General features: G+C 46.4%; 1 protein-coding gene and 1 long non-coding RNA gene across 3 annotated transcripts; one reads left to right on the forward strand and one right to left on the reverse strand.

Annotated features, from left to right (window-relative positions):
* Positions 1 to 77,052: 77,052 nt before the first annotated feature.
* On the reverse strand, positions 77,053 to 107,474 carry LOC115085567 (cytochrome b-c1 complex subunit 7). Of its 2 annotated transcripts, XM_029591750.1 has the most exons (4): positions 107,360 to 107,474; positions 95,751 to 95,822; positions 78,220 to 78,386; positions 77,053 to 77,304 (listed from the first exon to the last, which is right to left on the reverse strand). In XM_029591750.1, the coding sequence occupies exons 1-4, from the start codon at positions 107,376 to 107,378 to the stop codon at positions 77,227 to 77,229; spliced, it is 336 nt and encodes a 111-aa protein (XP_029447610.1). In that variant the 5' UTR covers positions 107,379 to 107,474; the 3' UTR covers positions 77,053 to 77,226. The 2 variants fall into 2 exon arrangements, with proteins under 2 accessions (XP_029447610.1, XP_029447612.1); XM_029591752.1 differs by lacking the exon at positions 95,751 to 95,822 and having other exon boundaries at positions 107,360 to 107,393.
* Positions 107,475 to 107,605: 131 nt separating this feature from the next.
* LOC115085568 lies at positions 107,606 to 119,917 on the forward strand. Its single transcript, XR_003854897.1, has 3 exons — positions 107,606 to 107,739; positions 117,725 to 117,800; positions 117,914 to 119,917. It is a non-coding gene; the product is annotated as an uncharacterized LOC115085568 (long non-coding RNA).
* The last annotated feature ends 20,052 nt before the right edge of the window (positions 119,918 to 139,969 follow it).

Here is a 139,969-nt window from a genome sequence, read left to right on the forward strand (position 1 = left end):
GGCGCCGACGCCAGGAACTGGCCTGACGCCGCTGTTACAGCTTTCGCTGATTTAAAGGAAGCCTTCCTTTCTGATGTTTGCCTCCGACACCTGGACCCCTCCAAGCCCTTCATAGTGGAGGTCGACGCCTCCAGTATCACCGTAGGAGCCGTGCTGAGTCAGCATTCGGATTCTGGACAACTCCTACCCTGCTCCTACTTCTCGAGGAGGTTTTCCCCCGCTGAGAACAACTACTCCATTGGGGACAAGGAGTTATTGGCTATTAAGCTCGCCCTGGAGGAATGGAGGCAGTGGCTCGAGGGGGCATTACATACCACCACGGTATATACCGATCATAAGAACCTTGAGTTTCTGTCCCAGGCCCAACGTTTGAACCCCCACCAGGCCCGCTGGGCCTTGTTCTTTAGCCAATTCAATTTCATCCTACAGTACCGACCGGCAGCAAAAAACGTCCGAGCGGATGCTCTCTCCCGGACATCTTGTAACGAAGGGGATCAGGAACAGCCTCAATTCATCCTGGACCCGAGTAAGGTCCGTCTATCAGCCCTGATGGTCCTCGCCCAGGATAGGACCGTAGTTCCTCGCAGGGATCGCCTCACGGTGCTACGATGGGCTCACGACTCCCTCATCGGAGGGCATGCCGGGCGTGAGAGAACAATGGAGCTCCTCAACCGATTTTATTGGTGGCCCAACCTCCGGCGGGATGTCGCCACTTATGTGAGGTCCTGTCCTACCTGCGCTCGTCAGAAACCCAGCCCGGGTTCCCCATGTGGTCTCCTTCAACCCTTGCCAATACCCACCGAATACCCACACATCTGGCCACAGATTTTGTGGTAGACTTGCCTCCATCTAGCGGCCATACAGTAATCTGGGTCACTGTAGACCGCTTTTTGAAAATGGTGCATTTGATCCCTCTACCCAAGCTCCCATCAGCTCCCGACCTGGCCCTTCTCTTCACTCAGCACATTTTTAGGCTACACGGCCTTCCCCAGGATGTCGTCTCCGACCGAGGTCCCCAGTTTGTGGCACGTTACTGGAGAGCCCTCTGTAAGTGTTCCAAGGTGAAACTTAACTTCTCCACGGCCTTTCACCCGCAGAGCAACGGGCAAACCGAGCGGATGAATCGGACCCTGAAGTCCTACCTCCGGTCCTTCGTGAATGAGAAACAGGATAATTGGTCGGAACTATTGCCCTGGGCCGAGTTCGCCTACAATAATCAGGCTCACGCGGCTACTGGCAGGTCTCCATTTCATGTGGTGTATGGGAAGCCCTTAAGACCACCACTCCCTCTCGACACTTCCAGCGCTTCACCTGCTGCCCAAGTCACAGCACAGCAGCTGCGGGCACTGTGGCATGGAACCCAGCGCAAACTGCGCTGTGCAGCCGCCTCCGCCAAGCAAGTGGCCGATTGCCACCGACGGCCAGCTCCAGCCTAACAGCCAGGAGATCAGGTGTGGCTCAACACCAGGAATATCCATCTCCGCCTTCCATCACGAAAGTTTGCACCCCGGTTCTGCGGTCCCTTCCGGGTAGCTGAGAGAGTGGGCCTGGTATCCTATCGACTGAGACTGCCGTCCACTCTACGGATCCATGACGTCTTTCATGTATCCCTGCTCAAACCTGTGGTCCTTTCACGCTTCCACCGCGCACCTCCGGATCCCACCTCTGCACCCAAAGATGATGATCCTACGTATCAGGTACGAGAGGTTGTGGACATCCATTTCCACAACCGCAGGTGGGAGTACCTCCTAGCCTGGGAGGGTTCCGGTGACGAGGATAATACATGGGAGCCCAGCCGTAACATCCTCGATAAGGATCTTCTGCAACAATTCCACCGGGACCATCCCGAGAAGCCCGGGCCTCTCAAGAGGGGCCGTAAAGGAGGGGGGTACTGTTGCGGTCTGCACCGCTTCCCCTCTCTTCCCCGTGACCAGCGCCTACCTCTGCGTCTGGGGACGCCGCACTCCGCGGTCTCCAGGACCCAAAGACACGCTCAGTTCCATGTGGCATCCGCCATTTGCCTGTCTCTCTCACCGCGGCCTCGCGCACGCGCGCGAGTACGGCCACTTTGAGCGCCCAGAACCCGGAAGTCAAGCCCCGCCTGCGCTGATGATGTCACGCTCCGAGACAGATATAACCGGTGTCCGGACGTTCCCTCATCGCCTTGCAACGAGGTTCACTACAGTCTTGTAGTTCTGAGTTGCGCTTCGTCTTGCTGTGTTCCTGCTGTTGACCTTGGAGTTCCTGACTACGTTCTGCCTGCTGCCTGCCTCGACCCCGGTTCGTCCCTGACTACGCTCTGCCTGCTGCCTGCCTCGACCCCGGTTCGTCCCTGACTATGCTCTGCCTGCGGCCTGCCTTGACCCGGTTCGTCCCTGACTACGCTCTGCCTGCTGCCTGCCTCGACCCCGGTTCGTCCCTGACCACGCTCTGTTGCCGCCTGCCTTTGATCTCGGCTCGTCTCTGTTCCTGCTTCAGCCTTCAGCTTTGCCTTCACCTGCTGGCTGCGGACCCCGCTCCAGGTTTCTACTTGCTCCTACTCACGTCTGCTCATTTAGAGACCCTATTGGACTTCCTGGTTCTCTATTGCTGGACTCTCTCTCTAATACCCAAGTCCCAAGGTGCCAGAACCCTACGGGCCCCTCCTGGGGGGTTCTGGGTACCCGGGTGAAGATCTTGTGCTAGACTCAATTACCATTGGACTTCCTGGTTCTCTGTTACTGGACTCTCTCTCTGGTTCCTAAGTCCCAAGGGGCCAGGACCCTACGGGCTCCTCCTGGGGGGTTCCTGGTTCCCGGGCAGTCACCTGGTGAACACTTTGAGCCTTGGCTCCGCCTCCCGGCCTACCCCGCCTCTCGTGGTAGGTCGGCCCAAGGGTCCACTATTCCACAGCAGTACCCAACTGCAACATAATATAAGAAAATAAATTCACAACAGTATAAAAAAAACATGAGGGGGACAATTTTCAATGCCATTTCTGCGGGTAAAACAGAGCTTTCCCTGAGAATAAAACAGAGAAGATCATGCCTCTGTATTGCTCCATGGTGCGACCTCATCTTGAGTATTGTGTGTAATTGTGGTCACCACATCTCAAGAAAGATATAGCAGAATTAGAAAAGGTACAGAGAAGGGCAACCAAAATAAGAGAATTGAACAATTCCCCTATGAAGAAAGGCTAAAGAGGTTAGGATTCTTCAGTTTGGAGAAGAGATAGCTGAGGCGAGATATGATACAGGTTTATAAAATAATGAATGGAATGGAACGAGTAAACATTAATCAATTGATTATTCTTTTGAAAAGTACAAAGACCAGGGGACACACAATGAAGTTACTAGGTGATACATTTACAACTAATAAGAGAAACTTTTTACTCAACACATAATTAAGCTCTGGAATTCATTGCTAGAGGATGTGGTGAAAGATATTAGTGTAGCTGTATTTAAAAAGGTTTGGACACGTTTCTGGAGTAAAAATCCATGAACAATTATTAAGGTAGACCTGCAGAAATCAACTGCTTATTCTTGGGATGAGCAGCTTAGAATCTATCTACCCCTTGGGATCCTGCCAGGTACTTGCAACCTGGCTTGATGGACCCTTGGTCTGACCCAGTATGGCAAACCTTATGTTCTTATCATCAAGCACTATTAGATAGCTCCTTTGCCAATAGATATTGCCTTAGGCAGGACCAGATTTAATATTATCTAAGATGGAGGGGTTTTAATTAGGGAACAGCATGGGACATTCTAGTTTTTGGGCACCTTCAGAATTTGGTGCCCTAGCCACGTGCCCATGTTGCTTATGCCTAAATCCAGCCCAGGCTTTAGGATGTGTTGACTGTGTAGTGAAAGAGGTTGACATATAATTGCATGATATTTGACAAGTCATAATACTTAATACTTTTCATTTATTTTTAAAAGAGGACATAGTTATCAGTTCTGTCTTTATAATTCCTACCTCTATACTATCTATACTTTCCCCCATACTAACTGGCATCCAAGTGGAAATACTGCATGTTGCTTATCATATGCAGGCAATATGCATTTTGTGTACATTCTCACTGAGTTACAGCCATAATGATTGACTAACATCATCTTTGAACAATTGTTATAAAATCCAATAAAAAATATCACAGCCTAAATCTGCAAAGATTCCAGATTTCTCCAGAACAAGTATGGCTGCTAGAACTCAGCACTGCAGTCATGTCAGTAGTAATTGTCATGCTCCCTTTTGGATGTAAAGTATTTACTCATATATACCTTTATGGGCTGTCCTGGGTTTCAGATTGAGGTCAATGACACAGAACGTCTGCTCAGTTTCTGGGGCTGCATTTCCAACACTAAAAAACTTTCCAAAAACTTTTAGAAAAAAAAAAAAAACAACTCCTAACAAAGGACTCAGTTGCTATAGTCTGACTACAGCAACTGAGAATGAATGGCATGCTTGGGTTTATGACAGCTCTCTGCATGTGTGAACAGGACACTAAGATGTGCTTTCTAACCCGAGATGGGGGGAAGAATTTCAGCCTGTAAATTATTTAAAACAAAGACTTCTAAAATAAGTTTGGACTTCATCAAGTCTTTCTGCATTGCGTAGTTGAAAACCACCTTAAAGTGCGGGATTATATCCAAAGAAACTTCCTTGGTTTAATCTTATGGGACAAGCACAGAAGATCTCTGAGGGGTAAGAAGGGACTATAAAGCTGAGCAGGCGATGTGGCTAGGAAGACTGGAGGGGGCCGTATGGTCTTTCTCTGCTGTCATGTTCTAAGTTTCTAGGAAAGATTAAGCAATTATCCAAATTCCTTTACTTAAATATTTAAATGGAAATTATTTAAAGAATGTATTGTCAGCACACCACTTTACAATCCAACAACAAATGGTATGATTTATGTGTGATAACAGCAAAAATTGTTTTCTGAAAGCTTTATTACCATTAATAGAACATGTGTCTCCTGCAAATTGCAAGGCTTGGATATTTTTTAGCGAAGGGCTAGTCATCTAAACATGTTAAATACGAACATGTACTCTATTTTAGAATGTCTCTTTTATTCCAGAATGTTCAGCACAGAATGTAAAAGGAATTATGTTCAACCATCATAGAATGTAGTTAAGTTGAGCTTGAAACCAGTTTCTAATGCAGTACACAAAAGATTAAGAAGGGCTGTACTGTACATTTTAAGGTAATCTGAAAAGTTAAAGAGAAAGGGGCATACCCTGCAGGCATAGAAACAATTGTCTTAAGAGTTCATTCTCAAACAGTTGGTGATTGTAGTATCTACCTTTTTTATTCTATGCCAAATACCAAGCCTCAGTGATATGTATGCAATCCTATTACTAACAAAACCAAAACCAATGAGAGTAATTTTCAAAGCCAGTAAACCCTGGAAGCAAGTTATTTATCCAGGTCAACTGGCCTGTCTCAAGTCTCTTCTCGTCTGCACAGCCTAAAGTACACTTGGGTTTTCTCACTACATGCACTTTATTCTGGATTAAAAAGAAGTGTCCCTGGGGGAACTTTAAGTGAAAGAAGACAGCACACGTACTTGGCATTTTCAAAAAATTAATTTGATTTTATCTCCCCCCCCCCCCCCCTGCTGCCCACACAAATAGCGGGTGCAAGAGTATTTGGTGCTCTAAGCAAACCTTCAGTCCATGCACCCCTCCCTTCCTACAGCTTCCCTACTGGTGGCAGCGCCAGCACAGCAGTCCCTCTGCTAGCAATCTGCTAAGGAGTTAGCAATCTGTTACCAATCTGCTAGGGAGTAGCAATCTGTTACCAATCTCTCCTCGAGATGGGAGGAGTTAGTAATCTGTAATGGAAACTGCTAAGGGGTTGGCAAACTGTTATTGATCTCCCCGCCCGAAGGGTGGAGCTAGCAATCTGATGTCACTCACCGCATCAGGAGGGAGGATTTAGCAAGCTGTTATGGATCTACTCCCCAAAGGGGAGGAGTTAACAATCTTGTATCAATCTAGCTGCTGAATACTCTTGTAGAGAGAAGAGCTATCATCTGTTATAGATAACCCCCCCAGGAGGAATAGTAATCTATTGTAAATCACTCCTTGAGAATAGAAGGATTACAATCTGTTAGTGATGTGACCGCCAGGGAGGTGGAGTTAGTCTTCTGTAGAATGATGTTTCCGCAAGGAGAGGAGCTAACGATATGTAAAGGAAAATTAGTTCTTACCTGTTAATTTTCGTTCCTGTAGTACCACGGATCAGTCCAGACAGTGGGTTGAGTCTCCTTTCCAGCAGGTGGAGACAGACTAAAACTTGCAGGATGCCCTATATCAGGACAGAGCCTATCCTCTAACCCAGTGGTTCTCAACCCTGTCCTGGGGACCCCCCCCCCCCCCCCAGCCAGTCGGGTTTTCAGGATATCCACAATGAATATGCATGAGAGAAAATTTGCATATACTGCCTCCATAACATGCAAATTTTCTCTCATGCATAATCATTGTGGATATCCTGAAAACCCGACTGGCTGGGGGGTCCCCAGGACAGGGTTGAGAACCACTGCTCTAACCCTTCAGTATAACGTATGTCAAAGCATAAAACAATAAACCCAAGAATAGGATCAAGCAAGTAACCAAAAAGCTCAACGGAGCAACCATAGATTAATGTAGAAGCATGGTATACCTATACGCTCTTGCATAAACTTGGTATAAAATAACCACCAAGGCTTCTGGTGTAAATGCTCAGTAATCTTGCACCAAGGAAAATATGAAAATCTGCAGACCTGCAAGAAAACAAGCTTCGAGAGGACAGAAGACAGACAGGGAAGGGCGACTGGACTGATCCGTGGTACTACAGGAACGAAAATTAACAGGTAAGAACTAATTTTCCTTTCCTGTATGTACCCGGATCAGTCCAGACAGTGGGATGTACCAAAGCTTCCCTAAACTGGGTGGAACCGAGACAGTCCCGCTCGAAGCACTTGCCGCCCAAAGGAACCGAACACCGGAGCATGTACATCCAGACGGTGGTGCCGAGCAAAAGTGTGCAGAGACGTCCAAGTGGCGGCCCTGCAAATCTCCTGCGGGGAGACAGATTGACTCTCTGCCCACGAAGTAGCCTGAGAACGCAGAGAATGGGCCTTCAGACCCTCAGGAAGCGGACGACCTTGACAAAGATACGCCGAGGAAATGGCTTCCTTCAACCAGCGCACAATTGTAGTCTTAGAAGCCAGCTTACCGCAGTTGGGACCACTCCAAAGGACGAAGAGATGGTCCAAAACCCAGAAGTCATTGGTGACCAGGAGATAGCGAAGCAAGACTCGTTTCACATCTAACCGACGAAGGTCGCCACCCGCCGTACCCGCAAGCTCCTCTGGAGAGAACGCTGGGAGTTCAACCGACTGGTTGACATGAAAAGTGGAGACAACCTTAGGCAAGAAGGAAGGAACCGTCCTGAGAGAAACCCCGGAATCGGAGAAACGCAAGAAGGGCTCCCGACAGGACAGCGCCTGAAGCTCGGAAATACGGCGAGCAGAGGCAATAGAGACCAGAAAGACAGTCTTTAGAGTAAGATCCTTGAGCATAGTGCGGCGAAGAGGCTCTAAGGGAGCTGCACAGAGAGCACGAAGGACCAGGTTGAGACTCCACGACAGACACGTGGCCCGAGAGGGGGGGCGGAGGTGTCTAATGCCCCTCAGGAAACAAATCACATCAGGGTGAGCTGCTAAGGCATGACCGTCCACCCGACCCAGGAGAGAGCCGAGCGCCGAGACTTGAACACGTAGAGAACTGAAGGAGAGGCCCTTAGAGAGACCCTTCTGAAGAAAAGAAAGAATCAAAGGAATCGAGGCGGAGCGTGCAGGGACACCCGCCTCCGTACACGCGGACTCAAAATCTTTCCAGATGCGCACATAGGCCAGAGAAGTCGACTGCTTCCGGGCTCGCAGCAGGGTGGAGATGACCTCCTCCCTATAACCTTTGCACCTCAGGCGACGCCATTCAAAAGCCAGGCCGCAAGACAGAAACGATCGGCCTGGTCGAAAAATACAGGCCCCTGCCGGAGGAGACGAGGGAGATGACCGAGGTGCAGGGGCCCGTCCACCGCTACATTGATAAGATCCGCGAACCACAGCCTTCGTGGCCACTTGGGAGCGACGAGAATCACAGGTCCCCGGTGGAGCTCGATTCTCCTGAGAACTTTCCCCACCAGTGGCCACGGGGGAAACACGTACAGAAGGACACCCGCTGGCCACGGTAGAGCCAGAGCATCCATGGCCTCTGCGCCGTGCTCCCTCCAGCGGCTGAAGAACCGATTGGCCTTGGCATTGCACAGAGTCGCCATGAGATCGAGGTGAGGAGGACCCCACCTGTCCACTATCAGAGCCATGGCCGCATCCGAGAGCTCCCACTCTCCCAGATCGAGCGACTGCTGGCTGAGGTAGTCGGCTTGAACATTGTCTTTTCCGGTGATGTGAGAAGCCGCAAGGCACTGTAGGTGACGCTCCACCCAAGCGAGGAGACGGCTGGCTTCTAAGGCTACCAGGGGACTGCGAGTACCCCCTTGGCGATTGATGTAGGCGACTGTGGTGGAGTTGTCGGACAGGACTCGTACCGCCTTGCCGCGGATCAGGGGAAGGAACTCCTGAAGGGCCAGGCAGACTGCCAAAGTTTCCAGTCGATTGATGTGCCAGCGCGACTGAGTCTGGGACCATGTCCCCTGGATGGACTGAGAAAGGCAGACTGCACCCCAGCCCAACAGGCTGGCGTCCGTGGTTACTATCGTCCACTGTGGAGCTTGAAGAGGCATCCCTTGCAGGAGATGAGGAAGAGACAGCCACCACTGTAATTCGTCAGTAGTAGACTCCAAGAACGGAAGGACTACGTGGAACTGCTCTGACACTGGTTGCCAACGAGACAGCAAAGCTTTCTGTAATGGACGCATATGAGCAAAGGCCCAGGGGACCAGATCGATGGTAGAAGCCATGGAGCCCAGGACTTGGAGATAATCCCAGGCCGTCAGGGAAGATAGCGCAATCAGATTCTGGACCTGATCGATCAGCTTGAGGGCTCACGCCCGAGGTAAGAATACCTTGCCTACTCGGGTGTCGAAGTGTGCTTCCAGAAATTCCAACTCCTGGGAGGGCTGAAGCTTGCTCTTGGAAAAGTTCACTATCCACCCGAGAAAGGCAAGGAGCTCCAAGACGCGATCCACCGCCCGCCAGCAAGAGGTCTCCGACTTGGCCCTGATGAGCCAATCCTCCAGATAGGGATGGACGTGAATCCCCTCCCGGCGCAAAGCCGCTGCCACTACTACCATGACCTTCGTGAAGGTGCGAGGAGCAGTCGCGAGGCCGAAGGGGAGAGCTCGAAAGTGGAAGTCCTGGTTGAGAATGTGGAATCGGAGATACTTCTGGTAGTCGCGGTGGATGGGAATATGAAAATATGCTTCTGCGAGATCGAGGGAAGCAAGGAACTCTCCAGGACGGACCGCCGCAATGACCGCCCATAGGGTTTCCATGCGGAAGTGGGGGATCTTGAGGGCCCGATTGACCCTCTTGAGGTTCAGAATTGGGCGGAAGGACCCGTCCTTTTTTTGCACGGTGAAGTAAATAGAATACTGGCCGGCACCAATTTCCCCTTTTGGGACTGGGACCACCGCCCCCAGATCCAGAACCTTGGAGAGAGTCTGGACTACCGCGTCCCTCTTGGCCCGGCCGCAAGGGGAGAACAGAAAGAGATCTGGAAGTTCCCTGACGAGGTCGAAAGTGTACCCGTCTCTGATAATGTCGAGGACCCACTGATCTGACATGATTTTGACCCATTCCTCGAAAAACAGGAAGAGGCGTCCACCGAGGTAAGGGACTGAGGAATGGGTCGGCTGAACTTCATTGCGTGGCAAGTTTAGTGCTGGCCCTCGCGAAAAGGCCGCCTGCCACGAAAGGACTGCGACCAGGACTGCGCACGAGAAGACCCCCTCGCAGCACCGCCCCGCCCGCGAGAAGCGGAGTGACGCTGACCCCTGAAGCGAAAGCGAGAGGTCGTGAAGGACCGAGAAGACTTAGGGCGGTCCTCTGGAAGCTTATGGACCTTGTTGTCAGCCAAGGAGTCCATAAGCTTGTCGAGGGTCCTCACCAAAGAGCATCTTACCTTTGAAGGGAAGCGTGCCCAGCCGGGTCTTCGAGGACTGATCAGCCGACCAGTGGCGTAGCCAAAGGAGCCTCCGGGCAGCCACTGCCGAAACCATCGCCTTCACCTGCACACGGACCAAATCGTAGAGGGCGTCTGACATGTAAGCGATTACCGACTCCAGACGTTCGGCTTGTTCTGCCTCACCTGGCGGAAGCTCCCGGGCGCAGAGTAACTGTTGGACCCACTGGAGGCCCGCCCGCATCATGAGACTGCTACAGCAAGACGCCCGAACCCCGAGGGCTAGGACGTCAAAGATGCGCTTCAGGTGAGCCTCCAGCTTATGATCTTGTGAATCCTTCAAGGCCGTGGAACCTTCCACCGGAATCGTGGTGTGCTTGGCCACTGCAGAAACATAAGAATCCACCGATGGATATCGCAACAGCTACAAGCCCCCTTCCGGGACGGGATAGAGCTTATCCATCGCACGCCCCACCCGGAGTGCACCCTCAGGAGCCTCCCATTCCCACAGGATAAGGAGCTTAAGCATGGGGTGGAAGGGAAAGCCGAGGCCGGAGCCCGGAGCCCTCCCAAAACCGGGTTCATATCCTTAGGGAGTGAGGCCATGAGATTATCCACGGAGGGACTTTCCAGACCCAACTCCTCCAAAATAAAAGGGAGGAGGGGCTCTAACTCCTCCTTACGAAAAAGACGAAGGGCTGTAGGGTCATCCCCCTCTAGGGGGGGGCATCTGCCGAATCTGAGGAAGCAGCGGGGTCCGAGGACCCGGGAGACACCGGGGGGGGGGGGCACCCCCTGGACCACCCGCACCCGAACTGGTCCCTGAGGCTCCGCGGCCGGTCCAGTGGTCAACGGCGCTGAACGAGGGATTTTTGGCAGGGGGGGGCAAGGGGGGTGCTTTCATCCAGCTCATGCAGGCTAGCTAGATAAGATTTGTGCATGAGGAGGACGAAATCCGCGGAAAAAGGGACCCTGGATTTTCCGGGGGGGGGGGCGAGGGAAGGTCAGGACCCCCCTCCTGGGGACCAAATCGGGAGTTAAATAAAAAAAATCCGGCCCCCCAGCCCCAGGGAGCACTGAAATCGGCCCCGATGAAAAATCCAAGATGGCGGCCGTTCCCGGGCTCTGCCGACCCGGGAAAGGCCTAGCCATGCCGGGAGGAGTGGAGCCCCGGGCTAAATTTGCTTGTCCTGCCGAGGAGGGACCTTCCCCACCCGGCAGGCAAGCAGTGCAGAGGCCCTGACGCGAAAAACGCGAAGAGGACAGCCCACAAGAAAGACAGGCTGTCAGCCGGGACATAGCTAAACCTCGTCTGAAGAAAAAAAAGTTGAAAAAAAGCTTGATTGACAGCCTGCACAGCAGGAGAGAGCAGGCGGGAAACCTGCTGTCTTCTGCTTCTCTGACTGCCGGTTCTAGCCCTACTCTGACCAGAAAAAAATAAAAAAGCTGGTCAACTGCTGCAAATAAGTTAGAGGTAGGTGAGTACCTGCAACTTATTGAAAGTTTAACACCTTTTAACTCCTTTTTTTTTTTTTTTTTACTGAGCGCAGCAGCGGGTTCAAAACCCTCTCGGCAGCCAGAGGGGGAACGAAGCCCAGAGAGCATCAGTCCCCACACCTGGAAGCATCCACGGACTCAGGACTATGCAGGGAACCCCCTCCTGCAAAAGGGGACAAGCCCCCCTGAGCCAGGCAAGAGCTGGGAGATGGACGTCTCCCACACAAAAAACAGAAAAGCAATAAAGAAGGCAGAAATTTCCTTCAGAGATCCTTTTTTTTTTTTTTTTTTTTTTTAAACAAGAACCAAAAGAAGTACTTGCTTGAGCCTAAAGAGAAAGAAGAGGCTGACTAGCCTACAGCAGAGAACCGAAGGGGAGATGCTGCACCTGCTGGAGACAGACAAATACTGGGGGGTTAGAGGATAGGCTCTGTCCTGATATAGGGCATCCTGCAAGTTTTAGTCTGTCTCCACCTGCTGGAAAGGAGGCTCAACCCACTGTCTGGACTGATCCGGGTACGTACAGGAATACTCCGTAGGCGTAGTTAGTGATCTGATGTGGAGTTGGCTCCCACAGAGTGACAGTCAGTACGATACCTGCTCTAGTAGTGTAAGAATAAACACTTAGTAGAAATGGTGAATCCCTTGGCCGATGGTAGATGACAGCGCCCCCAGGAGGAGAACCTGAGAGGAACCACCGGCTAGGCTGGAGTATAGACAAACACAAATAATTCTTTATTAGACTGGAAGTTGAACTACCAGAGGTGACAGTAGTGAGTTGATGAGCCCGGCAGGGCTGAAGTCCCTCTGATACTGGAATTACAATCTCTGGGTTGCTGAGCTGTAGAGAGACATAACCAGTAGAAGATGGTACACTCACAATTGTAGATATCTGTAATAGCCTCTTATGCAACAGAGAGTCTTCAGTACATTCAGGAACAGGTGCCGTAGGCGAGCACTGGTTCCTATAGGCAGTCTGTGATAAGAACTCACAATAGCTGTGTATGGGATGGCTTCTGGAATAGAAGAGAGTCTGCAAAGGGTTTTAGGAAAATGGGCCCTTGTGGAGCAAGTACCGGTTCCTATCTGCAACAATAACTCACGATCTCCGTACCTGCGATAACGTCTTAGACAGAAGGGAGTCTTCAGAGATTAGGAACATAGGCCCTCATGGAGCGAGTACCGATTCCTATCTACAATAGAACTCGCAGATTTTACGTCTGCGATCGCTTCCAGGCAGTGAGGAGTCTTCTGAGTATTCAGGGACGTAGGCCCTCAAGGAGCGAGTACCAGATCCCGTCTTAGCAATCTGAAATCAAGAAGAGAGAGAGTGGGGCCCCCGAGGAGCGGTTACCCCTAGGTAAGTTTGTAGAGGCCGAGCAGCGGAGAAAGGTTTCCCCTTGCTCACTCGGATTGTAGTTGCAAGTAGCGTGGACCACCGAAGGAAATCCCATTGGAGTTCCTTGCTAACTCAGGCCTGGATTTATCAAAATGCAGTAAGTACCGCATGCGATAGCAAAAGGGGTGTGTTTTATGCTAATATAGTATTTATTGCAGTTTGCGATAATTACCTGTGCAAAGAGCTAAGTTAGTGTGATACCACATTCAATCACTGGGGGACCTGTTTTACAATGGAGAGTGAGAGAGAGAGAGAGAGAGAGACTGGCCACAATAGCATGTCCCATACATAGGTATTTGTATCCCTAGGATTAGAGATGTGCTTCGTTTTTAGGAATCGGATCGGGCTTCGGTCGACCGATTCATTTAAAAGTTTAGTTTTTCGCGTGTGATTTGGTTTTTTTTACGAACAGAGTTAGTGCGCACTAACGGGGTTAGTGCGCACAAAGTTCCCGTTAGTGCGCACTAACTAATGCTAGTGCGCACTACCAAAAATTGCAACTTTTAAGTAAAACGTATCAATTTTTAAGGAGTTCGTTAGCTAAATGTACGGTTCTGGGCTCCCACTGGTTCGCACCACCTGGAAAACAGCCAATGGGAATGTAGAATCAGTATTTTAACTCATCCATAGTTAGTGCGCACTACCGCTGGATAGTGCGCACTACCGCTGGTTAGTGCGCACAAACGCGGATTAGTGCGCGCTCTCTTGAGCATGCTCTGTGAGGTCCCCAGAGGCCATTTTGCTGCACGCACTAATAATTATTTTCTTACTACGTGCTGTGTGACAGAGGAGAGCAGCAGCAGACTGCAGTGCCATTCACCATTCAGGAGGAATCAGAAGCTGAGTGCTTGAGCTGTAGTGTACTGTGCACAGAGTTACAATATCATCAACAACTTTACCAGTGTAAGTGTATAATATAATAAATATATAAGATTTTGTTTTAGTTTTTATACAGTATTACTTTACTATTAGTTAGTTGGTTAAGTTAAATAGTTAATGCACTTTTTTTTCGGTGAAATAGCATAAAATAATATAAAAATAATATTAAATGAAGTTACTTACATTAGGGGAAATTAAAAGTTTAACACACAAAAGTACTTCATTTAATTTTATGCTAATTTAGTGAAAAAAAAGTTTAACAGAGATTGTCAGTGTCACACAGACAGCTCCCTCCCTGCATGAGAGGCTGGCTGGCTTCACAGACAGGGGGGGGGAGCTCAGCTGCCTGACCCTCACTCCTCCCCTCCCCCCATGTCCCTGCCACTGAACTGAATAGCGTACTGTCTGTCACTGTGAAGGTGAGGGCCGAGACAGCTCCCTCCCTGCCTGCATTACGTAGTGAGAGGCTGGCTGGCTTCACAGACAGGGGGGGGGGGAGCTCAGCTGCCTGACCCTCACTCCTCCCCTCCCCCCATGTCCCTGCCACTGAACTGAATAGCGTACTGTCACTGTGAGGGTGAGGGCTGAGACAGCTCCCTCCCTGCCTGCATTACGTAGTGAGAGGCTGGCTGGCTTCACAGACAGGGGGGGGGGAGCTCAGCTGCCTGACCCTCACTCCTCCCCTCCCCCCATGTCCCTGCCACTGAACTGAATAGCGTACTGTCACTGTGAGGGTGAGGGCTGAGACAGCTCCCTCCCTGCCTGCATTACGTAGTGAGAGGCTGGCTGGCTTCACAGACAGGGGGGGGGGGGGAGCTCAGCTGCCTGACCCTCACTCCTCCCCTCCCCCCATGTCCCTGCCACTGAACTGAATAGTGTACTGTCACTGTGAGGGTGAGGGCTGAGACAGCTCCCTCCCTGCCTGCATTACGTAGTGAGAGGCTGGCTGGCTTCACAGACAGGGGGGGGGGAGCTGAGCTGCCTGACCCTCACTCCTCCCCTCCCCCCATGTCCCTGCCACTGAACTGAATAGTGTACTGTCACTGTGAGGGTGAGGGCTGAGACAGCTCCCTCCCTGCCTGCATTACGTAGTGAGAGGCTGGCTGGCTTCACAGACAGGGGGGGGGAGCTGAGCTGCCTGACCCTCACTCCTCCCCTCCCCCCATGTCCCTGCCACTGAACTGAATAGCGTACTGTCACTGTGAGGGTGAGGGCTGAGACAGCTCCCTCCCTGCCTGCATTACGTAGTGAGAGGCTGGCTGGCTTCACAGACAGGGGGGGGGGGAGCTCAGCTGCCTGACCCTCACTCCTCCCCTCCCCCCATGTCCCTGCCACTGAACTGAATAGTGTACTGTCACTGTGAGGGTGAGGGCTGAGACAGCTCTCTCCCTGCCTGCATTACGTAGTGAGAGGCTGGCTGGCTTCACAGACAGGGGGGGGGGGGGGAGCTGAGCTGCCTGACCCTCACTCCTCCCCTCCCCCCATGTCCCTGCCACTGAACTGAATAGCGTACTGTCACTGTGAGGGTGAGGGCTGAGACAGCTCCCTCCCTGCCTGCATTACGTAGTGAGAGGCTGGCTGGCTTCACAGACAGGGGGGGGGGGAGCTCAGCTGCCTGACCCTCACTCCTCCCCTCCCCCCATGTCCCTGCCACTGAACTGAATAGTGTACTGTCACTGTGAGGGTGAGGGCTGAGACAGCTCCCTCCCTGCCTGCATTACGTAGTGAGAGGCTGGCTGGCTTCACAGACAGGGGGGGGGGAGCTGAGCTGCCTGACCCTCACTCCTCCCCTCCCCCCATGTCCCTGCCACTGAACTGAATAGTGTACTGTCACTGTGAGGGTGAGGGCTGAGACAGTTCCCTCCCTGCCTGCATTACGTAGTGAGAGGCTGGCTGGCTTCACAGACAGGGGGGGGGGGGAGCTGAGCTGCCTGACCCTCACTCCTCCCCTCCCCCCATGTCCCTGCCACTGAACTGAATAGTGTACTGTCACTGTGAGGGTGAGGGCTGAGACAGCTCTCTCCCTGCCTGCATTACGTAGTGAGAGGCTGGCTGGCTTCACAGACAGGGGGGGGGGGGAGCTGAGCTGCCTGACCCTCACTCCTCCCCTCCCCCCATGTCCCTGCCACTGAACTGAATAGCGTACTGTCACTGTGAGGGTGAGGGCTGAGACAGCTCCCTCCCTGCCTGCATTACGTAGTGAGAGGCTGGCTGGCTTCACAGACAGGGGGGGGGGGAGCTCAGCTGCCTGACCCTCACTCCTCCCCTCCCCCCATGTCCCTGCCACTGAACTGAATAGTGTACTGTCACTGTGAGGGTGAGGGCTGAGACAGCTCCCTCCCTGCCTGCATTACGTAGTGAGAGGCTGGCTGGCTTCACAGACAGGGGGGGGGGGAGCTGAGCTGCCTGACCCTCACTCCTCCCCTCCCCCCATGTCCCTGCCACTGAACTGAATAGTGTACTGTCACTGTGAGGGTGAGGGCTGAGACAGTTCCCTCCCTGCCTGCATTATGTAGTGAGAGGCTGGCTGGCTTCACAGACAGGGGGGGGGGGAGCTGAGCTGCCTGACCCTCACTCCTCCCCTCCCCCCATGTCCCTGCCACTGAACTGAATAGTGTACTGTCACTGTGAGGGTGAGGGCTGAGACAGCTCCCTCCCTGCCTGCATTACGTAGTGAGAGGCTGGCTGGCTTCACAGACAGGGGGGGGGGGGAGCTCAGCTGCCTGACCCTCACTCCTCCCCTCCCCCCATGTCCCTGCCACTGAACTGAATAGTGTACTGTCACTGTGAGGGTGAGGGCTGAGACAGCTCCCTCCCTGCCTGCATTACGTAGTGAGAGGCTGGCTGGCTTCACAGACAGGGGGGGGGGAGCTCAGCTGCCTGACCCTCACTCCTCCCCTCCCCCCATGTCCCTGCCACTGAACTGAATAGTGTACTGTCACTGTGAGGGTGAGGGCTGAGGGCTGGCTTCACAGACCGGGGGGAGCTGCCTAGCCCCTCCCTGCATTAGTGTGTGAGCTTCTGAACAAACAGCTGTCCTATAGCACATACTTTTTTTCATCTTCTTTTTTATTTTCTCATGGTAGGATGGAACGTGAAAGGGAGTCCGGTGAGGACAGGGGGAGGGAGTCTGACTCCTCCCCACCGTCCTCCTCCAAGGTGGCAGCAAGGTCCAGGAAGCCCCGCTTTACCCAGGGCGACGTGGACCTCCTGGCCCGGCTCATGCTCCTGGATGAGAGGAACCTGTACACCCCCTCAGGCAGCAGGCCTAACCTGCAAAGGGAGACTGCTGCCTGGGCCTCTCTCCAGGAGGAGTTTTGCCGGCGGGCCTCCTACCCTCGTGAGGTGGAAGACCTCAAAAAGAAAGGTGAGAAATAATAATGTTGATCATATTATTCAATTATAAATTATGTATATTATTTTGTCATTGAAAATTAAATAGAGTATGATAGTAATACTAGCTACAGTAGCAGCTACTAGTAGCATACAGTGAGTTATATAATTATAATGTAATAATTAACTACTATAAGTAATAAAAGTTATAATGTTAAGTAAATATATTTTAAAAAAACAGAAATACTAGTAGCTAGCTACTAGCTAGCTAGCTACTAGTGTACCACCCTTACCCTATACTATACTAGTATTAATACTTAATAACTAGACTACAAAGGAAATAAAATTATCTGTGGTATATTATTGATATTTATATTTATCTTTTTGAAATGGTGGTATTTGGGATTTTTTTGAAAGCCACATTGAAATATAAATAAAATAGTATTTATGTATAACTAACTTTTGTATGTTGCATAAAAAATAATCTAGTAGGTCAAGGCAAAACATGGGCATGTTGTAAAAATTAATCAATGTTATTCTTTTTCCTGTATATTCCTCTAATTTTCAGGTCGCCATCTGCGATTGCACGAGGGTAGGTGGCTCGAGGAGGTCCGCCGAACCTTGCCCCGTTCCGTGCCTGGTAAGTTGTTTTCAGAATACTACACAAGAACAACACACATTACACAACTATTCAATTAATTGTAATGGAATTTGTGTTAAAAATGTTTCTTTACTATAACAGTGAATGAATCATTGTGTCTGATCTCATTCTTGTTTTTAAAATTCTAACTGTTGTTCTCTGAATTTTGATTTGTCTTGTACAGAACAACACCCAGGTAGGGACGAGGCGGGGCTTCCTGGGCCTAGTGGGAGGCAGAGCTGTCACCAGAGGAGGACGGAGGCAGCAACAACAAGTGGTCTAGGTAGGAAATAATATATCTTGGCACAGCCAGTACAGTAGTATATATTATCTGAGGCTGAAAAACAAAATCTTTTTTTTTTTATATCAGTCAGTTATAGTGGCTGGGGATTGGGAATGGGGGGATGTGTGTATTTATTTATTTGTATATATTAAATGACACTGAGTGGCTATGATAGTAAACTAAAGAATTGAAGGTGAAAAAAAAGAAGAGGTTTGTAGTGTATCTCCTACCATCATATTCTGTGTAACCTGAGATTGACTATTATTTCTCCTTCCAATCCTTCAAATTATGTATTCTCTCTAATCTATGTTGATAGATTTGATATCCCTCCACTCTCCCCCTCACTCCTTCTCCCCTGCAATGGACTCCTCATTTTTCTATAATCCTCAAGGTCAATAAACTAAATAAGGGGTAGATTATTTTATAAACTTGCTCACACGCATCCAGTAGTATTTGCTTTTTTATTTGTCATATCTGACTATGTAATGTATGTATAATGTATAGTTCTGTGTCTCATGTTGAATTATTATTTTTTTTAATTTCTTTACAGGCCAAGAAAAAGCTGCCAGGAGCCAGCGGCCCACCACTGCCACCAGCACCACCACCAGCACCACCACCAGCACCACCACCAGCGCCAGCGCCAGTGCCAGCACCAGCACCAGCACTGCCGTACTTCCTCCAGGATCTCCTCCAACCTGTAAGTGCTGCTGTGCACAATATTCAAAGTTGGAGGAGATCCTGCAGGAAGTACGGCAGTTCAAGGCGAAATATGATGCCGACTTCATGATGTTGCAGCAGAGGGTCGGAGAGGTGCAGGCCAGTGTCTGCAATGTGGAGAGGAGGTTGTTAGCCCTGGAGGAGGCCCCTCAGGAGCAGAGGGAAATGGCTTTTCCTCCTCATGAGATGCCTCATGAGGAGGAGGTGCCAGTTCCCTCTGCTTCAGAGCAGGTTTCTCCAGTGGCGACACCCTCCTCTCCACATGAGCCTGACCCTGCTGCAACATCATGAAGTCAAGGCATCATATTTCGCCTTGACCTGGGCTGCTGGCCTGGGTTTTTTTTTTTGTTTTGTTTTTTTTTTTAAATGTGTGTACTGTGGTGGTGGAATATAAATATGTGAAATATAAATGTTAAAATAAATTTGTTTATATTGTAAATGTTTGCTTGTTCTTTTTTATATATTATTTTATTAGTCATTTAACTAATAATTATTATTCCAAAATAATATAGTATGGTACTACTAAATTACAAAGAGCAGACATGTACGGATGTATGTCTATTATAATCCAACACATTTCATTGTTTTAGTAGTAGTAACTAAGTTAGTCATACACTTCCATACAACATTCAGTCTGGCTGAATTAGCACAAGTTGTATACTTGTGAGCAGTAGCGCCAACGTCAAGGCTTCAACCGTGGCTACTGACCATTCACACATCTTTCAACCTGGCCAATACAATATTGTGCACTGTGTGCAGTGTGTGCAGCACTCAAGCTACTGCAATGACTCACACGTCAATGCCAAAAATTGCTCCATGACCAAGACAGCCATTTGAAGCAAAAAATGTAATGCTTGTGATACTAAAGTAGGAGTAAGGACTAGGAGAAAGCAGACTCATGAACAAAAAATCCTTCAGAAATGTACAACTTCTGGGTGCTCAGTTTTCTCTTTTTATTACACTCAAGGGTGTCTGTATATATTTGGTTAATCAATATATTGTTACAGTAGTGGATATAACAGACAGTAACAGTTTATATCCAACTAGTAGCTAGTAGTAGTAGCAGCTACTAGTTGGATATAAACTGGATATCCAAGTAGTAGCTAGTACTTGGATATCCAGTAGCTAGTAGCTAGCTACTACTAGTACAGCCACTAGCTACTTAGTTAGAGTATCAACCTCTCTGTGCACTGTAAGTGCAATTTAATATTGTATTGGCCTGAAATTCTTTCATACTTCATTCACACAATCATGCTGTCGGAGATGGACGCTGAGGCAGAAGAACCCAGCGAGGACTTGCCTGCCTCAGAGGTGGACATTGGGGGAAAGGAGCCTGGGAGTGAGAAGCCTGTGTTGGAGATGCAGCAGGACAGAGTGTTCATGTCTTGTGACTCCCAGACTGGCTTCTCCTGTGGGCCACAAGAGGCAGCAGCGGCAATGTTGTGGCCGCTGCTGCCTCTTGTGGCCGGGCGCCCCAGCAAGCGATGCGGGGAGCACAGCTGCATAGAGCCAAGCCTCTCTTCCACCCCTTGACCTTGGATCTCGGCCCTCGACAAGAGACTCACTCCTCCCAGTCACAGGGAAAGTTCGGATACCCAAGCTGTGGAAAGTTCGTTTTGATAAAAACCAATTGCTCGACTAAGTCTGGAGACAAACGTGCACGGTGTGGACTCACTATGTTCCCTGTCATTGAAAATACTCTTTCACTTTGCACACTTGTTGGCGGGCAGGAAAGAAAGTGCTGTGCTAGTATTGCAAGATCAGGCCACATTGAAGCTTTCTGTGCCCAATATCTCAAGGGATCTGAGTCCATGCTCTGAATTGGCTCAGACAGAAAACTCTTAACATGCAGTTCTGAAACATTCTCCTGCAGGTAGGACTCAGTAGTAACTCTTCTGCCAACAGCTGATGCGATTGCTTGTGACATGGCAGGCAGTTCATTAAATGTGGAATGACTCATATTTTGATGTGTTATGGAAGGGGTAGGGGAGCAGCTGATCATACTAGTACTTGAGCAGGATGGAGTTGGAGACTGAGAGGATGATACTAAATCTTTTTCATCGTTACCAGTGGAACAGACCCTGTTAGACATTATGTTTTCAACCATTGTAATCAACTTTTTTTTCCAATGTGTAAGAGCATTGTTCTTGAGAGCAATACTGCCTTTCACACGTGGGTCACACATCGTGGCTAACATATAGCAATCCCTTTGCATGAGAGGTTTCAATCTTTTTTCAACTTGCTCTTTTAAGCATTTAACAAGCATTAACACTTCCTTAGAGAAATCTGGATGATGCAGAAATTCCTCTAATACCTCCTCCAGATAGTTTATTACAGGGATGACACCACCCAAAGTGGCATTAGCTGAACTCAATGCATCAGTATATACTTTGAAAGGCTTGAGGACATGCACCATGTGTGCAATGTTTGTCCAGTCCTGACATCCAAGAGGATTTTCCAATCCAATTTCAGTTGCCATTGCCAAATCATGAAGAGGTGTCTGCTGTTCAGACAACCTCTCCAACATAAGATAGGTGGAATTCCATCTGGTAGGCACATCCTGAAGAAGGTTGTGCAAAGGTGCGCCAACTGCTATTTGCCTCTTTCTGAGTTGCTTCCCACTTTTTACACTACGATTGAAATGCCCAGCTATTTTGCGACACTTTTCAATCAACCGCTTCAGGAGTTGACTACTACAACTAGTAGTACCACCTTCCTTGCCACTAAGCCCCAAAGCATCCCTCACTATCAGATGCAGGGTATGTGCAAAGCATCGGATGCCGTTGAATCTACCATCAGCCAGAGCCTTAATAATATTGGAACCATTGTCAGTAATGAAAAATCCATTTAAGCATTCCATATCACTGCTTCTAAGGAGCCCATTCCATTTTTCCATCATCCCCTGAATTGCGTGTAAGATATTTTCGGAAGTATGTCTCTTGTCTAGCACTTGAGCATGCAGTAAAGCCCAATGGTATCCTGGCGAAACCTTTTTGGAGCTGCTGCCACTGCCACTGCCAATGCTGCTAGTGCTTACAGGTATTAATGCCTCATCCAGCTGCCACCAATGTGCTGTTAGAGATAAATATGCATGCATTGCATTCATACTAGTCCAAACATCAGTGGTGAGATGGATGCTCCTCCCCTTTGCCCTTGCCATCATAATCTGCATTTCAGCACGACATTTTCTGTATAGGGAAGGAAGCACCCGACGGCTAAATGTACTTCTTGAAGGAAGTTTGTAGTAAGGGGCGAAATAATGGAGCATCCGCTTAAATCCCTCATTTTCTACAATCTGCAGCGGCTGATCATCCAAAGCAATCATTAGAGCAATATGTCGTGTACCCACTTTAGACATTGCCTGCTTCCTGCTCTGTGACATTGCAGAAGAACACCACCCCATCTGCTCCATGGTAGCTTGCCGCTGCTGCTGGGGATGAGGAAGAGGAGACTGCTGCTTCTGCAGATGCACACAATCTGTATCTTCTTTATCTTTAGTACTACTACTTTCCTTCTGTGGCTGCTTCCCTGTTGCTTTACTTGAAGCCTGGGCAAGCACAGTGGGACCAGCTTCTTCTGCAAGCAACAGTGCTCTATGGTCTCTTTCAAGGTGATATTTCATGTTGCTGTTAGTAAGATGTCCAATAATTCTTCCACGGCTCACCATCTTTTTACAATGGATACATTGTCCAAATCTCTGGTCAGCCACAACATGATAATGATTCCAAATCTTTGATGTCCTTGTACTGTTCCTTACTCTAGGCTGGATACTTGTCATTTTCATACTAGTAGTAGAAATAGTAGTAGTAGTAGTAGTCACACGTGGATGTTCAAATGGTGTAGGGGACAGGGTACCAGCAATACTGCTGGCACTGGCAGTAGTTGTTTGTTTTGCAATCTGACTAACATTGTCATTGCTTCTGTTCTCCTCCTCCTCCTTCTCCTCAGAATGTTTACTAGCCAAAAACTCCTGATCATCATCCTCCTCCTCCTCCTCCTCCTCAATATCTGATTCATCATCATCATCCAATACTTTCTGTAGCACCATTCTTTCATCTAATCTTTTCACCTTTCCCTCAAATTTTGCTCGTTCCTTCCCTTGCAACAAGTTTCCTTGCACTTCTACATCCTCTTTCTTCTCAAAAAATCGCAGTTTTTTCCTAGGGACTGGCAGACAGCTCTTTCCAGTAGCACTATCACTAGCAACACGTTTTTTTCCAGAGGGTACTGGTAGGGGCATTATGATTCTGTGGTCAAAGAAATATATAATAAATATAGTACATTAAACAAGTTAATAAATTAGTTTGGTATTCATTTTTAAAACTTTATTGAGCTAATAGCATTAGCTAGCTAGCTATTGCTAAGGCTACCCCCAGACCACAGGACAAAGAAGGATATAGTGATTATTTATTAGTCAGTGAGTGACACTGACAATTGATAATTTGATATAGTATACTTACTAATATATTATATTGCAATTTATACCATGCATTGGCCAGAGCATCAAACTGCAGCAGACTGAGACTGAAACTAGGCTGCAATACTTCAGTTCACTCATTACACTAGCCTCCTGGCAGGACTGGCTAGTGGCTAGGCTTTTCTGCATTGAGGTTAGAGAAGTCCTATTCCTATTTTTTCATATCCTTTTCAGGCCTATTCTGTTCTTTGAACTAAAATAACTTCTCCCTCCCACTTCAAGTCTTACCCACAGATCTCACACACAGGAGCAGAAGCCTCAAGCCAAGCACAAGATACATAATATAGGATATTGGACAGACTATTGGCCAATTATAGGTTTAGTAGTAGAATTGATTTGATAGTAGTGACTCACTGGCTTTAATAGCTAGCCAATATAGCCAGTGACACTAGGCTAATAGCCAAGCTAGCTATTAGCCTAGTGTCACTGGCTAGGGCTAGCTAGCTATAAACACTATTAGTGATAAATCTGGTAGATTACACATACATCTATATAATATTGATAAATATAATATTATATAATTTTATATATTTATAAATCTATTAAAACTCTACTGCTGCAATGTTCAGAAAGCAATCAACGCACCTACCTTAGTACCTTCACCTTGTCCTTTATAAGCAAGCCCTGCTGCTGGACTGGAGTGCTGGTGCCTGCCTATGCCTAGGCTAGGAATGCTGCGAACGAAGAGCTCACTCAAGAAACAGAAAAAAAGAGTAGAGCTCAGCTCAGCTCACTGGTTGTGGCTATTGGCTATTTTGGCTAGTGGCTTGGCTGCTACCAGTAGCTAGCTATATGCTACTGTGGCTAGTGGCAATGGCTACTGGCTGGCTGCTAGTATCATAGGCTGATACTAGTATCAGCTAGCTAAGCCAGCTAGCAGCTAGTACCCCTTAATAACAATAAAGGCTGTATAATATTAACTAACTATCAAATCAACAGCTGCAGCTAGCTATAAACTGATTGACTGATGTTTTCTCCTCAAACCCACAAAACAAAAGCAACACATAAGCAGAGCACCCCTTATTATATAGCTATTATTGCTACCTATTGACTAAAAGTAGGAGGGAAAATAAACCTATTAATTTAAGTGGCCAATTCAAAAATGATGCAAATGAATATTATGCATAATATATCAAACAAATTCTAGTCACATGATTGATGACATAATCACAATATCCACAGACACACTACTACAGTAGGATTAGAACTTCAAGCTAATAGCTCTATCCCCCATTCCCATTCCCCATCCCCCATATAAAACAATCTGTAAAAAACAGCACCTTGGCTGTTGGTAACCTTGGTAATGAATAAAAAAACAAGAAGACACCCAATAGGAATACATATTCAACCTTCAATTTTAAAAAAAGTGTCAATTTAGTATCAATTTACGTTAGTGCGCACTAACATATATCACTGCGCACTGCCATGTACCTAGTGCGCACTAATAATCCGTTAGTGCGCAGTACGGTGAGGCGCCATGTACTGCGCACTATGTCCAGCGACTGCGCGCTAACGGATAGTCCATGCGCACTAACATCCGTTAGTGCGCAGTAATAAAAAACCGACTTTAACCCGAAAATTCGTGGAATTTTGATTCTTTTTCCCAACTTCCCCAACAATGACGAATTAGACAATGTCGTTGGCATTGGCTAAATCGTGAAAAACGAAGGCACATCTCTACCTAGGATAGGCCCACCTAGCTTGCCAAGCTAGGTTGAGAGACCCTTGCCCAAATCTCATCTTTGAGTGAGTTTCCTCACTCCGAAGGCCAGCAGATCTTCACAAGAGACCACTGTTCTGTTCGTACGTCTCATGTAGAATGTGAAAGCGGCCCCTAACCCCCTACACTCTTACCTAATCCCCACCTCGAGTTACTAGGTGGGCCTATCCTAGGGATACAAATACCTATGTATGGGACATGCTATTGTGGCCAGTCTCTCTCTCTCTCTCTTACACACCTTATGGGGCAAATGGTGATAAACCCTTTCCGCATGGTCACGGCCGCTATCACAGCACCTAACGCATTTGAAAAAGGTGTAGTTAACAATCTGTGTTATGGCTGTGCAATACTCTTCGCAGAGAGCCTAACTCTGCCCCTACTCCTCCCAGTTTTGGAATTTGCATCGCACCATACGATATGATGCGATAAGCCCTTAACATATGCGAAAACACCTTACTGCATTTTGAAAAATGACCCCCTAAGTTTGTAGTAGCAACCAAAGACCCTTTTAAATGGAAACAGATAATGTCACTACGGGGGGGACACCCCCAAGGTTCGCGCCCATGCTGGTACAAAGTCTGGAGCGCGCGCCCTTACGTCATCAGAAACAAGGCAGATCCGTAGCGTCAAGCCAGCCCGGGGATTCCAGGGCAAAGAGGCAGGGAGAAGCCGCAGCAGCATCTGTCCGTCAGAGCCGAAGGGAGTCGCCACAAAGGTAGAGAGGGTGGATCGAGGTCAAGAATAGGCACGAACGCAACACCCTCCTACCAGCAGCAGTAGCTCCAGCACAGTGATCCCTTCCTTGGTGGTATTGGAACAGGCTCAGCACCTCTCTGGATGTCACACTGGTGAGAATTTTCCTCCCCCAAAATCTATCCAATTAAGTGCCAAAAAATAAACATTTAAAAACCAACAACATAGTGGGATAGTAAGCATGATTCCCCCCCTCCCCACCCTGCTAAAAGATTACAATTAATGTGCCCAACCCTCCTCCCCCTCTCCTAAAAGATTATACACATTGCAGACCTATCAACCTAAGAAACTTCTCCCTCCCCACTTGTGAAATTTGCTGTGGCTTCTAGGCTCCCTCCTACCCACAATCGGACTTTGAGTCCTCCTGCCCTACCTGGCACTCCACAAAATCCTACAGCATCAAGGAGCATGTTGTGATTACTGCACTGCAGGTAGAATGCAGAGTTGCTGTCAAATAATACCCTCTGACAACACCACGGATAGTTTACCCTACCAGCGTTGCTGTCAAAACAATAGATGCCACCAGAAGTGCCACAATCGTACTGTGTTCCCAGTAGCCTGAGTTTTGGTGAATGCCAAATGAGGTGGCAGGGTTCCGGGTTGGCTTGTGGGTGGGAGAGTGAGTTTCAAGAGGGGTCCACATTTGTTGCAATCTTTTAGGAGGGTGAGTGGTGGGAAATCAGACATATAGGCCTACAATGTTTGGGTTGGTTTTTTTTTCTGGGGGGGGGGGGGGTTGCATTTAACAGGCTATATTTTCAGTATAGTTAATTAAAGTTAAAGTTATCTGGGGATATGTACCCAAATAACTTTAAACCTAAACAAGTATATTCAAACATAGCTGGTTAGGTTTGAAAATTATCTGAGAAACATTACCTGAATAACCTTATTCAAGTATATTCAGCAGGACATTCATCTCACTGAATATCTCTGACCAATTATCCAGCTAAGTTGTCTGTTATCTAGCGAAGTTGTCTGTTAGCTGCTTTTCTGAATATTGGCCTCACTATTTCCCCAGCTGCATTTATGTTTACAGCTTTTTATAAAGCAAGAAGATATTTGAACAGTAATACAAACAAGAACTTGGAGTACATTGGTTCCTTATGTCCACCGAGACACAACAAATAAAACAGTTTACATTTTAATTTTTATTATCCCCAACTTTTCTTGTCTCCTGAAACCTACTTATAGATATCATGCATCTCCAGTCTACATCCTCCTCCTCACAATAGCTAACCCCTTCCCCTACTAGTCTCCAGAATCCCAATCGAACCACATAGAGAGTGTACTAACAGCTATAAGGTCCATATTCAACTCAAAAGTTAGCCGGCTAAATGAATATTTGGACACATATCTGGCTCAATTCTAGCCAACTAATAAGTTAGGTGACTAGAATTTAGCTGGATAAGTTAGAGACATTCTGGAGGCATAACTGGAAGGAGTTGAGTTAGCTAGCTAAATTAACTGGCTAACTCTGATATTCAGAGTTTGCCGGATGACTCAGCCAGATAAGTCTGATCAGGCCAAAGACCTGCCCTAAAAGTAGCTGGCTATAGTTAGGTGGCTAATTTTAAGATAGCCAGGTATATTCAATGGCTATATTGAATATAACTTTGCTATCTGGACTGAGTTTGAATACGGACCTCTATATAGTTATACAATATATCAAAACCTCATTTAGCTATCATGCAAAGAACTTTATATTCTTAAAATTTAGAATCTTAAGAGTACATTTTCAAAGGGGTTCTATGTGTGAAAATAGCAAATCTACACATAAATAGCATGTATTTATGCATATGCTACTTTATACACATCAAGAATTAGTGTGTATTTACCATTTCATTTGTATATTTTACCTGTGGAAAAATGGGCCAGGCTAGGTGTTACGATTCCTCCCTTAGTTGGAGCTATGGGAGGCCTCTCACCTTTCTCTGGAGGCCACTACGAAGCCGGGGCCTCGCCTGATCTGCTTGCCCAGGTTTTGCTCCATGGCCTGGGAGGCCTTCGATGTCCTCAGGGCCTGCCTGAGGCCTGCTTCAGTTTTCGCCTGGACTTCCTGGTTTGGGCCACGCCCTTCTCCCTATGGGTCGGCCCGCAGCAATTCTCTCCAGTTATAGGGCCAGCCAGGTGTGGCCCATCTGAACTCCTCCCAGGGAGTTGCTTGTTCCTGCCCTATAAAAGGACTTCCTCTGCACTCAGTCCTTGCTTCGGCAATGGCACTAGTCTACCTAGGCTATGTCTCCCTTGGACTTCCTGATGTTCCAGCTTGCTTCTGCTGTTCCAGTCCTGATGTTCCTGCTTGTTCCTGATGTTCCAGTCCTGATGCTCCAGGATGTGGGACCCATACCTCCGAGAGTTCCTGCTTCGGTTCTGAGTTCCTAGACTCTTGCTTCTGATTCCTAGTTCCAACTCTGAAGGACCCGAGGGGTTTCCATTACCCTACGCTGAGTGACTTCCCGAGCTTCTCCCGCTCTTCTCGTGGTCTGCGACCAGCCTCCTGGGCTGTGTAGGGCATGAAAGAGACAGTGTGGTCCACGACCGTCCATTGGGGCCGCCTGTTGTCAATGGATTGGTAGGGCGCCTGAGGGTCCTGCTCATCCCTCTTGTTCCTGTCTTCGTCCTGACCTCCTCTGTGCTTTGCTCCAAGTTCTAAGGCCTTGCTTTCTCTGCTTCAGTCCTGTGCCAACCTGACCTCCGTCCGGCCTGCCACCTCTGCTGCTTCCTGCGGCAGGTCTGAAAGGGCTGGGAACCGTCAGAGGACTGTTCAGAGACCACTATAACAGTGTGGTCTCCCGGGGCATGTAGGTCAGCAGAGTGGCCGGGACTTGGACCGTCTTCACCACTGCAAGGGCACACCTCACTTCTCTTCCACCTAGAAAGCCTTGGTATGCCAAGCCTCGAGTGTTTGCTCGAGACTGATGCTATCCGTAACACTAGGAGCCTTCAACATGTGTAGTTCTGAAGTTCCAGGGTAGACTTCAGTACTGCACCTGGTAGGTGCACCTTTGCAAGAGATATACATGTTATACATTACAAAACCTATTTGTACACTTTTACACCTGCTCATTGACTGATGCAAGTGAAATCAGACTTGTCTGTTGGCTGCAGGTTTTGGGTGAGAGGTCTGGGTGAATTGGTGGGGGTTTAGGGTGAAGTGCTAGAGAATCTAGGTGAACTAGAGACAAACTGGGTGAACTGGAAGAGGTATCAGTAAACTGGTAATTTCAAATACCCTTGCAAGTAAGTATTTTCAGCACAGTATATACGCATACTTTATAAATTACATGCCTCATTGTATAAACTGGGATTATTAAGCATACATATTTTTTACACATATGGAATATTCGCTTGTATGTTTATAAAATAGGTATAGTATAGACTTTCATGCATTGGAAATATTATCCTGTACTGAAACATACATGTGATCTTTCATAGGAGAATTACTCAGTATTTTATAAACTATGCAGTGACAGGAACTTTAAACTGAGAAATTCAGATTTTTCATCATAGGGTGCACTAATTAAAAATGTTACCAATGTTACCAATAAGTTAAAAAGTGTTAGTTGGGGAGCATTTTGTTAGTTAGAGGTATGGTTTGCATTCCCATTGGACAGGAAGGCTCATCTGCATTCCCATTGGACTGGAAGGCTCATTTGCATACTGCTCCCAGCATCCCCTGTGAGAGGAGTACAGAGGTCACTTCAAGCCTTCCAGGGATTGAATTCCACAGCCCCAGCTTTCAGAGGCCCCACACCCTTTTCAGTAGAAGAGGACCGGAAGGCTCATCTGCATACTGCTCCCAGCATCCCCCGGGTCAGGAGTCCAGAGGTCACCGCAAGTGTTCCAGGGATTGAATTCCACAGCCCCAGCTTCCAGAGGCCCCGAACCCTTTGCAGTAGAAGAAGCCCGGAAGCATGCATCATTAGGCGCGGGAATCTCAAACCCTTCAATTATTTGAGTGAAGATCAATTTAATGGTGGTTAAAGAGGATTGGTAACTATAGCTTTGGGAAATCTTTGGACTTATAAAAGTTTGGAGAAAAGTGAAATAGTGGGATATATTCATAGAGTTTGTGTGTCTGAGGTATTAAGCAAGCCAGAGATAGTTCATTCTAGTGTCTGCTTTCCTAGTCACTCAACCCTTGATTTTTAGGCAAGAAACATTTTCTCATTAAAAATCAATCAGGCTCTTATCTAAATCGGACTATTGTACCAGCTTTTATTATCCCATTGTAGGACACTAGCTGATTAATTAGTAAATTCACCAGTAAATTTAAAGTACTCTAATTCCAACTCCCTTAGTATCCTAAAATTAACTAGGAACTCAAAATTAAGATGAAGGCAGCAGTCCAGCAGCAAGAGGGGGGCTTTCTAGTCTTTTGCCTTGAGTGTCACATGTATGATTTTTTACCCGCCGGTGAGAGATTGTATGTGTGCACTCGGTGCAAAGAGCTCCTGGCTCTCAGGGAACAAGTCCGATCTCTGGAGGCTAGAGTAGCAGACTTGGAGAAGCTGAGGCAGACAGAGAAGTACATTGATGAGACCTTCAGGGATATAGTAGCCAAGTCCCAAATCCAGTCTGGCAGGCCCAGTACTGCCTTAGATCAGAAAGGTCTCCCAGTAGTAGAACATCACTCTGGTGTAGCAGGAAATGATCCTGTAGCAAGGACCTGTTCTCCAGGTGATGTATTGTCCTCTCGCACTGAGGACAAGTCTCCCAAGGCTACTGCCCAGAAAGGAAGGGTTAGGCCGGCCATCATAGTTGGTGATTCAATAAGAAATGTAGATAGCAGGGTGGCTGGTGGACATGAGGACCACCTGGTAACTTGCCTGCCTGGTGCGAAGGCGGCAGACCTCACGCGTCACCTAGATAGGATTATAGACAGTGCTGGAGTGGAGCCTGCTGTCTTGGTACATAGGAAAATGTGGAAGAGAGGTTCCACATAGGAAAATGTGGAAGAGAGGTTCTGGAATCCAAATTTAGGATTTTAGATAGAAAGCTGAAATCCAGAACCACCACGGTGGCATTCTCTGAAATGCTTCCTGTTCCACGTGCAGGTCCCCAAAGGCAGGCAGAGCTCCAGAGTTTCAATGCATGGATGAGATGATGGTGTAGGGAAGAGGGATTCAGTTTTGTAAGGAACTAGGGTAACTTTTGGGGAAGGGGGAGACTTTTCCGAAAGGATGGGCTCCACCTTAACCAGAGTGGAACCAAGCTGCTGGCACTAACTTTTAAAAATGAGATAGAGCAGCTTTTAAACTAGAACAATGGGGAAAGCCGACAGTCACTCAGCAGTGCAAGGTTCGGAGAAATGTATCCTTGAAGGATACTAATGAAACAGGAGAGTTAGGGCATCCCAACAGAGAAGTTCTAATAAAAGCAAACATAGTCCATTCCCTATATGTAAAAAATCACCTGAGCTAAAGATTTCCAAATTATCCCTAAGAACTGAAAAGCATTTTGTTAATACAAACAAAAAACACACTTTGAAATGTCTGTATGCCAATGCCAGAAGTCTAAGAAGTAAGATGGGAGAGTTAGAGTGTATAGCAGCAAATGATGAGATTGACATAATTGGCATCACAGAGACCTGGTGGAAGGAGGCTAACCAATGGAACAGTGCTATATCAGGGTACAAATTATATCGCAATGATAGGGAGGATCAACTTAATGGGGGTGTGACACTTTATGTCCAGGAAGGTATAGAGCCCAACAGGATAAAGATCATACAAGAGACTAATGCTCAGCAGAATCTATATGGGTAGAAATCCCACGTATGTTGGGTAAGAGTATACTGATAGGAGTACACTACTGTCCACCTGGACAAAATGGTCAGACAGATGATGAAATGCTAAGAGAAATCAGGGAAGCTAACCAATTTGGCAGTGCAATAATAATGGGAGATTTCAATTACCGCAGAAACCACAAGTGCAGGCACACAGTTCAATCCTGACAGAGTACTCTAAATCGGTGTATATATTAAATGCTTTTAATGCTTCAATATGGCAACTCCTCTGGCTCATACAAACATCAGACTTAATGGCGTCCCCATGGGGACGCCATTAAGTCTGATGTTTGTATGAGCCAGAGGAGTTGCCATATTGAAGCATTAAAAGCATTTAATATATACACCGATTTAGAGTACTCTGTCAGGATTGAACTGTGTGCCTGCACTTGTGGTTTCTGCGATATTGCTTGGAGTGCAGGATTTTGCTCCTATGTACTGTTGGTCTTAGATTTCAATTACCCCAATATTGACTAGGTAAATGTAACATCAGGACTTGCTCGAGATATAAAGTTCCTAAATGTAAAAATGACTGCTTCATGGAGCAATTGGTTCAGGACCCAACCAAGAGAGGGAGCTATTTTAGATTTAATTCTTAGTGGAATGCAGGATTTATTTATTTATTTATTTATTTAGAATTCTTATATACCGACATTCTTGAAAGAAGATATCAAATCAAATCGGTTTCCATTGAAACTGAACAATCACGGCTGTGGCGTTACATTGAAACAAGTAGTCAGAAACAGATAACATTATGAGTAACATTATACGAAACATTATAAGTAAAAACAGGTAAAAATCAACAAATCAAACAAACAAACAAACAAGTCTTCAAGACTAAACCCAATGTGAATGTGAAAGTGAACCAAGCAAATTTAGATTGAGCATCAGTGCTGTGGTGGTGGTGTACTGATAGGCGAAATCTAAAAGCGTTTAAGGATGGGGAAGGTCGGGGAAGGTCAGGGGAGGGGAGGGGAAGGGATAAGTGGCATTGACACTTGCTAGGGTGGACTAGTGAAGGTGGTCAGGGACGCGAATGAGGCTCTCTGGTGTCCAGTTATGTCCTTTGACCCGTGTCTGAGTGTTCTTGAGACTCCGGGAACGCTTTTCTAAAGAGCCAAGTTTTGGGGTGTTTCTTAAAAGATTGAGTACAGGGTTCTAGACGTAGCTCCGGAGGTAGCGAGTTCCAAATGGTGAGCCTGGCTGTAGAGATGGCACGTTTTCTTAGGGTGGTTTTGATCGGTGGTGCGTATAAAGTTCCTTTATAGGCGTTTCTGATTGGTCTCTCGGATGTGTGTATGCTGAGCTGAGAGCTTAATTTGAGGTGGGCGATGCCGTGAATGTCCTTGTGGATCATCATCAATATTTTAAAGGTGATCCTGGATTTTATGGGAAGACAGTGAAGTCCTTGTAATATAGGTGTGATGTGGGCTCTTTTGTTTGAGTTCGTGAGTAATCTAGCCGCAGCATTCTGGACCATCTGTAAGGGTTTAGTAGATATCTCAGGGAGGCCAAGGAGAAGAGCATTGCAGTAGTCTAGCTTAGTGAGGATGATAAACTGGACCACTAGCCGGAAGTCGCTGAAATGTAGGAGAGGTTTAAGATTTTTGAGAACTTGGAGTTTATAGAAGCATTCTTTAGTTGTGTTTAGTACGAATGATTTAAGGTTGAAGAGGTTATCAAGCCGAACCCCTAAGTCTCTGACCGATAGGGAGTGGTTGATGAATGTTTTTGCGAATTGAGCTGCGTTTTGTGAGTTAAGGGGATTGTGGGAGTCATCTGGGGAGATGATGAGAATTTCTGTCTTATTAGAGTTAAGGATAAGGTTCAGGCTGGTGAGCAGGTGAGCAGGATTTGGTGAGAGAGGTAACTGTGGTGGGGCCACTTGGCAATAGTGATCATAACATGATCAAATTTAAACTAATAACTGGAAGGGGGACAATAAGTAAATCTACAGCTCTAACACTAAACTTTCAAAAGGGAAACTTTGATAAAATGAGGAAAATAGTTAGAAAAAACTGAAAGGTGCAGCTGCAAAGGTTAAAAGAGTTCAACAGGCATGGACATTGTTTAAAAATACAATCCTAGAGGCGCAGTCCAGATGTATTCCATGCATTAAGAAGGTGGAAGGAAGGCAAAACAATTACCGTTATGGTTAAAAGGTGAGGTGAAAGAGGCTATTATAGACAAGAAAACATCCTTCAAAAATTGAAAGAAGGATCCAACTGAAGAAATAGGATTAAACATAATCATTGTCAAGTTAAGTGTAAAACACTAATAAGACAGGCGAAGAGAGAATTTGAAATGAAGTTGGCCATAAAGGAAAAAACTCATAATAAAAAACTTTTTAAAATATATCCGAAGCAAGAAACCTGTGAGGGAGTCTTTTAGACCGTTAGATGACCGAGGGGTTAAAGGGGCTCTTAGGGAAGATAAGGCCATTGCAGAAAGACTAAATTAATTATTTGCTTCCATGTTTACTAATGAGGATGTTGGGAAGATACCAGTTCCAGAGATGATTTTCAAGGGTGATGAGTCAGATGAACTAAACCAAATCACTGTGAACCTGGAAGATGTAGTAGGCCAGATCGACAAACTAAAGAGTAGCAAATCACCTGGACCGGATGGTATGCTTCCTAGGGTACTGAAGGAAATAAAAAATGAAATTTCTGATCTATTAGTTAAAATTTGTAACCTATCATTAAAATCATCAATTGTAGCTGAAGAATAGAGGGTGGCCAATGTAACCCCAATATTTAAAAAGGGCTCCAGGGGCAATGCAGGAAACTATAGACCAGTGAGCCTGACTTCAGTGCCAGGAAAAATAGTGGAAACTATTCTAAAAATCAAAATCATACAGCTTATAGAAAGACATGGTTTAATGGAACACAGTCAACATGGATTTACTCAAGGGATGTCTTGCCTAACAAATCCGCTTCCTTTTTTTGATGGGGTTAATAAACATGTGGATAAAGGTGCACCGGTAGATGTAGTGTATTTGGATTTTCAGAAGGCATTTGACAAAGTCCCTCATGAGAGGCTTCTAAGAAAACTAAAAAGTCATGGGATAGAAGGCGAAGTCCTTTCATGGATTACAAACTGGCTAAAAGACAGGAAACAGAGAGTAGGATTAAATGTACAATTTTCTCAGTGGAAAAGGGTAAACAGTGGAGTGCCTCAGGGATCTGTACTTGGACCGGTGCATTTCAATATATTTATAAATGATCTGGAAAGGAATATGACGAGTGAGGTTATCAGATTTGTGGATGATACAAAATTATTCAGAGTAGTTAAATTACAAGCAGATTGTGATGCATTACAGGAGGACCTTGCAAGACTGGAAGATTGGGCATCCAAATGACAGATGAAATTTAATGTGGACAAGTGCAAGGTGTTGCATATAGGGAAAAATAACCCTTGCTGTAGTTACACAATGTTAGGTTCCATATTAGGAGCTACCACCCAGGAAAAAGATCTAGGCATCATAGTGAATAATACTTTGAAATCATCAGCTCAATGTTCTGCAGCAGTCAAAAAAGCAAACAGAATGTTAAGAATTATTAGGAAGGGAATGGTTAATAAAACGGAAAATGTCATAATGCCTCTGTATCGTTCCATGGTGAGACCGCACCTTGAATAGTGTGTACAATTCTGGTCACCGCATCTCAAAAAAGATATAGTTGTGATGGAGAAGGTACAGAGAAGGGCAACCAAAATGATAAAGGGGATGGAACAGCTCCCCTATGAGGAAAGGCTGAAGAGGTTAGGGCTGTTCAGCTTGGAGATAAGACCACTGAGGGGGGATATGATAGAGATCTTTAAGATCATGAGAGGTCTTGAACGAGTAGATGTGAATCTATTATTTACAATTTTGGATAATAAAATGACTAGGGAGTGTAGATCTGAGTAATGAGGCTGCAGTCAGTTGATATCTAGAAAGCAAGTTTTATTAATAAAAAGACAAAAAGACAAAGGAAGAGAGGAACAAAAAGAAATAAAAGAGGAAAAAAAAAAGATAATTTGCTCCCCAGAATAGCAAAGTGGTATACAACAATGGTGTAAGTTCCAAGGCTATTCAGCAGTCCTACTGTGTGCACAACTTTTTAAACTTTTCCTTGTGTCCAATCAAAATGCATTGTCAACATTCCTGAGGGTGTTTCTTTTTCCCGTTTACCAATAGAACTTGTTACTCCTAATCCAATCTTGTCCAGCCTTGGTGGTGGTGGCTCCTTTTTGCGCCAAAACAGGATGTTCTTTGTTTTACCAGAGAGCCAGGTAAACTAGCCAGAACTGGTTTCTTAGAAGCACATTGTCACAATGTAAAGAAAATGTTACAGATATTTTAAACTTGCATCCTTCATACACATACATTCCCCTCTTGAAGGGTTTATTTTAGAAACCCTTCACAATTGGTGGGCCGTGTCTGCCTGTCTTAGGTTGTCCCAATCGGTCTAAGCTAACCTTAGGTGATGGAATCTTACCCGTCCTCAGCTAAGCACACTATTTTTCCCTACCCATTAGAACTAGGGGGAAGGTTGTTCATGACCGTCATCAGACATTGGTGAATGGTTGTGACTTGGTCCTGTACTTCTGACGAGGAGGTAACCATAATTTTTAGTCCTGGCATTTATGGTATGGCTGAAGCAATAGAAGATCTGACATGTCGAAGGCATAGGCATATACAGGGTAGGCAAAGACATAACAAAAGTCCAATGCAAACAAACATGATAAGGACACTGACAAAGACTTTGAATCTGGCTCCTAGTCGGGGAAAACCAGGATCCAAAACCACAAATATTCCATTAAACCAGGACGAATCCCATAATCCACCCTGGTAATCAGCAACATCAAGCTTGGCCAAGTTAACAATCTTATCCATTGCATTCTTGACTAAGTGTGAGCGGTTTACAATAAGGCTACAACATTCAGACCTGTTCAATACAAGGGAGGAAGAGAGTTCCAAAGGGTGGGGCCTGCAATGGAGAGGGCACGGGTCCTTGTTGCTGAGAGACGGGCTTTCTTGAGTGAGGGGACTTGTAGGGTGCACTTAAGGTTTGTTCTGGTGGGGCGGGCGGATTGAGCAGGTTGAAGAGGTTCATTGTCAAAGGGGGCTACTTTATGTTGGAGTCTGATATCTTAAAGATGAGTCCACACAGTGTCTTGTCCAAGTTTCACTGCTGTCGGGGTTACAGCCGTAACAGTGAAGGGTCCAACGTATACAGGATCCTTCCAAGTCTTATGAGTGAAATTCTTTCTCCACACGGTGTCTCCTATATCTACCTTTCCAATTGGTTGCAGAGCCATATTCTGATGATTTCATGTAACTGAATGTACATAAGTTAGGGCAGAGCATACATTTTTCCAGTAGGCAGGTAGTTGATCCAATGTGGCTATGCTGGAAGTTACCCACGGCACGTAACGTCCTGTAGTTAATTGAAAGGGGGAGATGTTTAATTTAACAAGGGGAGCATTCCTTAAATATAACAAAGCTCATGGTAAACACTCCTTCCATGTCTGCTTCATTTGCTCCATTAATAGGCGGAGCCTAGTTTTTAGTAAGCCATTATACCTTTCCACAATCCCATTGCTCTGAGGGCGATAAATAGCACTGTAATAATGTAGTGATCTGGTCCACTAACTTGTTAGCAAAATGGGGCCCATTATCTGTAACTATACAATGTGGAAAACCATGTCTTGGAATGATTTCAGTACATAACACCTTTGCCATAACATTTCCTGTTTCTCGCTTACAGGGATAAGCTTCAATCCAGTGTGAATACCTATCCACACAAACCAATAGAAAACTTTGACCTGCCTCTCAGCTACCCATATCTGTAAAGTCACAGTGCCATTCAATGCTGGGGCCCTGTGGTTTGGGAATATGACCTGGGGTCACTGAGAATCCCTTTTTTGCAATGTTGGCCATACAATTGTCACATTTATTGATTACCTCGTGACATAAGGGGCGGATTTTGGGACTCCACCATGCCCTGGTAATTTCTTCAATAAGCTGGGCCGCAGGGCGGTGAGCTGGTAAATGCAATTGGGATATCATTTCATGTAGGGCGGCTAAAGGTAGGCATGGTTTACCGGAGGGATGTATGTACAGAAAACAATCTTCAGAAATATAGTTTACAGGGGAGGCTCCAGCTAAAAGCCATTCCTCTACTTCAGCGGCGGTTCTCACTTGTTGCAAGTGATATGCTGCCTGAAAAGGATGAGGAACAGGGACTTCAGGGTACAGTAAGGACATCTCCTCCTCCTCCTTTAGGGGATCAGCTGCCTGGTCTTCCTGGGTTTAGGTCCTGACCTATGCGTTTTGCCTGAGCTCTAGTAGTAATTAGAACAGTAGAAGTTGTCTGTGGTTTAAACTGCTCCAGCTTCTTATCCACAGCATCATTCCCATATGCTTCCCAGGTCGAGCAGGGGTCCTGATGTTCTTTCGCCCAAACAATAGCAACAGGTGCTTTTCTAGCAGTGAATTCCTCCAGGGATACAAACAATTTCTGCCAATTACTCACACTATTCAGAGTCATCTCTGTACCTGAGACCATTCCCCTGCACTCCTACTTGTGTCTGTGTTGGTGCAAGGAGGAAAACACATAATGTGAGTCAGTATAGATGGTAACTGGGATAAGAGGTGACCTATTCTCGAGTAAATGGGTCAACACCCAAATGACAGCTGTCAACTCCCCTACTTGAGCCATATACTGGGGAGGAAGAGTGAATACATATTCCACTAAGACCTGGGTAGAGTGTTGTTGTAACTGCAAGGCTGCAAAACCCAGGGTAGTTGTGGAATGACCCCCTGCATCCGTGAACCAATGTTCTCCTTCCTCTAGAGCAGTGGTTCTCAACCTTTTTTCTGTCGGGACATATCTGACAGATGGTTCTCACATGCGTGACACACTGACCCATGATCGTCACGGGGCTAGATGTAAAAGTACAGTTTGCATCCACGGGAACCCCCCTGACCCACAATAATGGATGTAAAGCAGAATTATGACATTCCCCATACAACTCACCCTATAAAAAAGATATTCTGGTTCTGGTGTCATCTCAGTAACAGCAACTCAAACTCCTTCTACTTCCAGGCTCAATAGCCCTACTTATGAAAAGACAGCAGTTTACCACCAATGCATGTCCTCTTGAGAAAACACAACAAATAAGACTGATAAAACTCTTACATGCTAGTAAAATATCTCATCTCGGTAACAGACACAGAACAGACCTAACATACTCCCAGGATCTGTAGTAATGTACATAAACTAATCCGCACAGTTACACCTGTATTATGGAATACACTCAAACAGGAGCAACCCTATCTATGAAAAGGCAACACTACAAATATTACATCAGACCCTAAACACCAATACACCTCTTATTAGGAAAACAGAACTAACAAGCAGCTATAGATCCCCAAACAGAAATAATTGTAAAACTATACTAATAAGCAGAATAAATGTTTCTAAACAGCTATGAACAGAATAACATCCAACAATTAAAAACTCATAAAAACTATTAAAAATTCTCCAAACACTAATAAAATATTTCAAAAAAAGCAGACACATCACATAATATTAAATAATTAAAATGGCAGTCAATCAAGAAAAATAAACTTAAAAAGCCACCTTTACTTACCCCCTCTAGCAGCTCTCCTACTCCTCTTCCATGCAGGCCGTAGCACACAGCAGAAGCAGCAGTAGAGGCTAAGCTCTATACTCATGGACCTCTTCCTTAGTGCCCATGTCTCTCACACACACACCATACCAGTCATCTCCCCATGACCAGTTTCTGTCTCTCACACACCAATCATCTCCCAAACAGTCTTTGAAACACCCACCAGTCACCTTCCTGAACATTCTCTCATGCCATACACACACACAGGCTTCCCACTCCCGTGTTCTACTTACATATACGGGCTTCTCACTCTCATACTCACTTTCTCTGTCTCACACACACTCACCAGTCTCTCACTCCCATGCTTGTTCTCTCCACATGCACAGGCTTCTCATTCCCATAATCACTTTCTTTCTCTCACACACACACACACACACCAGTCACCTGATCTCTCTCATGCATACACACACACAGGCTTCCCACTCCCATGTTCTTTCAGATATACAGACTTCTCACTCCCATGCTGTGTCTCACACACACCCAGGTTTCTCACTCCCATGCTCACTCTTCACATGCACAGGTTTCTCATTCCCATAATCACTTTCTCTCTCTCTCTCTCTCACACACACACACCAGTCACCTGATCTCTCTCATGCATACACAAACACACACACACACACACACAGGCTTCCCACTCCATGTTCTCTTTCAGATATACAGGCTTCTCACTCCCATGCTGTGTCTCACACACACCCAGGTTTCTCACGCCCATGCTCACTCTTCACATGCACAGGCTTCTCATTCCCATAATCGCTTTCTTTCTCACACACACACACACACACACACCAGTCACCTGATCTCTCTCATGCATACACAAACAGGCTTCCCACTCCATGTTCTCTTTCAGATATACAGGCTTCTCCCTCACATGCTGTGTCTCACACACACCCAGGTTTCTCACTCCCATGCTCACTCTCTTAACATGCACAGGCTTCTCATTCCCATAATCACTTTCTCTCTGTTACACACACACACCAGTCTCTCTCTCTCATTTCCATGCTCGCTCTCCACTGCACAGGCTTCTCATTCCCTGAATCACATTCTTTCTCTCATATTCACACACACCAGTCTCTCTCTCATGCATGCACACACACACACAGGCTTCTCACTCCCATGCTTTCTTTCACACACCCCCCCCCCCCCCCACCAGGCTTCTTACGCCCATGCTTTCTCACATACCCAGATTTCTCACTTCAATGCTTTTTCTCTCACACACACACACATCAGTCACCTCCCTGACTAATGTCTCACACTCTCACATACACATCAGTCATCTCCTTGAGCAGTCACTTTCATTGTCTCTCACATATACACACACATCAGCTCTCTGACCAGTTTCTCTCACTCACACACATGCTCTCAATCACACGCAGGCTGGCTGCTTCTCTCTCTCACTCACTTCCTCTTCCCCGCCCCTCCCCGAGCACAAATGGTAGCTGCCGCAGTCTCCTCCAGCCCCCGCAGGCCAAGAAAGAAGAATCCCATCGGCCGCGGGAGGCTCCTGCTGCTCTCTCCTTTCCCGATTACCGGCTGCTTCAATTGCTCGGGGGCCGATGCTGCAGTGGCTGCTGCTACTTTATCACACAGCACGGCTCTTTCTTCTTCCTGCGCACCACGTATCACTTCCTGTTCCGGGTCACGGAGGGGGGGGGGGGGGGCAGGCGCGGGAAGAAGAAAAGGCAGCCACGGATGCCACAGCTTTTTTTTTTTTTTGCACTGCTGCCGTTCCGCTGGGCTTGAACGTGATAGCCCGGCGGCAATGGCAGCAGGGAAGAAAGAGCAGCGGGAGAGTCCGGGAACACGCGACACCCCTGCCGGTGCTTGGCGACACACTAGGGTGTCGCGACACACCGGTTGAGAACCGCTGCTCTAAAGGACTGGCTTGCAACTAGAATTTATCCTCTGAGGGTAGTTTATGGGTGCAGTCATGGGGTAAATCCTCTCATCCTTAACCTCTAATATGTGTTGTAAGGTAGTAGCTACAGCTGGTATTATCTTACCCCAAGGTTTCAATTTGGTGGCTGATGAGGCCAGGATAGCTTTGTATTTCCCTGTACAGGATGCAGTAAGGGTCATATTCATTGGTGCTAACAAATACTGTACGTCAAGGGTAGTATGCACAACCACCATTGCATGAGGTATATAATGGTTCAACTTCTCCCTAGCTGAAGCACATGCTACTACACCACTCTTGCAAGTTGTCATCCCTTTCTCAATAGGGGTAGATTTCCCCAACAAGTAAATCAAAGGTTCCATAGAATTCTGTATTCCTACTGCGGACAAGGTGTGGTTACCAGCAACTACCCACAAGTGGGCAGGCTGGGAGTCATTGTATGACTGTAACGTATGGGCCTGCAATGCCTCTGACAGCAAGGCTTTAAGTTCCTTAATCTCCTGTTCAGTTAAAATTACCTTATCCTTCCCATTTCCTTTGGTGTGGTGATACAAAAAACAAGCTTTGTCACTAAAGGCTGGTATCCAAAGCCTACAAAAGTTCAGGAGCCCCAATTCAGCACGGACCTCAGTTACCATAGTGGAGGGCATGGGCAAATTGGTAAGGGCCTTCACCAGATCATCACTAATAGAGTGTACTCCATTTCCCAAGCATATTCCTAAAAAAGAAATTGTAGTCTGGGCTAATTTAAACTTGGCCTTATTAACCTTGTATCCCAAGCTGTGTAACTTAGACAACAGCATCTGTGACCACTTAATGCAGCTGTCCTCGTCTGTGGCTGACAGCAATAAATCATCAACATACTGACACAAGCTTACACCAGGAGGCAGTGTTGCTTCAAAGGTTTCAAGATCTAACCTAAGCTGTGTGCTAAAAACAGTGGGACTATCCCGGAAACCCTGTGGAGTCTCGTCCATTGGTACCTGTGAGGACCAAAATGGAAAGAAGTGAGGGGTCTAGAAGACTCCGCTAAGGGCACACAATAAAAGGCGTTGGATAGGTCGATACAGGTCTTGTACAAATAAAAGGGGGAGGCATGCAACAGTGTCACCGGGTTAGGGACATTTGGGTATATGGGGACCATTAACTCATTCAATAACCTCAAATCTTGGTCTAGCCTCCACCAACCATTCTTCTTTTGAACTGGATACAAGGGGGTGTTGAAGGGAGAATTGCTCCGTTCAAGAATATTAGCCTTCACTAAATGGGCTATCTCGGTCTGAAAGGATCCTAGAGATTCAGGTGGCAAAGGGTATTGGTCCTGTTTAGGGCCCTGGCTTGGGTCCTTTAATTGGATATGATGTGGTGCTGCCGTCTTAGCCAACCCAAAAGCGTTAGTATCTCCTTCTGTCCTGAGGTCCTGGGGTAGGCTGTGTATTACCTGTTCTCATTTTGTGGCGGAGGCACTGGTGAGTGCTAACAGCAATGAAGGCTGGGCATCACATGATAATTTAACTTTAAAGTCAGTGAGCAAATCTCTGCCCAACAAGTTGACCAGACAGTCCGGTGCATATATAAATTTACAGGTAAGTTCGGTATCATGCCATTTGACAGTGCACGGGGTAGTGTAATGCATGATATTTGATATTCCTGTAAGGCCAGTAATTGTCTGCGTTTCTGGAGTTAGGGTCACATTAGGCAGTAGTTGCCTTAGGACTGACACTGCCGCACCAGTATCGATCAAAACGTTAATGTGGGAATTGCCATTCAGTAAGAGTCAGGCTTGAGTTTCGTGTTTGTGAATCAGGACATGGATATCAGCGATTAAGAGTGGTTTGTATTCCTCAGCATGTCCCACCAGAGCTTGGCGTCATTGCGAGGGCAGACCAAATTGGCTCCGACTTCCACTGCTGTTCCAGATATTGGGGTCGAATTGTTGCACTGGTCTATTTATTCCTCCTCTTGTGGAAAGTCTACTTCTCATATTCCTTGTTGAGTATGGGGTGGCAGTACCAGGATAGTGGCAATCCTGAGCAAAATGCCCCATTTGTTCGCACTGAAAGCATTGTAAATTCGGTGCACGCCATTGTGGTGCTGGCCAATCAGGGGTATATCTTCCTTCCTCTCATTCCCATATTTCCCTGTCTCTTTCCCAATCTCAAGGTCTAGCACACTGACCTCTATCTGCCGGATATCCTCATCCTTTGAAACCCCCTCTTTGATACTGGTTTATACTAGAGGACTGATAAAAACAATCCTGACTCTCTGTGTCTCTACTTCCCTGACTACCAGCTATCTTTCTTCGTATCCCTTAATCTGTAATGCACAGACCTTGGTTTGTGCTTTAACTAGCTCCTCTTGTGGTTTCTCTCTGGCTGCCTCAAACTTTGCACATAGTGCAAGATTTGACTGTGCATCTGCCCCCAATGCATGATCTTGATGGATTCCTTGAGCTGTTCAAATCAGTTTTTGATGACCCTGCCTGGTATACCACTGCAGGATCTTCATTGGTTCACCTTTAGCTGACTTCGCTATCGAATTCAAGACACTGGCGACTGAATTACATTGGGACCCTAAGTGCCTGAGGACCCTCTTCTTTGAAGGACTGAACTCGCGTTTGAAAGACGAGCTCTCGGCTCGTGAAATGCCTGAGACCTTGGCTGAACTGGTGAAGTTGGCAACAAGGATTGGTCGCCGACTTCGTGACAAGGTTTAAGAGACCAAGACTCCCAGAAGACCCTATAAGGGTGAAGCTTGAGTTAAGTCCACACCCAGGCCTGTTCCCTCGGATCCAGTTGCTGAGCGGAGAAGGTCTGTAGGGCTCTCCATATTGCTCGGAGTTCTAGGAGGTTGATTTGGCATTTGGATTCTTTGGGAGACCACAATCCTTGTGTCTTGAGATCGGCCAGGAGGGCTCCCCAACCCTTCATGGAGGCATCTGTTGTGAGTATGAGCTGGTGAGGAGGAACCTGAAAAAGTGTTCCCATGGAAAGGTTGGTGGGAGAAAGCCACCATTGAATGTCGTCTATCATTGTTTTGGTTAGCATTATTTTTCTTGTTCGTGGCTGTAGGAATTGTGAACACTCTCGGGGCTGAGGAGAGGCCAAATGGCAAAACCTTGTATTGATAGTGCCCTTCCTGGATCCGAAAGCAGAGGTAGCACCAGAATGGGTGCATGGGTATATGTGAGTACTCCTCCTTCAGATCGATGGAGCACATCCAGTCATTGGGTTGTAGGAGAGGGAGAATGTTTTTGAGAGAGGTCATTTTGAACTTTTCTCTTTGAATGTGTTTGTTGAGGTTTCATAAGTCTAGGATTGGGTGAAGTCTGCCCGATTTCTTTGGGATGAGGACGTATTGGGAATAGAATCCATGACCCTGTTGTTGTTATGATATCTCCTGGATGGACCTCTGGAGCAACAGATCTGAGATTTCCACTTTTAGAGATGGTAATTGGGTCTTCGTCACTCGAAGAGGGGCTACATAAGGAAGTGGTGGGGAGGTTATGAAGTTTAAGTGATAAACTTCTCGAATGATCTCAAGACCCCAACGATCTGAGGTGATTGACTCCCACGAGTGGTAGAAATGTTTGAGTCGTCCTCCTATGGAAAGCAGTGGGGTGGCTTGGTGAGTTTCAAAAATTTGGGGGCGGCTTCTGAGGAGCTGCCGGGCTTTGTCTGGGTTGTCTTTGCTGGCATGGACATGAGCGAGGCAGTTGGGTTTGGCCTGAAGGTCTCAGCCGGGTCTACTGTTGCAACCGGTATGGAAGAAATGGTCTGTATTGGCCCTTTGGATACGACCTACTTCTGTAAGAAAGGTAATATCTTGTAGAGGTAGTGTGATGCTCTGAGGGTGATGTGAGGGACATCACTGCGATGTTTTGTTCTTTTAGATGTGAAATTGTTTCACTAAACTTGTCCCCAAATAGATTATCTCCCTTGCACGGTATGTCCACTAGCTTTTTGTGGACATCGTCTCTAATTGCACTTGCCCGTAACCAGGCAAGGCGTCAAGCTGTGATTGCCGCTGAAGATGTCCTAGCAGAGGTTTTAAAGGCCACATAAATGGTTCTTAATAAAAGACACAAGCCCTCTTCCATGTCAAGGAAGGGTTGTGGCAAAGATTCCTGGGTCGAGAGACAGGCAGGTCGTAAAGCCTGTAAACACTCATATAGGTACTGTGTTATATAAAATTGATGGTAGTGTATCTTTGAAGATAACATAGCGGCGTGATATGTTATCCGCCCGAATTTATCTAAGTATCGGTTTTCTTTGCCTGGTGGTACATTGGCGTGTAGTTTGGATCTTTTGGCTTTTGCAATAGTGGATTCTACCACAATGGAATTATGTGGTAGCTGGATGGACTTATAGATAGAGGAATTTTGCATGCGGAATTTTAAGTCTGTTTTTTGCAAAGTAGGGAAGATTGAAAAAGGGGATTCCCACATCTTGTTAAGTACCCCATCCAGAACTGGATGTGGTGGCAGGGCTGTCGGTTCCAGTCGCATTTCAAATATTTTCAATATGCTGAGGACCTCGGATTGTGGGTCTGGGATTTTCCCTGTTTCCACCTTGAGCAGATGTCCTACCTTCTCTATAAATTTAGTATAAGATAGATCTTCTGGCGGTGAATATGGTTACAGTAGCCCCTCTGGGGGATCTGAGGGCATACCCATAGAGGAGCTTGGGGAAGAAGCAGATGATATCTGGGATTCCGGGCTGCGTGAGTGTACTGAGGTTGGAGGAGGATTCACCGTGTCCCCAGGTCTAGGAGGGGAGGCAAAGCAGGTGGGGAAGTAGTCTGTTGTTTACTCCAGGTCTCCATGGACTCTAAATCTGCGAAGAAAGAGCTTAGGGCCTGAGAGATCTGGAGCATGGCTTTAGATGCTAGATTGCCAGGCAGTGGAGGAACTTGTCCTTTATTGATGGAGGGTCCTGTAGGTAATGCCACGAGTAAAATGTCCTGCGCTGTTGTTCGACGTAACTGAGGACATGGCAGTATTGTGAAAGACGGTCTGTGCCTCTTAAGTAGAGGCTCCTGCATTTGAAGTGATAATCTTTTCCTTTTGGATATGGAAGATAAGTCTGAGTAGAATGAATCACCGCTTCCTGAAGGACCCTTGGATGATAAGGATTCAGGGTCTACGAGTAGTTCCACATCTATATGAGGACAGTCATGTGGTTGTTTTTGGTGCACTGAGTGTCCGGAGCGTTCCAAATGCATCAATGGTATTGCAGAAGCATGGTGTTTGGAGTGCTCTGGGTGCTTGGGAAGTGATGAACGTTTTTTTATCGCCGGAGCTTGTCGTATGCTAATAATTTTGAATTATTTTCAGTAGTGCCCTCCAAATATCCCATCTGTTTTAGAAAATTAATTTGTCAGATATTTTTAAGATGAATGCCAATGTAAAGAAAACTGAAACACATGTACAGCAAAAAAAAAAAGTATTTTAACATCTACAGACTTTATTAGGTGTCCTCTATAATACAAGATCATCTGGTATGTTTAAAGGATGAACAATCACATAAAAGAAAATATGGTCAAAACTAATTGGAGTAATTAAGTCCTGAAACTAACTCATGACTCATTAAACAGCATATATTAGATTTCATTACATCGGTATAGAGCTTAGCAGTAAATTCTTCCAAGGGCCATAAGATATTGTTATTCTGTAAATGAAGTAGGGAGGAGTAGGGGAGAAGAACAGCAGCAGATTTCTGACAGCATCTTTCAAAAGTTATTGTACACTCCCATCTAGTGACAGTGTGACAACATTGCTTTCTGCAGAAGTAGATATTTTGCCCACTGGTTTCACATCTGCTACTTCTCGCCTATTTATGTTACTCCTTGTGGATTGTGAAAAAATAAAAATCTGCAAACAATACTTACAAATTCTGCATATATTATTTATCAAAATAACACAATTACTCTGAGTAATAATTTAAAATGTAATTCAGAAGAAAAACTACTATTCAAAGATATAGAATTTAAAATTTGTATGTACATTTCTCCCAGAATTGTAAAAATATAAGGTCCAGCCCCCTCCTCTCCAGACATCAATCCCCCACCACTCACATCTTTCTCATGTGCTCACAGCCCTACTTTCCCAGCTCTTTCCCACAAAACCAAATCTCTTCCCTATCCACCAGACTAAACCTCCAGCTCTCTCATGCCATATTTTTTTTTTATTTTTTTTATTTATTTGTATTTTTCTATACCGGCATTCACGGAGTTCGTATCATGTCGGTTTACATAAAACAAGGGGTGAGAAATACATTATAACGTAAATAACTAATAACATAAGAGTATACATTAAAAAGTAAAACAAGTGCATGGAAGAAAAAAGTTACAATAAAACGGGGGTCATTCTAACTGGGATTAGAGTTAGAGGAAAGATAAACAGTTTAACGAGAAGTAAAACATTGTAATGATTGGTAGATAGAGACTGTTTCAGTTTAATAGGAAATGATCAGTAATCTGCATTTGATGGTAGTGAATCTTTAAGGGTCCAGAAATGCTTTCATGAACAGCCATGTTCATTCAATGAACATTTCATTCAATGAACATTCATGAACATTCAATTCAATTCATGAACATTCATGAACAGCCATGTTCATTCAAATCCCACCAGCTTGCTCTCCCTCCCTCCCTATCCCAGAATCAACACACACCCCCCATCAATCTCTCCTCCAGCCCAGGCTCAAAACTCACCTCCTACTAGTGCTCTCTCTCCTATCCCAGGCTCAACACCCATCTCCCAGCAGTCTCTCCTTCTTTTCCCCAACACCAAGCTCAAGGCTCAACAGCTAACCCCAATATTTATGATTGATGTAATATGTAAACATCTTTGATTGGTTGTATGTTAAAACCGCAGAATATAAGAGTTTTAATTAATAGATAAAATCTTTCCCTTCCTCTTCCTAATCCCAGACTCAATACTCACCTCACCCATCTCTCTCTCCCTATCCCAGGTCAATACCCCAATCACTCTCTCTCCCCTATTCCAGGCTCAACACTCATCCCCAGCTGTTTCTCCCACTCCCCTACCAAGCTTTTTCCCAACAGGATCAAACAGCTCACCTCTCCTCCACCTTCATAAAAACTTAAGAACATAAGAGCATGGCATACTGGGTCAGACCAAGGGTCCATCAAGCCCAGCATCCTGTTTCCAACAGTGGTCAATCAAGGCCATAATAAACCTGGCATGTACCCAGCAATTATCAAAAAACTAAGTCAATCCCATGCTACTGTTGCTAGTAATAGCAGTGACCATTTTCTAAGTGAACTTAATTAATAGCAGGTATTGGACTTCTCCTCCAAGAACTTATCCAGTCCTTTTTTAAACCCAGCTACACTAACGGGCGGATATTAAATGCCCTGCCCGCGTAAATCCGGCCGGATTTACACGAGCAGGGCCCTCGCGCGCCGGCGCGCCTATTTTGCATAGGCCGCCGGTGCGCGCAGAGCCCGGGACACGCGTAAGTCCCAGGGCTTTTTAAAAGGGGCGTCTCGGGAGCGTCGCCAAATGACGCGGCATTTGGGGGGCAGGCCCAGGGGCGTGGCGCCAGCCCGGGGGCGTTCCGGGAGCATGGCTGCGCGCTCCGGAACAGCCCCCGGGTCGGGTCTTGGCGCACCAGCAGCCCGCTGGCACACACTGATTTACGTCTGCCTCCGGTAGGCGTAAAACCATGGATAAAGGTAGGGGGGGGGGGGGTTTAGATAGGGCCGGGGGGTGGGTTAGGTAGGGGAAGGTGAGGGGAGGGCAAAAGAAAGTTCCCTCCAAGGCCGCTCCGATTTCGGAGCGGCCTCGGAGGGAATGGAGGCAGGCTGTGCGGCTCGGCGCGTACAGGCTGCCCAAAATCGGCAGCCTTGCGCACGCCGATCCTGGATTTTATAAGATACGCACGGCTACGCGCGTATCTTATAAAATCCAGCGTACTTTTGTTTGCGCCTGGTGCGCGAACAAAGTACGCGATTGCGCTATTTTTTAAAATCTACCCCTAAATGTACTAACCACATCCCCTGGAAACAAATTCCAGAGTTTAATTGTGCGTTGAGTGAAAAATAACTTTATCTGATTAGTTTTAAAGGTGCCACATGCTAACTTCATGGAGTGCCCCCTTGTCCTATTATCCGAAAGAGTAAATAACCGATTCATATTTACCCGTTCTAGACCTCTCATGATTTTAAACACCTCTATCATATCCCCCCCTCAGCCGTCTCTTCTCCAAGCTGAACAGCCTAACCTCTTTAGTCATTCCTCATAGGGGAGCTATTCCATCCCCTTTATCATTTTAGTCACCCTTCTCTGTACCTTCTCCATCGCAATTATATCTTTTTTGAGATGCGGCGACAAGAATTGTACACAGTATTCAAGGTGCGGTCTCACCATGGAGCGATACAGAGCCATTATGACATTTTCCGTTTTATTCACCATTCCCTTTCTAATAATTCCCAACATTTTGTTTGCTTTTTTGACTGCCGCAGCATACTGAACCGACGATTTCAATGTATTATCCATTATGATGCCTAGATCCTTTCATGGTTGGTAGCTCCTAATATGGAGGAACCTAACATCATGTAACTACAGCATGGGTTATTTTTCCCTATATGCATCACCTTGCACTTATCCACATTAAATTTCATCTGCCATTTGGATGCCCAATTTTCCAGTCTCACAAGGTCCTCCTGCAATTTATCACAATCCGCTTGTGATTTAACTACTCTGAATAATTTTGTATCATCTGCAAATTTGAATACCTCACTCGTCGTATTTCTTTCCAGATCATTTATAAATATATATAATAATCATATATCCAAGGTAGAAAAGAAAAAAAAAATTGAAAAAACTGCCTCTGAAACTGAGAAGAAAATACTGTGGGGAAAGCCATGATTGTGAGACCCGCCCCCTCCCCCGACGTCAAAGCAATCGGAGTCGGACCACTGAAAGGCGCCAAGCCAGCAGGCCCGCGCGCCATGCGTCGCGTGCCAAAGAGGCGCGACAAAGGGGCACTCCCCTTTGTGCACCCCTTCATGCAACCCTTAGGGGGTCATTTTCAAAAGGAGTTACATGCGTAAATGTAGCTACTATTGTAGCAATTTTCAAAAGCCATTTACTCAAGTAAAGTGCACTTACGCAAGTAAATTCTATGGACAATTCAATGGCATATATTGTAGCAATTTTCAAAAGCCCACTTACTCGAGTAAAGTGCATTTTCTCAAGAAAAACCCAGATTTACTCGAATAAATGCTTTTTAAAATCAGGCCCTTAGTGTTAACCATTCCCTTCTTTTTATCTCCCTTGTTAACAATTTCCAAGTTTATTATTGTTCAATGTATTGACAAAGGAAAAGCTTGATTTCCTGCAATTTTTGTTGGAATGTAAACCGATGTGATATGTAAAATCTAACACCGGTATATAAAAATAAATAAATAAATATTGAAAAGTAAGGGTCCCAATACAGTTCCCTGAGGCACTCCACTGCCCACTCCCACTGAGAAAATTGTCCATTTAATCCTACTCTCTGTTTCCTGTCTTTTAGCCAGTTTGTAATCTACGAAAGGACATCACCACCTAGCCCATGACTTTTTACTTTTCCTAGAAGCCTCTCATAAAGAACTTTGTCAAATGCCTTCTGAAAATCCAAATACACTACATCTACCGGTTCACCTTTAGCTACATGTTTATTAACTCTTTCAAAAAAGTGAAGCAGATTTGTAAGGCAAGGCTTGCCTTGGGTAAAGCCATGCTGACTTTGTTCCATTAAACCATGTCTTTCTATATGTTCTGTGATTTTGATGTTGAGAACACTTTCCACTATTTTTCCTGGCACTGAAGTCAAGAATTCAATAAGTTGTCGATCTGTAAATACGTTACTACTAAATTAACTACAACCCCCCACCCTCCTGACCCCCCAAGACTTACCAAAACTCCCTGGTGGTCCAGCAGTGGGGTCCGGGAACTCACTCACACCTCGGTGCTAGTTTCATCACGGCGCCGATAGCCTTTGTCACAGGGGCTACCCGGTGCCATTGGTCAGCCCCTGTCACATGGCCATCTGCACCATTTTGTGCTCCTACCATGTGACAGGCGCTGACCAATGGCACCGGTAGCCCCTGTGACATAGTATGGGCAAAGGCCATCGGCGCCATTTTGAGTCCTGGCGTCGGACGGCAGGTCGCTCCGGGACCCCCGTTGCACCCACAGGGACTTTTGGTCAGCTTGGGGGGGGGCCTCCTGACCCCCACAAGACTTGTTAAAAGTCCAGCGGGGGTCCGGGAGCGACCTCCTTTCACGCCGGCCGTCCGATCCCAATACTCAAAATGGCGCCGATCGGCTTTGCCCTCACTATGACGGCGATCGGCGCCATTTTGAGTATTGGCGGGACGGCGATTTAGAGTCTCAAAATGGCAGCGATCGGCACCATTTTGAGACCCAAAATCGCCGTCCCGCCAATACTCAAAATGGCGCCGATCGCCGTCATAGTGAGGGCAAAGGCGATCGGCGCCATTTTGAGTATTGGGATCGGATGGCCGGCGTGAAAGGAGGTCGCTCCTGGACCCCCGCTGGACTTTTGGCAAGTCTTGTGGGGGTCAGGAAGCCCCCCCCAAGCTGGCCAAAAGTCCCTGTGGGTCCAACGGGGGTCCCGGAGCGACCTGCCGTCCGATGCCAGAACTCAAAATGGCGCCGATAGCCTTTGCCCATACTATGTCACAGGGGCTACCGGTACCATTGGTCAGCCCCTGTCACATGGTTGGCGCCGATGGCCATGTGACAGGGGCTGACCAATGGCACCGGTAGCCCCTGTGACAAAGGCTATCGGCGCCGTGATGAAACTAGCACAGAGGGTGTGAGTGAGTTCCCGGACCCCACTGCTGGACCACCAGGGAGTTTTGGTAAGTCTTGGGGGGGTCAGGAGGGTGGGGGGGGGGGTGTTTAAATTTTTATTTAGGCCGAATAAAACAGAAATCTGTTTAATATGTGGGGAGTCACGATGCGTTTCGCTTCCCCACGTATTTAACAGATAGCAAAAAATAAGTTGCGGATTACAAATACGTGGAAAATGGATGCACACCTCTAGTGGATGTCCCCTGCGGCCTCGGGACCCTGAGGGACTGCTTTGGGGTATAGATGTTGTTGAGGAAGTTGACTGCTGGTCTGGCATCCGCTGCAGGATTTGTAGCATTATGGTGTTAAGTGTGCCAATCGCTGCAGTCACGCTGGTGGATGTTGCCATGTGGAGCTGCAGGTGGCGGGTTAGCTGTGTTATGGATCTCCTTATGCCATGCAGTTCCATCCACAATTGCTCTGCCTGTGTGCCTGTGATAGGGTCCTGGGGCGGTAGGAAGGGTGGGGCTGGTGTTGCTGGTTCTGGTGGATGTGGTATTGGTGCCACAAGTGCAGGGCTATGTGGTGACATTACTGGGGTTAGCTGGGTGGGCGTCGTGGGAGGAGCTATCTCCAGACTGAGAGGGCTGCTTGCCTGTGGAGCAGGGGTGGAGCCCCCCCACTCCAGACTGCAGAGGGCAGCTGATAAGTTGAGGGGGCTGCCTTCGGGTGCTGTCATGGGGCCCACCTCCTCTTCCTCGTCATCTGACCACTGCGTCATGGCATCCATATAGAAGGGCCTGGTGAACATTGGTGGCCGCCTTGTCCCAGGTGGATTACGACTGGTGCCTGGGCCTTCCCACTTGTCTCCTGGACTCTCCTGCCTGGGACCAGAGTGCTCTGTGGAAACAGGGGAAAAAAAGGATAGACAGCATCAGTACCACAGCATTTCGTTGCATTCAAGTAGTAAGACACAGGGACACATTTTCATTGACCAACATGTCATGCTGCTTATAAAGTTATGTTGTTTCTCTGTACGTAATGGCCTGTTGCCTGGGGGATGGGGGGAGGGTGAAGACTGGTCAGGAGAGCACATGGGGAACTGAAACACTAAACAGTTCTAAGCATTTGGGTTACACCCACACTGCTAGTCTCAGTCTGGGGGATGGGGGGAGGGTGAAGACTAGGCAGGGGAGCACATGGGGAACTGAAACACAAAACAGTTCTAAGCATTGTGTATGAACCTTGAACAGGACAGCTAAGTACTTGGTGGGGGGTACAGGCCAACTTACCATCTTCGAGGTAGGATGTGTCAAGGCATGGATCCAACCCCTCAAACACATCTGGTCCCAGCCGCTGCCTTAGGCGCCTCTCCATGTCACTGAACCTTATAGGGCAAAGGGGCCGTTCCTCCAGTCTCGCGCAGGTACTCGTTCCTCTCTGCTATCTTGCCTTTCAGCTGGGCCTTGATGTCCCGATAACGGTGGGCCACTTGCTCCCCGGTGCGCTGGATCCCACTCTGACGCCTGATGTCCGCTGCAATGCTGGCCCATAGCTGTGCCTTGGCTGCCTTAGAGGTCTTCACTGAGAGGTTGCCAAACAGATGGGCGTAATGGCGGAGGACTCCTTCGATGAGCCGATCGTTGTCCTCCGGGCTGAAGCGGATAGCACGCTGCCTCACCCTTGCCTGGCAGCCTGATAGGGGTGCCACTTCCAGAGGGGTCTCCTCCCTACCTTCACTCTCCGACCCACCTGATTCCCCACTCCCTTCCTCCCTCTCCCCTCCACCTCATCCTGTGCTTCCAGCTCCCATACCCTCTGGCCTGGCTGCCTAACCCTACCTCCTTCCACCATTCTTTCCTGCCTCACCCTTTCCCCCACCCCCCACCCTCCTATCACTTCCCTCCTGCCTATCTCTCCCACTAGCCCTGTCCCTGCTCCTACTCCTCATACCTCTACCACTAGGTCCCTCTTCCTCCCTCTACTCTCAACTCTCCTCTTCTTCCACTTCTGTCACGCTCCGTCCCCCCCCACCACCACCACCCTCCTCCTCCTCCTCCCTCCCTCCTCCTCCCTCTACTCTCAACTCCCCTCTTCTGTCCTCTTCTTCCACTTCTGTCACGCTCCGTCCTCCCCACCACCACCACCCTCCTCCCCCTCCCCCTCCTCACCACTACCACACTCCTCCTCCTCCTCCACACAGATACGGAAAAAAGTAACAAACCACCTTTCATTCCAACAGATATGACAAACAACACAGGTTAAGGGAAACAGATGAAAACACAGAAGACACGACTCCGCACTCAGTAATCAATATATCTAAACCACCAACACCTCCTAAGCCACTAAAAAACTCCTTCCAAACCCTCAAAGGAGGAGGGGCAGGAAGTGACCTTTTATACATGTTACATTATCACAGTACGCGGTATTTGTTTACATTTTTATTTCGCTGACTGCGAAAACATCGCGCAACGCAGTTTCATTTCACAGAGTGCGATTTCAGCGCGAATCACGAAACTGTATTCGCGAAAACTTCGCAGCTATGCGGAAAGTGCTTCATTTGCATGGGAACGCTCCTTTTACTAACGCATGCGTTAGCCATGCGTAATTGGTAAATCAGGCCCATAGTTTGAGTCATTGACTGGAATTAACAAGCAATTAATTATAGGAGCAGGTTAACCATCCATTTCCTAAAGTTTACTCCTATAATATCCATTGCTCGAAATATTGAGGAAATGAATCTCCACTCTATGAAATTAAAATCTTATTCTGCATTAAGGGAAAGGAGTATAGTTTCCCTAAGTTTTTTGCAGTATTGATCACACTGGATTTACTACCAGACAGTGCTTCTATGTTTATATATATTTATGTATTGAAGTGCCTCTTTCTGTATTCTACTATAAGAACATAAGAAAATGCCATACTGGATCAGAACAAGGGTCCATCAAGCCCAGCATCCTGCTTCCAACAGTGGCCAATCCAGGCCACAAGAACCTGGCAAGTACCCAAAAATTAAGTCTATTCCATGTTACCATTGCTAATGGCAGTGGCTATTCTCTGGATGAACTTAATAGCAGGTAATGGACTTCTCCTCCAAGAACTTATCCAATCCTTTTTTAAACACAGCTATACTAACTGCACTAACCACATCCTCTGGCAACAAATTCCAGAGTTTAATTGTGCATTGAGTAAAAAAGAACTTTCTCCGATTAGTTTTAAATGTGCCCCATGCTAACTTCATGGAGTGCCCCCTAGCCTTTCTACTATCCGAAAGAGTAAATAACCGATTCACATCTACCCGTTCTAGACCTCTCATGATTTTAAACACCTCTATCATATCCCCCCTCAGTCGTCTCTTCTCCAAGCTGAAAAGTCCTAACCTCTTTAGTCTTTCCTCATAGGGGAGCTGTTCCATTCCCCTTATCATTTTGGTAGCCCTTCTCTGTACCTTCTCCATCGCAATTATATCTTTTTTGAGATGTGGTGACCAGAATTGTACACAGTATTCAAGGTGCGGTCTCACCATGGAGCGATACAGAGGCATTATGACATTTTCCGTTTTATTCACCATTCCCTTTCTAATAATTCCCAACATTCTGTTTGCTTTTTTGACTGCCGCAGCACACTGTACCGACGATTTCAATGTGTTATCCACTATGACACCTAGATCTCTTTCTTGGGTTGTAACACCTAATATGGAACCCAACATTGTGTAATTATAGCATGGGTTATTTTTCCCTATATGCATCACCTTGCACTTATCCACATTAAATTTCATCTGCCATTTGGATGCCCAATTTTCCAGTCTCACAAGGTCTTCCTGCAATTTATCACAATCTGCTTGTGATTTAACTACTCTGAACAATTTTGTCATCTGCAAATTTGATTATCTCACTCGTCGTATTTCTTTCCAGATCATTTATAAATATATTGAAAAGTAAGGGTCCCAATACAGATCCCTGAGGCACTCCACTGTCCACTCCCTTCCACTGAGAAAATTGTCCATTTAATCCTACTCTTTGTTTCCTGTCTTTTAGCCAGTTTGCAATCCACGAAAGGACATCACCACCTATCCCATGACTTTTTACTTTTCCTAGAAGCCTCTCATGAGGAACTTTGTCAAACACCTTCTGAAAATCCAAGTATACTATATCTACCGGTTCACCTTTATCCACATGTTTATTAACGCCTTCAAAAAAGTGAAGCAGATTTGTGAGGCAAGACTTGCCCTGGGTAAAGCCATGTTGACTTTGTTCCATTAAACCATGTCTTTCTATATGTTCTGTGATTTTGATGTTTAGAACACTTTCCACTATATTTCCTGGCACTGAAGTCAGGCTAACCGGTCTGTAGTTTCCCGGATCGCCCCTGGAGCCCTTTTTAAATATTGGGATTACATTTGCTATCCTCCAGTCTTCAGGTACAATGGATGATTTTAATGATAAGTTACAAATTTTTACTAATAGGTCTGAAATTTAATTTTTTAGTTCCTTCAGAACTCTGGGGTGTATACTATCCGGTCCGGGTGATTTACTACTCTTCAGTTTGTCAATCAGGCCTACCACATCTTCTAGGTTCACCGTGATTTGATTCAGTCCATCTGAATCATTACCCATGAAAACCTTCTCCATTACGGGTATCTCCCCAACATCCTCTTCAGTAAACACCGAAGCAAAGAAATCATTTAATCTTTCCGCGATGGCCTTACCTTCTCTAAGTGCCCCTTTAACTCCTCGATCATCTAACGGTCCAACTGACTCCCTCACAGGCTTTCTGCTTCGGATATATTTTAAAAAGTTTTTACTGTGAGTTTTTGCCTCTACAGCCAACTTCTTTTCAAATTCTCTCTTAGCCTGTCTTATCAATATCTTACATTTAACTTGCCAATGTTTATGCTTTATCCTATTTTCTTCTTTTGGATCCTTCTTCCAATTTTTGAATGAAGATTTTTTGTCTAAAATAGCTTCTTTCACCTCCCCTTTTAACCATGCCGGTAATCATTTTGCCTTCTTTCCACCTTTCTTAATATGTGGAATACATCTGGACTGTGCTTCTAGAATGGTATTTTTTAACAATGACCACGCCTCTTGGACATTTTTTACTTTTGTAGCTGCTCCTTTCAGTTTTTATCTAACAATTTTTCTCATTTTGTCAAAGTTTCCCTTTTGAAAGTTTAGCACAAGAGCCTTGGATTTGCACACTGTTCCTCTTCCAGTCATTAAATCAAATTTGATCATATTATGATGACTATTGCCAAGCGGCCCCACCACCGTTACCTCTCTCACCAAGTCCTGTGCTCCACTGAGAATTAGATCTAAAATTGCTCCCTCTCTCATCGGTTCCTGAACCAATTGCTCCATAAAGCTATCATTTATTCCATCCAGGAATGTTATCTCTCTAGCGTGACCCGATGATACATTTACCCAGTCAATATTGGGGTAATTGAATTCTCCCATTATTACTGCACTATCAATTTGGTTAGCTTCCCTAATTTCTCTTAGCATTTCACTGTCCGTCTCACCATCTTGACCAGGTGGACGGTAGTATACCCCTATCACTATAGTCTTCCCCGACACACAAGGGATTTCTACCCATAAAGATTAAACTTTGTATTTAGTCTCATGCAGGATGTTTATCCTGTTGGACTCTATGCCATCCCGGATATAAAGCGCCACACCTCCTCCCGAGTGCTCCTCTCTGTCATTGCGATATAATTTGTACCCCGGTATAGCACTGTCCCATTGGTTATCCTCTTTCCACCATGTCTCTGAGATGCCAATTAAGTCTATGTCATCATTCACTGCAATACATTCTAATTCTCCCATCTTACTTCTTAGACTTCTGGCATTAGCATACAAACATTTCAAAGTTTGTTTTTTGTTTGTATTTTCATTCTGCTTTTTAATTGATAGGGATAAGTTAGAATTTTTTAGCTCAGGTGAGTTTGTTACAGGCACTTGGACTACTTTTCTAATTATTGGAACCTCACTGTCGGGATGCCCTAATTCTAATGCATCATTAGTATCCTTTAAAGATACCTTTCTCCGAACCATGCGCTGCTGAGCGACTGTCGGCTTTCCCCTTTGTTCTAGTTTAAAAGCTGCTCTATCTCCTTTTTAAAGGTTAGCGCCAGCAATCTGGTTCCACCCTGGTTAAGGTGGAGCCCATCCCTTCGGAAGAGACACCCCCTTCCCCAAAAGGTTCCCCAGTTCCTAACAAAACTGAATCCCTCTTCCTTGCACCATCGTCTCATCCACGCATTGAGATTCTGGAGCTCTGCCTGCCTCTGGTGACCTGCGTGTGGAACAGGGAGCATTTCAGAGAATGCTACCCTGGAGGTTCTGGATTTAAGCTTTCTACCTAAGAGCCTAAATTTGGCTTCCAGAACCTCCCTCCCACATTTTCCTATGTCGTTGGTGCCCACATGTACCACGACAGCCAGCTCCTCCCCAGCACTGTCTAAAATCCTATCTAGGTGACGCGTGAGGTCTGCCACCTTCGCACCAGGTAGGCATGTTACCAGGCGATCCTCACGCCCACCAGCCACCCAGCTATCTACATTTCTAATAATCGAATATAGGCTGAAAAGATCAGTATTATTGTACCCTACTTCATCACTGCCCTTTTCCTAGCCAGTTGAAGGATAAGCTCATGTTTAAAACTGAAAATCATTGCAAGAATGGTGTGTGGGTGGTCTACATCATCAAGTGTCTAGCAAAAATATGGTAGGCTCTCTCAAATCACAAAATCTGCAGGCAAGTTCTCGCCCAGCAAACCACAAAGTATCTTAGCCTCAAAATGGTGGAACCAGGCTGCTGGCACAAAGCTTCATAAAGGAGATAGAACAGCTTTTAAACTAGAACATGGGGGAAAGCAGACAGTCATTCAGCAGCACATGGTTCAGAAGGAGGTATCTTCCAAGGATACTAAAATAAAGTAGTTAAGGCATCCAATAAAAGTAGCCCATGTGCCTATAAATAACCACCTGAATTAAAAAGATTCCAAATTACCCGTCAACTGACTAACAGGTCAGAATGGGAAACACTCCAATTGGTGAGCTGTACCCACCAAAGACCCCTAAGGGTCAGCCCTTTCGGGCACTCTGTTTAATATTTATGTAACACCAGTATATAAATTGCTGGTGGGGTTCTGTGTAAAGTTACAGAATCTACTCTGAGGATATCCCATTTTTTATTGCGATACAGCTGGTTTCTCTTTGCATGTCATGTATCAAAAAGTAGCTTTTACATAATAAATTAGTCATAAATGTCTCAAAATCTCTGCTCATTTTGTTACAATGCCCTAATACTTATGCTATAGCTTCATCTATTGACATAGAGGGTATGACTGTACCTTTTCTTCTAGCTTTAGAAGTCTGGAGGTGTGATTTGATTCAAAGTTATCATCCCATCAACATATTAAAGATTGAATTTGAAAAGTGTTGTTGGGCTAAAAGGCACACATTCGCAAGTATGTGGGCTGTGCACAACTGACATTTTAGACTGTTCACAATAAGTGTATTATGGTATAGGTAAATGAGATAATAGGGTGTATGATGAATGGTTTTATATTTGTCATTTATAGATACCAGCTCTATGAATTAGACCACACACAGCATAAATATATATCAATGAAAATTTATCATTGAACTGTGATTAATATGAAGAAATGCAGCTGACAATAAGAAGATATCTACACATGAATGTCTATTTATGGGTGATCCAGAATTGACATGTAGTATTATATACTGTGCTGAAAGGTTAATTTAAGAACTAGAATTCCCTGAAGAAGCCCTTTTTGTGAGGGCAAAACGAGGCTCTCGGATTATTTGTATTGTGACCAGCTGAATTGTATTAACTGAACAGTTATAAATGTATATGAATTGGATTAACTGAATAGTCATAAATGTTTGTGAACTGATACATATTCTGGAATTGATACGTTTTTGAATTGGTTTATTGAATAGTCATATATGTATTAGATCAGTGGTTCTCAACCTTTCTAATGCCGTGACCCCGTAATACAGTTCCTCATGTTGCGGTGACCCCTCGCCCCGTCATATGGGGGCGGGGTTATGGATGGGGTTGGATTTTAGTGCATACTTATTTATTATGACATTTATAAACAGAACCACCATTCCTCATAAAACAATAAAATTAAGAAACATAAAGCATCAGTTATAATAGTAAAACCATACCATACTAATAAAAGAATATTTTAAAATTACTGATAAATAGAATTTCTATTAATTAAAATCATATACATTTTTATAATTTCCCAAACACCAATAAAATATTTCAAAACAGCACATATATCAAATAACACACAATAATTAAAACTAATAAGGATTTTAAAAAGCCCCTGCTGTCCATACATGGGAGCTCTTGATTTCCAGTCACCCTGATATTGTCGAGGATTAGGAGGTTATCCTCTCTCTCTCACACATACTCTCACATGTCCATTCTCTCTCACACATACACTGTCACACACATACACATTCATGCTCTTATACCCACCATAACCTCTCACTCTCACACTCTCAGGGTGTAAGACACTCTCTCCCCCCCCCCCCCCCCACTCATACACACTCTTACTCCCCTGGATTTTCTCATACACACTCATGCTCTCACTCTTACTGGCTCCCTCACAACCTCAGAGCCTCTCAGATAAAACTCTATGCAGCAGAAATAATGCTGAATGTTGAGAATTGTGTTATGCCAACTAATCTGGAAAATGCACTAATTTCTACATGAGTCATAATGAATCAGTCCTCAGCTGCAGGCTTCAATTGATTATCCTGGCTCCCTTTAATTTAATGTTTGCCAAATACAGTTCATGTGTAACAGCAATCCTAATTCTCCACCAGATCAAGCTGATTTCACATCCCACTTCATACTTTGTCACCTCCAGCTGAGTCAAACAATTAATCTAATTACTGCCACTGTGGCTATTGGGGAGGCGCTGATTGCTGCTATTGGCACTGAAGCCCATTCTGCTGCCTCCTCTGTGCAGGCCCCCTGGGTTTCCACTTCCTCCATGTTGATCTCGTACATTGTGAGATCCGCCTTAGAGAAAGTGCTATTCTTGCACATTCCCAAAGATTACATGTACCAATCAGTAAAAAGTAATTTATTTTTTTTTACATCTGCTTCCCTTTATTTTTTTGCCATTTCCTTTTATATTGCCTTTTTTTCTGTTTCTTTTCTCTCCACCTGTCTTCTTCCCTCAAACACACAGTCAGGTTCTCATTCTCACATGCATTTCTCTCTCACACACACATACACACACAGGATCTCACTGTCACATGCTCTTTCTGTCATGCAATCATTCATACACACAGTCTCTCACTGGCACAGGCTGTCTGAGTCTCACACACAGGCTCTCTCACACCCCCACATGCTGCCTTACTCAAGCACAGGCTCTCACTGTCACATGCTGTCTCTTTCACACATACAGAGGCTCTCACATGCTGTCTCTGCAAACACACACAGTCTCTCAATTCACTCACACACAATCTCTCAACTCATCTCATTCTCGTACACACCTCTCTCTCACCTCTGGGCCTCTTCTTTTCGGGTTGCCACAGGATGGGCTCTGCAGCGGCCCTAGTCTTTCCGGCCCCGCTGCTCCTCTTCTGCACGCGGCTGACGCGCCTCCTCCTTCCTGCCCGTGCGGCTCCGGCAACATTTGTCTTCCGGGGCAGGGCGGGCAGGAAGTAAGTAGGAGGAGCACCGCGACGTGCTCCCTTTTGGGGTTGGAGGAGGCAGGTCTCCAGCTTCGCCCCGCCTCCCCGCAGCAGCCACGGCGCCGCGGACCAGCAAAAAACCCCAACGGCCCGGTACTGGTCTGCGGACCGGGCCGTTGGGGTCGGTCCGCAGACCAGTTTTGGTCGAACGACCAAAACACAGGCGACCCCTGTGTTTTGGTCGTTCGACCCCCGCCGGGGTCGTGACCCACAGGTTGAGAACCGCTGTATTAGATCATGCATTTGTATTAGATATGTACTGTAACTTATTTGCAACATATATGATATGATTAGCTGTGTAATCAACGATAGTTCATTTAGAGGTTAAGGTATATAGGATTAGATTTTAAAGGGATGATAGGTATGGTATGATAGGGATGAAGGGTAATGTATGCATGGTGTTGGTTTTAGACACAAGAAATCGCTGTGGTCGCATAGTGTTGTTGATGTAATATGGTTGTTAAAAAGTATTTAAAAGGCCGAGGAGATCAGATTGCTGGGCCCCCTTTCAGGGCCGGACCACCTTCCTTCCCCAGCCGGACGTGAGTGGGAGGAGCCGCGAGCAATAAAATCGCCGCAGCAGTGTTTGGAGAGCCGAGGAGACCAGATTGCTGGGCCCCCTTTCAGGGCTGGACCACCTTCCTTCCCCAGCCGGACGTGAATGGGAGGAGCCGCGAGCAATAAAATCGCCGCGGCAGTGGCACACAGTCGCCGCCGGCACTCCGCCAAAGCCATGCGCCACCAAAGCCATGCGCGCCTAAGGGGTACGCATGGCTTTGTCCTGACTAGGACGGACTGAAGGAGGTAGCTCTACTCTCTGTCTCCTGTTCACTGAGATTTGAACAATAGAGAAGGCTCAATAATAATAAACGTTCAAACTCTTTGTTTCTTATTAAGTTATGCCAGCAAAAAGAAAAGGCAAGGTAAGGGTTTTTCCTTCAGAGCCCTTGCCACCCCTTCTTCAACTTGAGATCAACCGTTTTATGACCCAGCTGGAGAAAGAGAGTTCTGATGAGCCCGTTAGAAGCCCCCTGGTAGGAGAACAAGGGGCCCCTTTGGATGAGGCCTCTCTTAGCCCTGATTTACGTCCGCCTCCTGCTCAGCGTGGTGCTAATGGAGATGCAGCAACATCACCTACCGAGGAGGTAGAGCGATCGTTAGCTCGTGAAAGAGCAAGCTCTATATTGGACTCAGAGGAGGAGGAAGCAGAAATTTCTGCAAAGAAACAACAAAAATCTCTTCACACTGAATGTCCAGATGATGTGCGGCCTAAAACAACAAGGCCAGAGATGGTAACATTGGGGGCAATATAGGACTTGGTGAATGGTTTAAGTACTACTGTTAATAGATTAGAAGGGAAAATTGATTCAGTATCCTCTAATTTCCATCAACAATTTCTGGGGATGCAACAGCAAACAAGTGAAGTTGTTACTAGAATAGAGGAAGCTGAGAAAAATATAAAATCTTTACAAAATTTGAATACTAGTATTGTAAAAGATCAATTAATATGTTCCAGGAGGTTAGAAATGTTGGAAAATAATATTATACAATAAACCAAAAAGACTCAGGATCCAATTCTTTAAAGCTGTGTGCACCCGATGTGCTAATAAATATATTTAAAGTTTTTGATAAGACCGCATCAGCAAGCCAGACGACGGCAGTAGGGTAACTTGCCGTCCGGACTACTCGTCATACCGGACGGCAAGTTACCCTACTGCCGTCGTCTGGCTTGCTGATGCGGTCTTATCAAAAACTTTAAATATATTTATTAGCACATCGGATGCACACAGCTTTAAAGAATTGGATCCCGAGTCTTTTTGGTTTATTGTGTTTAGGGTAACAAGACAGGTTGTGGTTCTTTCTATTTTTGTTTGGAAAATAATATTAGACACTTAAATGTTAGGATTGTCAATTTCCCAAGAATTGCTGGAGAAACTCCTTTTGTTTCACTTAGAAAGTTCTTAGCAGAAGTTCTCGGTTTTTCTGAAAATAATAATAATTTGCTTTCCATAAATTCTTGTTTCTTTGCTAAAAGAACTTCTGCTCCTGCACTGACTATTCCAGCAAATCTTACCAGTTTTTTTAGAAAACTCTGCCTTGCAGGTAGAGAGACATTAATTGTGGCTATTGTTTCCTTTATAACTACGTCAGATGTAAGCAATTTGATGAAAGTATATTTTCAAAAATTTCCAATTGCATATTGTGGACAAGATGTCAAGATTTTCCCTGATTTAGCACCAATTACACGAATTAAGAGGCGAGAATTTCTTGAATTTAGACAAAGTTATATCCTTGGGTTTTTCATTTTTACTCAAGTACCCATGTCGTTTACTATAAGGAGGGGAACTGAATCATTTAGCTTCATTCAGATTGATCAATTACGTCAATTTGTTGAGTCACGAGAACCATTAACCTCATCCCCAGTTGAACCTGATGATCAGGTGTAAAGTTTAAAACCAGCTACATTGGGCTATCCTTATATAAGCATGTATTCCTAAGATTCTCCTCTTGTATTCTGTTTGATGTCTCAGTTGTTTATTAGATTTCCTTTTGAGGATTAGTAGTTTAGTGAAATATTTACCTTCAATAATGACTATATATTAGTATATTGAATTCTAGGAATGGTTTTCTTTATTTAAACTGTTGAAATACGTAGTTTTACACTTCAATGAGTATTGAATGTAATAATTAACATACTTGTAAACTTGAAAATTATAAATAAAAAGTTAAAACATGTGAACAATAAAATGGGGGCATAATATATTGCTGAGTCCCTCTGAGTTGATTGTATAGTCCATTTTAAAGACTGAAGCATCTATATACAAGAGTAAAAAAAAAAAAAGGGAGTTGGGGGTGGGGTATGGGCATTTCAGGCCAGGGCCAGCTGTTATGTGCACTTCATATTTTAAAACTGGAGGCCGTAGCGCATGGTGGTTAGTCAGTAACTTTACTACTGTTCCTGAAGAGAAGCAAGTATGCAGATCTTGCATTTTTGGGCTTGCGCAACAGGGTGAGGTGTCTCAACTGGGGGGCATGTAGGATTAAGAACCAGAGGATTGAGATTGACTGGGCAACTGGTGGACTAATTGGAAAAACTGGGATTGTCCCTCACCCGAGCAGGTTTTAAAATTTGCTTACTTGCTCACGTTAAAGTCATCAGTTTCTTAAGGAAGATATGCAAAGTAGGTTTATTCAAGTAACAACTTAAAAGTAGAAACACAATTTAAAACTGCAGCATATCTCTGCTCATGCACCCATATGTGCGTTATGGGCACCTACACGCTTGTTTTAAAATTAGCCTGTAAGAGCTGTTAGATCCTGGTTTTTCTAGCTGCAATTGTTGCACTGATTAAAATCACTTCTCAGTCAGAGAAGGCCATAGTACAGGTATTGATCCTTCCATTATTCAATTACTATAATGCAATGTACATCGGTATTTCTTAATTCTTTCTGTGTCCAATCCAATTATTACAGAATTCTGCTGCCTGCCTTATTTCTGACAAATCTATAGTGAAATATATTATACCATTTATCTATAATTTACAGTGGTTGCAAGTTCAATACCACATTAAATATAGATATGCTCATTCATATATTGCTGAGAACTATTTTCACAGAAACATAGAAATGACAGCAGAAAAAGACCAATCGGGCCATATAGTCTGCCCAGCAAGCTCCCACACTTATTTTCCCATACTTATGTGTTTCATCAACCACCAAGTTCAGGGCCCTTGTTGGTAACTGTTTGATTCAAATTTCCTGCCATCCCCTGTCATTGATGCAGAGAGTAATGTTGGAGTTGCATCAAAGGTGAGCATAAGGCCATTAGGGTACTAACTGCCGCATCAAGCAAGTTATCCCGATGCTTGTTTACCCAGACTGTACAGATCAATGCCTTGTTGGATGTTCTGCAAATGCTCTTTTATGGATCTATAACCCTATGTGAGCCCTTCACGCATCTCAGTGAAGGGCTCACATAGCACATAAAAGAAAATTACTTTTTACCTGCTAATTTTCGTTCCTGTAGAACTAAGGATCAGTCCAGACGGTGGGTTATGTCCCCCGTCCAGCAGATGGAGTCAGAGCAAACTTCGGAGGGTGCTGGCATATAAGCTGGTGCACCCCTCCTAGATCCTCAGTATCGAGAATATCAAAGCCAAGTCAGAATACTGGACAGACCAAGGCAGATGGATCAAGCAAACCCTAAACGATCAACTACAAACTTTGAAAGAACTATGCAACATGCAATGAGAACTGTCAAAACAGATACAACAAACAAACACGCAGTCAGGAATCCCCGAAGGGAGAAATTAGAATAGCAAGACAGGAGAGACGGACGAGCAGGTTCCCCCCTAGCTCCAAAGCAACCAGGGTGGGCGTCTGGACTGATCCTTAGTACTACAGGAACGAAAATTAGCAGGTAAGAAGTAATTTTCTTTTCCCTGTATGTACTAGGATCAGTCCAGACGGTGGGATGTACCAAAGCTTCCCTAAACCGGGTGGGTCACTGGGAATCCTGCTCGAATAACCCTGTCCCCAAAGGAACCAGACTCAGATACCTGTGCATGGAGCCGGTAATGTCTGGAGAACATGTGAAGAGACTTCCAGGTCGCCGCTCGACAGATTTCCTGCACGGAGACGAACTGGGACTCTGCACAGGAGGTGTCCTGGGCCCGGAGAGAATGGGCCTTAAGACCCATCGGGGGATCCTTCCCGGAACCGATGTAAGCCGAAGTCACCGCCTCCTTGAGCCAGCGCGCAATTGTAGTCTTTGACGCTTGGTGACCCTTTCTAGCTCCCGACCAGAGCACGAAAAGGTGATCGGAGACCCGGAATTCATTAATCACCTCCAAATAATGAAGAAGAGTGCGCTTTACGTCCAGTCGCCGAAGAGACATGGGGGCATCAGTCGGGAAGGCTGGCAGTTCCACTACCTGGTTCATGTGAAAAGAGGAAACCACCTTAGGCAGGAACGAAGGGACTGTTCGAATGAGGACTCCGGAGTCCGTGAACCGAAGGAAGGGCTCCCTGCACGACAGAGCTTGGAGCTCGGAGATGCGACGCGCCGAGGCAATGGCGACCAAGAAAACCGCCTTCAGTGTGATGTCTTTAAGGGCAGCCTGCTGCAGCGGTTCGAAGGGGGGCCCTCCCAGGGCCCGTAACACCAAGTTGAGATTCCACGAAGGACAGAGAGGACGCACCGGCGGTCGCAGGTGCTTGACGCCCTTGAGGAACCGCGAGATGTCCGGATGAGACGAAGGGTCAGGGCGTCCAGAGGCACGAGCTAGCGAAGCGAGAGCTGAGACCTGTACTCTCAGGGAATTGTAGGAGAGACCCTTCTCAAGCCCCTCTTGCAGGAACGCCAGCACCTGTTGACGGAAGGCTGCAGTAGCGAGGGCACCCCGCGCCAAGCACCAAACCTCAAATACCTTCCACACCCGCACATAGGCGACCGATGTCGAGGTCTTACGCGCCTTGAGGAGTGTATCTACCATGGGACTAGCATAGCCCCTGCGCAGGAGGCTCCTCCTCTCAAAAGCCATGCCGCAAGACAGAAGTGTTCCGCCTGCTCCGAAAATATCGGGCCCTGGCGGAGCAGACGTGGAAGGTGTGAGAGCCGAAGTGGACCGTCGACCATCAGGCGAAGAAGGTCCGCGAACCACGGGCGCCGCAGCCAATCCGGCGCCACTAAGATGACCCGACCGTGGTGTCTCTCTATTCTCCGTAGCACCTTGCCCACTAGGGGCCAGGGGGGAAAAACGTAGAGCAACAGCTGAGGAGGCCATGGAAAAACCAGAGCGTCGACGCCCTCTGCGCCGTGCTCCCGCCTGCGGCTGAAGAAACGGGGAGCTTTCGCATTGGCCGCTGACGCCATGAGATCCAACGCGGGCGTCCCCCAGCGTCGGACAATGAGCGCCATTGCCTCGGAGAGAGACCACTCTCCCGGATCCAACACCTGACGACTCAGATAGTCCGCTTGGATATTGTCCACCCCGGCGATGTGTGAGGCCTCCAGTCGTTCCAGGAAACGTTCCGCCCATGCCATCAATCGAGCAGCCTCCAGCGCCACCAGTCTGCTCCTGGTGCCCCCTTGTCGGTTGATGTAAGCCACCGTCGTTGCATTGTTGGAGAGGACTCGGACCGCTCGTCCTCTGATCATGGGCAGGAACTGCACGAGGGCCAGCCGAACCGCCCTGGTCTCCAGACGGTTGATCGGCCAGGCTGCCTGTGCCTTTGTCCACTGGCCTTGAGCCGAGCCCCTGAGGCACACTGCCCCCCAGCCGGACAGGCTGGCATCGGTCGTGACTACTATCCAGTCCGGCGTCTCCAGGGGGCATCCTTGGGCTAGGTTCCTGGGATCTAGCCACCACCGCAAGCTGGCCCTGGCGGTCGGAGTGAGTGGAAGAATCACCTGATAGTCCCGAGAGACCGGTTTCCACCTCGAGAGCAGGGACATTTGTAGGGGCCGCAGGTGTGCAAAGGCCCAGGGGACTAGGCTTATCGCAAACGCCATAGAGCCTAGGACCTGAAGGTAATCCCACGCCGTGTGTACCTGGAGAGCAGAAAACCTGATGATTTGCTCCCGCAGGGCTTGCGCCTTGTCCGGCCGCAAGAAGACCTTGCCCTGTTTCGTGTCGAAGCGCGCCCCCAGGTAGTCCAATTGTTGGGACGGTAGCAGACTGCTCTTGCTGAAGTTCACCACCCAGCCAAGGGACTGTAGGAAAGACACCACTCAGTTGACCGCCGCCCATCCCTGCGATAAAGACTTCGCTCGGATGAGCCAGTCGTCCAAATAGGGGTGGACCAGAATGCCTTCTCTCCGTAGTGCTGTTGCCACTACTACCATGACCTTGGTAAAGGTCCTGGGCGCGGTCGCCAGACCAAAGGGCAGCGCCTGGAACTGAAAGTGTTGACTCAAGATCTTGAAGCGAAGGAACCTCCGATTGTCCGGGAGGATCGGAATGTGTAGATATGCTACCGTGAGATCGAGGGAGACGAGGAACTCCCCCTGATGGACCGCCGCGATGATGGAGCGGCGGTCCATCTGTTGCATCCCCAGAAATTGTTGATGATGGAGCGGAGTGTTTCCATGCGAAACCTGGAGATCCGGAGCATCTTGTTGACTTCCTTGAGGTCCAGAATGGGGCGAAAGGATCCGTCCTTTTTGGGAACCACAAAGTAAATCGAATAATGCCCCGAGCCCACCTCGCCTGAGGGGACGGGCGAGATGGCTCCTAGTTCCAGGAGCCTGTCCAGCGTCTGCTGTACCCCCAGCCGCTTGTTGCTTGACCCGCAGGGAGAGAAGATGAACCTGTCCCTGGGAAACCAGACAAATTCCAATGCGTAACCATGTCTTAAGATGTCTAGGACCCAGCGGTCCGTGGTGATGTTGGCCCACTCCTCGTAAAACAGAGCGATGCGACCTCCAATCCGGGGTAGCGAGGAGGGGCCTGGCTGGCATCATTGTGGTGTCTTGCCGGAGGCTCCCTGGGTCGAGGAGTCCCTGGGGGGGTCTGCGACCCCGAAAGGGCCGAGTCCATGACTGCGATCTGGTCGACGGTGTCCGAGGACCTTGCTGTCTGGAACCCCTGTAACGTCGTTGAGTGCGGTACCGGTTCCTGGAAGTCCCCGTAGATGGACGGTATGACCGTTGATGGTCCTCGGGAAGTCTGTGGACCGAGTTTTCCTCCAGGGTCTTAATAATCTGATGCAAGTCCTCGCAAAGAGGAACCTACCCTTGAAAGGCAGAGCCCCCAGGCTAGCCTTGGAGGAAGCATCCGCTGCCCAGTTCCGAAGCCACAGGAGGCGCCTGGCGGACACCGGAGATGCCATGGTCCTCGCCAGGACCCGCAGCAAGTCGTGTAAAGTGTCCGCCCCGTAAGCAATGACCGCCTCCAGCCGGTCAGCCTGAGCTGCCTCGTCCGGTGGCAACTGCTGGGAGGTGAGGAGCTGATGGACCCATCTAAGACCGGCTCTCTAGGTAAGAGAACCGCAGATGGCCGCTCGGACCCCCAACGCCGAGACCTAAAAAATCTTCTTGAGGGCGACCTCCAACTTCCTGTCCTGAATATCACGGAGGGCAGTGCTTCCCGTGACCGGGATCGTGGTTCTTTTCGTGACGGCGGAAACCGCTGAGTCAACCTTGGGAACCTTGAGAAGATCCAGGAAATCAGCCGGGAGAGGATAGAGCTTATCCATGGCCCTGCCAATCCGAAGGGACGCCTCCGGGTTGTCCCACTCCCTCACAAGGAGCTGTAGAAACGAATCATGAATAGGAAATGTCTTCGCCAAGGGACGCAGACCCGCCAAGACAAGGTCTCCCTTAGTGGTAGCGGAGGATACGGAGGGAGCCGGAGGCCCCGGGGGCTCAAGGAGGGGGGGGGGGGGGGTCAAGATCCAATTCCTGAAGCACGAGGGGAATAAGGTCCGCCAATTCCTCCTTGCGGAAAATCCGCAGGACCCGTGGGTCGTCGCATTCCAGGTGCGCTGCTAAGATTGTCTTGTCGTCCGCCTGCGACGCCGGGTCACCCCCTGGGTCCGGCAAAGGCGACATCCCGCCCAGGGACAGCGGCGTACCCAGGGGTACCCTGGGGCCGCCCCCCCCCCCGGCCCCCGTTCCCGAAACTGATGTACCTGTGGTCCTTGGAGCCTTAGCGGGAGGAGGCGAAGCAGCTGAGCCCCCCTGCGGATTCAAGCTCTGCAGATACACTTGGTGCATGAGCACTACAAAATCCGCAGAAAAACTGAGGGGCCCGGCCGAGGGGGGGGGGGTGAAAGAAGTCCCTGGGGAGTCCGGAGGTGGAGGGAAGAGGCCCCAGATCCATGCTCGGGGGTGCTGGCGGCAAGAAATCCTCCGTGGTCTCTTCAGCATCGGAGCCTAAGCTGTTTTCCAACTCTAAGATGGCCGCCGCTCCCGCCAAAGAAGGGGGCATGGCTACCCCCCCCGAGGTCCGCGGCGCTCGGAGCGCGGCAGAGAAGTGGTCGGAGGAGCAGAGCTAGTCTCCCCCCCCCCCCCCCCGGGGAGGTACCTGCCACAGAGACCGTCCCTCGATGCGACCTGTCCCGGGCCACCACAAGCCGAACAACGGACGCGCTGCATCGCAAGCGTCCCGGGCGGGCCCAAGGCACTCGAGGGAGCAGTGCCGACGACCGCGTCATGGGAGGAGCAGGCTTTCCTTGCCCTGGCTCAACTCAGATACACCCCCTCACCCCCGGGGGCGGCAGGGGAATGGGACGTCCGTGCCGCCTGCGGCCCCGGGGAATGTGACTTCGCGGGACGAGGGGAGATACCACGACCGAAGGGAGGGGAGAGGCTGGCCCCACTAGCATCCACCTCAGGAAAGCGCCAAAACTAAAACTGCAAAGGAATAAAACACAAAAATCCTCCCCAAACCTTACCCCTTCGAGATAGAAAGCAAGACAGGGGAAGGGAAGAAGAGGCAGTCCTGATGGCAGGAAATGAATGTGAACCAGCAGAACCAGCTCACTTCAAAGAAACAACAAACTTTTTTTTTTTTTTTTAAATAGCTTGATCCATCAGAAAGACAGATAGAAAAAAATATAAGAAATGTGGCAAGCCACTAAGTAGGGGAAACAATGGGTTCCCCTCCTCACATCTGCTGGAGTCAGAGAGATACTGAGGATCTAGGAGGGGTGCACCAGCTTATATGCCAGCACCCTCCGAAGTTTGCTCTGACTCCATCTGCTGGACGGGGGACATAACCCACCGTCTGGACTGATCCTAGTACGTACAGGGAACAGGTCTTGTTGAAACACGCGAGCACTCTTTTTCAATTGCCTCTCCAGAGCTGTGGAATTCTTTTCCAGAAAATATACAATTAACGGAAAGCCCCAAGACATTTAAAACATTCCTGTTTAGACAGGCTTCTGAATAAGGGAACATTTTTTAATCCAGGATGCAGGCTTTTTTTGAAACATTTAGGCTGTTTTACTAATATAATCATTCAGAAGAGTGTTAATTTAATTTTCACTGGGGTTTTTTTTAGGAAATTTTGTTTTTAGTTGGATACATTATGTATTGTCAGTGTTTAGGGAGGGCTTTTATGTACTTTGTTCATGCTGATTTTATGGCGTGATGATTATAAAATAAATGAGAAAATACTACTTAACTAATAATTTCCTGTTCCTTAATGTAGACAGATGGATTCAGGATCAGTGAGTTATACACCTCTACCAGCAAATGGAGACAAAGTATTAAGACTGAAATTGATTAACTTCTTTCTACAGCTCAATCCACTCAGTCTATTACTAAGAAAGAGTTTGAATTCCTTACGGTTTCCTATCCCATTATCCCCACGATATACATACTTCAAAAAATTCATAAATGATATCTCCTCCTAGAATACCAACCATCTCAGCTATAGGTTCATTTCTTGAACCTTTATATTTGTTGACCAATTTCTTAGACCTCTAGTTATCTCCATCCTGTCTTATATTAGAGATTTGGCACATATTGAGGTAGATTTTCAAAGGGATACGCGCGTACCCCCCCGAAAACCTACCCCAAACCTCCCCCTGCGCGCGCTGAGCCTATTTTGCATAGGCTCAGCGGTGCGCGCAAGCCCTGGGACGTGCGTAAGTCCCGGGGCTTGCATGGAGGGGTGTGTCGGGGGCGTGTCGGGAGTGACGCAGCTTTTCGGGGGCGTGGTTCCGGCCCGGGGGCGTGACAGCGGCCCCTGGACTAGAACATGGAGCGCGCGCCGACCCCGGATTTTAATGGATACGCGCGTATGTATTGAAATCCCGCGTACTCTTGTTCGCGCCTGGTGCACAAACAAAAGTACACATGTGCGCAGATTTATAAAATCTGCCCCATTATTAATATTCTAAAGGATTTGAGATGCAATGAAGGAGGAATCTTACTTGTAATATTAGACATCGAATCACTGTACACTAACATACCACAGGATGATGCTTTCGAAATCAAGAAAATCATTACAAAATAGAAGTACTCACGCCCTCATTCCCATCTGGTTCATTTTAGAGTCTGAACTTTTTCAAATTTGACAATACAATCTATAATCAATCTAAAAGCATGGCAATGGGTGCAGCAATGGCACGGTTCACTGCCAATCTATATGTAGGTAATTTTGAACAAAGATATCTTGGACAACATGCGTATTCTGAAAATGTTCTACTGTGGCAAAGATATATTGACCACATTCTGATTATTCGGAAGGGTAGCAATGAAAGACTGAATCTATTCCATATCTGGCTTAACAATCTTGACCCTAATCTTAGAATCAGTCTCAATTTCGATTCACATAAAATACCATTTTTGGATATACAGATTGTTTTTGAGCAAGGCACATTCATCACTGACATCTATTGCAAACCCACCGATACAAATAAACTACTTGAGTATAATAGCTATCATAATAGGTCTCTAGTTGCTAACTTACCATATTCACAATTTTTGAGATTACGTAGGCTTTGCACAAATGAGATTTCATGTGAGAGCTATTGAAATGAAATCTACATTTGTTGAAAAGAATTATCCAGAAAGAGTTGTAGACTATGAATGTGCATTAAATAGAAATAGAATAGAGCTACCACAACCAAACAAAGAAAAAACCAAAGTTGTTTGCCCTCTTTCTTATACTCATAAGTCTCATCACATAAGTATTATTCTGAGAAAACATTGGAATGTTGTCCAGTGTCTTCCCTGTTTCAAAGACTTTGACATAATCATAACTCATAAACGCAGAAGTAATCTCAAAGACATGTTGGTTCCATCAGCCTTACCACAACAAACCAAAATAGATGATAAACCATGTGGCCATTACCTGTGTGGATTCTGTGTGTAGAGTTAACATGAAGTCAACACGAATATCGGTATATAAAAAGTGAACAAATAAATAAATAGTTAATTTGAAAACAGACCATAATCATTTTCAATGATGATTCTAAATCATTTGCACTCACTTCACTAATTGCAGAGGCGTTGTATATGCCGCTCGTTGCCCCTGCAATAAATTTTATATCAGTTAAATCATCAGGCCACTTAATAGGAGAATCATTGAACACAGAAGAGCCATCAACAGAAAAATAGAATGCAAACCTTTGGTCCAACATGCAATTTTAACTGGTCATGTCTTTGATTTTAAATTTGTTGCGTTGATTAAACCATCAGTAAATTGGAGAGGTGGCAATAGAGATATTATTCTACTCAAATTGGAACAAGAATTGATTTTTAAATATACGATTCATCCATCAGGTCTCAGTCAAGATTTCACTGGTTTTTTTTTTTATAATATCATTTGCTTATTTTTTATTCTTTCCTAATCATCATAGTATCACTTCTCATTTTTTCATATAATAATTTTCTGTGTGTTTGGGCCACCCAAGCTGTCAATCACTCCTTAGCTGTTATACACAAGTATTCAAATTGCCTCTTTTTTTAAATATAGGGTAGACGTAATTTATGACATTATTTCATATAGGGTATATGTAATTTAAATCTTTATATTTTTTATTTTTATTCTTACCTATGTTTTATTTTTATCCCTTCTTATTCATCATATGTATTTAATAATAATGATTAGGTTACTATTCATTTTTTATTAATTTTCTAATTTTTTATTTTTCATTTTTTACTGTATAAATGTCTGTGTAATCGGGCCATCCTAGTCAATCACAATACACTCCCTAGCTGTCAAACACAACATGGAAGTATTTAAATTGCTTCTGGTTTGTGGTACGTTTTCTATATATGCAGCGAGTCACGTTGGAGATACAAGTTGCGGTGAATATTGTAAGTAATGATTTGTTTCTAGGGCTTGGTGTCAATTATGATTACATTTTTTCACTATAACATTGGAAAAATTAATCTGTCTTTATTCTGTTGGTACCTGAATAGAATCGCTGTTTACAATGCACCATATTGGACATCAATATTGCCAAAACTTGTGAGTAATGTCTCTAAAAAAACGGCACTGCATTACAGTTCTTGTATATGCTGTCTTTTTTGCACTTCCTTCTAGCCAATATTTCACCCTTGACTTTGCACCATATTAACTACTATTTTTGTTTTTCACCATCCTTGCATAATAATTCATCCCCGCCGGCTTCAAATATATGATCTTAGTTACTTTGCTAATCAGTTATTTTCCACGATCACCAACAGCCCCTCATTAATGGTAGTACAAAGGGTTTTTTTGATAAAATAGTGTAATAATCACTTTGTCACTTAAATGAACGCCTTTAATAAACATATTTCATAGCCGACTCTACACAACACTTTCACGTCGGCTTTGCATAAGATTGCTGCTACACATCGATGATGCTTGTCACTTTTGAACCAAAGGGTTTTCTATATTTATAATCCCTTATCAATATAGTGGCATAATGTTTCATAACTATAACATTTTATGTTATTTAGTTGTGATTCTTATGCAATCGCAGTTACTTCAGTGTCTTTATACATTGAGTCTCTCTATATTAATGATTTTTAATAGTGAATTAACTCATTTTTATTTACTTTTTCTTACTTTGTTGGTTTAGCAATACTGTGCCTTTTAATAGACCTGAATTCGCTTCTATCAAATTGAAACAATAGATCATAATTATTTCCTGAAAGGTACATCTTTTTTGCCTCCTCTCAGTTTTAATTACATCAATTTTCATTTCACTGCATATATATGTATATTTACATGTATCTAATATCTTTTGTGCATACTTAATTTATATATTTTTACCTTTTATTATATATTCAGTACTATTTATATGGTTATGTATTTATATGTATGTATTAACTTCATTTTTTAATATATTTATTATGTATGGTTTTTTTTTCATATACATATATATATCCTGTGGTCTGTCCCCGTTTTATATATTAATTTGTTTTTATTCATGTTTTTATATTTGGTTATTTTTTGGTCCACGACGCAGCCGTTGTGCGAAACTCAGGCAGAGTTGGACTGTTTTACAATGTGCAAATAAATATCTCCAATCTAAGGTGACTGGTCTGTCTTGTTTTCATCTTGCCCTATGGCAGGCAGTACAAAAGGAATGGCGCTTATGTTTCTTTGCTGCTGGAGTCATTATGAATGGTAACTACATGCTCAGCCAGCTAGCGCTTGAAATCGTGTGTGCACAGATTTTGAGTGCCTCCGCAGTGAGGCACCTCATGCGCTTGACAACTGCATGTACCAATGCATTTAACGCTGGAGCACAAGTATACGCAAATGTATACGTGCACATATGTGTGACATTACGTGCACAGCATGTGCAGAGCCAGCAGGCACCGTGCATACCGACACTCTATGGAGGGCAATGAAGACACATAAAACTGCATGCAAGATAGCGCCACTGGCCTATCATATGGTGTACCCACCAAGCCTGAAGAGGGGCCTAGCCATTGAGGGGGCTGCTCAACCCGCTCGGAAACCCACTCCCCCTTAACCCATCAGGATCGAGAACATCATTGGTATATGGTGCTGAGCAAGGAGACCAAAGGAAGACTTGTCGAAGCCCCTCCAACGTCTCTGAATCAAAAGGAATCCTCTTCTCTCTTTACTTACCTGGGCTCAGCGCTTACCAGCGGAGTGCAGAGACTGTCTCCGGCTGCGGGGGGAGAGGGCTTTGACCATCACTGCAGACCTTGGCTTCCTGCACCCACTGTGTTTCAGCTGCTTCAGCAGCAAAGTCCATTCCAGGAACTGGCTACCGGATCAAGGCACAACTCTGAGGGATCTCAGAATTCACCTCAGGAATTCTGAACTGGAGGAGGGACCTTTAGGTATCACCGCAGGAGAGCGGAGTTCAATCTTTCTCCAATTTAAAGGTAAAATGTCTTCTTCTAAAGAGTATGGCGAAACCGATAGGGAAAGCATGTCCACATCTGCTAGAAGGAGAGATACTGGAGGGCTGAGATCACTGCAGGGGTGTATCTAAGGTGATATCAGCTTTGAAACCTGACTCCATCTCCATCTGCACAGGGGAGCATATAACCCATTGGTCCTGACTCCATCTAGCTACATGCTAGGAAAATCAAAGATGTTTTCCAAGAGCAAAGTGGGTAATGAAACATGTGCGGCTAGGAACATTTATAAGATAACAGCAAGAGAAGAAGTTGCACTACAGCACATTCATACTGCTAGCTAACAAAAAATAGCAGTTTACCTAAATCTCAAAACGCCAGGGCTTAATTGTATATTCACCAGTTACTCATGAGGGATGGAACATAAATTGTACAATACTCATTCAAATGTGATATAGCCCAAAAACCCAACCACCCCACTCCCGTCCCCCCAAAAAAACAGAAGACATTTTCTTTAAATTGAGAACAAAAATATCTTTTACAATTTATTTTCTTTTTATTATAGACATCTTTATTATTATGGAAGGCTGTAAAAATCCATACGGGAGATGTTACTTTATCCTCATATGTCACACTAAAAGAAAGATATACAGCTCAACTATTAGATTTTATTTTATATATTAAACAAACCAGTCAGTTATTAATGTATTATTTCTTCTCCCACTCTTCTCGTTCTTTTCTTTCATGGATAACCTCTTTCAGATATGGTTCAAGGTAGTGCACATCCTAAAAATAAATAAATAAATTAATTAATTAATCTCTCTAAAACACAAAGCATAAATGACTTGCTATACTTGTCACCTGGATTTACATTAAGAAAGAAGTAGGAACTAAAAGGCCCAATTCCAATACAAGGAATGTGGCTATATTGTCGAGATTTCTCTTTCATTTCAATTTTGAAGGTCTCCTTTTGCAGGAAACAATGTTACATAATATAATCAAGCAAAGAGCCAGGAAAAATGGCAAGAATCATGTGGAGTGATGGTAGGGTGGTGTTAGGTAAAGATCACATTAAATATGCAAAGAAAGCCTGACTTCTGCCTCTCCTTCAGATTTCAACCTTGAAGTGAAACTGAATTAAAATTCTCAGTACGAAGAAGCCTTCTTTGGGGGGGGGGGGTGGGGCATCAAATGAAAGCTCAAGACATGCCATTACTGTTTGCTGGATATCACTTGAAAAAAGAATTCTACTAGCTTTCATAAATCCTTATTGCGAAATCATTAAACATGCACAAAAAGTAAAATAAATATATATATATATATATATATATATATATATATATATATATATATATATGCTGGGCAACCATAAAGTACCACAAGCAACATATAGGCACTCCAAAAACGATTTCTTTTTAAAAAGGTGGTTTTTTTTGTTTCAGAACCATATTTAAGTAGCAAAGCATTGGGCAAACATACATTTTCATTAGGACAAGCTATACAGAAAAATAGTACATGAAGAGCCTGGCTTATCAAGATCTTTTCATACAGAGAACAGGCTGCAGTGAATCAGGCCCTAAAAGTGTATAAATACCTATTTTTAAAATCGGAACAGAAGACGAAATGTGCACCACTGGCTTGTAAATTATTCAAGCGTCTGCTTCAGTCTCAGCAGGCCACAAATTACATTTAATAAAATACCTCTTCATATTTTGTCCACTGTTCTTTAGGAAGTATTTGATGTTTAAGTGACAGATCCAAAGCTCTCTTCAAGCGGAAGTTTCTTTCATCATAAACTATTTCTGGAAGCCTCCTTATTGCCTCCTTCACATCATCATTTTCATATAATGTATCATCTCGTACTAACCCTGCAAAAGAAAGATTGCCCAGTGAGCATTAAGTGAAGTTGTTTACTGGAAATAAGCTTCACTGAAGACAGCAATTCATCTCTCATGCAATTGGATTACATAACTGCACAAGTTATCAAGAAGAATAGAACATCTTAGAACTTTGCTAGTATAAACAAAGTATTTATTGAGCATTGGCAGGACTTCCCACAATTGCTAAAAAAAGAGGAGAAAATGCCCAACAGGGAAGTGGACAGGTTAGTGCAAATTGTTTTCAGAGGACATCTGTTGCAAGAAGGCAACTTTGCTTGTGCTTAGCTTCTGCCGAAGATAAGCAGTTCACCAATCACAGGAAAACAGACGCCCGCAAAATTGAGCATCCATTTTTTTAACCCGCTGACCGGCAGGCAGATTTATTTTTTTTTTTTAATTTCTAGGATATTAAGTGGAGGGTGTACAGAAAAGCAATATTTTCTGTTTTCTTGTACACTTTCCTGGGTTGTTTAGATCTTAAAGCCTGCCCTTGGGCAGGTGTTAATTTCTAAGCGTAAAATGTGCGGCTTGGCTGCACATTTTACTTTCAATATCCCAGGCGACTAACTACTAGGCTCATCAATATGCATTTGCACGTGATGAGCGCTATTAGTTTTCGCAAGGTTGGCTGCGCGTTTTCGAGGTGTTGTTACCCCATACAGTATAAGGGGTAATAGACGCGTGTCAAACGCGTGGCCAAACAGGTGCTAAACGGTGCGCTTGGCTGAGTGCACCGTACTGTTTTGGCCTGACTAAATGAAAAACAGAGAAAAAAAAATAAGCAACGCCAACAGTTGATAAGAAAGGGAGCTTCCGTAAAATCGCCGGACTGATTAGTACTCATGACTGATGCGAGCCTCCAGGGTTGGGGAGTTCGCTGTCAAGAATTGACAGTGCAAGGGCGCTTGAGTATGGAAGACTCTCTTTGGAACATCAGTTGGCTGGAAGTCTGGGCAGGACGCTTTGCATGCTTGCAATTCAGCGGCAGGTAGCAGGGTCAAGCGGTCCTGATAATGTTGGACAATGCAGTGACAGTGGCTTACATCAACCAGCAGGGAGGAACCAAAAGCCAGCAGATCTTGGCCTTGCACACTGCAGGAAAAGACAATGTAAGAGCAGACTCTCTCAGTAGGGAGAGTCTGGACCCAAGATAATGGCTTTTGTTGGACGAGGCATTCCTAATCATACCCAGATCAGTCCAGACCAGTGGGTTATGCACTCCCACCAGCAGATGAAGTCAGAGAAAAAAAGCTTCAAGGCACCGGTATCCCAAGGGTGGCAGTTGCAGCTCATCAGTATTTCTCTGACTCCAGCAGATGGTAGTCGTGTATACTTGCAGCTCTGTGTGAGACAGATTTTCTTGCTCCCTGAAATGCTAGGTTCAGTGTCTGGACCATCCCTCAGGTAGACCCCTGGCAGTGCTAGCCCGTGTGGTTCCGAGTCCCCTGATAGCCAGGGGACTGGCTCCCTCAGTGTCTGCGGTACAGGGAAGGAGCCCCTTTGGGGATTTTTTTCTATTATTCTTAGCTTAGGCTTTATTTTTTTCTGTTACTAGGAGTTAAAGTTTTTTGAGTAAAAAAAAAGAAAAAAAAAAGAAACAGCTCCTGTTCACCGCAGCTCCCATGCTAAATCAGTCTTCCCGCTGGTGTAGATCCAGACAGACCCCTGAAGAAGAGGGGAGAGTGTTTCAGCCCTGATAAGAACCTCCGAGGACGTTTTTAGGCTCCCTGCCTCATTTTTACCACCGACTTCGGAGCTATTTTTACTGTGGCGGCCATTTTGTTTTTTCTTTTGACCTCCCACGTGGCTCCCCAGTGTTCCTGGGGCCGGTTTTCGCGCTGTTTTTGGCAAGGGTCACCAGGCCTGGGTGGAAGCACCTGTTTTCTTCTGGGGGGGGGGGGGGGGGGGGGGGAGTTATATGCCCCTTTTTAAAGGAGGAACATGGCAGAAACTCCTCTGGTGGAACGCTGTAAGGCTTACAAGGTATGGTCAGCTTATTTAGACCCCCTGTCACTGTGCACTGGGTGGGGAGGGGGCCTCAGACAAGAGGACCAAACCTAAAGTGTGCACACAGGTCAGACTCGGCAGATGGGTCTAACGGAAGGAGCCCAACCCCCACTGCGCACCCTGTGGAAAAGGTTTCCCAGGATGACCCTCCCCCGCTGTCCCCCACTGCACGGACTCCGAGACCAGAAGAATCAAGAGACACGGACACTGATTCTAGCAGTAATGAGACGGGACCAGGGGGATTTTCACCGGAATTTGTGCTGCTCATGTATGAAGCATTTCTGGCTCAGAAGCTCGTGAAGCGCAGAGCCCAGGATGGGAGTGTGGGAGTTCCCAAGCGTGCCCATCTGCGAACTGAAGGTCGTCCGTCCCAGGCAACTTTGGCTCGGAAGGATCTAGCAGGTGCAGTCGACCAGCAGGGGAACGACTCAACTCCGTCCCTGTGGGACACCGTTGCAGATCAGGGCGAGGTCCCTCCAGACGTAGATACGGGCGGCGACGATCAGGATCCAGTAGAACCTAGTGCGAAGGGGGAGACCCCCGCGTAGTCCGGCTGTTTAAAAGGGAGGAATTGCACCACCTTATTCCCCAGGTGCTTGAGGAATTGGGGGTGAAATCCTCTCTGGAAGATTCCAACGGCGAGGGAGTGAACCCAGTCCTGGATGGTCTCCGGGGTCCACCTAGTGCTTTTTCCATCCCGAAAATTCAAAAGTTCATCAGCCGGGAGTGGGAATCACCAGAGGTGGGGCTTAAGGTTGGCCGGGTGATGCAGAAACTGTACTCGCTAATGGAACGCCTCAGGGTACCTAAGGTCGATACGGCTGTATCAGTGGTGACCAAGAAGACGACCATTCCAGTGGCGGGAGCAGCTGCTCTCAGAGATGTGCAGGACCGCAAGCTGGAGCTGCAGCTGAAGTGGGTGTTCGAGGTCTCCACCTTACGACTTCATGTGGCAGTGTGTGCCAGCATGATGCAAAGAGCGTGTTTATGTTGGATTCAAAAACACATGACTTTGTCAGCTTCTCAGGCGGCTCATCTGGAGGCGGCAGTAGCATGTGTGGCGGATGCCTTATATGACTTGGTGCGTTCGGTGGCCCAGACTATGGTCTCCTTGGTGGCGGCTCGGCAACTCCTATGGCTCTGCAATTGGGCAGCGGATGCTCCCTCCAAGTCGCATCTGTGCAATCTGCCTTTTCGAGGGAAGTTGCTGTTTGGAGAGGATTTGGATCAGCTGATGAAATCTCTGGGGGATTCCAAGGGCAATAAACTACAGGAAGAAAGAAAGCCCTACAGGAAGTCATTCGGTCCTCGATCCCGTTTTTTTGGGATTTCCGAAAAAGCAGGTCGGGGAGGAGTATTCCACCCTCTGGTTCCAGACAGACCTCTTCCCATGCACAGTCCCTTTCGCGGCTCCAGTCGTCCTGCCAGAGGTGGTTTCAATCAGGGAACCGGGAAGTCTGCCCAATGAAATCAGGCCTGCCCACTTCTCGGACGGGATGGGCAGGTTGTCCCAATTTTACAAGGAGTGGGCCAAGATCACCTCTGATCACTGGGTGTTGAAGGTGGTAAAACGTTTGCGCCTTAGAATTTTCTCGGCCTCTCATGCCGGCCTTTGTGGAATCGCGATGCGTTTCCCATAACAAGCAAGCCAAGGTAGAAGACACTCTACAAAGATTGCTGGCCCTGAAGGCGATTGTCCCCGTGCCGTCTGAGGAACGGAGAAGGGGATGGTACTCCCATTTATTTCGTGGTTCCCAAAAAGGAGGGCACTTTCCGACCCATCCTGGACCTACAGAAGGTGAATCGCTGCTTGAAGGTGCCCCGTTTTCGAATGGAAACACTTCGAACAGTCATCGCAGTGGTTCAAAAGGCAGAGTTCCTCGCCTCCTTGGATATCACCGAGGGTTATCTACACATCCCGATTCGCAGCACTCACCAGAGATTCGTACGATTCAAGATCCTGGGTCAGCATTTTCAGTTCCGAGCACTGCAGTTCGGACTGGCAACGGCCCCACGCACCTTTACCAAGGTGATGGTTGAGGTGGCAGCGACCCTCCAGAAAGAAGGGATAATGGTCCATCCTTACCTTGACGATTGGCTGATTCGAGCCAGTCGGAAGAGGAAGGCGAGCGGATGGTTCTTCGTGTGATCCATTGTCTCCAGTCCCTAGGCTGGGTAATCAACGAAGCGAAAAGTCATCTGACTCCGTCACAGTGTCTGGAGTATTTGGGAGCTCGTTTTGACAACCTCCAGGGCAGGGTGTTTCTCACGAATGTCAGGATGTACAAATTGCAGCATCAAGTGTCTCTCTTGTTACAGCTTCCAATCCCCAGAGTGTGGGATTACCTACAAGTTCTGGGGTTCATGGCGTCGATGTTGGAAATGGTATCTTGGGCCTTCGCTCACCTGAGACCGTTGCAGAAAGAACAACTGTCACGGTGGGACCCAGTGTCAGAGCAATAACAGTTGTCCCTGCCTTTGTCGCAGCGAATCAGGTCCAGCCTGCAATGGTGACTGTCAGAAGATAATTTACAGAAAGGGATGCCCCTCAAAGTTCCAGTTTGGGTGATCGTGACAACGGATCACATTTGTGCCCGATGGGGAGTTCCCCAACTGGACTTCATGGCGACCCGTGTCAACGCCAAGATGGACCAGTTCTTCAGCCGAAAGAAGGAAATCGGGGCGGTGGGAGTAGACGCCCTAGTCTGCAAGTGGCCAACTGGAATCCTCCTATATGCCTTTCCTCCATGGCCCCTGATCGGGCCCGATTCGGTAATTCTGGTGGCACCGGAGTGGCCGCGGCGGCCATGGTTTGCGGACCTGATACGGTTGGCCACAGATGGCCCGCTACGCCTAGCTCATCTGCTGAATCTCCTGCGACAAGGGCCCATTTTTTTTCAGATTGGGAGGATCACTTCTCTCTCGCATCCTGGTGTTTGAGAGGTGGCGGCTACAGATGAAAGGTTATTCGGAACAGGCGATTTCCACTCTGCTTCAGTCCAGGCGGTCCTCGATGTCTATGACATACGCTCGAGTGTAGAAGGTGTTTGAAGTCTGGTGTGACTAGCAGGGTGTAGTGCCGTTGTCGGTGACCATTCCTCAGGTCTTGGGGTTTTTGCAGCAGGGATTATCTAAGGGTTTGGCTTATAGTTCCCTGCGTGTTCAGGTTTTGGCCCTGGGATGTCTCCTAGGGCAGGTAGGTGGAAGTTATGCCCAGAGTGGAATCTCAATCTGGGCTTGAGGGCGCTTCGTGATCCCCCTTTTGAGCCTCTGGGACATGATTCCTTAAAGGACCTCACCTTGAAGACGGTGTTCTTGGTGGCCATCTGTTCTGCGAGGCGTATTTCAGAATTGCAGGCTCTTTCCTGTAGGGATCCCTTTCTTCGCATCTCGGCTGATAGGGTGTCCCTGCGCACTTTCCCTTCTTTTTTGCCGAAAGTGGTGTCTGCCTTTCATGCTAATCAGTCCGTGGAGTTACCTGGATTCCCTGATTGGGCTCGTGACCCCGCTATGGGAAGAGATCTTCATCTGTTAGATGGCCGCTGGGTTCTCCTTCGGTATTTGAAGGTCATTAACTCTTTTTGAAAATTGATCACCTTTTTGTGCTCTTTGGAGGTCATCTAAGGCATCCTTGGCTCAAGGAAACGATTTGCTTGGTCTACATCGGGAAGGGTTGCCCTGTCACGACTGGTTTGAAAGCTGTTCCTTCCTTTTTGCCACTTGAATCAGTCCACTTCTGCCTTCTCTGGATAGGGAAAGAGATGGGAAGGAATATCGCCTGTTGTGACCCTTGGATGTCAGACATATAGTAAGGTATCTGGAGGTTTCTAAACCTTTCCGGAAGATGGACTGCCTGTTTGTTCTTCATGATGGAGGTAAACAGGGTGAGCAGGCTTTGCGGGCTACAACAGCTCCTGGATTAACGAGGTAGTCACAGCCGCGTATGTTGATGCTGAAAAGCTGCTACCTACTCAAGTTAGGGCTCATTTCACTAGTGCTCAGACAATGTCATGGGTTAGTTAGATTGTTGTCTCCAGTCGACATTTGCCAAGCTGCAACACGGTCCTCCTTACATACCTTTTCCAGGTATTATCATCTGGAAGTGCAGGCCCGGAAGGACGCAACCTTTGCACGTGCGGTTTTGACAAGACCTCAGGCAGCCTCCTACCATATTCGGGAGTAGCTTGGGTACAGCCCACTGGTCCTGAATTCATTTGTCTAGGTGCTAGGAAATAAAACATTACTATTTACCTGATAATTTCCTTAAACCAGACAGATGAATTCAGCTTCCCACCCTTGGCTGCAGAATCATTGTGTTATGGTCCTCCTGCGTGGTTACGTGTTCCTGGGATTACTGGTCAGTGTTACTCCAGTCCCTAAATGAGTGTTAATGCATTCTTTGTCTGAGTTCAGTGTTTCCTATTGGCTGAGTACTGAAATGGTTATCGGTTATTAATCAAGTTTTTGCTAGTTTATCTCTCAGCTATTTTAACAGCTAAGTCCATGTCGGTTGAGAAAACCAGCTACTGGACCAAGGCACTTATCTGAGGGACCACAGAAATCACCTCAGCAATTCTCAACTGGGGGAGGGACTATTTGGTATTACTGCAGAAGAGCAGGGCAAATTAAATCTCCTTTTATTTCTCCTTCTAAAATTTGAAGTACTCCCAAGTAGGGAGATGCATGTCCACCTGAAGACAGAGAATACTGGTAAGCTAATGTCACCTCAGGAGAATACATACTCTGACATCAGCTCTGCTCCGTTTCTATCTGCTGGTAGAGATGCATAACCCATTGGTCCTGAATTAATCTGTCTGGGTGCTAGGAAATATATACATTATCTCAGTGTCTTAAAATCTGTTCCAGAGTGTGCGAAAGGTTCCAGAGTGAATGAGTACTGTATGGTCCATAGGTATACATTACCCTCATTCCATTCTCCAACTGGGCTTAAATCACACAGGTATGTGATCTATACATTAAGTGCCCAAACATTCCATCATTAAAACCTCCTTAAATATACCCCTAGGCTGCTCAAGTTTATGCATGAGCCTTCTATGCAGAACAGTATCACAAGTTTTGCTGAATTTTAAGTATACTATATCTAACACATTCCCTTGTTCAAACTGTCTGATCTCCCAAAGTGATTAGATTTGTTTAGTGAAAGAATTATTCAAGGAATACTACTAAAACCTAAGTCCTTTGTCAATCAAATTCTTTCTCAAGTGGTTTAAGTTGACAGAAGCAGACTTCTATATATTCATAAATACCTAACATTCAAACAGATAAATATAATTTTAGACCCTAAATCTTCCCCGAGTACTGAAAAACAGTTCATAAAGACCTTTGAATCATATTTTTGCAACAGAATCTGTGTAGGATTGAATTAATGATTTTACTGGATCTCTAGCCTTTCTTACAAAAATGTAGATCACAAATTGTTAAGGATTTGCACAGACAAAGGGGCTTGATTAGGGATTTCTTACCCTTCAACACAACATGGGAGAAAGCAGAGTTGCTTACTTGTAACAGGTGTTCTCCCAGGACAGCAGGATGTTAGTCCTCACATGTGGATGACATCATCAGATGGAGCCCTGTCATGGAACACTTTTGTCCAAGTTTCTAGAACTCTGGCACATTGCACATGCCCAGCATGCCACTAACCCTGTAGCCACCAGGGGTCCCCCTTCAGTCTCGTTTGTAGCAAAAAGAGCGAAAAATAAAATAAGAAAATGAAATCGAACCCAACTCCGCAGGGTGGCAGACGGGTTTCGTGAGGACTAACATCCTGCTGTCCTGGGAGAACACCTGTTTCAGGTAAGCAACTCTGTTTTCTCCCAGGACAAGCAGGATGGTAGCCCTCACATGTGGGTGAATAGCAAGCTACAGGCTGAGTCATAAGAAGCAGGCCAAGCAGCACACAACATGTGCAACAGGCACAACAACTGGGGTGCTGTTGGCAACGATGAGGCAGCATGAAATTCACAGCGGGTCAAGGTAAGACGAGTTGGGTTTTTACACTGGGAACAGGTTCCGTAGGACAGACTGGCCAAAGACGGAATTTTGTCTGCCAGCCTTGTCAAGACAGTAGTGGGCTGCGAAGGTGTGGAGAGGGCTCCATGTTGCAGCCCTGCAGATGTCGGCAATCGGTACTGAACGGTAGTGTGCTACTGACGTTGCCATGGCCCTGGCTGAGTGCACTTTCACTCGTCCCTGAAGTGGAAGGCCTGCTTCTGGTAGCAGAATTCAATGCAGTCTGCCAAAAAGTTGGAGAGAGTCTGCATGCCCACCGCAACTCCAAGCTTGTTTTTGTCAAATGAAACAGTTGGGTGGACTTCCTATGGGTTGCAGTACGATCTAAATAAAATGCAAGTGCACGTTTGCAGTCCAAGGTGTGCAGAGCTCACTCACCCGGGCGAGCATGAGGCCTTGGGAAGAAAGTGGGCAAGACTATGGGCTGATTTAAGTGGATATCTGTTACTACCTTAGGAAGGAATTTAGGGTGAGTGAGGAGAACCACCCGGTCATGGAGGAATCTTGTGTAGGGTGAGTAGGTCACAAGGGCCTGTAACTCACTTACTCTGCGAGCAGATGTAATGGCTACTAGGAAAATAATTTTCCAAGTAAGATATCTGAGTTCGCAGGCGTGCAGGGGCTCATAAGGAGGACACATGAGCCATGCAAGTACTACATTGAGGTCCCATGCCATGACTGGTGGTCGTAGAGGAGGGTTAACTGACTCACCAGGGGTTGAGCCGTAATCGGGGCATCCCCTATACCTTGATGGTTCGCAGAGATGGCACTGAGGTGTACTCATATAGAGGAAGTCTGGAGACCAGATTCCGAAAGGTGCTAGAGATAGTCTAATAGTTTGGATGTGGGGCAAGAAAAGGGATCAAAGCCCTTCTGTGTGCACCACAAGATAAACCTCTTCCATTTAGAGTGGGAAGATTTCCACATGGAAGGCTTCCGTGAAGCTATGAGGACTTGAGAGATGCCACTAGAAATATTGAATGGTTGTAGAATCAACCTTTCAACATCCAGGCCGTCAGAGACAGGGTCTGGAGGTTTGGGTGGTGTAACTTGCCATGATTCTGTGTTATGAGGTTGGGCTCTGTGCCCAGGCGAATGGGATCCTGGACAGAGAGGTTGAGAAGTATGGGAAACCAGACTTGGCGTGGCCAATACGGGGCTATGAGTATCATTAAGCCTCGAACCTGTTGTAGCTTCACGAGAGTCTTGCTTATTAGTGGAATCAGAAGGTAAGCATATAGCAGACTTGTGTTCCAGGGATGGGCAAAGGCATCCATGGTTGGTGCTGTCCGGTCCCTGTGCAGGGAGCAGAAGCGTTCCACTTTGCGGTTCTGCTTGGACGCAAAGGGGTCGATGATCAGTTGACCCCACCAGTGGAAGATTCTGCTCACAACAGAGGGATCCAAGGACCACTTGTGAGGCTGGAAACGTCGGCTGAGGTGGTCCGCCAGTGCATTCTCTGTGCCTGCCAGATAAGTGGCTGGCAGTGGAATTGAGTGCGGCAGGGCCCAGGCCCAAATCTGCGCCGCCTCTTGGCAGAGCAGATAAGAGCCCGTGCCCACCTTTTTGTCAGGTACCACATTGCAACTTGGTTGTCTGTTTGGATCAAGACTACCTTGTTGGAGAGGCATGGTTGAATGCATAGAGGGCATACCGCATCGCCCAAAGTTCCAGGAAGTTTATTTGATAGGTCGCTTGAATGCATAGAGGGCATACCGCATCGCCCAAAGCTCCAGGAAGTTTATTTGATAGGTCGCTTGAATGCATAGAGGGCATACCGCATCGCCCAAAGCTCCAGGAAGTTTATTTGATAGGTCGCTTCGGTTCTTGTCCAAGTCCCTTGGGTTTGAAGGCTTTTGACATGGGCTCCCCAACCTAAGTTGGAGGCATCTATGGTTAAAGTCATCTGAGGAGATGGTTGCTGGAAAGGAAGACCTGTTTGGACAAAGGATGTAAGCGGCTGAGTGGCTTGATGCCATTGAGACTTTAAAGTCCACTTTATCAGTCTCATGGTCCCAACCAACTTAAGAGTTTGAGCTCTTCTACCAAGAACAATGGGCAAAAACTGCACTATCCCACTGTGCAAAGTTGGTAGGCACCTATTCTAAAAGATCCATGGACGTTATTTTTACAAAAAAGGGCAATCACACACACAAAAAAAAACAAACCACACATTTGCACTAGTTTTTCCAGACGCTAGCTCGGAAAACTCTGCGAGCTCGGCACAGACCCGCCGGGGTCTAAGAGCTCCACGCGACCCCCCATCGGCCTCCAGGTACCTCTGCAAGCAGTCTCTCCCTGCCAGGCCAAGGACCGCCCCCTGTTGACATCACTAGCCGCAACGAACGACCTTTAAAGTCAGGCGCAGGCCTTTCGGCGTCGCTCGACCAAAGGGGCCTGTCCCTTGGTGTGCCCCTTTGTGCTGCACCCACATCCCATCAATCGATCGATCGATATAAAGAAGAGACTGAACTCAAGCCTTTTCCCGTCCCTATCATCCCCCTGAACTGTCGACAAATCCCTCTTCCATCCCTGCCGAGCACCCCCTCCCTGACCCCCCCACCTCAATCCCCTACTCCAAACAACTTCCGCAACCCTCCAAATAAATCACTCTGTTCACCACCCCCCCTGCAAATTTCTACTCCCCCCACACCAGCTTCCTTTCTTCCCTAGCCCCTCTAATACGCACAAGTAAACCAGAATCACCACCCCCTCCCCCCTACCTCATTAGCTCCCCCTTCGAAACTCCTCCTAACTAACCCAACTCACAACAACAACTTGCACATCTCAAAACATGGAATCCTACCTCATCCCAAAGATCATGAAACAAACCCACCTCTTTAGAAAACCCCTTCACAGAAAGCACACCACCCTCCCAAGATCACTCATCCCTATCATGATAACACCCCTAACCCAACTACTTGGCCTCACAACTTTCTCTCTCATGCTTTTCGACGCCCAATCACTAACAAAAAAGACCCTTATCCTCAATGACATCCTAACAGACCAAAAACCCGACATATGCGCCATCACCGAAACCTGGTTCAAACAGACACAGTACTCATCAACCAACTACCAACCCACCTTTACAATATCATCTCCATCCCAAGGCACAACAGAAGAGGTGGTGGACTACTACTAGCTACAAAGAAAGAACTCAAACTCATACAACAGACCATCCACGCACCACCATGATTCGAAATAGGCTTTTTCAAATCCACCTATCTCCAAGTCTGTCTAGTTTACGCCCCTCCAGGACTCCTCGAAAACAATTCCTCCCCTCTAATCGAATTTATCACAGAGACCATTCACATGGACATCCCACCCATCATCCTTGGAGACTTCAACCTACACATTGACTCCCTCCCACTATCTACCAACCGTGAAGCCCTCCTCACCACACTCAGCACCATTGGCTTCAAACAAATCACAAACTCCCCCACACACAAAGCAGGACACACCCTCGACCTAATTTTCATAAACTCACCCATCCAACACTCAGAAGAACCCTCCTGTATCCCAGTCCCATGGTCCGACCACCTAACCATAAATGTAAACCTATCTATAAATAAAACCCCCATCTCTCACCCTAATCTCAACTCCACCATACAATTCAGGAAAGCCTGCAAATTAGACGATCTAATCGAATCCCTCCCAGATGCATTGAATGATCTAGACCTTACCAGCACAGATTCAGCGCTCAAAACATGGAACATCACAAACATTAGCAGACAAATACTGTCCCCTTATTGCCAGAGAAGTAAACCCATTACATAACAAACAACCCTGATACGCCACCAAATTAAAAAAAACCTCACACACACCTTAAGGAACACTGAAAAAAAAAATGGCGCCAAGAACCCCACCCCCAATCTACTGGCCACATACATACACTCACTTCACACTTACAGAAACCACCATCCTCAAAACCAAATGCGATTTTTACAGCGAGAAAATACACAACTTCAAATTCAACGCCAACGTCCTCTTTTCATACGTAGCCAACCTAAGACATCCCCACCCAGGATATCTGACAAAGAATCCAAAACCAAATGCAATGGGCTCGCGCACTATTTTAATGATAAAATCACAACCATAACGGTCAAATTTCCCACTACCAACACAAACAATACCCTCCTCCCAAACCACCCTGATTCCACCCTAGACTCCTTCGACACCACTTGCTCCTCAGAAGTTGAAAAAATCATAAAAACAATAAATCCCGCAATGCACCCCGCCGATGCAGTACCCACCAAATACCTTAAATCCATACCTAACATAGTACCCAAACCCCTATCAGATATTAACACATCGCTTACTCAAGGAATCGTCCCAGCCACAATAAAACAAGCCATGGTTAAACCTATCCTAAAAAAAAAACCATCTAAATCCCGCCGAACCAGCCAACTTCAGACCCATATCCACCCTCCCTTTCATAGCTAAACTACTGGAAAAAGTAGTCAACACCCATGTAACGGATCACCTAGAAAAACATAACATCCTACACTATTCACAATTCGGCTTTCGCAAATTCTTCAGCATGGAAACACTTCTAATATCTCTCACTGATACCGTTTTCAAAGGATTATACAATGGCCAATCCTACATTCTAGCCATGCTAGACATCTCAGCAGCTTTTGACACTATCAGTCACAAAATCCTTATCGACAGGCTCATCGAAATCGGCATAACCAGCACCGCCTTACTCTGGTTCCAAACCTATCTTGAAAATAGACATTACAAGATCAAAATAGGCAATCACGAGTCCAAACCTATCAGACTTACCTGCGGCGTACCCCAAGGTTCCTCATTATCGTGCTCACTCTTCAATATCGATATGCTGCCCATATGCAAACTCCTCTCTGACCTTGGACTACGCATTTCATTTACGCGGATGACGTCCACATTCTTATACCCATCTCCAAATCCATTCATAAATCCCTCCAACTCTGGGACATCTATCTCACAGCCATCAACCAACTACTCACGCAACTAAATCTCGCCCTAAACACCTCCAAAACCGAGTTACTACTAATAAGCCACAAACTGAACGAAAAGACCTTAAAACCACATCCAACCCACCCTTCCCACACACCCAATCACACAACACATAAGAGACCTAGGCGTCATCCTAGACAATGAATTGAACCTTAAAAAATTCATAAGCACAAGCATGAAAGACTGCTATTATAAACTCCACGTCCTAAAGAAGCTAAAACCACTCCTTCACCAAAACGACTTCCGAACCATTCTGCAAGCAATAATCTTCTCAAAACTTGACTGCAACAACATACTACTAGGTCTCCCCGCCTCAACCATCAAACCCTACCAAATGCTACAAAACGCCACTGCCAAAGTCCTCACTAACACCCGCAGAAACGAGCACATCAATACTCAAAGACCTCCACTGGCTCCCAATACACTACACGGTAAATACAACACAGGGAAATATTTTTCTTATTCTCTCAAAACATAACACAATATACACAGTGAGAGAATTCACTATATAATACAATACACTCTATACTACAATCATATCATGCAAAATATATTGTTTACTGTAAATGTAAAAACATGACTCTCACTAGACAGAGTTAAAACTAACTAATCACAGTCACTCTCCATGCACACCATTAAAAAAAACATCACAAGACAGTGTGACAACTCAATTGTTACAATGTGTTATAATGTGTTAATTCCTCACCCAACTTGTTAGAATGTTCCCACAATACACCATCAATTTTTTCTATAATACAATGTATCTTTCTTATTCAGTTTCCAAAGGATTTTTCAACATTACTCTGCTTTCTTTACATATGGGGACTCAAATCATGTCAGTTCTTCCACAAAGGGCAACACATAATAATACACCATTCCGTTCCTCCGCTCTTCAATATACGCTGTATTCTGAATCAGTCCCGTAAATTTCAAAAGGGACTGATTTCACCTTCACTCCTCAACATACACTATGTCCAACAAAAGCACCTTGTTTCACCCCCACCAGGGCTTCATCAGGGACTCATCAAAACACCAAAAGTCATACTGCTTTTATCTGTCAAAAAGACATAATATATTTAATACCATCATATCTCCATGACTCCAATAGCTAACTCACAAGGAACTCTAAAACCCCCTACTAACCTTCACAAAGCTTATTCTCACGCACAAGTTTCTCAAACCTCAGTCCAATGAAGAATCAGTTAACAGTTTCAACACCACTCGAATACTTCGGCTTATAATTTTAATTTCTATAATATAAAAAAGAAAAAAAGAGAACAAACGTTCAACTGCATTTCAACAGAACCATAACAAGCTCCATCAAATCAGGCACTCACAATTGTGTGAAATAGACCAAACAAGAACCAGAAAAAGAACCAAACCACAAAATGACTCCTAATGACCTACCTTAGACGAGTCTACCTCTCTCTCCCAGGACCGCGGAAGTCACATGTCAAACAAACGTAAGCGACGTAACCATGTCTCCCCCAGCTTATATATCATCTGATCAAGAATCAATGAATCACACCTGTAAGCTGTATGCCAAAATGCCTCCCATTCGATTGGACCATTAAGTCCACCCGGGGCCACCGTACCCCATTTGAAAATGAAACGCTGTTCAAATCGTTTAAGCGCTGCAGACAAATCAACACCATTCGGTAAAAATAATTCAGTTAACACAAAAAATTTAGTTAACACAAAAAATTTAATATCTTCTATTGTATGCAACTGTTCTACCCAATGTTCAACTAAGGGCGCATTACTATTCAACGATTTAATCCGACTTCTATGTTCTATGATTCGTGAACGAATCATTCTACTCGTCTGCCCTATATAAATTAAACCACAAGGGCATACTATTGCATACACCACCCCCCTCAAGTCACACGAAAAAGTCCCCAACAATCGGTATGGATATTTTAAACAAGAATGCTGAAATTCTCACCAAAACATGTTGACATACAGAGCATTTACCACAACTAATTTGTCCACACACTTGTTCCCCCCGTTCCTTTGATCTCCGATGTTTCAAATATCCCCCCAAATTTTGTCTCTTTTTAATGGCAAAAATGGGGTTTTCACCAAATATGGGGTTAGATGTCAACATCTGCCAGTGTCTCAAAATGCTATTTTTAATTTCCTTAGTCCTAGAGGAATATGGTATAGTACATGCAACTCTCGTGGGTGTTTGTTTTTCGTGATGTACCAAAAGGTTGTCCCTATTTGCATATAGGGCTCTTTTATACGCTTATATCCCCGAGCTATAAAATGATCTCTTAATTTCTGGGACTGGACTTTGTATTCATCAACTGATGTACATAGTCTTCTATAATTGGAGAAATTGACCAATAGGTATGTTTTCTCGTAACTGTTTCGGATGAAAACTATTAAAATGAAGTAAGGTATTCCTATCAGTGATTTTCCGATACACCGTTGTTACCAACTTATGATTTTGTACATATACAGTCATATCCAAGAAGATGACCAATTTCCTGTTACAAGTATACGTGAATTTCAAATTGGGATCTCCCTGATTCAGTTCTTCCAAAAACACTTGTAGCACCTCCATCAATCCTTGCCATATAAAAAATATATCATCGATAAAACGCTTCCACGTGATGATATGAGACCTCCACATAGATTGATAAATCATGTTATCCTCAAAATAAGACACATATAGGCAAGCTGTGCTAGGTGCAACCGGGGACCCCATAGGGATTCCCTTAATTTGCCAATACGTTCTAGTATCAAAACTAAACATATTGTATGTCAAAACAATTTCAGTAACCTGCAACAAGAATTGTAACTTTCTATTGGAAATATCCAATTTGCTCAACTCAAATTTAATAATTTGGAATGCATCCTGTTGGGGAATGTTTGTGTATAACGATGTAATATCAGCTGTGACAAATATCCAATCTTCAGCCACCACCGGCAAGGTGGCCAGATGGTTGATAAAGTCTGTTGAATCCTTAATGTATGATGTAATCTTGGATACAGATAGTTGTAGATGGTAATCAATAATTTTAGCAAGGGGTTCCAGGACAGTACCAATGCCTGAAACAATAGGTCTCCCCCGGTGAGGGTGATTTTAGGAAGATTGAACTTCAGAAGTTCCGTGAGGAAAGTTGTGAGAAATTTCTCACAGAGCTCCTAACCGCGAAGCTACTTGCTGCATGGGAAAAAAAAAAAAAAAAAAAAAAAAGAGACTGAAGGGGGACCCCTCGTGGCTACAGGGTTAATGGCATGCTGGGCATGCTCAGTGTGCCGGTCAAAGTTCTAGAAACTTTGACAAAAGTGTTCCGTGACAGGGCTCCATCTGATGATGTCACCCACATGTGAGGACTACCATTCTGCTTGTCCTGGGAGAATCCATCAGGCCCAGAATGTTGGGCAACATAGATCACCTATGGTACAAATTGTAGTTCATCATCTTCAGTTCTACAACAAAATTCTGCCCTTTTAAATCCAGAAACTATGCAACAACTTAGGAACCTACAGCAATTTCTATAAAAAGTGTTGTACAGAATGTATCCTAACATCTGGAAGCTGCATGGATAGTGTAACAAATGTTTTGCCAGTATATGTTAATGAATATTTAAACAAAGTTTTCAAATGTAAATGTTCTGTATAATTTTGCTTTGACTCCTCGGTATCAATACTGTACAACAGTGCTCCTATGCCTGGAAACAAAGGTAAAGTGGTCTTTTTTACTCTTAAGTTTTTCTGGAGTTCTAAGTCAAGATGCATATTGCACATATTGCAATCATGGTGAATTATACCTACAGATTGCAGCAAAGCCTGCAGCAACTATGAGTATTTCTGTGCTATAAAAGTATAAAGCTCTGGAATTTGTTGCCAGAGGATGTTGTTAGTGCAGTTAGTGTAGCTGGGTTCAAAAAAGGTTTGGATAAGTTCTTGGAGAAGTCCATTAACTGCTATTAATCAAGTTTACTTAGGGAATAGCCACTAATATTAATTGCATCAGTAGCATGGGATCTTCTTAGTGTCTGGGTAATTGCCAGGTTCTTGTGGCCTGGTTTGGCCTCTGTTGGAAACAGAACACTGGGCTTGATGGACCCTTGGTCTGACCCAGCATGGCAATTTCTTATGTTCTTATATTTTTTTGCTATCTATATTTTATCAACAGACATTTTTTATTGCACTTGTGGATTATTCTGGCTATCTTTTTATTAGTGGACAATCAAAGTGAATTGACATTTATGTTCACTACTGTTCAGAAATTTTTGTAAAAATGTTTATGTATACCTGAATGTAAACGAGAAACATTCTGCAGCTGCTGTTAGAAATACTTACCAAGTTTGTTGAACCCTGCTGCGTTGTAATACCATTTGCGAAAGCCTTCTAACAAACGGCTTGTTGTTGAAACTGAAAACAAAAGGTAACCTGTTGATACTAGACTGCACAACATGTAAACCTTTGCCAAATATGCTAAAAACTACCAACTCATTACCTAAAAACAGGTGTTGCTTGTTATGCTACGGAGTTAAGTATCATTAGGCAATATTATGAAAGAAGAAATTACTACTTACCTTTCCTTTAGTGAAGGGTAGGTCAATCCCAATGAGTGGTTTGTGCACCTCTACCAGCAGATGTCCTGTAGATGACTATCTAGGGAGGAGGGAGGGAACACATGGCTAATTCATCCTGCTATCTACAGAAACACCGTTTATGGTAAACAATCTTGCTTTTTCCCGTCGATAGCAGGGCTGAATTTGCCATGCTCTCTGGGAGTCCCAAGCTCCCGGGTTGCGTACATGTATAATGTTTTTGAAGGTTGGTACAGCAACCCTTGAAGTAGTAGACAGTCTCATATCTTTTTTAATGTAGATAAGACTGCAGAGCCCAGTGCTGCATCAGAAGTCACTTGTTGTTGTAGAGCATAGTGTGACTAAAAGTCTTGTCTTGCAGATATCTGTCTTGCAGATATCCAATAGTGGAACATTGTTCAAGTGAGCAACTGATGCTGCTGTGGCGCGTATCTAACGCGCTTTAGGTTTACTTTCAAGTTTGATAGAACATTATTGTAGCAAAATAGAATGCATTGTGATAACCAACTGGCTATAGTCCTTTTCGAAACGGGTTGGCCCAGATAGTTGGGGTTAAAGGAAAGGAACAGCTGAGAGTGCCTAGAAGTGGACTGAGTCCTTTGTTTGTAGTAAGCTAGAGCTCTTTTACAGTCTAGAGTATGTAGAAGATTCTCCCGGGCATTGGCATGCGGCTTTGGCATAAAAATGGGGAGAGTGATGGTTTGATTGAGATGAAAAGGGGAAACCACCTTAGGGAGGAAGGTAGGGTGAGGTCGAAGTGTCACTTTGTCATGGTAAAACTCTAGATAGGGGGAGTAGTGAACCAATGCCTGGAGCTCACTGACCCTCTGTGCTGATGTAACAGCCACTAGAAAAACTGTTTTCCATGTCACATATTTTATGTGGCTGGTCTCTAATGGTTCAAAGGGTGATAGCATGAGCTGTTCCAAAACTACGTTGAGATCCCATGGTACTGGTGGTTTGGTCACTGGCGGGCGAAGACGTAACATGCCTTTCATGAATCTATTTATTTTATTTATTTGTTGAGTTTTATATACCGTCATTCTGTGACGCCATCATAACGGTTTACAAGATTCAAATAGTACTTCATTTAACAATTGTGAAAAAAGGAATAACAGGATGCATATTAAACAATAGATTAAACAATTATAGTCCAGATATCAGTGGGTGATTCGATATAGGCAGATCATTATGCTGTTCATGGAACACAGCTATAGCGCTGTGTACTCTGACTGAAGTGGTAGCTAGACCCGCTTCGTACAGGGTGCCTAGATATCGTAATAATTGTGCGGCGGTAGCGGAGAAAGGATTTATGTTCCTAGGAGTGCACCAGGATAGGTAGCGATGCCATTTGCCTGTATAGTTACATCTGGTAGAAGGTTTCCTGGATGTGATTAGGATGTTTTCCACACTTGTGGGTAAATTAAGATGATTCAATACCTGCCGTTCAATCTCCATGCTGTGAGATGAAGCGATTGATTCATCGGGTGAAGAAGACGGCCTCCTTCTTGTGTTAGCAGATGTGGAAGGTTTTGTAGCAGTATTGGTGGGTGTATGGAAAGCAGTTTCAGATACGCATACCATGGCTGCCTTGGCCATGCTGGAGCAATGAGTATCATGTCCGCCACATCCTGTATGCACTTCTGAACTGTTCAAGAAATTAGTGGAATGGGAGATAAGCACACATCACGCCTGTCGTCCATGGAATGAGGAAGGCATCGGGGGCAAACCGTATGCTGCTGGGATAAATGGAGCAAAAGGTTTGAACCTGTCTGTTGCTTTCTGTGGCAAAAAGATCTATTGACGGAAAACCCCATTGCTGAAAATTGTTTTCCGCTACCTCTGGATTCAGGGTCCACTTCTGTGGATGAAAAACTCGGCTTAGACGATCTGCTGTGATATTGTCTAGGCTGGGAAGGTAAGTGGCTTGGAGGGAGATTTGGAACTTGAGAGTCCAATGAAGTATTCGAAGTGCTTCCCAGCACAGAATCCAAGAACCGGACCCTCCTTCTTTGTTTATGTAGAACATTGCCACTTGGTTGTCGGTATACACCATGAGGTTTGAGTGTTGGATTTGAGTGGAGAAGGTTTGAAGTGCTTTCCAGATCGCCCGAAGCTCTAAGAGATTGATCTGGTGCATAGACTCTTGGGGAGTCCAGAGACCTTGTGTCTTTAGGTCGCCTAGGTGGGCTCCCCAACCTTTCCTGGACGCGTCCGTAGTAAGCGTGAGCTGATGTGGAGGTAGACGGAAAGGGGCTCCCGTCGATAGGTTGGTAGGAGAGAGCCACCATCGAATGTCCTCCTTCATCGTGTTGGTAATGTGAATCTTGGAGGTGAGCGGTTGTAGAAACTGAGACCACTGTGTCTTTAGTCCCCACTGTAAGCGGCGCATGTGCAGTCTGGTGTGGGGAACTACGTAGATGGCTGCCGCCATATGCCCTAGAAGTTGAAGGATTTGGCACGCAGATGTTTGTTGAGTAGGCTGTGCGCTAAAGTCATAATAGTGCGCATCCTGTCTGATGGAAGATAGGCCTTCTCTTCTATCATATTCATGAGAGCTCCTATAAACTGAAGTATCTGAGTAGGTTGGAGTTGGGATTTTTCGAAGTTGACTCTGAATCCTAATGTTTGAAGGCAATTGATCGTAAGTAACGTGTGTGTCTTGAGGGTGGACGGATCGCAAGCTACTATTAACCAGTAGTCCAGATAAGGAAATATTTGGACTGAAAGTTTCCTGAGATGAGCCACCACCACTATTAGACATTTTGTGAATGCCCTTGGGGCTGAGGACAGACCAAATGGGAGTACCTTGTATTGGCAGTGTGAACTCTGAACTTGAAAACAAAGGTATTGCCAAGAGGAAGGGTGAATTGGTATGTGGGAGTAAGCATCCTTCAGGTCGATGGAACATAGCCAATCTTGGGGTTGTATCAGAGGTAGGATATTTTTGAGAGAGGTCATTTTGAACTTCTCGTTCTGAATATGTTGATTCAGGAGGCAGAGATCCAGTATAGGCCGGAGGCCTCCCGATTTCTTTGGAATTAGAAAATATGGGGAATAAAATCCCTGATTCTGATGTTGAAGAGGGATTGTTTGAATAGAATTCTGAAGTAGTAGGTTGGATAACGCCACATGGAGGGTTGATGAATGGGTAGGTGCATCCCGTATTGGAAACAGATGAGGAAGGGGTGGAATCCCTCTGAAACTGGGATGATAACCGTCCCTGATAATGTTGATCACCCATTTGTCTGAAGTGGTGGCTTCCCAGTGGTTTAGAAAAAATTGGATACCCCCCTCCTATGAAATCTGGAGATTGCAGTGGCTGGATGGAACTCAAAAAGATGATTGCTGTTTTTGCTGTCATTGTTTGCTTCTGTTGTCTTTGTTGTCTGGGTCTTCCCCTGGGTGTAGTCTGGGCTGTGGACCTGGGAGGTACATACGGATGTGGCCTATATTGTGCGTATGGTCTAGAATATGACCGTGGGTAATACCGACGACGGTAAGGCTGAAAATCTTTCTGCTGAGATTTGTGAGATTCCGATGGGAAGGTTAGAGATTATACCGCTGCACTGTATCTGTGAACTGGTCACCAAAAAGATTGTCTCCCACACATGGAACGTCTGCCAACTTGTCATGGACATCGGTGCGAATAGTGCTTGCTTTAAGCCAAGCTAGACACCTGGCGGCTATGGCCGAAGCGGAGGTTCTTGAAGAGGACTCAAATGACTCATAAACTGATCTGAGCAAATGTCTAAGTCCTTCCTCTAAATCCAGGAATGGTTGTGGAAGAATATTGTCTTGTGAAAGACAAAGTGGGCGAAGTGTTTGAAGAGTCTCAAATAAGTATTGTGTAGTATAAAATTGATGGTGTTGAATTCTAGATGGCAACATGGAGGAATGATAAACCTTCTTTGTGAAGTCGTCCAAACATTTATGTTCTTTATTTGGAGGGGACGTTGGAGTGTAGTTTTGAGCGTTTTGCTTTTGCAAGAGCTGACTCTACTACTACTACCGACTGATGAGGAAGCTGAGGAGATTCATAGATTGAAGAGTTACGAATCCTATATTTAATATCAATCTTCCTGGAGGTTGCGGTCGTGGAAAATAGGGTTTTCCAATTTTTTAAAAGGAGGTTTGCAATACCGAATGCGATGGTAGGGCAGTTGGTTCAGCCGGGTTTTCAAAAATTTTGAGAATGCCAATCATTTCAGTTCTAGGATCTGGGATTCGTCCTGTTGGAACTTGGAGGAGGGTACCTACTTTTTCAATGAATTTGGAATAGGTTAAGTCCTCAGGAGGAGAATAAGGCTCCTGTGGTCCCTCTGGGGATCTGAAGGAAATCCGGTAGAAGAGTTAGACGAAACCGTAGAAACCTGTGAAACAGGGCTCGCTGGGTGATGCTCGGGTTCTGAGCTGTTGTCCCCGGTAAGAGGATCTGATGAAGGGGGTGTTGAAGTGTGTGGAGAGACCACTAGTGGAACCTGTTTTCCTTGTTCCAGGTCTTGGAAAAATGAGGATAGCACTTGCCTTTTGTGTGGAGGATAGATGGCATGTAGTGATGTATCCTCCTGTGAAGTGTTCCCACAGTAAATGTTGGAAGTTGCGTGGGCTTGTTTTGGTGTAGGTAGTGCTGATCCTGCTGAGAAGGAGCATGTACTGAGAGGAGAATGTTGTGAGGGAACTGATTCTGCGTCGGAGAGAAGTTCCACTTCAATTTCCCGGCTAGATGCAGAGGAAGTAGGAGAATATTCCAGATGATTTCTCTTTGCTGTTCTTTTGGAAGGAGTATGTTCCAAAAAAGAAGGATGTATTTTGCTATGAGATTGCATGAGTGAAGCATGCCCCGTAGGTATTTTCTTGGTGGCTGTTTCAAGTGTTGATGAATGTTTTGAGTATATGGCCTGTTTTGCACCATGCGTCAAAGAGGTGTCGTCTTCTAACTGAATGGTGTGCTTTATGGCGGCCCCCTGCTTCGTGATGGAGCATTGCGTCATAGCAATGTCCTGCTTCGAGGCGGCGCCATGCGTCGAAGCGACCTGCATCGTATCGACGCTCTGCACATGAGCCGGAGCGTGCGTCGTAGACGCTTGTTTTTTCGGCACAGAAAGGTGGAGTTCGATTGGCTTTGATAGCCCCGAACTCTTTGACGCATCTCCCTTTCCTCGATTCTTTTCCGGAGCCCCGGTATGGATCGAGGGTAGTTGGGGCTTTTGAAACCCCAAGCTAGAGCGCAGCTTGGTTCTTCCCATTTCGGAAGGCCCGAGGGAGGAAGCCCATGTTGAATGGGCCTTACCTGTCTTCGCCGGTCTCGGTGAAGAATGGGCCGATGTTGGTGGGGCATTGGAGCCCATCTTCAGCCGCTCTATTTTCGCTGCTCAGTGGCGTTGGGCCCGAGGAGACATGCGGCCGCAGTCTCGACACGACTTTTGGTCATGATCTGGGCCTAAACAGAGGTAGCAATAATTATGTCGTCTGTAACGGACATAATTTTGCCACATTGACAATATTTAAATCCAGACGGCTTGGGAGCCATCTGGAATTGAAAAAGTTGAAAAACTGCGAAAATCGCTGAAAAAGATATTTTGTGAGGAGAAAAATTGTAAGGAGAGAATAACCCCGCGTGTGATTGGCTCATAGAAAAAAAGAAACTAAAGAGGAGAGGGACGCGCGCGGGAACACCACCGCGCGGGAACACCACCGCGCAGACGCACAGAGTCAAAGCTCTGTACTAGCTGAGGAGACTCCGCCTACTTTGGGTTGCAACGCTTCCCAGACAGCATGGCTAATTCAGCCCTGCTATCAACGGGAAACTTGCTCTTTTCCACAGATAAGCAGGTGAATTAGCCACACTTTCTGGGGAGTCCCTAGCTAGGTTGGGCACCCCCTGGTCTCTGGAAGCAATGGTAATCCATTCCAGGACTTATTAGAGGGTGCGCGCAACTTGTCACATCCTTGCGGGCAGTCTCTTTTGTATGTTCCTGCCAAAGAAATGGCTCGGCCCGCTGCTGCATCTATGGCCATCTGCTGGTTAAGCAGTAGTGCAAGGTAGGGGTATGCAACGATGACCATGTACATATGCCTTGAATAGATACTTTGCTTATCGGGTGATGGGTGCTGCCATCGCTGAGATTTAGTGAGCCTTTGGTAATGCCAGTAAGGTCTCAACTCTTTGGTATAACAAACTAGGATATGTTGAGAAATGCAATCCGCTAAGACTCTCCAGGAGACTGGTAGTTCAGGAGCATTTGGGTTAAAGGGCACAAGAGGCTGAGAAGCATTGGAATCTGAGTATGTATTAGCCTTACAGTAAGCTAAGCACACTTACAGCCCCATGTGTGAAACAGTCTTTCCTCCTTGGTTTTATGGCTTCAGGATGGAGGTTGCTTGATTGGTTAAGGTGGAAAGCTGTTAGCACTTTGGGAAGGGACAAAGGGAGTGTTCCCAATGTCACTTTAACATGCTGAAAACTCAAGTATGGTAAATGGTGAACTAGCACTTGCAGTGCGCTGACTCTCCTTGTTGTTAAGGCGACCAATCAGCACTTCCCAGGAGAGATATTTCGTATGGCAACTGTCCATGGTTCAAGGGACGGTAGTATCAGCTGTTCCAAACAGAAGTTGAGGTCCCATAGGGTGGTCTTTGAGCTGGTGAGCACCGTTAACAAATACCTTTGTGAAAAAGTGTGGCGCAGCGCCCAGGAAGCCCTCAAAGGGAAAGTGGGAAGCTGCAAAAGCGCTGACATGTCCTCCATCAGATGCTGTTGCTAGGCCCAACTGACACAACAAGTAAAGATATTTAAAGTTGTCTTGGGGGGGCCAGGAGATAAGGATAACTTTGTGTTCTCCGCCCATCCTGAATACCTGCCCTCTTGGCTTAATCATCCTTCCAAGTGGAGATTCCCCGGCGGATACCCGGATGCCTTGGCTTGTCTGCGGTGAGTTTTAGGTGTATTAGGACTGTTATTTCAATGTCCTCATCGTATGGTTGAGAAGGAGCTTGTCCCGTAACAGTCGGGCTTGGATTGACAGGTGGGCAAGATAGATGTACTTCCACTATCAAGATTATCCCAACATTCCGAGGGCGAGGTTGGTACTGTCTACTTTTGCATTTATAATGGAGCAATGAGCCCGTTGAATGTAGCAGGCTCCCCTCCCATATATCTCCTGGTGCACACCATCCTCTAGTGATTTGTTTATGAACCTGACTCTCATCCGTTGGTTGTGAAGAACCTCTAACCATGACTTCTGATTTTGCTTGAAGACATATCTTCGAAATGCCCCACTGAATTTACTATCGAGGAGACATCCCTATCGAGGTCTGAGGGTGCAACCTTCGTTGTGGCCCCTTTTCCGTGTCCCTGATAGCATTGTTTCATCATGATGGGAGATGCGGGAGTTGTAGTTCCCATATGCTCAGGTCCCACACATCCCGCAGGGTGCATTTGCCATTCTGTTGGTCACCAACCCTTGTCACAAGTAGTCGTCCCATAGGCTGAATTGCCGAGGGATACCCGGAGCAACCCGTATCTTGTTGCTGCAGATAAGGGGTTCCTGTATTTTTTTTCCCTTCTTTCCCTTGAGGCGGGACATTCCCCATGACAAATATTTGGTTGGGCGCTTGAGACGAGAAGAGCCTACAAAGATGCTCTATGGATTAGCCATGATACTCCTTGGCCTTATCGCAAAGCCCAACAAGCTGATATGGTGGTTGGACATGTGAACGTAAATTACCCCTGTGACCCCTGGTCGCTGAGCTGTACATAAGATGTGATGAGTTCTAGGGGATTCGTTTTGAGCTCCCTGCTGAGTCCTTGAAAACTATTCTTCTTCTCAATGGTAGAAACGGTTTGGGCACTCCCAGAATTATTGCTGGGTCGTGGAAGAGACTGGAGCAGCAGCTCCCCGCAGTTGGTGTAAAATACACTGCCGGCTGCAATTGCAGGCAAGACTGCAGACTAGATCCCTGCGGGCCAGTCCATACTCCAGCCCTTGAGTTATCACTAGTCAAAATGGGATGAAGGGAATCACTCCAACTTCGTCTTGGTGATGGCTCTATTTAGAGTTTGAAATTCCGGGTGGACTGTCTGGGATGACGAGCACGGGGATTCCACGCCAGAAACCCTTAAGCAGGAACTCGGCGGGTAAGGCACTGCTGGAGCATTCTAGGACTATTGGGTCAAGGCTGCTCTGTATCTATGCGACCATCTGAGAGGAGGAAGATTTCACTGGTCTCCGAGCTCTGTCACTCATCCAGCCGTAACGGCTTGTATGGCGGTTTTCCGTTTTGTTTTTTTTTTACATGGTCCAGGCCCATGGATGGCGCAGGTCCCCCTTATACATACATATATATTTTTTTTCCCTTTTCAGCATACTGCTGGCACAGGGGGCTGATGTTTGGAGTGGTGACCTGAATTCGAGAAGGAGGTGCTCCTGTAACACTGCACATCTGCATTCGACATTCCGCCTGAGAGTGCACGCTGTGTTGAATCTTCCAGAACTTAACGTGACCTCCTGTAGGGGTGAGCGTGATTTGATAAAAGTTTTCCTCCCTAACTCTGCCGGACAGAGGCTGTGATGAGTGTGGATTGAAACATCTCACCCCCAGGGGCCACGTCGAAACCAGAAGGGCCCCATAGGACTGGCCTGGTTGCAAAGCTTGCCTTACTGGATGTCACGGGATTCCTACGCCACACCATCACTGCATCCCCACATGAAAACAAGTCAGTTGAATGTGCCGGTGTCTCCCCCACGCCCCTGATGTAGGGCCTGGGACATCCCCGCCCTGGAGGGCCCGCTTGAAAACTGAGAGTCCTTGGGGGGCAGCGTCACAGCTGAATCATCAGTCAGGTGCTCTCTCCATGCCGAGAATCCACCCCGTTCACTTCCTCAAGGGCTTATAAGAGTGCATTGCCACTGAGCTGAAAATGGCATTCCATTCAGGCTGCTCCCCCAGGGTCGGTCGTGAACTTTACACTCCATGGTCCAGTTAATTTGCAAATAAGGAGAGAGAAAGAAAATTGCGACGCGGAAAAATGAAGACTGAAGGAGGCTGAGAACCGCCTACCGGGCCAACATTATGGAACACACTGACCCTAGAGACAAGATTACAGAGTGACCCAAAAATGTTCAAAAAAAGTCTAAAAACCTGGCTATTCAGAAAAGCATTTCAGAGTGAGAACAGAGAATGAAAAACTCAGGACAAGGTTACCTAGATGAGTGGTCCACAACCTTTATGCTATTTTATACTCAATAATTAAGTTAAGAGAACTCCAGCTTAAGCATAACCCTTGTATGATTACCATGTTAATCATATACATGGACTAGATCCATGCCACACTTCTTATACATTTTTTTATATGAGCATGTACCGACATTGTAATGGCACTTTTGTAAATTTCATTTGTAACCAAACCAAATATATGTGCCCATATGTAAACCGTTGTGATGGTGCATTACTAAACGACAGTATATAAAAGATTTTAAATAAATAAATAAATGTGGTTATGTACACAGGCAGGCACATACAGCTCAGCTCTGTGTGCTTTGAGGAGCTCCGCCACCTAGAGGATAGGAGGACGATCCCCAGAATGTATGGCTAATTCACCTGCTGATCTGTGGAAATAATATTGCTACCATAAAAACGGTCTTCCAAATAAGCAGCCACAAGGAAAGAGTATGCAGCGGTCGAAAAATCGGACCTGCCAAAAACTCCAGGACCACTTTAAGCTGCAACGGAGGACGAAGATGTTTAACTCCTTGCAGAAAATAAGTCATGTCGGCTGGCCCTCCACTTACTCTTCCCCTGTAACAAGCCAGTGCTGCAACTTGAACCTTCAAGGTATTAAGGGCCAAACCCTTAAAGCAAGCTAACCTGTAAAAATTCCAAAATCAAAGGAATATCCACCTTAAGCAGTTGAGTAGCTCGCTCAGAACACCAGGCCTCAAAGACCCTCCAAATTCTAATGTAAGCTAGAGAAGTAGAAACATTTCTGGGCCCTAAGGCTATTGGTTTTCTGTCTATTTTATAAAGTTTAAAAAAGGGAGGTATCCCCCGTCGGTGGCAGAAGGGCTCTGGTCAAGCGGCAAGCACCCGTTGCAGCTCCCAGCTCATCCCCCCTTTTCCAGAGTGTGCTGCACGGTTGGAATTGGGCCATGGGCCATGCTGCCGATGTGCAGCATGTGGAGAGTGCCACGTGCCTCTCTAGAGCTGGCCACTGTTACTGATGCCTTTCTGGTAGGGAGGACACATCCGGGGGGAGGGGGGCCCGCAACAGCATCTTCTCAGCATGGGTCTGGCAGTCCTAGAGCTGTGAAGCGGGAGGCAGTTGATCCGTTCCCGCTGGGTGTAGGAACAGTGGCCATCTTGGAATACATTTGTGGTAAATACACAAGCTGCAGCAGGGGGCAGGGATCTCCTGCTTGCACTTTTTCCCCGACTGATCTTTCTGTGGAGGAGGGGCTAGAGGGGTGGCAAAACCCAGGAGTCTGGACTGATCCAGGTACGTACAGAGAACTGCAGGTTTTGCACATCCTCCATATGCTGGAGACAGAGAAATACTGAGGATCTGCAGGTGGCACACCAGGTAAAGAGGTGGTGTCTGCGAAACTTTCTCTGTCTCCATCTGCTGGAAGGGAGGCAAAACCCAGGAGTCTGGACTGATCTGGGTACGTATAGGGAACATCAGATTCTCTATCATTTCATGTGCCCCTTCAAGAAGTTACATATAGCAATTATCACAGATTTTACCAGATAACTGAAGAGAAAACAAAAAAACCTAATATGGATACAATTGTCTATGAGTTTTCAGGGCCTTGTATGGGTCTTTTACAGAAAAAAAAAAAAAAAAAAATGTTGGCATTTAAAAAGCAATTTCTCTCCATCTGCGGCACAGACACCTAAAGAAGAGACCTACTAGGCCCTGAAAGCTCATAAAATCCATGCTTAAAACTTTTTATTGATCCCCCCAAAAAAATGATACCAGAACCTAGGACTATCGAACACGTCACCTGACAAACCTCGATTCGTACAATTTTAAAATAGCCCATCTGAGAGAAAAATCACCCAGTCCTACATTTTTCAGTAAGAAAAACGTACAAACGACTAAGGCTGGGGAGGGGGAAGAAGACGAACCCGGGCCCTACTCCCCTTCCCCGAGTGTTCCTCATCCTTGGACTAGCAAGGACACACCGACCCCCGCGCGAAATCACGAAACCCGAGACTCCCCTCTTCGCGTCAAAGCGTAAATATACCACACCCCAACGCCTGAAGCGTGCTCCAGCCACTATATCTTTAACCGCCGCCTCCTTTCATTCGGTTTGTTTTTTTTTTTTTTTTTTGCTTCTTTCTAATGCTTACCCGGTACCCTCGACGCCATCCTGGCTCAACTGCCGCAGTGCCTACTGGGCAGTGTTGCTAACCTCGCTTATTTACCGCGAGATTGGATTTTTTTTTCCGATTCGCTGGTTGCTTTTAATTGGGCTATTTTTCTGCCAGTCGCGGTTTTTTGGGCGGGACTTGTGCTCTGATGTTACAGTGATTGGCTGCTGCTGCTGCTGCGATGAAGGCTGTCCATAGCAGTAAGCCAATCAGAGCAGGATTCAAATAGCGAGCTGCAAGCCTTGTTGATGGATACCTCGCGAACACATTTTTGTTGGCAGACCTGGAACGGGAAGGCCAGCAGCAGGGCATTGGAGGGCAACAGCAAAGGAATCTTCAGACGGTGCAGCTACAGCCAGGTATCAGGAGGGGAGGAATTAGTATGTTGGGAGGGGGGAATGAGAGTGTGGGGGGCCAGAGATGTGCTTGGAGGGGGGTGGGGAGAGGAGAATGAATGAGAGTGTGGGGGCCAGAGATGTGCTTGGAGGGGGGTGGGGAGAGGGGAATGAGTGAGTGTGTGGGGGCCAGAGATGTGCTTGGGGGGGAGAGGGGAATGAATGAGAGTGTGGGGGCCAGGGATGTGCTGGGTGGGGAGAGGGGAATGAGTGAGTGTGTGGGGGCCAGGGATGTGCTCGGAGGGGGGAATGAGTTGAGTGTGTGGGGGCCAGAGATGTGCTCGGAGAGGGGAATGAGTGAGTGTGTGGGGGCCAGGGATGTGCTCGGAGAGGGGAATGAGTGAGTGTGTGGGGGCCAGAGATGTGCTTGGGGGGGAGAGGGGAATGAATGAGAGTGTGGGGGCCAGGGATGTGCTGGGTGGGGAGAGGGGAATGAGTGAGTGTGTGGGGGCCAGGGATGTGCTCGGAGGGGGGAATGAGTTGAGTGTGTGGGGGCCAGGGATGTGCTCGGAGAGGGGAATGAGTGAGTGTGTGGGGGCCAGGGATGTGCTCGGAGGGGGGGAATGAGTGTGTGTGTGTGAGGGCCAGGGATGTGCTCGGAGGGGGGAATGAGTGTGTGTGTGTGTGAGGGCCAGGGATGTGCTCGGAGAGGGGAATGAGTGAGTGAGTGTGTGTGTGAGGGCCAGGGATGTGCTCGGAGAGGGGAATGAGTGAGTGTGTGTGTGTGTGTGGGCCAGGGATGTGCTCGGAGAGGGGAATGAGTGAGTGAGTGAGTGTGTGTGTGTGTGAGGGCCAGGGATGTGCTCGGAGAGGGGAATGAGTGAGTGTGTGTGTGTGTGGGCCAGGGATGTGCTCGGAGAGGGGAATGAGTGAGTGTGTGTGTGTGGGCCAGGGATGTGCTCGGAGAGGGGAATGAGTGAGTGTGTGTGTGTGGGCCAGGGATGTGCTCGGAGAGGGGAATGAGTGAGTGTGTGGGGGCCAGGGATGTGCTCGGAGAGGGGAATGAGTGTGAGGGGCTGGTATCTTATTTCCTAGCGTGTAGCAGATGGACTCAGGACCAATGGGTATAGTGTACTCCTGTTAGTAGTTGGAGACGGATCAGATTTCAATCTGACGTCAGCCCCTAGTACATATACCCCTGCAGGAAGTGCAGCTCCTCAGTATTTTCCGTCTCCAAAGCAGTTAGGGACTATCTGCATGCTCTCTGAGCGTTAGAACCAAAATTCAAGGAAAAACCCAAATTTAAGAAGAAAAGTTTACCTGAAGACTAGCCCCGCTCTCCTGCGGTGATACCCTCGGGTCCCTCCCCCAGTTGAGATTCCTGAGGTGATTTCCGTGGTCCCTCACAGGTGAGCCTCGGTCCGGTGGCCAAATCTCAGCAGGGACTTAGCCCCTGATTTCGGGCACGGTTGAGAGGCAGCAGGTGCATTCCTCGAGCGCGGCGATGAAGGTATTTGCCCTCTCCCCCCGCAGCCGGAGACCGCCTGGGACGAAACCAGGAAGCGCCGAAGACAAGGTAAGGTAGAAATCTTCTATGTAAACAGTCTCCGAGGATCGAAGAGGAGCACAGGCCACCGATCGGAGCCAGTGCCACTGGGTTGATCCACCTTAGCAGGGCTAGGCCCCGGCTGTTCCCTAGGGTCTACCCACGTGGAGACCCTCCGAGGAGGTCGCCATCTTGACCCGCCTCGCCGTTCAACTCGAGCGCACAATTGAGCTAGGCGCACAAGTCCCTTGTGCGCATAAACTTAGGCGCACATAATACCTCACGAGCATAAGTTGCGCGCACGGAACAAGGCGCATATCTGCGGCTAGGCGCACATCTCAGCGCATATCTGAAGCGCACTGGAGCGCACAAAAGCTCACGCGGCCACAGTCATGGCACCTCCAGAGTCGGGCATAAAAGTGCAAGGCCTCTGCCAAGCATGCCATGTCAGAGCCGCACAGAGCGAGGAGGCCGACGCCCTGTCCGCATAGTTGGAGGAGGCCCTGGGAGATCCAGGCCAGGGCCGTTCCAGCCAGGGCCCAATGCTAGCTCTTCAGGGGGCACCCCAGACCTAGCAGGCCTCAGGGAGTCCACCCCGCACTCGGGGACTCCCAGAGAACCGGCGCCCCTCAACTTAGACCCAGCTTCGATATCCTGGGTGGAGCTGTTCAAGGGGATTCACGCCTTTGTCAGGATGCAAACTGAACCCCGGGAGGTCCAGCCACAGGCGCCTCCGGAGGACCCTCATGCCCCAGGACCCTCTAGGCCTAGGCACAGGTCCACACCGTCCAGAAGTTCTGCCTACGAGGACACAGACCACTCTGAAGAGGAAATTGAGCCCCTGGAAGAAGGGGAACTCCCCCCGGGGACAGAGCCACACCGAACCATGAGACGCTTCTTCACAAAGGATGAGCTCCCGGACCTAGTATCCCAATGTCTAACGGAACTCGCTATCCCGGGCCAAGGGCCCTCAGGGGAACCTAGAATGAACCCCCTGCTGGAGGGCCTTTGTCAGACGTCTCACTATTTTCCTCTCTTACAGGCGGCACAACAGCTAATTGACCTAGAGTGGAATGCTCCAGAGTCCTCATTCAAAGGGGGTCGAGCATTGTCGGCCATGTATCCCCTGGACCCAGCGACCAAAGAACTCCTGGCGTGCCCTAGGGTGGACGCCATGGTCTGCGCGGTCGCTAAGCGCACTACCATCCCAGTGGAGGGAGGAGCGGCGCTCATGACCGGCGCCTAGAAGCCTTGCTAAAGCAGTCATTCGAGATTGCAGCTCTGTCCCTTCAGATTGCGGCCTGCTGCACCGTGGTGACGTGTGCCTGCCTATCTCAAGCCAGGAACAGCACCCCGGAAGAGGACATGGAATCAACTCTGTCCTTTCTCACCGACGCGGCTTCCGATCTAGTGCGTACAACAGCTAGAGGAGTCTCGTCCACTGTGGCAGCCAGAAGACAGCTCTGGCTCAGAAATTGGTCGGCAGACGCCTCTTCCAAGACGAGTCTATCAAAGATGCCCTTCAAAGGATCCCTCCTCTTCGGCAGCGAACTAGAGAAACTGGCCAACAAATGGGGTGACTCCCCATTACCGCGCCTGCCGGAAGACTACACGAAGAGAAACCAACGTCCCTTCCACAGATCCGCCAGAGGCAGAAGCTCACAGCGCTTCAACCCTTTCAAAAGCAACTATCGAGCACCCCGCCCTACGAGCAGGAGCCAGTCCTTTCGGAACAAGCACACCAAGAGAGGAACCAGTGCGGGTGCAGGCTCCGGCCGCACCCCACAATGAGAATCAGCCGACCCATCCAAGGGAAGATGCTATAGGGGCAGACTAGCCTTATTCTACCGCATATGGGTCGAGATAACTACGGACAAATGGGTCCTGGCCATCATCCGGGAGGGGTACTACCTGGACTTCATTCGAACTTCCCCCGACAAATTCGTGGAATCTCCCTGCCACGACCCCCTCAAGAGGGCGGCAGTGGAAGCTACACTGAACAGGCTTCTGACCCTCGAGGCCATAACCCCAGTGCCTATACGGGAAATGAATACTGGACATTACTCCATTTACTTCATCGTACCCAAGAAAGAGGGCATATTCAGGCCCATCCTGGACCTCAAGTCGGTCAACCGCCACCTAAGGGTTCCCCGCTTCCGCATGGAAACCTTACGATCTGTCATACGGGCAATACAACCAGGAGAGTTCCTCACATCCCTGGATCTGTCGGAGGCCTACTTACACATCCCAATGCATCAGGAACACCAGCGCTTCCTACACTTCAAGGTCCTGAATCGTCACTATTAGTTCCGGGCACTACCCTTCGGGTTAGCCACAGCACCCCGGATGTTCACCAAGGTAATAGTAATAGTGGCGGAAATACTCAGGAAGGAGGGAATCCTCGTTCATCCCTACCTGGACGATTGGCAGATCAGGGCGAAGTCACCGGAGGAAAGCCATCAAGCAACCAGCAGAGTCATAGCACTACTGGAAAGCCTAGGATGGGTAGTAAACATAAACAAAAGCTCCCTCCAGCCCGCACAGTCGCTGGAATACCTAGGCGTCCAATTCGACACCAAGGAAGACAAGGTCAGCCTGACCCCCGCAAGGAGGTCAAAGCTGCGGGGCCGGCTTCAGACCTTGCTGAGCGTTCCTCGTCCCACAGTATGAGATTACCTGCAAGTCCTCGGACTGATGGCGTCCACGCTGGAAGTAGTGCCATGGGCGCGAGCACAAATGAGATCTCTACAGCGCTCACTTCTAACGCGGTGGAGTCCACGGTCCCAGAACTACACCGTACGCCTTCCACTCCCGGGCAGCGTCCGGACCCAGCTACGGTGGTGGCTGCAGAACAGCCACCTGAGCCGGGGATCAAGCCTATCCTCCCCAACCTGGACCCTGCTCACCACAGATGCCAGCCTACACGGATGGGGAGCACACTGCGAAGAGCTGACCACCCAAGGGCAGTGGAACGCAGAAGAGGCGGGATGGAACATCAACCACCTAGAAGCACGGGCAGCCAGATTAGCCTGTCTGCGGTTTGCCCACAGACTTCGAGGCAAAACGGTCTGAGTGATGTCGGACAACGCCATGACGGTGGCCTACATCAACCGACAGGGCGGAACCAGAAGCCAACAGGTGTCCCTAGAAATAGACCTCCTGATGGCGTGGGTGGAAGCAAATCTTCAGGAGATCTCGGCCATCCACATTGCCGGGAAAGACAACATCGCGGTAGACTTCCTCAGCAGAGAAAGTCTAAACCCAGGAGAATGGAAACTGTCATCCACAGCCTTCCAAATGATAGTGAATCGGTGGGGGATCCCAAACATGGACCTTCTGGCAAGCAGATCCAACGCTCAAGTACCCAGATACTTCAGCTGCAGACGGGTCCCGCAGTCCCAGGGGATCGATGCCCTGGCCTCCGGGGACCCTTCTATACGCCTTCCCGCCATGGCCCTTGCTGGGCGCAATCATTCACAAGATACAGCGACACAGGGGACTAGTTCTCCTGGTGGCCCCGGATTGGCCAAGAAGACCCTGGTACGCAGACATGAGAAGACTGCTGGCAGGGAACCCACTACCCCTGCCGCCGCACAGAGACCTGCTCCAACAAGGCCCGATCCTTCAGGAGGACCCGACTCAATTCTCGCTTACGGTCTGGCCATTGAGAGGGCTCGACTGAGGAAGAGCGGATACTCGGGGGCAGTAATACTCTCCTCCGAGCACGCAAGTTCTCCACATCTCTAACGTACATGAGGATTTGGAGAGTCTTCAAGGCCTGGTGCGAAGACCACAACGTCAAGCCACGCCCCTCCAGAGTTCCCGTGATCCTGGAATTCTTACAGAATGGGCTACAGCAGTGTCTGTCCCTCAATTCCATCAAGGTACAGATAGCAGCATTGTCATGCTATGGCTCCAGGAGCAAGGGCAACAGCATAGCCTCGTACCCGGATGTATCACGCTTCCTGAAAGGAGTCAAACACATTCGCCCACCTCTAAGATGGACGGTACCTCTGTGGAACCTCAACCTCGTCTTGGAGTTCCTAGCGGGATCCACCTTCAGACCCCTCCGAGGCCTATCTCTCAGTCTGTTAACCTTAAAGACAGTGTTCTTGCTGGCCGTGTGTTCGGCCCGTCGCATCTCGGAGCTACAAGCACTGTCCTGCCGTGAACCGTTCTTCAGATTCACCCCGGGGTTCATCCAACTACGCACAGTTCCCTCCTTCCTCCCCAAAGTGGTCTCACACTTCCACCTCAATCAAACCATCGCACTACCAACGATGGACGGCGTGAAGAACTCGGGAAAAGACCGTAGCCTACGTCACCTCGACATCGGCAGACTCCTAGCCAGATATTTGGAAAGGTCGGAACCGGTACGAAAGACAGACCACCTTTTTGTCCTTCACAGCGGAAAGAGGCAAGGGGAAGCGGCCTTGCGGACAACCATTGCCCGCTGGATCAAAGAAGTCATTAAGGCGGCCTATGTAGAAGCAGGAAAACCACCACCTCTACAAGTCAAGGCCCATTCAACCAGAGCCTAGGCGGTGTCCTGGGCAGAGACTAGAATGCTGTCACCTGCGGACATCTGGCAACGTGGTCCTCTTTCCACACTTTCTCCAGATTCTACCGTCTGGACGTACAGGCTCAGGAGGACACGGCATTTGCAAGGACAATTCTAAGTGGACCCCGGGCAGCCTCCCACCCGATTCGGGAGTAGCTTTTATACATCCCATTGGTCCTGAGTCCATCTGCTACACGCTAGGAAATGGAGAAATTACTTACCTGATAATTTCGTTTTCCTTAGTGTAGACAGATGGACTCAGCATCCCACCCTGGGCTGCCCTGAGGCACTGTGCCAATGAGTTACGGGTAAGCCATGTCTTTATTTACCTAAGACGTCCACCCTGCCCGGTGTCGACGCTTTCCGGTTGAGTACACTGGCGGTCTCCAGCTATAGTCAACCAATCAGTTCAAGTTAATCAAGTTTAATCGAGTTTAATCGAGTTTAACGTTCTAACAAGTTAGTTAAGTTTAACCATAATATGAAGTTAATCAGTCAGTCACATATATATCCACAACGCTTTTCAAGGAAGAATACTGAGGAGCTGCACTTCCTGCAGGGGTATGTGTACTAGGGCAGTGATGGCTAACCTATGACACGCGTGTCAGAGGTGACACACCGAGACTGTTTGCTGACACACGCAGCCTTTCGTGGACTATCGGGAATTTTTTTTTTAATCGGCTGCGCCGAGCCTTTAAAACTAGTTTTTTAGTATCCCCCCCACCCTCCAGTCCCCTCCACCTCCCCAATGCCCCCGGGCGCAGCGACAGGCAGATAGGCAGGGCCATGGCCCGAAGAAAAAGATCACATTTAAACGCGCTGATGCTCCTCCTCCTTCCTGCCTGTGCGGCCTCGGAAGTAAACGTTGCCGGAGCCACGTGGGCTGGAAGGAGGTGAAGCATCGGCGTGTGCAGAAGAGGAGCAGCACTTGCGTTTACGGGCAGCTGTGAATCCCAAGTCGCAGCGGCCCGAGAAGAGGAAGAGGCCTGGTAGCAGGGCTGCCGCAGAGCCCATCCTGTGACGACCCGCGAAGAGGAGTCCCAGAGGTGAGAGAGAGGCTGAGGATCTGTAGAGGGTGTGTGTGTGTGTGCGTGTATGAGATGAGTTGAGAGATTGTGTGTGAGAGTGAGGACTTGAATGTTTGCAGAGACAGCATGTGGGAGTGAGAGAGAGCCTGTGTGTGTGAGAGTCAGACAGCATGTGCCAGTGAGAGACTGTGTATGAATGATTGTATGAGAGAGAGCATGTGCCAGTGAGAGTCTGTGTGTGTGTGTGAGAGAGAGAAGAGCATGTGAGAATGAGAACCTGTGTGTTTGAGGGAAGAAGATGGAGAGAAAAGAAACAGAAAAAAAGACAATATAAAAGGAATTGGCAAAAAAAACAAGAAAGGAAAGGTGGGGAAAAAAAAGCCTGTGACCAACCAATTAGAAAATGAAGATCAGACAGCAAAGGTAAAAAAACAAAATAAATTACTTTTTAGTGATTGGCACATGTAATCTTTGGGAATGTGCAAGAATAGCACTTTCTCTATGCGGATCTCACAATGTATGAGATCAGCATGGAGAAAATGGAAGCCCACGGGGCCTGCACACAGGAGGCAGCAGAATGGGCATCAGTGTCAGTAGCAGCAATCGGCACCTCCCCAATAGCCATGCGGCAGCAGTGGCAGCAGAGGAATGAGAGAGGTTCTGAGGTTGCTGGCAAAAGAGAGGGGGGTCTGCCTTTAGTGTGTGCATGTGAATGAATGGGACTCTGCATGGGGATGTATGTGTGTGAATGCATGGGTGCCTGCATGAGAATGAATTGGTGCCTGCCTGGAGGATGGAGCGGGAGTGGTGTGAGTGACTGGGAGCCTGCCTGGGGTTCAGTGTGTGTGTGTGTGTGTGTGTGTGAGCCAGTGAGTGTGAGAGCATGAGTGTGTATGAGAAAATCCAGGGGAGTAAGAGTTTGCTGGAGGGGGAGAGAGTGTTTTAATTGAAGATTTAGCCAATGAAATTCAGCAGAAAAAAGTCACTAAGCAGGTAAGGTAAATAATTATTTGTTTTTGCTTTATTAATAAATACAGAACATATTAAAATTATAACTTTGTTATTAATATTAGAACATAAGCACATAAGAAAATGCCATACTGGGTCAGAACAAGGGTCCATCAAGCCCAGCATCCTGTTTCCAACAGTGGCCAATCCAGGCCATAAGAACCTGGCAAGTACCCAAAAACTAAGTCTATTCCTTGTAACCATTGCTAATGGCAGTGGCTATTCTCTAAGTGAACTTAATAGCAGGTAATGGACTTCTCCTCCAAGAACTTATCCAATCCTTTTTTAAACACAGCTATACTAACTGCACTAACCACATTCTCTGGCAACAAATTCCAGAGTTTAATTGTGCGTTGAGTAAAAAAGAACTTTCTCCGATTAGTTTTAAATGTGCCCCATGCTAACTTCATGGAGTGCCCCCTAGTCTTTCTACTATCCGAAAGAGTAAATAACCGATTCACATCTACCCGTTCTAGACCTCTCATGATTTTAAACACCTCTATCATATCCCCCCTCAGTCGTCTCTTCTCCAAGCTGAAAAGTCCTAACCTCTTTAGTCTTTCCTCATAGGGGAGTTGTTCCATTCCCCTTATCATTTTGGTAGCCCTTCTCTGTACCTTCTCCATCGAGACGCACCTGACCATAAGACGCACCTAGGATTCAGAGGGGGAAAATAAAAAAAAAATAAATTGTGCTAAACCGGCTCTGCGTCTGGGCGTCTTATGGAGCAAATTAGGGGAGTGCATAGCTTTTTTTTTCTCTCCCCATTTTGTTTTCGGGTCTGGGGAGGGCCATTTCGGTCCACTCCCCAGATCAGAAAACTTTTCTTTCTCTGGGAACCCCTCCCCCTCAAAAAAATAACCCCCATCCCAACCCTTTAAATTAACACCCCCCACCCTCCTGACTCCCCCAAGACCTGCCGACTTAATTTACTACAACCCCCCACCCTCCTGACTCCCCCAAGACCTGCCGACTTAATTTACTGCAACCCCCCACCCTCCTGACCCCCCCAAGACCTGCCAAACATCCCTGGTGGTCCAGCGGGGGTCCGGGAACGATCTCCTCGGCTTCGGCCGTCGGCTGCCAGTAATCAAAATGGCGCCGACGGCCCTTTGCCCTCACTATGTCACTGGGACCAACCGCTGCTATTGGTCGATCTCAGTGACATGGAGAGGGCAAAGGGCCGTCGGCGCCATTTTGATTACTGGCAGCCGACGGCCCACGCCCAGGAGATCGTTCCCGGACCCCCGCTGGACCACCAGGGACGTTTGGCAGGTCTTGGGGGGGTCAGGAGGGTGGGGGTTGCAGTAAATTAAGTCGGCAGGTCTTGGGGGAGTCAGCAGGGGGGGGGGTGGTTAGATTTTTGTTTGTTTTTTTTTTATATTCGCTCCATAAGACACACATACATTTTCCCCCCACTTTTGGGGGGAAAAAAGTGCGTCTTATGGAGCGAAAAATACTGTATATCTTTTTTGAGATGCGGCGACCAGAATTGTACACAGTATTCAAGGTGCGGTTTCACCATGGAGCGATACAGAGGCATTATGACATTTTCCGTTTTATTAGAGCTACAAATATCACAAAATTATGGATTTTTCTAGAAGTGACACACCACCCGAGTTATGCTCTGTCTTTTTATGAATTTTGACACACTGAGCGCAAAAGGTTGGCCATCACTGTACTAGGGGCTGACGTCAGATTGAAATCTGATCCGTCTCCAGCTGCTATCAGGAGTACACTATACCCATTGGTCCTGAGTCCTTCTGTCTACACTAAGGAAAACGAAATTATCAGGTAAGTAATTTCTCCAATTTGTTCTACTCCACTTGATTTCATCTATTTTTTTTTCTCATTTCTTCCCTGTAGCTGATCACCTTTTATAAAAAAAAACAAAACCCTTATTTTGACAAAAAGAAAGCTTGTCCATACCTGCTGACTACAGGTAAAAAAATGTGACATGGAAACTTGTAATGCTATTTTTCTTATTTTTCTACACCACTTTTGCTTTCCTCTAATTTTGCCTTTTTTTTTCTCTTTCGTTTCTTCTCCCTGCAGAAGATCATCTCTGTAAGAAAGCCAGTCTATACCTACTGTTTCCGTCCTTGGCTGCTACACTACTAAATGGTTTTGATCTACTATGGCTACAGTAAAGAACTGGGCTAAATACAGTAAAAAGTACTGCAAAGCATGGGAAGAGGAACGTGAACTTAAAGCATGGATTCAGCCTGTTTTCAGCAATGAGAATAAGGCTACGTGCAAATTTTGCAAGTGTGACATTCGTGCACATCATGCAGACCTTCTGCAACATGCTAAAACAGAGAAACATGCAAAAAGCTAAGCTCCTTTGTCATCTATGTGACTCACAGACATTGGTGTTTCAATTTCACGTGTTTTGGGCTTTTTTTTGGGCTTGTTTTTTTGGAAAAAAGTGCTTGTTCTTTCATGAAAACCTGGCAACCCTGCTACTGGGTTGGTTAAGGGGCGGGGAGCGTAGAGCGACGAGCGGGTCACGTGGGTGATAGACGGGTTTTTTTGTTTGTTTGTTTTGGTTTTTTTTAACTACGTCGGACTTCTAAAATGGCCGACGAGAATCAGATATTAGAACAATTGTGAAATGTGTTCAGCGCTTGCATCTGCTTGAGGTTTCCTGAAGTCCCGAGCAGTAGCGATCCCTCTGATTTTCTGTCAGTCTTTATTAATTTTTATATTTTCCCACTTTAGATTTTGTTTTCTTTCTAGTGTTTAGATTTTAGGGAGATGAGGGGGAAGAGGGAAGGTTTTTTTTCCAACTTTTATGTTCCTCTTTTTTTTACATATTATTTTCATATTTTCTTTTGGTTGATGCTATTTTGCTTTTTCTTTTATCTCTCCTCTTTTAATTAAAGTATCTTAAAATTTCTTATTTATCCGTAGATATATACCTACTGCATAGCAAGGTTAACCAGTTCTAGCCTTTTTTATTCAAGATGCAGAGTAACCACTGACATCTCCCAAAACAAAATTGGGATGAGTTGAGGGAGGTTTCCTAGAACCATGAAATTATATTATCTCTTTCCTTCTAATCATCCATCCAACCTCTCTCACCACTTCCCCTTTTATGATTCACTTTTTGCACCACATTACACTTCCTGGTACGTGCCATCTTTTGCTCATTTGATTTCTGATCAGAACACCAGAGTATTAGCTCTTGAAAGCTAGTCAAGAAATGGGTTGTTAGTCAAATAAAAAGGTATCACATTATATATTTTTTTGTTAACCTTTATTTCTGTGCTCCATTATGCCTTTTTTGACATGCATCAATGAGACCTGCACCTAGTACTCGAGGTACAGTTCCACCATGGCTTGATATTTTCCATTTTATTCTGTATTCCTTTTCAGATCATTCCTAACATTCCATTTGCATTTTTGCCCACTTGTGTACACTGTGCTACGGATTTCAGTGTATTGTCCACAAAAACGCCAAGGTCCATTCTCCAGGTGGTAACTGCTAATACAGAACTCAGCACAGTGTATATGTAGCTAGGAATAATTCTCCCTACATCTATCAGTTTACACTTCTCCACCTTCAGTTTCATTTGGCATTCAGATGCTCAGTTTTCTAGTCTCATAATGAAGGAGTTCAATTTTATGGACGACCGATGACCGAGATACCTGAAAATCTCTGATTAACCACGCCAGCAGTGAAACGCACAGCCATGTTGATTATACTAACATTTGGAACGCAACGGCACGCATTACGTAGTGACGTAGTTACGTACTGACATTCAGTGGAACGCACCACCATTTTGTAATTCTAATAATTTGTATTGTATTAATACGATTACCGTTATAAAATGTCTAACACGTCAATTAAATGACGACACAATAGCCTGATTATAAGCTACACCTACCTGAAAACCACGCTAGAAAATGCTTGTTCAGCAATTTTTAGAACGCATGTGTGAAAGATAAGAAATGAAAAGTGCATAAGAGTCCGCTCCTGAAGGGGCGTGGCATGCAGTTGTACTAAGCCTTTGTCTTAGCTGCATCTTGCTGGCAATAAAAGTCTATCTTTACGAATCAGTTGTCTGGGCCTCCTTTCTGACTTTTAGTGATGGTTACATTTGGCGAGCCAGCCAGGAGGTACCCGGGAACACTATTTTAGCCCCCCAGTTGGTCCGGTAGGTGGGTGGCGGAGCGATCCCCCAGACTTACTTGGTGAGTGGCCACCGCTGAGTTCAGCGATCAGGTTTCTGAGGGGACCGTTCCGCAGGAAGCCTCTCGAGACCTCTGGGCTGGTGATTCGGGAAGAAGGCTTTCTTCGCGATCGAGAGAACGTTTCAGGCAAGTATAATTTTCTTCTCACATGAATGAGAATTAGTGGGAACTGAATTAGAGATAACAAAGCTGAAATTACAAGCCGATCCTGAAAGATGGATCGAGGGGGCCTTGATCAAACCCCGCGCAGTGGTTAGTAGGGGGTCCCACTCCTGCGGCCACGCGCTTTGGAATTGGAATTTCGGAAATTTTTGGAATTTTAAACTCTTGAGAATTTTGGGAATAGGTAGACATTTCGGGAATAGGTTTCTTGTTGTGTGAAAGAGAATGAATGGCCTCGCAGTTCTAGACCGAGTGACCGCGTTCTAGTCGAGGCGAGTGTGACCCCTTTGTGTCTGGCAGATACGGACCCCTTACCTATCTGCTATCCCTTCCCTTCTTTGTCTGTACCTCTATTCTAAAATGGGTGGGGGAGGTTCCACTCCACTAAAAGCCATGACGGAGCACTTTGGCGAAGTTTTCGATAAACATACCTGTACTAAACCTGGCATGATTCAGCGTTGTGCCTATCGATGGCCGAGTCTGTGTGTTAACTGGCCCCCGCAAGGAACTTTTGAATTCTCCACGGCCTCGAGGGTTCGAATTATAGTCACAAAAGAGGGCCAGCCAGGTTTCCCCGAAGATATTCCATATATAAATGCATGGATCGCAGTTATTCTAGACCTGCCGTCTTGGGCTAAAAAGTTAGTGGAGGGAGCCGCCCTTGTCATGGTGGCGCACATGCAGAAGGCGAGCAGCCGGAAGTCCCCAAACCGGAAGAGAAGGGAGAAGGCGGCCATATTGAGTACGGACGACGTAACGTAATCGACGGCGGCCATATTTGTAGTACAAAAAGATGAAACTACAGAAAAAAAAATTAAACCCCCGCTTGCAGCAGAGGCCATATTAGCGGATGAACCTGAAATTTTAGCGCCGCCGCCCTACGTTCCGATCTATCCGCCATTGCATAGTTTGCCACCGACTCCTGCCTACGAGCCACCTGACCCTTTCCCCAGCACATCACATGAAACAAAAAAAGAATTAGAATTAACGAAAAAAGAGGACGAGGCAGGACCTTCCGTCTCAGCTGGCACTCGCAGTAAAACGCAAGCTGCTAGCCTACACCTGCCAATTAGAGAAACCGCAACTGTTGTACCCGTAGCCCCGACTGAAGAAAATGATTTTCAAACTACGCAAACCATAAGATTATTCACCTACGTCCCTTTCTCATCAAGTGATCTTTTTAATTGGAAACAACTTGGCCCTTCCTACGCTGAAAAACCAGATCAAATGATCGACTTCTTAAACGGGATATTTTCCTCTCATAATCCCAATTGGGCCGACATCCGTCATCTGGCCTCTTTCCTTTTTACCACTGAACAGCGACGCCAAATACAGCAAAATATGGAAGAAGCCACGAGGAACGGAGCCAGGTCAGACGGTGATCCCGATGCTGCCGTTAGGGGACTTGCCCCGGTTGTAGACCCCCATTGGGATTACCAAACTCCGAATGGACGAGACCGTATCGCTGCCTATCAACGGGCTTTCCTAGATGCCTTGAGAAGGGGAAAAAGAAAAGTTATGAACATGGCCAAAATCCAAGATGTAGTGCAGAAGAGGGATGAGACCCCAGGAGATTTCCTAGAACGATTAATGGATGCATATCGCAAACACAGCCCTTTCGATCCCGAAGACCAAAAGAATCATCCCATAATAGTCATGAGTTTCGTAGGACAATCATGCCCCAATATCCGCCGGAAACTCCAGAAAACAGAGGGGTTTGAGGGAATGAATATCAGCCAGCTCAAAATCATGGCAGATAAAGTCTATGGAAATCGAGAACTGGAAGACGAAAAGAAGGAGAGAAAAGAAAGTGGCAGAAGGATGAGAAAAGGTGTTAACTTGTTGGCCGCAGTGATGGAAGAAACTAATTTTGGAGAGCGCACCGGGAAGTATCGAGGATACCCTGGTCTGAAAGGAAGAGGCAGACCGCCATTCAGGGCATCGCCTAGAGGAAGATCAGCTAGAGGCGGGTCGTTCAGAGGAGTAAGAGCGCCTCTAGGGGTCAATCAATGTGCATATTGTAGACAAGAAGGACATTGGAAAGCTGAATGCCCGGAGATTCTGCGCGAAGAGGGAAAGGGGGAAGGATCTAAACCATTCAAATCACGAGAAACCGAGTGGCAAATGGCATTGGATGAGCTGTCAGATGAGTCTGGTGATGATATCGGACGAAACTCATGACTAGACAGGGAAACTCTTTCATATGACCCATTAGTAGAAATAAAGGTTGGAGCAAAAACTTTTAAAGGATTACTGGACTCTGGGGCACAACGATCGGTCATGACTACTGCAATAACAACTCCCACGTCACAAAATATCTCTATAGTGGGGGCCTCTGGAAAGCCGCTAGCAGCCCCTTTCCTCCAGAACCGACAGGTCCGAGTAGGGGGACAGTTAGTGTCCCACCGATTCCTCTATGTTCCTGGATGCCCAGTCCCATTAATTGGAAGAGATCTTCTTTGCAAATTAAGGGCAACTCTACAGTTTGAAGCAAATGGTGAAATTAAAGCTTCCTTTGCTGATAATCCAATCTCCCTGATATGTCCACTCCAAGAAGAATGGAGGTTGCATCTCCCTGTTATTAGGAAAATCATTGACCATCAATATGAGGAAAACACCCCTCTTAATGCAAAACGGAGATACTTAATGGACAGTATACCTCTTGTATGGTCTGAAAACAATCCTGGAGGACTAGCCACCAAGGCTAATCCCGTGTGGATTGAGCTAAAAGAAAATGCACAGGTCATCAATCAAACCCAATACCCCATCCCGTACATGGCCAGACAAGGAATACAAATACATCTGCAAAGACTATTTGACTTAGCCATCTTGCGACGAGTTCGATCCGCTTGGAACACTCCCTTGTTACCAGTCAAGAAACCTGGTACTAACGACTATTGACCTGTACAAGATCTAAGGAAAGTAAATAGCCAAGTGGCAGATCTGGTGGCCCTTGTACCTAACCCATACTCAATCCTAGCTCAAGTTGCTCCAACGTCCAAATGGTACAGCGTCATTGATCTCAAAGATGCTTTCTTCTCCGTTCCTGTAGCGGAAGAACCTACCCCTACCTGTAAAAAGGAACTCCGTGCATTCCTGGGAGCTACTGGATACTGTCGACTTTGGATTGCTAACTATGCAATCATTGCCCAACCATTGTATGATAAACTGCGTGGAAAGGAAGCAGAATCTCAACCCTTCCAGTGGGAAGGACAAGAACTAGCACACCTGCAACAACTAAAAGAAGCCTTGGTCTCTCCCCCTGCTCTAGGACTACCGGATGTGATGAAACCATTTCATCTGTTCATTGATGAAAAGAAAGGAATGGCCATTGGGGTATTGACTCAAACTTTTGGATCATGGGAACGACCTGTTGCATATCTGTCAAAAGGAATGGACAACGTTGCAAAAGGATGGCCTGGTTGCCTTCGAAGCATTGCGGCTGCATGCTTACTGATACCTGAAGCTGTTAAACTAACATTTGGACAAAAACTGCAAGTGACAACTCCTCATACTATTCAAGGACTTCTAGAAACTCATGGACCCAAATGGATGACCAACTCGCATCTTGTCAAGTATCAAGCCCTGTTATGTGAAACACCTGAAATACAAATACGAGATAGTAAGAATCTAAACCCAGCCACCCTACTGCCAGTCCCTGAAGCCGTTAATCATAACTGTGACGAAGTTATGGCTACAGTACACTCCAGCCGACCTGATTTGAGAGATCAACCGTGGCAAGGTGCATGGACCTTATTCATTGAGGGAAGTAGCCAGGTCATAAATGGTATACGAGTGGCTGGCTACGCAGTAGTCACTGAAGATGAGATTATTGAGGCTGGACCTCTGCCTCCAGGAACATCTGCCCAGAAAGCTGAACTAATTGCCCTTACTCGAGCTCTGCAGTTGGCAGAAGGAAAAACTGTAAATATCTATACAGACTCTAAATATGCTTTCCTAACCATTCAAGTACATGGGGCGTTATACAGAGAACGAGGATTCCTAACTGCCGAAGGGAAACAGCTGACCAATGCATCAGAAATACATGAACTATTAAAATCAGTCTGGTTGCCATACAAAGTAGCTGTGATGCATTGTAAAGCCCATACTGGAAAGTCTGATCCTGTTGCTCGAGGAAATCAAAAAGCCGACTCTGCTGCAAAGGCTGGAGCTCAAGACTTATACCAAGCTGAAATGACCATATGCCCCCTTTTGCAGTTTCCCACCGAAGTACCTACCTACTCAACAGAGGAAAATGATTGGGCACAGTCTGAAAATTTCCATCAACAGAATGGATGGTGGATTATACAGGATGGACGAATATGGATACCCGAAACCATTGCTTGGACAATAGTAAGAGAAGCACACAACAATACACACCTTGGACGTGATTCATTGGCAAAGTTACTGGCAAAAACGTTTTATATTAATCGAATCACACAATTGACTAAGCATGCAATTAATCAGTGTGTTACGTGTGCAAAGAAAAATCCTCGCAACGGACCGGGCCCTGCTCCTGGGCATGTCCTTCGAGGGACCTTGCCATTCCAAGTCTGTCAAATTGATTTCACTCACATGCCTCCTGCAAAAGGCTACAAGGCTATATTGGTAGCAGTATGTACTTATACAGGATGGATTGAAGCTATACCAATGCGCACAGAAACTGCCAGGGAGGTTGTTTCTCTACTTCTACATCAGATTTTACCACGATATGGGCTGCCAAGGCAGATCAATTCAGACAATGGTCCAGCTTTCACCAGCGAAGTGACCCAGCACCTTAGTAAAATCCTCGGCCTCAAATGGCACCTACATTGCACATGGAGACCGCAAAGCAGTGGGACAGTTGAACGAGCTAACAGAACTTTGAAAGGCCAATTAGCCAAGCTATGTCAGGAAACAAAAACCAAGTGGCCCAACATGTTACCACTAGCACTGCTCCACATTAGATGCACCCCACGACAATCAGGGCTAACTCCTTATGAAATGATGTTTGCTAGACCACCACCGTTGCCTTCGTTCCCTGAATCATTGCAGGTCCAAGGGGAAATGGCACTTAGCAGACAGATAAAAGGATTATATGATACCGTAGAAGCAATCCGCAAGTATACCTGTGAGACAGAACCACTGATTTTGATCACTCCTACACATCAATTCCAGGTAGAAGATTCTGTGTGGGTTAAGGAGTGGGATGAGTCTGACTTCCTCAAGCCCCGATGGAAGGGACCATTCACCGTATTGTTAACCACACCCACCGCTGTTAAAGTATCTGGATGTCCCACATGGATTCACTGGACCCGTATCAAACCTGCCACTCACACTTGGCAAGTCACCAGGACTGGTGACAACACCTTGAAGTTTACCAGAAATACAGCTAGAGCTAATCAATGAGTAAAAGACTAATGTAGTCCTAAGAACATTAATAATTTGTTTATTTCTCTCCTCCTTCACAGGCATCTCAGCACATGATTTCAGCACTCTGGAAGTGGGTTGTCGGTGCTCTCCTAGTTACCGCATTAACTATCATATGCCCTTCCACCAGTGATTGGAAATGGTTCATCAATATCATTTACATCATCGTCTCTGCTCAACTATGGCTTATTTACACCATTATCAGAGAGTCGTATGGTTCCTAATAATAATCTTACCTGCCACATCAGCGTCCTCTCCCACTTCACTCAGCCAGAATTGCACCGAATGCATTAAACAAGTGCGCACTACAACTGAAAATGGATACCAGCTGGTCTTCACAATCATTCATCAATCTCAACCACCACCATTATGTGTCAAGAAACCTGCTTGCGCCTTAAATACCACTCAAGGACATCAGTCTTTTCATCGATGTGTCCTGAACAGTCAACTTATCTGCCATTCACCTACGACACCCAAGTATTATAATATAACACTTACCACTGGACTGCCAAAAGCCTATACATCTGATATCATACCAGAAGGGAAAGGAATATTATACTACATTAATTCCACTAGAGTCCTGATAGGAGGGCCATCCAGTGTCCTCCTTACCTTTGACGCATGTACCATCATTGATAAACATCCAAATGCAGTACATTGTGGATCTCAAGCATGGAAAGATGCCTACACTTTCAATCACAAATACCTCTGTCCCTATGATCGATCTAACAATCCCTCCCATTGGTTGCCATGTGCCGGAGATAAAGAGCTCTCCGGCTGGAATTTGGTGTGTGATTACACCGGAGGAGGTTACCCGGGCTGCCCAGGAGTGGGCAGACTAAGTGAAGGAACTGGAAACATTGTCACTTTAGAATGGCCTGTCAGGACTGAAGGATCCCCTTGGCAAGATACTTGGGGCTTTGGTATTGATGGAACCGGAGGGGATCCCATGACATACCTTACTATTACCCAGCGACGAGAAAAGCCACTTCCCATCATTCATCAAACCACTGTGGTGGGATATCAATCTTTCTTCGACAAAATTTCTCAGCTTAACGAGGAACTTAAGAAACATGCTATCTCCCACCAAGCCAAGAACATGTTCATAAATCTGGCCGAAAACATAGCATTGTCCTTGGAAGTACAGAATTGCTTTGTCTGTGGAGGTACCAACATTGGAGAACAATGGCCATGGGAAGCCAAAGAGATCTTCCAGGCCGACCTGGATGAGATGAATATTACCATCACATATAACCGGAAACACAATCCTTATGAATGTGCTCTTCAGACCGATGTTATTGGAAGACAATGTATATCACGACAATTCTCCAGAATATATAAAATACCCGTTGGGAATTCACCATGCACAGGAGTCCTTACGGCTATAAACAATACCCATAACCTGGTGGCAAACAGAGAATCAGACTATATCAAACCAGTTCTGGACTGAATCCACTTTGAATGCTACGTGGACGGCAGCTGGGCAACCAACAACCTCATTCATCGCTCCTGATGGATATTACTTTGTATGTGGACAACGAGCTTATGAACAATTACCTTCTAACTGGTATGGCACCTGTTTCCTCGCCACAATCCGTCCTAGTTTCTTCCTGCTACCAGTCACAGCAGGAGAGACTCTAGGCGTGCCTGTCTATAGCCCCATGAAACCAAGTAGACGGCAAAGGCAACATAGAGTTTCCATCGGAGACTGGTCTGATAAAGATTGGCCACCAGAACGTATTGTAGAATACTATGGGCCAGGTACATGGGCAGAGGATGGCTCATTTGGATATCGAACCCCAGTTTATATGAATAATCGCATCATCCGACTACAAGCGGTTCTTGAGTTCCTTACTAACGATTCAGCATTAGCCTTTAACATTTTGGCTAAGCAAAATACCAAACTAATTACCGCTGTATACCAGAACCGATTAGCTTTGGACTATCTCCTCGCTCAGGAGGGGGGTGTGTGTGGGAAATTTAACCTCTCCAATTGTTGCTTACAGATTGATGATAAGAGCAAGGTTATTGAGGAAATAACAGATCGCATGGTGCGCCTAGCTCATGTTCCTGTGCAGACTTGGACCGGAGCTCTTGATTGGACAGCTTCATTGCCTTCGTGGCTCTCATCTATTCCAGGGCTGAAGGAACTGTTATTTCCTTTATTGTTCTTCTTACTGTCCTGTGCTCTTTTACCTTTCTGCTTCCCTCTCTTACTCAGGAGCCTGTCTACTATGATGGAAAAGATTGCTGATCGTCGAGCAGCAGCCCAAATCATGATGTTGAACCAATACACCTCAGTCTCTTCATCTCCTTCCTATGATTCGTCAGAGTCAGAAGATGAATCCTCTGTGTATTATGACACTAATCTTTAATGCAACTAACCTGCAAGGCCACCATGTTTGTTAGGTTAAGTCCGGCTACAAAGGGGGGTGACGCCAATAGGGCCCATCCGTCTCAAACCGGTGAAGAAACCAACGACCTGGCAAACATTTTAGGGCCCACCTCAATATTATGACACTAATTGTTGTTTGTCTTTTCAGCTACCTCACAGATGAAAGTGATACTTGCGCCTTCTAGAAGAAGTTGAAGTATCAAAGGGGGGAATGAAGGAGTTCAATTTTATGGACGACCAATGACCGAGATACCTGAAAATCTCTGATTAACCACGCCAGCAGTGAAACGCACAGCCATGTTGATTATACTAACATTTGGAACGCAACGGCACGCATTACGTAGTGACGTAGTTACGTACTGACATTCAGTGGAACGCACCACCATTTTGTAATTCTAATAATTTGTATTGTATTAATACGATTACCGTTATACAATGTCTAACACGTCAATTAAATGACGACACAATAGCCTGATTATAAGCTACACCTACCTGAAAACCATGCTAGAAAATGCTTGTTCAGCAGTTTTTAGAACGCATGTGTGAAAGATAAGAAATGAAAAGTGCATAAGAGTCCGCTCCTGAAGGGGCGTGGCATGCAGTTGTACTAAGCCTTTGTCTTAGCTGCATCTTGCTGGCAATAAAAGTCTATCTTTACGAATCAGTTGTCTGGGCCTCCTTTCTGACTTTTAGTGACGGTTACAATAAGATCATGCTGCAATTCTTTGAAAACTGCTGCCATTTTAACAACTTTGAATATTTTGATGTCATTGCAAATTTGATCACCTCACTTGTTTTTTTACTTTTCCAAGTCATTTATGATTATGGTAATGAAGGGGTCTGAAGGCTTCAACCTGACAAAGGACAACCTGAAACTCCTGCCAAACAGGACTTCATGTACCAGAATTCCCTGCTTCATGACGTGTTTACTTACAGTCTGCAATACAGCAGTAATTAGGACATTGAGAAACTCCCTGTCAGTACATTGCACATTTTCATTTTTGGCTTCGCTGTTCTTATTCTCTGATAAGCTTCCACTGCTGTAACCTAGATTAGAATAATGGATGTATTATGTGAAGGGCTGTATTGCTGCAGACTCGCAAATTCCTTTCCAGAACTGCAAGTCCCAGCAGCCTCTCCTGCAGAACAGGGTGTCTAGGGAGGGGGTCAGTAGCCCCTTCAGCCGGGATATGCTTGCTCAGCAAGGCGTAGAACGCATGTGTAAAAGATAAGGATTGTGGAATGTATAAGAGCCAGCTCCTGAATGGGAGGGGCATGCAGTTGTACTGAGCCTTTGTCTTAGCTGCATCTTGCTGGCAATAAAAGTCTATCTTTACGGATCAGTTGTCTGGGCCTCCTTTCTGACTTTTAGAGACGGTTACATTTGGCGAGTCAGCCAGGAGGTACCGGGGACGCTATTTTAGCCCCCCAGTTGGTCCGGTAGTTTGGTGGCGGAGCGATCCCCCAGACTTACCTGGTGAGTGGCCACCACTGAGTTCAGCGATCAGGTTTCTGAGGGGACCATTCCGCAGGAAACCTCTCGAGACCACTGGGCTGGTGATTCGGGAAGAAGGCTTTCTTCGCGATCGAGAGAACTTTTCAGGCAAGTATATATATTCAAGTTTTATATATATAGGGGTAGATTTTCAAACGAGCGCGAACAGCCTACTTTTGTTTGCGCTCCAGGCGCAAACAAAAGTACGCTGGATTTTAGTAGATACGCGCATAGTCGCGCGTATCGGCTAAAATCCTGGATCGGCGCGCGCAAGGCTATCGATTCCGTATAGCCGGCGCGCGCCGAGCCGCGCAGCCTACCCCCGTTCCCTCCGAGGCCGCTCCGAAATCGGAGCGGCCTAGAAGGGAACTTTCCTTTGCCCTCCCCTCACCTTCCCCTCCCTTCCCCTACCTAACCCACCCGCCCGGCCCTGTCTAAACCCCGATCCTACCTTTGTCGGGGGATTTACGCCTCCCAGAGGGAGGCGTAAATCCCCGCGCGCGAGCGGGACCCCTGCGCGCCGGGCCGCGACCTGGGGGCGGGTACGGAGGGCGAGGCCACGCCCCCGGACCGCCCCGGGGCGTAGCCACGCCCCCGTACCCGCCCCCAAAACGCTGCCGGCACGCCCCCGAAACGCCGCGCAATCCGGCCCCGCCCCCCGACACGCCTCCCGACACGCCCACTCCGAAAACCCCGGGACTTACGCGAGTCCCGGGGTTGTGCGCGCGCCGGTGAGCCTATGTAAAATAGGCTCACCGGCGCGCAGGGCCCTGCTCGCGTAAATCCGCCCGGTTTTGGGCGGATTTAGGCGAGCAGGGCTCTGAAAATCTACCCCATATAGTATATATATAATCAAGTTTTGATTCCTATAACAGGCTCTTTGGACTCAGCAATCAAATTATGGGAATCTCACCTTCAAACTATTAACCATCTCCTTACTAGCCTCAACCTGGTGTTAAATACTGCTAAGACTGAAATCCTGCTTATCACCCCTGAAAATAGTCTACACTTACAACAATTGCACACTATCTCCCACATCACTCATGCTAGAGATCTTGGAGTTATTATTGACAACCATCTGAGCTTAAAGAAATTTATAAATTATACTATAAAAGAATGCTTCTACAAGTTACAGGTGCTTAAAAAACTCAAGCCTCTCCTATATCACCATGACTTCAGGACTGTACTCCAAGCAATCCTGTTCTCTAAGGTCGATTATTGTAACTCGATCCTACAAGGTCTACCAGCTGTTACATTAAAACCTCTGCAACTACTCCAAAACGCAGCTGCAAGGATTTTGACCAACACTAAGCGCAGAGATCACATCACGCCCATTTTAAAAGACCTACATTGGCTTCCAGTTAATTTTAGAATTGTTCACAAATTCCTCACCATTATTCATAAAAACATCCACCACCAGACTCCACTAGACCTACTACACCCTCTCAAATTACACACTTCAGCTAGACCTTTGAGAGATGCCTATAAGGGATCCCTTCATGTTCCCCCAATCAAATTGGTACAAAGATTATCTATCAGGGACCGGGCCTTTTCAACAGCAGGCCCCACTATTTGGAATACACTACCCCCAGACCTCCGACAGGAAACCTGCCTCATAAATTTTAAAAAGAAACTGAAGACTTGGCTTTTCGGTAGAGCCTTTCCTGTCTCCTAGACTATATCCTACTAAGATATTTTTCAATCAGCTGTACTTCAATAACTAGCAAAATGTCATATAATCATGTTATAATGCTAGAGTTATTCTCCTGAGGTTGGCTTCAAGCCCCTTCTCTCTGTTATATCTCACTACTTTGATTATCTGTCTCTTCATTTCCAATTCCTAGTTACTCACCCTTGTTATAATGTAACTTTTTACCTTCTGCTCACAATCTGTCTCCTCTTTTGAGGTTTGACTAGTTACTGTTAATGTACTATCGTTCTATGTAAACCGAGTTGATTTGATCTGTATCAAGAAAATCGGTATATAAAATCCCTAAATAAATAAATAAATATATATATTCTCAAAGGGATGAGAATTAGTGGGAACTAGAATTAGAGACAAGGAAAGCTAAATTACAAGCCGATCCTTTAAGAAGGATCGAGGGGGCCCTGATCAAGCCCCGCGCAGTGGCTAGTAGGGATCCCGCTCCGAAGACCACGCGATTGGGAAATGTTTGGGAATAGGTTTCTTGTTGTGTGGAGGAGAGTGTCTGTCTGTCTGTAAGGTACTTGAAAAAAAAAATTTCTGCTGTGGTAGATCGGTTAGAGAAATTTCTTTTTGTGATCAAATGCATTATTACTTTTGATCTACTCTGGTGATGCAGACTATTTTTACTTAAGGAAAACTTATTAAAAGTGATTGTGAATTATTTATCTGTATATGTGTACTGAACAGCGGCAGTTAGCCTGCGAGCATGTAGCTTGCAATCTGGGTTTTTTTTTTGTGTGTGTCAGGTTTCTGCTGTAGTAAATGCATTACAATGTTCAATCACTAGTGGGGGTTGATCAAAGGTTCAGTACTCACATCAGCACATTTACTCCCTAGGTTGTTTCACAGAAGTAAAAGTTTTTTTGTAGCTCAGAGTTTCTGCTGATGATGCAGGCTATTTTTAAGACATTTTATAGCAGCAAATTCATTGTTACAGTACAAAAATGTAATTATGGAATGGTGGTGCGTTTCACTGCGTGTCAATATGTCAGTACGTAGTGCGTAGTGCATTTCATTGCGTGTCAGATGTTAGTGCATTCAATATGGCTGTGCGTTTCAATGCTGGCGTTGTTAATCAGAAGTTTTCAGTTTTCTCATATCTTCTATCCCAGTGTCCTCCCTATGCTTATCCTTCACTCGATACATCCACAGGTTAGTCAATTATTTATTGTTTTTTTTCCATCTATTGCAGGGCACCTGTACAATAAGAATATTCTCTAATACCATGTTAATTATTGTTCTTACTTGTTTCCTATATATTATCTGCTATTTAAAAGTTACATTGGAACGCATGATAAAGTATGAACCCCCTTTTTGCTGACGCAGTTTATTTTGAAGCTGTCTCTGGGAAAATTAGAGGAGAAATGATTAAGAATGGGACCTTTTGTTAAAGCTTTGTTAAATATGCAGGGCTACTCCCTGTTTTAAGGAACTGGCAAGATAAGACAGCCAAGCATGTGCAGCTCTGACTGTGGGAATTATAGGATGCCGTTGTAAAAAAAAAACACAGAGAAAACAAAGACTTAATATTAAAATTTTTTTGATTCAGTGGCAGGCGCAAGAGAAGGATTATTGGAAGTTGTGGGCAAGAGGAGGGGCCACTATGCAAGATTAGGAACAAGAGCAAATATGATTCGGCCCAAATGATAAAGTAGTGGCCCCCACACATACACATATACATACATATATATATTGCAATTATGTTCTTTTACCACTGGTGGGGGCTCGGCTCTGGCTATTATCATATGTTCTTAGTGTTTGCAATGTAATTGGTACAAGGCTTCCAAGGGTTTGATCATCACTCCTGCACACCTAAAGCGCCCCCCTGGATCCTTGCCTACAGATCCAGGTTGACTTTATTGAATTAACCCAATGCCAAACTTACAAGTATGTAGGAAGCAATGTTTTGCAGCTTCTCAGCCTCGTCAGAACTGATTTGCCTCCAGGCGCAGGTCACCTATTCAATTTCCAGATGGACTGTGATTTTTCATCGTATTTTGAGATGTATGGGAACAGGGATCAGGAAGAGAAGAAAAGGGCCCGACCCTGCAACCAGGAACTTAATAATAGAGACCCGACATCCGAAAGAAGCTGCAGAAGGCCGAAGGCTTTGAGGGCATGAGCCTCAGCCAGTTAAAAGCTATAGCAGACCAGGTATGTGGAAATAGAGAAGTGGAAGAGAAAAGAGAGAAGCAAGTAGACATATGAAGGAGAAAGTGACTGTTAGCCGCCGCTCTCGAGGACACTCGGACGGGAAGGAGCCAAGGCAATGGCGGACCGCAAAGAGGAGGGGGAACAAGACCCCCCTTGGGAAAGAATCAGTGTGCGTACTGCAAAAATGAAGGCCATTGGAAGAGAGACTGTGAAGAATGGCAAAAGAAATACGGGAGCCCTGCAGTGAATACTAACAACAAAAATGGACCTGCACCGACATAAAGGGGCCGAGGAGGAAGGAGATCGGACAACCCCCACTGGCAAATGGCGGGGGAGGCGACAAGGAGCATACAGCCTGAAGAGACTGGGAGAGAAGAATCCCCACTGACCCTCTGGTGGAGATCCACGAGGGAACACAACAAAATCAGGGGCCTGTTGGACTCAGAGGCCAACGATCTGTCATGACTGCACCAATTGGCCCCCCGACGAAAGAGACTGTTTCTATAGTGGGTGCCTCAGGTCAGGTACTCACTGCCCCTCTGCAAAAAGAATGAACTATACAAGTAGGCGAGACCATGGTATCCCTTATCGGACGGGACCTGCTGTGTAAACTACAGGCCACACTGAGATTTCAACCAACAGGGGAAGTTAAAGCCTCCTTCGGGGACCATCCAGTAATACTCATCTGCCCCCTCAGGGAGGAATGGAGATTACTTCCTCAACCAGTCAATACCCAGAAGACATCCCCATCACTCTGGAGCACAGCGATCAGTCATGACTACTGCCATAACCACGCCAACGTCAAAAAGTATTTCCATTGTAGGAGCCTCTGGAAAACCACTAGCAGCTCCTATCCCTCAGAATCGACAGGTTCGAGTTGGAGGACAATTAGTATCTCACCAATTTCTCTACGTTCCAGGATGTCCAGTGCCATTAATTGGTAGAGACCTTCTTTGCAAATTAAGAGCAAATTTACAGTTGGAATCAAATGGTGAAATTAAAGCTTCCTTTGCTGATAATCCAGTTTCTCTAATTTGCCCTCTTCAAGAAGAATGGAGACTACAACTTCCTGTTACTGAAAAAGCCATTGAACATCGATATGAAGAAGATACACCTCTCAATGAAAAACAAAGGCAACTGATGGACAGTGTACCTCAAGTATGGTCTGAAAACAACCCAGGAGGACTAGCTAACGAAGCTACTCCTATATGGATTGAAATGAAAGAAAATGCACAGGTCATCAATCAAACTCAATACCCCATTCCATACATGGCCAGACAAGGAATACAAATACACCTGCAAAGATTATTCGACTTGGGCATTCTGCGACGAATTCGATCTGCTTGGAACACTCCCTTATTACCAGTCAAGAAACCAGGAACTAATGATTATCGACCAGTACAAGACTTAAGGAAAGTAAATAATCAAGTGGCGGATCTGGTAGCCCTCGTGCCTAATCCGTATTCGATCCTGACTCAAGTCTCCCCAAATTCCAAATGGTACAGTGTCATTGATCTCAAAGATGCTTTCTTCTCCATTCCTGTAGCGGAGGAATGTCAGAAAATATTTGCCTTCACGTGGGAAAATGCCCATACCGGAATAAAGCAACAGTATACATGGACTAGTTTACCTCAAGGATTCAAGCATTCACCTACTCTGTTTGGTGAACAACTGGCAAAAGACTTAAAGATGTATCAAGTTATGTATGGGCCAGTCATACAATATGTGGATGACCTTTTGTTGTTTAGAGACACTTATCATGAATGTGCTGAAGCAACCCTCCGTTTATTAGAGACTTTGTACTTGAAAGGGTACCGTGCAAGCAAAAAGAAATCTCAAATCTGTGAACTGGAAGTAGAATATTTGAGCTTTCGAATACGTGAAGGCACTCGTTGCCTTGGAATCTCTCGTACAAGTTCTATAAGAGATCAACCTGTACCTACCTGCAAGAAAGAACTTCGTGCATTTCTGGGAGCCGCAGGATACTGTCGAATTTGGATTGCAAACTATGCACTCTTAGCCCAACCATTGTATGATAAACTGCGAGGAAAAGAATCAGAATCTCATCCCTTCCAGTGGGAAGGACATGAACTAGCAAATCTACAGCAGTTAAAGAAGGCCTTGATTTCACCCCCTGCCCTAGGATTACCTGATGTAATGAAACCATTTCATCTGTTCATAGATGAGAAAAAAGGCATGGCCATTGGGGTATTGACTCAAAGTTTTGGATCATGGGAACGACCTGTTGCATATCTGTCTAAAGGAATGGACAATGTTGCAAAATGATGGCCTGGTTGCCTTCGAAGCATTGCTGCTGCATGCTTACTGATACCCGAAGCTGTTAAGCTAACGTTTGGACAAACTCTGCAAGTAACAACCCCACATACCATACAAGGACTACTTGAAACTCATGGACCAAAATGGATGACATTCGCGTCTTGTCAAGTATCAAGCTTTGTTATGCGAAACACCTGAAATTCAGATACAAGACAGTAAAAACCTGAACACAGCTCTAATGCCAGCCCCTGGACCAATCATTCACAACTGCGAAGAAGTCATGGCTACAGTACATTCTAGTCGACCTGATCTGAGAGATCAACCTTGGCAAGGCGCATGGACTTTATCCACTGATGGAAGTAGCCAAGTTATAAATGGACTACGAGTTGCTGGGTATGCTGTAGTCTCAGAGGATGAAATAATTGAATTTGGATCCTTGCCATCGGGAACATCTGCGCAAAAAGCTGAATTAATTGCCCTCACTCGAGCTCTACAATTGGCAGAAGGACAAATTGTGAACATCTATACAGACTCTAAATATGCTTTCCTGACCATTCAAGTACATGGAGCATTGTATAAAGAACGAGGATTTCTAACTGCTGAAGGAAAACAATTGACAAATGCACCAGAAATACATGAATTACTGAACGCAGTCTGGTTACCTCATAAAGTCGCTGTAATGCATTGCAAAGCACACACTGGTAAATCCGATCCTATCTCTAGAGGAAATCAAAAAGCAGACCGCGCTGCAAAGGCAGCAGCTCAAGAACTATATCAGGTTGAAACAATATGCCCGCTCTTGCAATTTCCAAGTGAAACACCCACCTACACAGCAGAAGAAAACGAATGGGCACAATTTGAAAACTTTCAGCAACAAAACGGTTGGTGGGTTATACCAGATGGGAGAATTTGGATACCCGAAACCATTGCTTGGACAGTAGTTAAAGAAGCACATAATCACACACATCTTGGACGTGATTCATTGGCAAAGTTACTGGCAAAGACGTATTACATTAATCGAATCACACAATTGACGAAGCATGCAATTAATCAGTGTGTTACGTGTGCAAAGAATAATCCTCGCAACGGACCGGGTCCTGCTCCCGGGCATGTCCTTCGAGGGACCATACCATTCCAAGTCTGTCAAATTGATTTTACTCACATGACTCCTGCAAAAGGCTACAAAGCAATGTTAGTAGCGGTCTGCACCTATACTGGATGGATTGAAGCTATACCCACACGGACAGAAACAGCCAGAGATCGAATCATCAGGCTTCAGGCAGTCCTGGAGCTCATCACCAATGACTGCTTTCGCTCTTAAACTCTGGACAAAACAAAATACCAAGATTATGACTGCAGTGTACCAGAATAGATTGGTTTTAGATTACCCTCTGGCCCAGGAAGGAGGGTTTGTGGAACATTTAACCTCTCCAATTGTTGTTTACAGGTAGATGACCAAAGCAAGGTTATCCAAGACATCATTGATCGCTTGGTCAAGATGGTACACGTCCCTGTCCAGCAGTGGAATAGTGCTTGGGATGGGCCAACGGATTCCGTTGTTGGCTTTCCATGATCGGTGGATTTAAGAGCTTGTTTGTTATCCTAGCAGTTTAATTCTGTTTTATCTTTTAGGACCCTGCATTTATTCCTTTCTTGCTCAACCGCCTTCGTCGGATGATGGAGGACATTGCTGAACGAAAAACAAACAAACAAACAAACAAAACCACGCAGTTCCTGTCACTGTACATGTATTCCTCTGAGCCTATAGAACCCGTTTAACCATCCTCATGTTTTATCCTGGGCCATCTTCCCATACATGACAAGTTCGGGCTACAAAGGGGGGTGGAGCCAATAGGGCCCATCCGTCTCAAACCCGTGAAGAAACCATCGGACTGTTTGAGAAATTAGGGCCCCCTGAGAACTCAAATTGCTAATTTTTCTTGTTTCTGTTTCTTTCAGCTCCACAGCTGCGTTCTGATGGTGTGATACTTTTCATAGAGAATGATAAGTATCAAAGGGGGGAATGAAGGGGTCTGAAGGCTTCAACCTGACAAAGGACAACCTGAAACTCCTGCCAAACAGAACTTCATGTACCAGAATTCCCTGCTTCATGACGTGTTTACTTACAGTCTGCAATACAGCAGTAATTAAGACATTGAGAAACTCCCTGTCAGCACATTGCACATTTTCATTTTTGGCTTCGCTGTTCTTATTCTCTGATAAGCTTCCACTGCTGTAGCCTAGATTAGAACAATGGATGTATTATGTGAAGGGCTGTATTGCTGCAGACTCGCAAATTCCTTTCCAGAACTGCAAGTCCCAGCAGCCTCTCCTGCAGAACATGGGAGAAGTTTCACGAAAGTTCCAGGGTGTCTAGGGAGGGGGTCAGTAGCCCCTTCAGCCGGGATATGCTTGCTCAGCAAGGCGTAGAACGCATGTGTAAAAGATAAGGATTGTGGAATGTATAAGAGCCAGCTCCTGAAGGGGAGGGGCATGCAGTTGTACTGAGCCTTTGTCTTAGCTGCATCTTGCTGGCAATAAAAGTCTATCTTTACGGATCAGTTGTCTGGGCCTCCTTTCAGTAACAGTACCGATGCCTTTGGTATGTCTGTGCTACTCCACTAATGATCATTCTCTATTGGGAAAACTGACCATTTAGTCCTACCCTCTGTTTCCTACCTTTTAACCAATTACCAGTCCACAATAAGACACTACCTCCTACCCCTTGATTTAATTTCCCAAGGAGTCACTTTCATGGGAGACTTTGTTAAATGCCATCTGAAAATCCAAACATATTAGCAACTAGCTCACCTTTATCTACATGTTTATTTACAACTTCAAAAGACTTCCATTTGATAAAACCATATTTCCTAGCGTGTAGCAGATGGACTCAGGACCAATGGGTATAGTGTACTCCTGCTAGCAGTTGGAGACTGATCAGATTTGAATCTGATGTCAGCCCCTAGTACATATACCCCTGCAGGAAGTGCAGCTCTTCAGTATTTTCCGTCTCCATAGCAGTTAGGTACTATCTGCATGCTCTCAAGCGTTAGATCAAATTTAAAGAAGAAAACCCAAAACTGAAAGAAGAAAACCTACCTGAAGATGAGCCCCGCGCTCCTGCGGTGATACCCTCGGGTCCCGCCCCCAGTTGAGATTCCCGAGGTGATTTCTGTGGTCCCTCGGAAGTGAGCCTCGGTCCGGCGGCTGAATCGCAACGCGGACCTAGCCCCCGATCCTTCGGGTGCGGCTGAGAGGCAGCGGGTGCACCCTCGAGCATGGCGGTGAAGGTATTTGTCATCTCCCCCCCCCCGCAGCTGGAGACAGCCCGGGACGAAACCGGGAAGCGCCGAAGACAAGGTAAGGTAGAAATCTTCTACTCGAATCTGGTCTCCGAGGGTCGAGGACGAGCACAGGTCACAGACCGGGACCAGTGCTGCCGGGTTGATCTGCCCTAGCAGGGCCAGGCCCCAACTATTCCAAGAGTCTGCCCACGTGGAGACTCTCTGTGGGGGTCGCCATATTGCCCGTGTGCTCGCCGTCGCCATCTTGGCCTACTCGCCGCCCCTTTCGCCTCTGAGCGCACATCTCCGAGCCAGGCCCACAAAGCTCTTGTGTGCATAGACTTACGCGCGCATAATTCCTTGCGCGCATAACTTGCACGCACATAGCCGAGCGCATATCTACGGCACAGCCGCGCGCACAACTTATACGCTCAAACTAAGCGCACCGGAGCACACAAGATTTATGCGCCGACAACCATGGCACCCCCAGGAACAGAAATTAAAGCGCAAGGCCTCTGCCCAGCATGCCACAACAGAGCCGCACAAAGCGAGGAGGTCGATGCCCTGTGCACGCAGTGCGAGGAGGCCCTGGGAGATCCAGCTCAGGGCCGGGCCAGTCCAGGGCCCCACCCCCACCCGGGGACCCCCAAGGAACCAGCGCCCCTCGGCTTTGATCCAGCGTCCATATCATGGGTGGAGTTTTTCAAAGGGATTCACGCCTTTGTTCAAATGCAAACTGAACCTCTGGCTGTCCAGTACATGCTCCACCGGAGGACCCACAGGCTCCAGGCCCCTCAAGACCTAGGTACAGGCTCCCATTACCCAGAAGCCCCACCTACGGGGACTCGGACACCTCTGAGGAAGAAGCCGAACCCCTAGAAGGGGAGCTCCCCCCGGGGACAGAGCCTCACCAAACCATGAGACGTTTCTTCACAAAGGACGAGCTCCCGGACCTGGTCAATCAATGTCTGACGGAGCTCGCTATCCCGGGCCCAGGTACTTCGGGGGAACCGAAACCGAACCCCCTGCT

Source organism: Rhinatrema bivittatum, chromosome 2 (genome assembly GCF_901001135.1).
Source record: "Rhinatrema bivittatum chromosome 2, aRhiBiv1.1, whole genome shotgun sequence".
NCBI lineage: Eukaryota > Metazoa > Chordata > Amphibia > Gymnophiona > Rhinatrematidae > Rhinatrema > Rhinatrema bivittatum.

Coding starts and splice junctions, on each gene's coding strand:
- LOC115085567 (XM_029591750.1), bottom strand. Junction 78,387..95,750: donor AGCAGGGTTCAACAAACTTG/GTAAGTATTTCT, acceptor TTTCTTTTGCAG/GGTTAGTACGAGATGATACA. Junction 77,305..78,219: donor AGTGGACAAAATATGAAGAG/GTATTTTATTAA, acceptor ATTTATTTTTAG/GATGTGCACTACCTTGAACC.